The sequence below is a fragment of the Alligator mississippiensis genome, chromosome 3 (assembly GCF_030867095.1).
Source record: "Alligator mississippiensis isolate rAllMis1 chromosome 3, rAllMis1, whole genome shotgun sequence".
In the NCBI taxonomy this organism is placed as follows: Eukaryota; Metazoa; Chordata; order Crocodylia; family Alligatoridae; genus Alligator; species Alligator mississippiensis.
Genome location: NC_081826.1, coordinates 285,951,150 through 286,095,328, shown reverse-complemented (window position 1 = coordinate 286,095,328; position 144,179 = coordinate 285,951,150). Strand labels below are relative to the sequence as shown.

At 44.1% G+C, this 144,179-nt stretch overlaps 1 long non-coding RNA gene across 2 annotated transcripts; it reads right to left on the bottom strand.

The window, feature by feature from the left end:
* Window positions 1-46,547: 46,547 nt before the first annotated feature.
* Window positions 46,548-136,975, bottom strand: LOC132249651 (uncharacterized). Of its 2 annotated transcripts, none has more exons than XR_009461170.1 (3): window positions 136,887-136,975; window positions 48,483-48,557; window positions 46,548-47,669 (listed from the first exon to the last, which is right to left on the bottom strand). It is a non-coding gene; the product is annotated as an uncharacterized LOC132249651 (long non-coding RNA). The 2 variants fall into 2 exon arrangements; XR_009461171.1 differs by lacking the exon at window positions 136,887-136,975 and adding an exon at window positions 70,132-70,171.
* Between the last annotated feature and the right edge of the window lie 7,204 nt (window positions 136,976-144,179).

The window sequence follows — 144,179 nt, the reverse complement described above, 5'->3', positions numbered from 1 at the left end:
ATTCCATAGTTGCCTACCACAGTTTTTCTTGCTTTCTTCTGAAGTAGCTTCCCATAGTCACTACAGCCCTGTTATTGAGCTGAAGATGGACAACAACTTGTTTACTCCTGCATGGCATCTTCTATATTACTGTGTTCAATGCTACCATGGTTCTTCACCCCCAGGATTTCAGAGCAAGTGAGTAATATTGAACACCTTTTAGAACAGGGCTGTATCAAGGTTCCAGGCCCTCTGCACCCTAAGGAATTCAAATCCACATCTCTTGTTTCCCAACACAGTGCCCTGCCCTGTGGGCTGTAGAACAAGGTTGGTAGGGGTACCTCACACATTCTTCCTTATGTCCAGCCTGAAATGATCTTGTAGTAGTTTGTGACCATTCGACCTCATCATTCCTTGGGGCGCTCTGGTGAACAAACATTTCCCCAGATACTGGTGGTCACCCCTGATAAACTTGTAGGTGGCCATCAGATCACCCCTGAGCCTACGCTTTTCCAGGCTAAAGAGCCCCAGGGCTCTCAACCTGTCATCGTAGGGTCTGCTTCCCTGACCTCTGATCATGCGCGTGGCTCTTCTCTGGACTCTCTCAAGCTTCTCCACATCCTTTTTGAATTGTGGAGCCCAAAACTGGACGCAGTACTCCAGCTGCGGCCTCACTAAGGCCGAGTACAGGGGGAGAATGACGTCCCGGGATTTGCTTGAGAAGCATCTATGGATGCAAGCTAGCGTTTTGGTCGCTTTACTAGCCGCCGTATCACATTGCAGGCTCATGTTCATCTTATGGTCAATGATGACCCCTAAGTCTCTTTCTTCCATAGTGCTAGCCAACATAGCACTGCCAAGCCTATAAGGATGCTGTGGGGTTTTTTTCCCAAGGTGGAGAACCTTGCATTTATCAGTGTTGAACACCATCAGATTCTCATCCGCCCACTTGCTGAGCCTGTCCAGGTCAGCCTGGATCACCCGCCTGTCTTCTGGTGTGGATGCTTTGCCCCAAAGTTTGCTGTCATCGGCGAACTTGGCCAGTCCGCTTCTGACTCCAGTGTCCACATCATTAATGAAGATGTTGAACAGTATGGGTCCAAGGACAGAACCTTGGGTGACCCCACTGGTCACAGGACACCACGATGAGTGACTTCCATCAATTACTACCCTCTGGGTCCAACCCCGGAGCCAATTTTCCAGCCAGTCGATCGTGGAGGACCCAAGGCGACAATTGGCCAGTTTCTCCAAGAGGCGATCATGGGACACCAGATCGAAGGCTTTTTTGAAGTCAAGATATATGACATCAATCTCTTCTCCCTTGTCCAGGTGATAGGTCACCTGGTCATAGAAGGAAATGAGATTGGTCAAGCAAGACCTACCCGCAACAAACCCATGCTGGCTATCCCTTAAGATGTTGGCGTCGGCCAGTCCATTAAGGATGGCCTCTTTAATAAACTTTTCTAAGATCTTCCCCGGGATAGAAGTCAGGCTGATGGGCCTATAGTTAGCCGCATCCACTTTCCTCCCTTTCTTGAAGATAGGCACCACATTGGCCTTCTTCCAGTCTTCAGGCACTACACCAGAGCGCCAAGAGTTTTCAAAGATCCACGCTAGAGGCTGGGCTATGATGCTCGCCAGCTCCTTGAGTACCCTGGGGTGAAGATTGTCAGGGCCGGCTGACTTGAAGGTATCCAGCTTCTCAAGATGTTCCTTCACAAAGTCAGCATTAATGGAGGGCAGGGGATCACCCTCACCCGGACTTCCCGGCCCTGTAGCGGGCACGGGCGTCCCATGGGGCTGATGAAAGACCAACGCAAAGTACCTATTTAATAGGTTGGCTTTTTCCTGGGCGTCAGTTGTCAGTTGCCCCATCTGGTTCAGCAGGGGTCCAATGTTGCCCCTGCCTTTCCTCCGGCTCCCCACATATCTGAAAAAGGACTTTTTATTGTCCTTGATGCTCAAAGCTAGCTGGAGTTCAGTTGCAGCCTTGGCTTTCCTGGTCTGCTCCCTACAGGACCGGACCAGTGCAGAATAATCCTCCTTGGAGGTGACTCCCATTCTCCATCCTTTGTAGGCCTTTCTTTTTAGCCTCAGGAGGTCTGCTAGGTCCCTGGAGAGCCAGGGGGGCTGCTGTGCCCTCTTGCTGCCTTTCCTCTGAGATGGAATAGACTTAGTTTGTGCATTGAGGATCGCTCCCTTGAGGAGCAGCCACTCTTCTTGAACTCCCCTCTCCCTGTGGTCACAGTCCCTTAGGGCCTCACTGACAAGCCTCATGAGCTTGTCAAAGTCGGCTTTCCTGAAGTCAAGGACTTGCGTGTTGCTGTTGCATGCTCTTTCCTTCTTGGTCTCTGGAAACAATCTGTTTAAACTTCAGCAGAGGTTCCAATTAGCCTGCTTTCTTGACAGGGTAAAATAGCTTACACTGAGCTCCATGAGGCTGGTGCTAAACTGTTTCCAGTCCCCAAGTTAGCAGAGATATCTCTATACCATGCTGCAGTCTTGATACCTGTATCAAGGGCACAATGTCTGGTTGAGTTAGAGCACAGATATTTATCCATGCATATGAAAAAAAATATTTCTATCTACCTTCTTATGCTATCTGCTCTCAGAGTGTGCAAAGTGGTATCCTAGGGAAAAAAGGGAGAAAATAAAGCATTCTGCACTCCATTTCCAGTGATGATATTGTCTGGCAGAAGATAAGAATGATACTGGGGTACTGCAAACAGGAGATTCTGCCAAAAGACTAATGGACCTATACAAAAATCCAGAATTTAAAGGCTGTCAGGATTATTGCCCAACCCCTACTTTGCCAGATATTTTTAAACTAGCTTTCTTTTATTTATTTCTACAGGGATTGCATTTCGTTTTTCTTACACAGCTTTTACTTCACTGATTTCAGTGATGTTACTCCTGATTTACATCAGTGTTAATGGGTGGCGAATTGGCTAGAGGGTCGCACCCAAAGAGTCGTGGTAGATGGGTCAGTCTCGACCTGGAAGGGTGTGGGCAGTGGGGTCCCGCAGGGCTCGGTCCTTGGACCGATACTCTTTAATGTCTTCATCAGCGACTTGGATGTGGGAGTGAAATGTACTCTGTCCAAGTTTGCAGATGACACAAAGCTATGGGGAGAAGTGGACACGCCGGAGGGCAGGGAACAGCTGCAGGCAGACCTGGATAGGCTGGACAAGTGGGCAGAAAACAACAGGATGCAGTTCAACAAGGAGAAATGCAAAGTGCTGCACCTAGGGAGGAAAAATGTCCAGCACACCTACAGCCTAGGGAATGACCTGCTGGGTGGCACAGAGGTGGAAAGGGATCTTGGAGTCCTAGTGGACTCCAAGATGAACATGAGCCGGCAGTGTGACGAAGCCATCAGAAAAGCCAATGGCACTTTATCGTGCATCAGCAGATGCATGACAAATAGGTCCAGGGAGGTGATACTTCCCCTCTATAGGGCGTTGGTCAGACCGCAGTTGGAGTACTGTGTGCAATTCTGGGCGCCACACTTCAAGAAGGATGCGGATAACCTGGAGAGGGTACAGCGAAGGGCAACTCGTATGGTCAAGGTCCTGCAGACCAAGCCCTACGAGGAGAGACTAGAGAAACTGGACCTTTTCAGCCTCCTCAAGAGAAGGTTGAGAGGCGACCTTGTGGCTGCCTATAAGTTCATCACGGGGGCACAGAAGGGAATTGGTGAGGATTTATTCACCAAGGCACCCCCTGGGGTTACAAGAAACAATGGCCACAAGCTAGTAGAGAGCAGATTTAGACTGGACATTAGGAAGAACTTCTTCACAGTTTGAGTGGCCAAGGTCTGGAACGGGCTCCCAAGGGAGGTGGTGCTCTCCCCTACCCTGGGGGTCTTCAAGAGGAGGTTAGACGAGTATCTAGCTGGGGTCATCTAGACCCAGCACTCTTTCCTGCTTATGCAGGGGGTCGGACTTGATGATCTATTGAGGTCCCTTCCGACCCTAACATCTATGAATCTATGAATCTATAAACCTAGTATCAGGTCCATTATATCTCCTGGAGTGAAATCTGTTGACATGTTGACATGTGTTGACATCTTTGTGAAGAGGAGGATCATTAATATACGCTTCAGGTGATATTTAAAAGTTACCCATCATGTTATAACACTCTGCCAAGGTGCACATTGAAAGTATTGAAAAATTATGATTCACAAGTACAAGGAAGAGCATTTAAAAGGGGCATGGCTTATTTATTCTTGTACATTCCTGCAATCTTTGCTCTTTATCTAAAGGCATGTAGCTCGCTGGAAGAGTTAAGGCCCCAGAGCCAAAACTGGAGTCAGTCAACACTCTAGCTTAGCTTAGCTTAGTTTAGCTTAGTTTAGCTGACTGCTAAGTGGCTGATACAAGTCCAAGTGATGCAAGTCCTGCAACACTGTGAAAGGATTACATAAGCTTTTTGCAGTTATGAATCAGATCAAACTATCCCACTAGTACTAACGTGAGGCAATTCTATTTATGTACAACTGAAATCGTAATGTTCAAGAGTGTTTTCAGATGAGATTGCATTTAAGGTGGCAAGAACTCTGATCTCCATCTCTTTAGCTATTATGCCCCTGGCACGATTGTGCAATTGGACTCTTGAGAGTAGAGCTTGACAATTACATACAAACACATTTAATGATGAAACGACTGTGGGCCAATACATGCCAGGTGCAATGCAGTGAAGCACCCAGTTCACAAGTGGGAGGGGATGCAGCCATTTCTGTATAAGTAACACCTGCTAGGTACCAGGAGAGCGATGCTGGCATTGGCTATGGAAGCAGCTGTTTCCCTGCCCTTCTGGCTGAAGGAATATGGCTAAAAGAATAAAGAGCACAGAAAAGAGTAGTCCAGTCCATGAGTCATTGAAATGAAAAGTTAGGAAGTAAGAGTGAAAACTATGATGACCAGACTGCAATGCATCACTGAACAGTTCTGGATAGCCTCTATTTGATGTTGATCTTGAAACAAATCTTCTACTATCTTGAAAATCTGACTAGAAAAATTTGATGCAGATCATTTCCCACAGAAGAAAGAACCAGAGCCCATCCCAAAGATCAGGCATACCTTCACTGAACTGTAGAAGCACTTTCAGTATTAGAAAAAATGATCATATTAAGCTGGTCATGTGAAGTATTTTCATTTCAAGTATTTCATTTCATGTCAAGTATTTTCTTAAAGAAAAATGGATGAATTTTCAAAAGGCATTTTTATGTGGAAAATACGTTGGGTTTTTTTTCCAGTTTTATTATTTTTTAAGTGTTGGAAAGCAAATTTTCTCAGGAAAACAAATTTTAGGAATCAAGACCCCTTCAACATTTTCAGTTTTCAGATTCTTCCCTCCTTCGTTTCCCAACTTCCACCTTCCATTCATAAGCCTTTATTCCATTCTGTGTTCCTTTCCAGTTCATCATGTGCTCTAGTTAAATAGATAAGACCCATGTTAACAAAAAGGTATTGAAATGCTGAAGTTCAAAGATGATCGTCAAAACTGGCCAGACCTCTGGATGAGAAAGCGATGAATGAGAAAAGACCTGAGGAATCAAACACGTCTAGCTTGACAAAATTGAAATTAGAAGACACAGCTGCTTACAAATGCCTGAAGGATGTTCAGAATAAGGATAGAGTGCACATAGGTATCTGATATTTAAACAAAACAAAATTAATAAAGGGAGACTTGAAGCTGACTTAACTGGAGGCAGCACGCAGTCTTGGCAGAAAGAAGTAATGGATATGTCTATAGTGCTTCCCAGGAGCAGTGCTCTCAGATATGTCCTTCCTCCAATTCCCTACCACATACTTACACTCTTGCTTCATTTGCACCAATCCCAGAAATTAGGCAGTGAATCTACTCTGAGGACACCCCCTGATACCACTCAATCCTGCCGAAGACTTCAAGAACAGCTTTAAGGAGAGACACGGTCCCAGAGTGGCTTTATCATCCCATTTCCAGGACTGGCATACACAGAGATGGGGTAGAGCAGGACCTTCCTGAGAGCAGCACTGGGCACTGATAGATGTGCAGCTCCCCACTGTAACTCATGGTGTTTGCAGGAAACACTAAGAGTTACAGCAGTCCCCCTGACCCAAGAGATGTTCACTGCTGGGTCCAGGGAGTTGGGGGATCGAGGTGGAGGGGCTCCAATCCACGCACCCCACCTTCCAACACATGCTGGGGAAACTCCAGATGGAACTCCCTCCCCTCCCTTCTCCCCCTCCCATCCTGGAGACAGCCCAGCTCTGCTTTGGAGCACCTTCACCTGAACCCTCATTTTATGAGGGTTCAGATTGTCATGTGCTTGAGCACTTTTTAAGGGCATAACTGTAAAGCACTTCCAGGGGGCCAATCGCATGAAAAATGTAACTTCTGTATGCATCCACAGACATAGCCTATGCTTCTTTGATAAAGCTTAGCCCTGACATATGTTCATGCACCCCAAATAGTGGACAGCCAATAACAGCCAACCCTGTTTAAGCTAAAGAAAGGGCTAAACTATTTAAGATGACCCCCACAAGAGGGACCTGTTGGGGGTTATTCAGGACCAGAGCCCCAGTGGGCCGATCCAACCTGGGACAGAAGTCTATTGATTTCTGCCATTAATCCCTTTTAGACATTTTCTGAACACATGGTTATTTTAATCATTATGAGATAGCCCATCTGTAGAAAAAAATAGCACAGTAGGAAAAGGTAATTTGGACATGAAATGATAGGACAGAGAAATGCAGCACAGCAGGGGATAGTTGAACTTGGATGTGAAACCTGACTCCAAGGAAAGCAGGTGGGTGCCCATCAAGCTAGTCTACAACACTCCTAGCTAGTCAGGTCTGTCCCTCCCGTGGGAGGAGATAATGTGTTATGTAGACCATGAATCCCTCAAATGGCCGATGTGCTGATCCCGTGCAATGAGTTTGGGAAGCATCCCCAAGGTTTAGGTACAGAAGCAAACTACATGGATGGCCCTTAAACAACTGTAGTGCTTGACACCAAGGATCAGTTCCACCCTCATCTCAGAAAGCTGTCAAATCTGTTTCTGTCTGAAGGCCTTAAGACAGCAGTGAAGACTTATGGGCCTTGACTGCTGCTGCCCCAAATGACCATCAGTGCTTAACACCCACAAGAGTTGGACAGCACCACCACCCAGCTTGGGGCTTCCTGATGGACTTAAGGGAAGGCTGTGAAGGCTCCTCAGCCTCGATGAACTGCCAGTCCAAATGACCATCAGTGCTTAACACCCTATAAGGGCCATCAGCACCACCTCCGTCCTGGAAGGGCTTGACAGACAGTCCCTACCAGCCAGTCCCAACTCCAGCTAGGGTTTGCCAACACTATACTACGTGGCTGATGGTTGTTATTCACCCTGAGAGAAGAGGGTACCCACAGGTGGCAACCTTATTCAGAACATGAAGAACTACGTTGTTTGTCCTGAACATATGTCACTCCTATACCATGTGACAGTGGTTATAACTGACAGCCAATAGTACCATGTGACAGCGGTTATAACTGACAGCCGATAGGGCTGTGTGAAGCTTCGAGTGGTGATTTGATTCAGAGGAGATTTGGCCCAATTTGGTGGCTGAATCTCCATATCTGAATCAAATCAGCAGCCGAATCTGAATCGAATACATGCCTCTTTGCACAGGCATAATAGCCAAGGCTGTCAAAGAAAGGGTTTGTGCTATGGATACTCCTGAATGTTAGTGAGGGGCCCAGGGGGCTGGGGAATCGGTCCCCAGCCAACCACACTGAGCACTAAGTTCGGAAACAAATAGCTCTGAAACATCCCAGTACACACCTTTGCTGCATATAGGCACAATTAATTTGCACCAGTCCTTATCATTAAAAAAAACTGTGCTTTTTCTTTAACACAGTTCGTGCTGCTGATAGTGCGGTAGTCAGGGAATTGCACAATGTTTCGCTTTGTGCACCTTTGGATCTTCTTCAGCTGTTGAGCAGTACAATTTGTTTGCCAATCTGTTTCTTTTCCCTCTCCATTCCTTGATAATCAAGTGATCAAATGACTAACCACCAGCCAATATATAAGCAGATGAGAAGTGACAGATTGTATTTAAATAGGGAAGCTGGACTGATAAACAAACTGAAGCTTTCAACAACTGGGACAGGTCCAAGTGAACGCAAGGCAGAAAATATTAACCAGCAAATGCACAAGCCCTACTTCTTTGAGTCTGTCCATTGTGGCAAATGATCATTCCCCAGCCACATGTGCAACTGGCACACAAGGAGGATTCTGCGAGTCATGTCTGTACTGGGGAAAGTAAATGGCATAAATAAGTAAATTCCATATGGCACTCTCCAAATTGTTTCAGTAAATAGATGGGATTGTTTCCTTTGGTTCTGATATAAACATAGGGGATCAGCCTGTATAAATAAGCATCATTCCCATGAAGTGAATGAAACTATCCTAATTAACACCCAGTCAGGATCCAACCCCATCTCTAAAAAAAAAACAACAAAAAAGGAGCTGTTTGAATGGGTACTAAAACACTGCAATGAGAGGGACTTCATTTGCTGTTATTTCCAATTCCCTTTACCCTCCCTGTCCAGACTTGAGAAGTGATTTGCATTTGCCTTTCAAATTTCGGCTGAAATCTCTGTACAAGTAAACATCAAAATGTTGCTATTCCATGTTTATGATGGCTCTGTGAACGTCAGCACACTCCTGCAATGATCCTGACCTTTGCAGCGCTTTTGCGGCTTGATTAGCTAACTATTCATGTTCTGCTCTTTTACAACCTTGATATCTCGTTTTTGGAAAGAGAGGAAAATGCGGTGTGGCCAGCTAATTAAGTGCTGAGTGCTTTGAAAATAGTGCGGTGCACTCCTCTGGTCGAGTTCATAATGCTAAAGAACATTCAGGCTGAAAATCATTTTATAAGTCTTTGTTCTAGGAGAGAATTTCATCCCCCGCCCCAGAATTTCATCTGAATAACAAGAAGCTGAGGTGAGTGTGTTTATTTAGTCTGAGGGCAGGAAAGTATTTTTCAATAATTACGATGTTTTATTTCTTGCACTTAGCATTTGAAAATGGGCTGATTTTCAGATCCAAATCTTGGCAGCTACTTAGCTCTTGATCTATTTTGCTATTAAACAATTCTATGTTTAAGACTTTCCAACAAGACTTTCCTTTTTTCAAGGAGCAGCATGTGTACATGCACAGTAATTGCTGGTTCATTGCAGTTTAATCGATGTAAGGTTCAGCTCCCAAGAAATCAATGAAGGTTTCCAAATGAATTCATGATTTTTTATATATTATATATGTGTACATTTAAAGTTAGGAACTCATTTTACCACTAACAGGTATTAGAACACAATCACATAAAAATGCATAGTCCAATCTAGGTGATGGGTAAGTGCAACCTTAAATATAGAATATTGTTAATATAGTCTCTGGTTATATATTGGTATGACAATAGGTCACAGACATTAGGGACCACTGAATATAAGCACCTAGCACAGAAAGTGTTAAAACAATCATGCAGTAATCACATTCTGAAATTTGTAAGGGGACTGTTCAAGTAAAGTATACTCCAGAGTAGCATTTACACCTTTACTAGCATTCCTTTATATCACAGAGAAAGTGCATAAAAAAGGTCAGTAGTCAAGCCACTATTACCTTGAGTATGTTCAGTTATTCCAGTCACAGTGATTGCAGTGTAGAGATGCCTGAGCTAGCTTGCATAGTGGTGGCAGACCAGTTGTAGCAGACTGGAGCTCAGTGTGGGCAGCCTATAACTGCACTATAGACATGGCCAAAGAGAGCAGTGGGCAACCTTTTTGGCTGGCATGACACAAATTAAGCCATCACCCTTGCCAAGTGCCATGCTGATCCCTGCCCCCACATAAGCATATCTGATAAAATTTGCTCCCTGGGGTGCAGAATGGAAGCAGGGGTGCTTGAACCCTGAGGTATACAGAGTGGACTGAGAGCAAAGTGATGCTACAAGATGAAGCATCTCAGCACTAAAAACCGGTTGGACCATTCCCTGACCTCACAACTGTCACAGTTGTATATGGTGAATGAGGAGGATCCAAAGCCCTGAATTTGCCATTTTCAGCATGTGTGCCACAGGTTAGCTACCCGGGCCTAAGAGACCCAAGATATGATAAGCAATCTGATTTCAGGACAGCAATTTGATCCAGGTACATGGCTGTGCTAAGAAAACGATGCATATTTCAAACATGATAGTTATCATGGAAAACCCTGGTGTACTACTTCAATTTATTCGATGAAAGTGAATCTAGGTTTCACTTTGAGTAGCTAAATGCATGTGAAATCACAAGTTCCTGGTCTACTCTAGGAGTTTATAGTATGTCACTATCATATCCTGGTTAAGTCAATGCAAAAACAAATGCCTTTTCCTAGTGTAGATAAGGCACAAGAAACACAAAGGTTCAAGTCACCTACCTCTTGCTGAAACATCAGTGACAAGCCTATGGGCATGTCCACATGTGTTTTTATGCATGCCTAAACTTAATGCACATTTGCGTAATCAGCATTAAGTGGGTTTAGGCGGGCATCTACATGTGCAGGCATTAAAGTGCATTAATGCTGTGTATAGACTGACCTGAGACTAATGCAGGTATCAAATTTAGGCACAAATAATTAAAGCGCATCAATGAATGTGTAGATGCATTAAAGGGCATTAATGCTGTGTGTGTGTACTAAAGTTAGTCCCAAGTAAGTCCACACACACAGCGCTAATGCACTTTAATGTGTTTATGTGTTTGTTAATACATTTTAGCTATTCATGCCTAAGCATGAAAGGCATTTGTACACATACATGCGATGCAGCACCAGGCACTTTTAGAAGCACCTGGACCTGTGACACATGCATTTGGCTAAATGGTGAAATGCACATCAGCGCTGAGAAAATGGCGGCAGTATGCTTTTAAACTGAAGGTTTAAAAGGTTTAAAAGGTTTTTAATTGAAGGTGTTTTAGTTGAAAAGTGCACTGCCGCCATTTTCTTAGCACCGACATGCATTTTGCCACTTATGCAAATGCATGTGATGCAGCACGGGGTGCTTCAGTTTGCCTGCTTCGCAGACTTAATTGAGTCTGCTCCAATGCGCTGGAGCAGACAAAGGTACATGTATAAATTCCCAAATGGCCTAAATTTGCTATTTTTAAAGTGCATTAAGGGCATGCACATGTAGACACGTGCCCTAACGCACCTTAAAGCATCTCGTGTAGACATGTCCTATCAGTGGCTAAGGTTGCTACAAGAGAAAGTGGCTTCTATGTAGTTTGAAACTCTCCCCGTCTATGAGTCTGCACTTTGTAAACAGATTACATTAGAAAAACATGGGTATCATGGGTATCATGGATTGGCCATCCAACAGGGAAAGAACATAAGGGGTGCATCTACATGTGCAATTAATGCAACTGAATATACTCCATCTCAATTTGAGCCTGATTAAACTAATCTCAACATCACCATCTACATGTCATTTCAGCGTAGTAATTTACTGTGGCATCCGATAGTACCTGTGTCTGATGGGACTATCCTACATGAGAGTAGATTAATCTACAGAGCCCTAATTGCAGCACGTGAGTAGACAGTGACTCTTTATGGCATGTTAAATTAGTCTACTGTAAAGCACATGTGTAGATATGCTCAAGGACTGGAAAACCTGCCATTGCCTGGCAAATTGGGGACTGTAGCCATGGCTTTGGGGGAGTATGATCTTTGTAGGTGAAATCTCTCAGCCTGATTCTCAGCTGAAGCTGAAGAGGGAAAGACTGAGATGGGGCAATAACATTACGCTACCTGCCATGCTCTGTGGATTCTGCAGGAGCCTGCCAAGCCTTTGGAGTAAATCCTTAGGATGGTCCATCTTACACACTGCTTTCATGGTTCCCATTAGCCTTAGCAGGAAATAGTTGTAATGGACTGCAGACACATCTCCAGCCAGTCTCTGATTAAATTTCCTATATTTCATAGATTGTTAGGGGCTGGAAGGGACCTCATAGGTCACCGGGTCCAGGTCTCCCACTCTAGGCAGGAAGACAACTGGGGTCAACTGACCCCAGCGAGGTGACTGTCCTCTTGAAAACCACCAGGGTAGGTGACTGCACCACCTCTAGAGGGAGTGCATTCCACAGTCTGGACACCCTGACTGTGAAGGAGTTTTTTCCTGGTATCAAGCCTGAAGTGGTCTTCCAGGAGTTTATATCCAGGAGTTTATATTTGGTCCTGGTCTTCCCTAAGGGTGCCCTAGTGAACAGTTGTTCACCGAGCTCCTGATGCACTCCTCTGATATAGTGGTAAGCTGCTATCAAGTCCCCTCTCAACCTTCTCTTCTATAGGCTAAAGAGGACACAGTCCCTCAGCCTTTCCTCATATGGCTTGCCTTGCAAGTCCCCGATCATATGGGTGGCTCTTTTCTGGACCCTCTCACGTTCTTCCATGTCCTTATTGAAGTGTGACACCCAGAACTGGACGCAGTACTCCAACTGCAGTTTCACCAGTGCTGAGTACAGCAGGAGTATCACTTGCTTAGTTTTACACAAGATATATCAGTTGATGCATGCCAATGTGTTATTTGCCCTGCTGGCCACCTCATCACACTGACAGCTCATATTCATGCGTTGGTCAGTCATTAACCCTAGGTCCCTTTTGGCCATGGTGCAAGTCAAGCTGTCACCACCGAGCCTGTATATATGTTAAGGGTTGTTTGCCCCCAGATGGAGCACCTTACACTTGGAAGTGTTAAACTTCAACTGGTTCCAGTCTGCCCAACTCTGTAGCCTGTCCAGGTCCACCTGTATCTGCAACCCATCTTCTGGTGTGACCACACTGCCCCATAACTTGTAGTTATTCGCAAACTTGGTCAGTGAGCTTTTCACTCCCCCATTCAAATCATTGATAAAGTTATTGAAAATCACTGGTCCAAGCATGGACCCCTGAGGGACACCACTGGCCACTTCACACCAGGACAACACATATCCATTTATGAGAACTCCCTGGGTCCTACCCTGTAGCCAGTTTCCCACCCACTGAACTGTCGAGCAGCTGAGCCCACAATCTTCCAGTTTTCCCATAAGGATATTGTGGGATACTAGATCAAAATCCTTTTGGAAGTCTAGGTATATAACGTCTACCTTGTCTCCCATGTCCAGGTGGTGGGAGACCTGGTCATAGAAGGAGATGAGATTGGTAAGGCAAGACCTACCCACAACAAAGCTATGCTGGCTGTTATTCAGAATCTTACCTTCTGCGAGTGTATTGCACATAGATTCTTTAACGAGCTTTTCCAGGATTTTCCCTGGGATAGAGGTTACGCTGATTGGCCTATAGTTGGCCAAGTCCTCCCTCTTTCCCTTCTTGAAGATGGGCACAGTGTTGGCCCTCTTTCAATCCTTAGGGATTTCCCCTGTGCACCACGAATTCTGAAAGAGCTTTGCCAGGAGTTTCGTGATTACCTCAACCAGCTCCTTCAGCACTCTCAGGTGAAGTCCATTTGGTCCTGCTAACTTATAAATGTCTAGCTTTCTAGTTAGTATTGCACCCACTCAACATCCACAGTGGGGAGGCTGCCATTCCTGGCATGCCCCCTGCGAGCCTTATCTCAATTCTCTTTCCCCTCGGTCCAGTGAAATACCAAAGCGAAGTGAGCATTCAGGAGTTCAGTTTTGTCCTGAATGTCGGTTACCAGCTGTCCCAAGGTATTAAGCAGGAATCCCTTCTACTGTTTTCCTTCTACTGCCTAACTACCTAAAGAAGGACTTCTTATTGTCCATGACTCCCATGGCTAACCTAAACTCAGTTGCAGCCTTGGCTTTCCTGATCATTTCCCTATAGGTGCGGACCACCATTGTATAGTCCTCCTTGAGGACCGTCCCTAGCTTCCACTGTGTGTACACCTCTTTTTTCTTTTTCAAGAAGACCGCAATGTCCCTATTAAGCCAGAAGGGCTTGCCAGCCCGTTTGCTACCTTTCTTCTTTGAAGGAATGGTTTTCTTTGTGCTTTGAAGAGCATATTCTTGAGCAATGACCATTCTTCATGCACCCCATTTGCCTTCCTGTCCTGGTCCCACATCGCCTCCCCTACTAATGCTCTGAGCCTGTTGAAGTCAGCATTTTTTAAGTTCAGGACTTCAATCCTGCTGGTTGATTTGTCAACCTTGAAGCGGACGGTGAATCTGATAATTTCATGGCTGCTGTCGCCCAGGTTATCCTCAATGTTCAAGCCACACACCAGATCATCTCCCTTGGCCAAGACCAAGACCAGGAGAGCGTTACATCTGTTTGGCCCTTGCACTTCCTGGGTCAGGAAGAGCTCCTTGATCACAGTCAGGAAACTGCATGAACGATCTGACCTAGCCAAGTGTTCCTCCCAATTTATGTCCAGGTAATCAAAGTCACCCATGACAACCAAGTCCTTTGCACACACAGCCTCTGTCAGTTCTTGAGAGAACTCCAGATCCAGCTCCTTGTCTTGGTTTGGTGGCCTGTAGTAAACACCTACAGTTAGGTTTCTCTTATCTTGCCCCCCACCCCCCGTACCTTGACCCAAAGGGTTTCAAGCTGCTTATCTTTGGAACCAATGTCAGCCTCCAGAGAGGTGTACTGCTCTCTCACATAGAGACCTACCCCTCTGCCTTTTCTCCCTACTCTCTCCCTTCTGTGCAGAGTGTAACCCTCTACAGCTACACTCCAATCACACAAGGAGTCCCACCAGGTCTCCATGATCCCTACCAGGTTATATTATCCACTAGAGAGCAGGATCTTTCCCCTGACTACTGTCTAGGATGAAAGTCAGAACATGATCCTTGCAAAACTTAGCCAAATTGCAGAATTTCTTATCCAAAGGAAATTTCAATGTTCCAACATTTGGTTTTATTCCAATTTGGAATGAAACCAAAGTTCTTAAAATTTTCAAAAATAAATTAATTTCAGAAACACTGACACATGGTGTTTGGGGAATGCAATATGCTTCCTAAATATGATTCTTGTCAATTTCTTTCACCAGCTGCCAACCTAGATCCACAGCACCAGCTGGCTCCCTGGGCTGTGGGAGTTGGACAGCATGGGGAACAGCTGGCTTGGGAATCTGGAAGCCCTTAGTTCCCCAGTCTCTAAACAGTAGATGCATGGGAAGGTTCCCATGTATAGTCCTTAGAAGACCATCCTGTGACTTTCAGACTCTCTCCTTACTGCAATTTCACTGCAGCTGAAGAGACCCTCTGCACATTAAGTGTATTCAGGGGACCAATTCCACCTATTTTACAGATCATTTATGCATCCAGATTAGTGAATAATTAAGAATCAAGCCTAATATTTATATTGAGCCCAACTGAAAACTAACATTGGAACACATCCCTTAACTTTGGACTCTTGCATCATGGATGACTTGATTGCAGCGATCAGCTTGGGGAAAAGATCAATATATATGATAGGGAAGCCTTCTGTAGCAAGTGCTTCTCTTTTATAGGCCAACCATCCATTATATTCATGCCCAAAATTCCTATGAATACCAAGAGGCATTATAGTTATGCTGTGCGCAAGTGGTATAGTCCTGGATCTATTTCTGCACTACCAGCCTGCACCAGGAAGACTTGATTCCCATTCCCTCATTCCTATTGACTGGATAAATGCTTGCCTCTTGCCAAGACATTGCTTAGTCTTTCACTGATCTTTCAGCATTTGTCACCCATCATTCACACATCCTGCCTGTCTGGTCAGACTCCAATAATAACTAAAGACAGCCTCATTTTGAAGATAAATTAATGCCTATGAATGCCACCTTTAATTTAATAAAGAAGTTGACATTTTTAAAAGGAATGACATTTTCTTAATTATTAATAATCCTCACCCATCCTTCTTAGAATCAAGGAAAGTACTATATTGCTTGACATAAGTGAATTGTATTATTATAATAAAGATTCAGCATAGAGTGGGTACCTCACAGCACACTGGTGAAGGAGAAAGGAAGGCTGGATCTAGCATTTGCCTAGGAGCAATCTGTATCTAAATTAATGGAGCGTGCACTGAAATTCAAGTTCCTCATGATCCCCTCCCATCCATAAATAAGAGGAAATTCTATGCATACAGATCTTCATTCATTGGTTAGTGTTAGAGGAAAGGAGATTGTTAGTCTTATAGGAGCATTCACTTTCCTCCAACCATGAAAAAATCTGATTTCCAGTATGATGAGTTGGACAGAGCAAGCAGGAGCGTGCTCAGGCATATGTTTGTACAACTGTGAAAAAAATCTCTCTTCTGGATTCTCCATCTCATAAAACCCCCAAAGCAAGCAGAGCCTAAAACAGGAGGAAGGCAAAATACAGCCTGCAACAGATTGGATCTGGCCGTGGGGGAACAGCCGCCAACTCCAGATGGGGCCAAGCCCCACCTGCTCCCACCTGGGGCAGCCCATGCTGTGATCCCACCATCACCAGCTGGCCCCATCCCCATCCCTGGCTGCCATGCACAGTTTCCCAGTGAGGCTGCTACAGTGCAGCTGCATCTGTATGGGTACAGGTCAGCTCCTTCCACCTCCAGCAGCTCCTCCTCCTGCCCCTGCTGCATTACTCCAAAGCAAGCAGGGGGGAAAACCTGCAGGTAGGCAGCGTCTGCGCCAGTGTGCAAGGCTCCAGCTTGACCACCTGCAGGTGGCTGTGCCAGGTGGGTGGAGTGGTGGAAGGCAACTGCGCAGTACCTGGGCAGCTGCTGCCATGCTGGAAGCAGCCTCAGTGCGGAGCTGTGTATGCTGGCCAGAGCCAGGACCTTCTGGCAAGGGTGGCTGAGAGCGTGATGTGGGCTGCCCCTGGAAGGAGCAATCAGAGCTCAGCTCCATGTGGAGCACCACAGGGGCAGCCATGGGCTGGATGGAGGGGACACAGACCTCACCTGCATAGCCCAGGTGAGCTCTGCTGCATATGCCCCATCCCCCCCTTTCCTCCCTCCATTCTTGGCTATCTCCCAGGACCTAGCATGCAGGTAGCCCCCACATACACATGTGCATACCCCCCCATACACACACAGTCCCCCCTTGCACCCTACCACACACACCCCCATATACACACACCTCCACATACCTCCATATTTCCCCCCCACACACACACACACAAACACAATATACAAGAGTAAGACTTTATTTTGAGCTATTATACAATCACCTCTATATATGCTACTGGAAAAAAATATATAAATTAGGACAAAATATTTTTTGGAAGGATTTGCTTTATAAACCTACCAAATGTGCAAATCTCAGCAGCCTCTCTGGGGTATCTGCCAGGGTTTCTTTAGGTAAGGTAAAACCCTTAGTAGATACTACTAGGCATACTAAGAAGTTGGTATTTAACTCTTTATCTCTTTCTTATCCTCCAAAAATTTACTCTGAACTTACATTATGGGTATGCTTCTGTAAAAGGATGATTTGTCGCATGAGAGCCATATTGTGAACCCTTTACTTTCCGCATATTGCCTTATTCCTCACTGACCACATCTACACGTGCATCAGACTGCGCAGTGACAACTGCGCAGTCATTTAAGTACTTGCATAAGCATAAACAAGTAGTAAATGATTGAGCCGTAACCAGTATTACTGTGTAGTACTGTCACCCCACAGTTTTTTCTGATACTACAGTGCAGTAGGATCACATCACAATTAGTCCTGTTAATGCTACTGTGCGGTAGCAATGAGTTATGGTGCAGCAGCTCGTTGCTACTGCACCGTAGTGTCTTGCATAGATACGCCCACTGATTTCAACGCAGTATTTATGGAATATACATGGAGTGCTGAATGGAGTATTGTCCTATTATATACAAGCCAGGAGTTCATGATCTTGTGGCCGCCTATAAATTTATTAGGGGAGGTAAACGGGGAATAGGGGAAGCACTGTTTATTAAGGCACCCCAGGGAGTGACTAGGAATAATGGATGTAAACTAGTTGAGAGTGGATTTCGGTTAGATATTAGGAAGAATTTTTTCACAGTAAGGGTGGCTAGAATCTGGAATGGACTTCCAAGACAGGTGGTGCTATCACCTAGCTTGGAGGTCTTCAAGAGGAGGCTAGACAGTCACCTGGCTGGCATCATATGACCTCGGTCCTCTTTCCTGCCAGGGGCAGGGGGTCGGACACGATGATCCATTGTGGTCCCTTCCAACTCTATAATTTATAAATCTATGATCTGGCCAAGCTGGGTCTGAGTTCCCACTATGTGTGTTGAGGGGGAGTGGGACTGGATAAAGTAGATATATTACACCCCATAAAATCAAGAATAGCTTAAAAGAACTTACGGTTTGAAAAAGAAGAGGAAAGATGTCTCAAGAGAGAGATCAGCTACTGAAGATTTAAACCCAAGGGGCTATAAAGCCCAAATGTCAGAATTATGTGAGTGGGTAAAAATAACTCATTCATTATTGGAACAATGGACTGGAAGGAAAACCCTGGGTCACTGAGTCCAATTCTTTGCTGACACAGATAACTATGCCATATAGTCCTGTTCCTAAACTTATCAAGCTCCATCTTAAAAATAGCGACTTTTTGCTTCCTTCTGTTCATAGTAGAAACTGCTTCAGAATCTGACTCTCCTCATGGTGAGAAACCTCCTAATTTCCAGCCTAAATTTATACATTACTAGTTTCTGCCTACTTGTTCTTATGCCAATATTGCCCTTCAGCCAAAACATTCTTCTCTCTCCCTGATGCTTACCCCTGATGCATTCATAGACAACAACCATGCATGTCTACTCTATCAAGGTTAAATAAGTGGAGAGCTTTTAGGGTATGCATACACTGCAGGCAAGGGTATAGCAGCAGCCTACATAAGTTAACTTCAAACCAGCCAGTGCGGATACTAATAGTGTAGCTATGACAGCTCACAGGTAAGCATCATTTTGTGAGATTGTCTGGGAACCTGATAAATGGTAAGGCAACTCAGTTCCCTTCTGCTATGGGTACACTAACAGTACCCAGCCTATCTGGCTGAAAGCTAGCTCAGATAAGTTATATCTACACAGAGCAAGAGATAGCCCTGTTAGTCTGAAGTCAGGCAGAAGGCAGGGTAGAGATGCACCTGATAAACTAACTAAATTAATACTGAAGAATATCATACAGAAGAAACTGGATTCTCTTGAGAAAGGTAGTAATCTATAAATTATATGAAATGTAATGGTACAAAATGGAAGTTTGTTAAGGCCTTGTAACAATAACTGATGGTACCACCTAACTTTGTCTCATCGACAAATTTCATTGGCTGACACTTACTTTCTGTGTGTGTCATTAATGAAATTATTAAAAACTCTCCCACGTACAATCCTCGAGGAACTCTAATCACCTCTCTTCAGCTGAAAATGTATTGTTTCAGTAGTTGCTCCCTTGGCCAGTTACTTCCCCAGGTTACCATTCTCATGCATTAATCCCCATTTTTTCCATCTTAACTATTAATATTCCATGTGGTATTATATCAAATGTCTTTACTATAATCTAAATGGGTTAAGATCTATCATATTTCCCTTGAGTAAAACGATCTGTTGTTTGCTTGCCATGATGTGGTAAACTTACTCCATTTTTCATTTGCCTGCATGTTTATAATTGTCCTTTCTTTTATAATTTGTTCTAAAGCACTGCATTCAATTGAGTTTTAGGAGGTCTAGCTCTGCCTGGATCATTTTTTCCCCTTTCTTAAATATAGATACTATGTTGGCTCTTCCTTAGTCACACAGCACAACTCCCAATGTGAAGGATATAGTAAAAATTCCTGTCACCAGCCTTGCAATTACACATACAAGTACTTTAGTTATTCTTCGGGGGAAATTATTCTATCCCCTCAACCTGAGCTCTCTGAAAACTCCTTCCCTGCATCTATCTGTCTCTCAAATCTATTTGAATTGATAAATGTGGAAGCATACTGCTTTAGAAAACATAAGGTCAAAGTAAGGTAGTAGGTAATAAACACTGGTCCATATATGGCTAGTTTTGTATAGCATGCATTATTAGCATATAAGCTGCAGAAAAAGTGATTCATTTTAAACTAAGGCACCCCAGGAGCTTTCTGCCTTTATATTTCCTGCCAACTAATCCAAAATGGTTTGGAAATGGGTTCCCAAAAAGTAACTTTTTTTTCATTAATAACTATATCTTCTTGACAAAAAATCATTTATGTCTCATGTGGCCCCAAATATCACACATTGGCGAATAAAGAACAAAACCCAACCACTGCAAATTTCAGTTGTCTGCTTCAAGTATAAACTGCCTGAAGTTTGAGCTGCTTTGGATTCTGTTCAATTCAGTTCATTTTGGTACTCATCAGTCCGTGGCATTTTTATTTCCCATCAAACTGGCAAGACAATTTTTTTTCTTCTTCTCCTTCTTCGTTGCTCAGAGATTTTGGAAGTGTAGTTCAATCAACAAAGCAACACACAAATCTTTGTCACCTTCTAGAACTCATTTATCATCATCAAAATAAATGAATATTCTAGTCTGTTTGGAATGACATGCATTAGAGATAATGGTCTTCATAAAATCTGGTGTGTAACTAAACCATTATCACTGAATGTACAAGAAGTTTATTTTGCCTTTCAACACAAACAAAACCCCATTCCTCCAGGGATTTGCTAATAAGTTTCTGTTTTGAAAAGAATTGATTAAAAGCAAGGATAGAATAAAACTGTGAATTCCTCCCTGTAGAACTAAAGAGATTTTAACTATTACTATCACTATATTTCTCCGGCATGAGTTACATCTTTATCAATTATACAAATAAAGTAGAAATGAACACATAGGGATCAAAAAGTTGGTTTCAATGAAATAATACTGACAATCAGCCAAACTTTGCCCAAAACTCTAAGGGCACCTATACATATGCACCTATACACAGATACACGTGAAGCATAATTACAGCGCATCGAGTCTGATGGAGCGTGATAATTACTGTGCTTCTGCAAACTCCAGTGTCACTTGTAGCAGTGTCCCTGCACTGAAAAATGGTGGCAGGGACACTTTAATTAAAGCTCATTCAACAAGCTTTAGATAAAGCTCCCCTGGTGCCCTTTTTCAGTGTGGGGATGCTGATACATGTGACACTCCAGGCACTTTAATTAGAGTACCACTCTCAGAGCCACTCTAATTAAAATGTGCTCCCCCCCCACGACCCCTCTGCCCCAGAGCATTTGTATAAATGCCCTAAGTGAACTAGAATTTTTAGGGGGCAAAACATTTTTTTAAGTCTTTCTTGGTTTGTATTTAATAGGGCTGTGTGAAATTTCGCCGTCCGTTTCGTTCCAACAGTGTTTCGACCAACTTTGATGTCAAAACAGCAAAATTGGAATGAAACAAAGGCCATCAAAATAGCCTCAAAACAAAATGAGGCTGGTCAAAACATTTCAAAAATCGAAACCTTTCAACCATAGGCTGGGCATGGGAAGTCAGTCCAGTTGGGCTGACTTCCCATCCCCAGCGCAAGATCCAGCAGCAGGCAGTGAGGCAGCCCAGCTGGGCTGCTTTCCAGTCTCCCATGCTACATTGCACCAGGGGTGGAAGGCAGCCCAGCTGGGCTGCTTTCTGGTCCCCCACACTACATCATGCCAGGGGCAGGGGGCAGCTCAGCTAGGCTGCTTTCCCATCCACTGCACTTCATTGCACCTGTGTGAAATAGCTTAGGACACCTATTATTAGAGATAATGGCCTTCATAAAATCCAGTTGGGCTGCCACCCACCCCCGGTGTGATGTAGCATGGGGGATGGGGATACATCACACTGGGGGTGGGAGGCAGCCCTGCTGGGCTGCTTTTCTGTCCCCTGTGCTACATTGAAACAGCATCCAAACAGCCTCAAAACTCAAAGCAGTGAAACTTGAAACAGCCTTTCTGTTTCAATAAACTGTCAAAACTCAAGGAAAAACAGAATAGTGCTGTTTTGTACAGCCCTAGTATTTAAGTCTGACATCTCTTCATGAGTCTCAGATTTGACTAGAATGACATTTTGTATTTGGATGTGTATCTAAAGTGAACTAAACTTAAAAATCTTTTGACATTCATCCATCACTGCTAAAAATATATTCTATTAAAATGTTGTTGAACGTTTCTTTTCCCATTGTTACTATATAGTAAATTGTATTCAGCTTAAAGAGTCAGTTTCTTTGCCCTCTGATAGATTGTTTTTGCAAAGCCTACAACTTTGGACTGGCAGACTGACTGACACAAAAATTAGAACTTTGAGCATTTATATACGTACTCCAGGAGCTGCTCTAATTAAAGAGCCTAGAGCATCTGGTGTATCAGCATCTCCACACTTAAAAATGGTGGCAGGGTCACTTCAACTAAAGATTGTTCAATGAGCTTTAGTAAAAGCACCTCCATCACCATTTTTAAGCACAGGGATGCTAATACACAAGATGTTGGAGTCTGCTGAAGCACAGTAATTACCACACTCCAGCAGGCTCACTTAATCAAGCCTGCTCTGACATGCTGTTATTACAGCAGCATCACTGCTAGTGTTTAGGCACCCTCTGTTTCTGAGAGAGAAAAAACTACTATCCTCTTCAGTGAAACGTCTTTGATGACTGACATACAGGATTGGATAGATAGATAGAAAGCCAGTGTTACCACTTCAAATTCATACTGGAATAACAAAGATCAAAATTTGTTGTTTGATCATGACCTGTGTGAAATAGTTTAGGACACCTTAATTTGAGTTCCACTGTAATCTCTCGTACCATTCACTAGTGCATCTTGTTCTTAAGGGTTTTTTAGGCTTCGCCGTCACTTGGGGAATGGACAGCTTGTTTTTTAGGTTAGATGTCTTGGAAGGTCCCCAGGGGTTCTTGCCTGCCAGTGTCTTGCTGGAATAAACTTGTTTATTGGGAAGAAGATGGTATGCCCTGCCTTTCCTTTCCTCCTTCAATCTTCCCATCCAAGTTCCAGTTGTGGAGCTCCGCCTCCCCTACACCCCACTTAACACCAACCAAGGATGTTATTTCCTAGTTTTCTAGGACTGGTCATGGTATAGATTTTTGTCTTGGTCTTTCAAGTTAGAAAAGTCCAATTCAGACATTGACTCCTCCAGATTTTAGGCTGTATTGGAAATGGCCAAGAATCTTTCCAGACCCCAGGTTACCTTGCTTCCCAGTGTGCTTTTCCTTCTCTCTGATCTCTATTTGCCGCAGTCCAAGCATCCATCTCTCTTTTTCTCCTCAGGTTCCCAGTTGGTCCACTCCTGTCCAGAAATCTCTGGGATCCACGGCACAGCCTCAGGTAAATAGCTTGGCCCTCCTGTGCTTAGCTTATTTTTGGGAGCCCCTTCCTAGGGCTGCCACCACTTTCCCTTAGTGGGGCTATGCTCTGCTCTGCATCCACCAGAAAACCCACCTTGCCCTTGGTCCGCTGGGGATAAAATCCCCTCTCCAAGGGGCTGGATGGCGAATCAGCACCAGCACATCACCATAAAGCATGTCCACGCTGGCGCTGGAGCCAGTCCTGGCTCCTCCCAAACATGCTGCCCCTTAGTTTCATAGTTGGTAGGGTCAGAAGGGACCTGAGCAGATCATCAAATCTGACCCCCTGCCATGGCACGAAAGAGTACTGGGGTCAAACAACCCTGGCAAAGTGTTCATCTAGCCTCCTTTTAAAGCCCCTCAGGGTAGGAGCCAGCACCACTTTTCTTGGAAGTTGGTTCCAGATCCTAGCTGCCCTGACAGTGAAGTAGTGCCTCCTGGTGTCTAGCCTGAATCTACCCTTTGCCAGCCTGTGACCGTTATTTCTTGTCACTGCTGGTAGTCCTTGGGGGAACAGGGACTCTCCCAATGCCTGCTGGCCTCCCTGACTAGTTTGTAAATGGCCACTAGATCCCCTCTCAGCCTTCTCTTGTGAAGGCTGAACAGGTTCAGGTCCCGTAGCCTCTCCTCGTAGGGCCTGCCCTGCTGACCCCTGATCATGCAGGTGGCCCTCCTCTGGACCCTCTCCATGTTGTCCACATTCCTCCTGAAGTGTGGTGCCCAGAACTGGATGCAGAACTCCAACTGTGGCCTGACCAGTGTCATATAGAGGGGGAGGATCACTTCCTTGGACCTGCTTGAGATGCATTTGTGGATGCATGACAAGGTATGGTTGGCCTTCCTGACTGCATCCCCACACTGTCGGCCCATGTTCATTTTGGCATCAATAATGACTCCAAGATCCTTTGCTGCCTCTGCACTAATGAGAAGAACCCTTTTTCTCTTCTTTCTTCGGCGTGGTGGTTTTTCCTGCTGTAGCTCCACTCTCACCATGCTTCTGGCATGTCGCAGAGTCCTGCTGGCTCTGCTCCTTTCCCTCTTCAGGTAAGTCTTTCCCCATGGCATTGTCTCTGCTACATCTACTAATAAAAATCAATGCAATACTAGGCATTAATTAGGAACCTGGAGTATTCAGAATAGCACAGAAAACCTGGACACTTACATATATGATTATATGGAGATTTGAGTGCCTTAGCTTTTGGTTTTTAAATTTCACAATATTGCTATAGACTGATTTTTAGTATGTGTCACTTTTGCTTACAAGATTTTAGACATCACCATTCTCAAAAGGAATAAAGTCTTCACAGAGTTGAAGTTACATTGCTTGTACTGAAGTAAGTACTTAGAAGCTTGAATAAGGTTAGCAATGATCTTAAGAGGGTTTTTAGTTGTTTCCAGCTAAACTAACATTCTGCATGTTTCTACACCATAGTATGTAACTAGTTGCTTATGAAAACCCTGATTATAAAAATCACATCTTTAATTTAGATCATTATACAAGTCAACAGGACCAGATGATCTTCATATGAGAGTGCTGAAGGAGCTTGCCAAAGTCACTGCAGAACCCCTGGTGAAACTCTTCCACAACTTGTGGCACTCTGGGGAAGTCCTTGAGGACTGGAAGAGGGCCAATGTTATGCCCATCCACAAGAAGGGCAGGAGGGAGGACCCAGGTAACTATAATCAGTCTAACTTCCATCCTAGGGAAAATCCTAGAAATGTTCATCAAGGAGTCTATCTGAGATAGGCTTGCAGAAGGTAAGATTCTGAATGACAGCCAGCATGGCTTTGTCACAGGCAGGACTTGCCTTACCAACCTCACCTCCTTCTATGACCAGGTAACTTGCCACCTGGACACAAGAGAGCAGGTTGACATTGTATACCTAGACTTCCAAAAGGCCTTTCATCTAGTATCCCATGATGTCCTCACAAGAAAATTGTAGGATTGTGGGCTTAACCCTGAAACAGTCAGGTGGGTGAGAAACTGGCTTTGGGATTGAACCCAGAGAGTCGTAGTGAATGGATCTGTGTTATCCTGGTGTGAAGTGGGCAGCAGTGTCCCACAGGCATCAGTGCTCTGTCCAATACTTTTCAACAGCTTTATTAATGATTAGGATGTGGGGGGTGAAGAGCTCACTGGACAAGTTTGTGGATAACATAAATTTATGGGGGAGCGTGGTCATGCTTGAAGATAGGCTACAGGTACAGGTGGACCTAGACAGGCTAGCAAGTTGGGCGGATTGGAATCTGATGAAGTTCAACATCAAGAAATGTAAAGTGCTTCACCTCAGGATGAGCAACCCCAACACCCACAGGCTTGGCGGCACCAAACTCACTAGCTCCATGAATGAAAGGGACCTAGGGTAATAATAGACCACATGAACATGAACCAGCAGTGTGATGCTGTAGCCAGTAGGGCAAACAATACTCTAGCATGCATCAATTGATGCATCTCCAGCAAAACCAAGGAAGTGATTTTCTCACTCTGCTCGGCACTGGTGAGATTGCAGCTGGAGTACTGTATCCAGTTCTGGCCACCACACTTTAACAAGGATGTGGACAAGCTATGAAGAGCCACCTATATGATCAGAGTCTTAAAAGGCAAGACATATGAGGAAAGGGCTCGGTGAGCAACTGTTCACCAGGGCACCCGAAGGGGAAAACCAGGAGTAATGGCCACAAACTCCTGGCAGATTGATTCAGGCTGAACATTAGGAAAAACTTCTTCACAGTCAGGGTGTCCAGACTGTGTATTAAGCTGCCTCCACAAATGGTGCAATCACCTACAGTGTACATTTTCAGAAAGAGACTAGACAGTCACCTTACTGGGGTCACCTGACCCCCAGTTATCTTTCCTGCTTGGTGCAAGGGGCTGGACCCAATGACCTTCTGAGATCCCTTCCTGCCTTACAATCTATGAATCACATATTTTATCCAAATTGCCTGCAATATCATCCAACCAAAGTGTAAAAAATTCTGAGTTCAGTCTCCCCACAAAAAATAAGCTTTCTTTAAAATACATTATTCTTGAGCTAATAATAAATATCACATTATTTTTGTTTGTTTTCTAGTTTTTGCCACTTTAATATGCAGCTATGTCAGATTTCCCTGAAAACACAAGAGCCAAAGGCTCAATTTCTTTTTAAGAGAAGCCCACATATTCATACAAACATATGCTGCCAGAAACTGCAACTTTCTAAAAATTCAAAATATTCTGAGGTTCACATAAAGACATGAGAATTAACATGATATATTTTATGTACTATGCCATGCCCATGGGTGGATCCAGAATTTGTAAAGGAGGGGTGCAGGAATGCAGGGGTGGCTGCATGGCCATACCCAGCCATCCACCCCCAGGGCAGGCAGACCATGCCAAAAGAGCAGCATTTGGGAACAATTTAAGTCAGCAAATCAAGGATGGAGAGCAGCAGAGTAAGGACCTGGGACTTCAGAAAAGCAGACTTTGGGAACTCTTGGGCAGGGACTCCTGGGACTCAGGAAACTCCTGGGCAGGATCCCCTGGGAAGCCAGACTGAGGGGGACAGGAATCTAGGAGAGCAGGGGTTTGCACTAGATGACCTCCTGAGATCCCTTCCAACCCTCATTTTCTATCAGTCTATGGTTCTAAGTAAGATTTCATAGATTTCATAGACATTAGGGCTGGAAGGGACCTCGGAAGATCATCGAGTCCAGCCCCCCGCCCAAAGGGCAGGAAGTCAGCTGGGGTCATAGGATCCCAGCAAGATAAGCATCCAGTTTCATCTTGAAGGTGTTCAATGAAGGCGCTTGAACCACCTCCAGTGGCAGGCTGTTCCAGACCTTGGGGGCTTGGACAGTAAAGAAATTCTTCCTTATGTCCAGCCTGAAATGATCTTGTAGTAGTTTGTGACCATTCGACCTCGTCATCCCTTGGGGTGCTCTGGTGAACAAACGTTCCCCCAGATACTAGTGGTCACCCCTGATAAACTTGTAGGTGGCCATCAAATCACCCCTGAGCCTGTGCTTTTCCAGGCTAAAGAGCCCCAGGGATCTCAGCCTGTCATCGTAGGGTCTGCTTCCCTGACCTCTGATCATGCGCGTGGCTCTTCTCTGGACTCTCTCAAGCTTCTCCACATCCTTTTTGAATTGTGGAGCCCAAAACTGGACGCAGTACTCCAGCTGCGGCCTCACTAAGGCCGAGTACAGGGGGAGAATGACGTTCCGGGATTCCAGCGTGTTTGTGTCTCCCTCCAATAATGTCCCATTCCCCCCATTTCCCCATCCTCTGCCCACCACTGCTGCTGTCCCTGGCTGCCCCAGGGAAGGAAGAAACTCCAAAGCCACTCCTGCCCCAACCATGCTGTAGGGAGCAGGGCTCAGCCAAGGAGAGTGATAGCATCAGTAATTAGGTTGCCTCTTTCTAAACCTGCTCCTGGGCTGGAGGGGGAACACTTGGGGGGAACCTGGCCACCACCAACACTGCTGCTGTCTCTAGCTCAGCTTCAGGCTCTGTGCAGCCTGGCTGGAGTGGGGCAGGAGTAGCTCTGGAGCTCCTGCTACTCCCACCAGCACCTGAGGGCACCAGCAGTGGCAGGCAAGGAAGGGGATGAAATATGAAGGGAGGGAACATACTACTGAGCTCAGAGGGGAAGGGAGAGAGGATTCAGGGACTTGAAGTCCCCAGCTACTGCTCCTACAGCATGGCTCAAAAGGGGGATGCAGCCACGTCGCTCCACCCGCTCTGGATGTGCCCTTGGCCATACCTGTGGTTGGACAAAAAAACACAGCAGAAGGTTCTAGTAGAAATGTGCAATGACTCTCTTCCAAGTAGCATAGATGTTTCCCCCCATTCATTGCGCATTTCATTTCTGTGAATGAGCAGGGAGTTGGACCAGATGACCTCCTGAGGTCCCTTCCAACCCTCATTTTCTATGACTCTATGATTCTAAGTAAGTTTTTCATTTCTGCTCACTCTACAATAAATCATTATTTTTTATAGGACATTTTTAAAATCTTTTTCCAGCATTGTGTTTTACCATTCATGGTATTTAATGACACATCGCATTGCAGACTCTTGGGTTTTTTAATGTAATTATACCCTTGATCTTGTTTTGTGTGCTATTCTGCTCACCTTCACAGCATACATCTTTTATTTGCTACCACAATTTCTGTATGGCCTTTATAGTTCTATTACTGTCTTGACAAACCTGTAACTAGTCTTTATTTCTTTCATCATTGAGAATGCATTTCTTACCTTGGGGCTATTGAATTCTGCCTATGCTTCAACTCTTACATTTTGCTATCAATACTGATTTGTTTACTTCTCCTCAAGCTGCATTCAGAGAAATCTTATGCCTTACCTATCCTGTGCTAAATGCAGGCATTGACCTGAATCATGAATTAGTTCATCTGACTTCAGAAGAATTCTTGCACTTGACTGGCCTCATACAGCCATCAGAGTGAAATGAATCAGTAAATCTGGATAGCATATGTCATTTTTTAGGCACTGAGTTTCTTATCAGTCTGTCTGAGCGCACATTCTATTGTCCTTTTTTTTTTTTTTTCTTCTTGTAATCCTAATGAAGTCTACCTGTTACTATCAACTCTTTAGGCATCTGAGGTTAGACCGCAAAGGGAACTTAGATTCAGCCAGACCCTTAAGCGCCAAGGCACCTAGTGGAATCCACAGCTCTAAATTAGGCAGGTAGATTCTCAATGCAGTGCACAGGAAGAGTGATCTACCTAAGAATGGGATGCACAAAACCCAGCTGGTCTTACTATTGCAGGCGTCACACTAGCTAACTGTGACAGCTGCTGTCAGGAGAACTACAGTGGAAAGAACTAGCATGGTGTGTGCTCTGTTGTACCATATGGACATAGTCAGAGGTACCTAGGAAACTCGGTGAGAGTTTTGAACGTCTACATTTTGGAGTTAGGAATCTTCCACTTGAAATTATTCAATCCATCTGTAGATTTAGCCCCTGGTCAATGCTACTGTCCTCTACATTTCTGTTGCTAGGGGACAACGGTAGACAAACACACGTGGCTAGACAATAATGAAGCAAAGCAGGGAGACTTATTTGAATATTTTCCTTCTCATTCTAGAAAACTGTCTACAGTATTTCCATGTTGAATAGCCATTACATTTCTCGTTACTGCAGACTGAACCTGGTAGCTAAACCATGAGATAGAAAACTAATACTCCTAGATGAGAGCTCTAGAATACCCCTATATTTCATGAGTGATAAGAGGAATTTGTACAAAGTGCTGCTTCATATGTAGACTAAATAGACAGAAGTACAAATGATTCAATTAGACAGGACTTTCTCATTCTCCTGTTCCAATTATATTTTGCTAACACTGCAACCTTCAGCTGGACACGTCTGCCATTCACAGGAATCAAAGCTGCAGCCTCCACTCTACCTCTTCTCCTCATAGGATCATACTGTGGGACTGGCTGATTGGCAGTATTCCATGTAGGCTAATGTATAGCCACCTAATGGGAGGAAAGTTGAAGGGGATCTTTGACCTGGTCCTTGTCCTGTACCTAATGAGAAGTCCAATACATAGTGAATATTATTCAGAAATCTTTTAATCTTATCCTTTGTTAAAAACTAACTGACAGGGTTCTTGATATTCTTATTATAATGGTACTAATAACAAAACCAAACTCTGTCAAGACTGCATATTACTTTTTAAGACATTTCTAAAAATTACCAGCTCGTTTTATCTAGACAGAGCTGATGGAAGTGGCCTTGCATGCAGACAAATTCAATTAAATTTTATTAGAAATAGAAGAGTTAAACTCTGTATAGGGAAGAGAGATATTTGCATTTAAAGCTTAACTCAACTATTGGGATAGTACTTTTGGATCTCAAAATAAAATCCTTGCTTAATGAACTCAGCAGTAAAAGGTAGCTCAATAAGTGTTATTTAGAACCATGTTATTGATGCAGAAATTCATTTTGAAGTAGCTATTCTTAGATTGGCAGGAATACAGAACATTGAAAAAAAACTGGACTCCCACTAGCAGAATTAAGTTTTCAAGTTTCAATTGGTCTCTGAGCTTTGGGAACTAAATTTGGAGGAAAAAAAGGAAGAGTGGGAAAAATTGTGCTTTGCAGAAGTTATTTCTTTTAGAAAACTTTTGGTCGAGATTTTCAATGTGGGCATCTGACACATCTATCTCATACATAATGTGGAGATAGATTATATGTAGATTATGTGGAGATATTACATATATAGAGATTATATGTAATATAATACATATAATCTCATGTATAATGTAATTAATTATATGTTTCTAAGTACGTTAGACTTACTTAAAAGATCTCATACATTGGAAAACACTTATCTTCTTTATTCTGCATGACAAAAGTTATCCGCTTTAGTTATTACAAGGTGTGTTAGGGAGGGATAACAGTTCTACAAGCATCCCATATTTTCTGAAGGTTGCTACTTTCATTGTGCCACTGCAACTTCCTCATTTAACAGTAGAAGAAATGGTTCTTTTTTATACAACAGGACCAACCATTTTTATAAAGCCAGTCAAACCCCATTAGTTTTTAGAAATTGTTTTTAGCCTACAGTTTTTCATAAAAAATGATTTTACAATAAAAGTATTTCTCACTTGGTTGTGATGTTATAAAACAGACAGAAGCTAAGGATTTTATTATTCAGCTCAGTTACTCTGTTGTCTGATCATCTGAAAACATGTATGCATGTTTATTTACTACAAGGCTATATATTTTTTTTATTTATAAAGCTGGATTTCTCTTTATATCAGTTACCAGGCTCCCAGAGCTCTGCTTGTACAAGACAAAACTGATGCATAAATGGCTTCTAAACAGAGAAGAGGAAGAGTGAACCCAGTAGTCAGTATGTTGTTCTAGGATTTGAGAGATGTGGGTCTCTGCTTTGCCATAACATTCTTATATGACCTATGTGACTTAGGGCATGTCTACATGAGATGCGGTAATGTGCATTAGCCTAATTTAATGTGCATTATGGGTGTGTATCTACACGTGCATGCCCTCAATGCACATTAAAAATGGTGAAATTAGGCTAATCTCACCTAAATTTGATGTCTGCAAATGTAGGCATCAAATTTAGATATGATTAGTTAAAGGACATTAATGCACATGTAGACATGACGTGGCAGTAATTTTAGTGCTGGCTCTGACTAGCCACTAGGGGCACATGGCAGGGCTGCAGGGACTTGGCACTAACTTTAGTGTCAAGTCCCTGCGCATGTAGACACCTGCCAAAAATCACTTAATGTCCATTAGCTTAATGAGCATTAAATTTAGTCCTGCTTATATGCACATGTGGATGTACCCATAGACTGTACCTGTATCAACTCTTTACTGGTCCAAGGACTGCTGCAAAGGAGTCAAGCCCTGCACATACTCAAGCCCAGCAACTAGGCAGGATATAGCACTTAACAAGGTCCTGAGAGTGCCTCCCATCACCTTTCCCTGGATGTCCCAAGAGAGGGGGTGTGACAGTGGTGGCAGAGCATGCACTCAGGATTACTGCCATAAGCTGCAGATAGTGTGTACGGCTGCATTTGTGTGTGTGTTGAGTGTGAGTGGGTAGGGCTTATTTCCTCAACTGTGGTTCTAGGCTTGGTAGGGCAACAGTATAGACATTGCCTCAGTTTCTCTGTCTTGGTTCCCCAGCTACCCAGAAGGGATTGCAGCGCTTTCTGAGCTCATCGTGGTTTTATGAAGATAAACACCTTCAAGCCTGTGAGCTATACCAATATCATGGGGATGATAACTATATATATGGCATCATTTCTGTGCGCCCCTGTTTTCCCTTCCACATTGTTGTTTTAGATTCTTATTTTCTTTAGACCGTCTTTTACTTTGTGTTTTTACAGCCCCTAGTAAAATGTCAGGCAGGTGCTCAGGTAGAGTCTACTGTAATTCAAAAAATTAAATACATAATAACACGTTAAGAATATATCTTTTCCTTCCTAAGCTTAATTAAATACGAGACTCGTGAAGATATTTATTTGCTTATATTATACCATGTATGACCTACAAACAAAGAAAAAAGACTTGGAGAGCCATATATAAAAGAGAAGGCACAATAAAAGATCAAATCTTTATAGATTTAAAGGATGAGAGGATTTACAGCTGCTGAAGTGGTCACAAAATTCAAGGGCAGCACAGGACTAAAATAGTTGTGGCATATTAGAGCAGGATTGAAATTCATAAGATATGTGAGAAGAACTGCTTGTTTCCATGAGCTCCTATTCATGTGGATAATAAAAAGAATAAACTATACTGAAAGTTAAGAATGGGCACGCTGTCATAAACTTTCAAGCAGAGCCTGCCATGATAATATAAACCAGGCTTATTTTAAATTTACCTTATTTTGATCTCAGAAATAAAGGTTGTGTAGTCACAAATGTAGGTCTACAGGTGTGAAATATATATTCTAGTCTCAAGTCACATGGATGTAAATCTATAATGCCACAGAAGGTAAAATTTAGATTGACATTGGTGTAAACCTAAAAGAATCTCACTTAACATTATTCTGGGTTTAGAGGGATGTAAGCACAAACAGAATTCAGCCAATAAAATATTAATAATATAAAAATAAGATGTTTTCCCATTGATACTAATGAGTCAATAAAAACTGAAGCCATCCAGCAGTCAGAGTACCAGAAAACAGGAGATTAAATATTGAAGAGGTACTTTAAACCAAGCTAAAACATTGTTGTTTTTTTTTCTTGTTGAAAGTCAAACATCTGATTTGGTTTCATTCCAACTGTAATATTTAAAAACAGAAGCACTGCATTCAAAAACAGTCCCAGAACTGCAGAGGCACTAACCTTCCGTGACTGCACTGCTTAATCTTTATTCAGGAAATATGAACGAATCTGTCATTGGTGGTGCTTTCCTCTGATCCCAGATTTCCTTTGAATATGTACAGTATGTCCTGTGACTATACAAACTATGACCTTCCAGGGTGACATACCGAAGGCTGCACCAAGTACAGGTCAAGAGAACTGTGATCACCTTACTTTGGGGAATGCTCTTAGTATGCAATGCTTTGAAAAACAAGAAACAAAAAAACCCCCCAAGGTTGTTTGGAATGCAAGGCAGGTGAAAGGAAGCCTAAACTGGCTGGAGTAGAATAAGAATGAAGTCTGAATTTTCACTTACATTTATATCTAAATCAAGAACCATTTCTGAAATAAGAAGAATCTGATAAGCTTTTGGGCTGTGATTGTAGGTCTGGTCTTATGAAAGCAAATGAGCTTATTTTGAGCACAAATGAGGATACAAAGTCCATGTGTCCTCATATCCCACAGAGGTGAATCATCTGTACATGTAATACCAATGTATGTAAGTGTGGATGGTCTCATTAATAATCAAAGCGGCCTTAACTTGCTAGGGCATCATCCTCCTTTAACCCACTTCAACATCTAGTTGTTTCCATTTAATTTTTCTGATCACCCTAAGGTAAGCAAAGCAATTTTCAACAACCTGACTGGTGATCAGGCAGATCAGATGCCTGTAGCTATCTATGGTTTGTGCCCTCAGCTCACTTCTCAATCAAGCAAAATTACTTGAGAAAGGATAACTGACTCAGATCCCTTTAAAGAATCAGATCATTTATTTTAAAAATTGCATGCATCTCTACGTGCCCTGTTTTTTCAGAATACAAAATACGGAAATAATGTCAATAATACCTAATCCTTCCATTTTAATGAATTCAGGAGATATTTAACTTTCACTCATAATGCTGTTTCCACCAGATTTTCAGAACAAAGATTTGGATGCAAATCTATATTTTGGAACGCTTGTCCAGACTGAACTACGCTGCTTGAAATTCAACATCACTGAATGGACTTCCCTCTTATCGCAGGCATTTCAAACTCTACATTTCACTAGATTGTCCATCTACTTATGTCCAATGCCTGATTGTAACAGCTTGTTCTATTATGTGCACCCTTCTTTGTGACTTAGACTGTGCCTGCACACAATCACAGCACTGGTGAAAGTAGGAAATTCAGGTGGATTCCACTCAAATAATCTCCTTTGTATTCATGTGACCCATACCCAATGGCAAGGAACACCACTTAAAGAAAGACCTCCAGGTTCCTATTTTTAAGGTGACTTCTCCTTTAGTTTTTAATCTTTCTCCTGAGCATACACTTTTAGACATGCTTCATGCAAAAGGTTACTGCATGCAAAATTTCTGCTACCTAGTTGCCTAAATATTTGAGTTTGTCCCTTAGTACTTAGTTCTGCAACATCCTTGGGTGGGCTTGGTACTTTCTGATGCTGATGAATACGTACAACACTGGTTCATAACTTTGTGAATTCCCTTTTCCTCACACCTTCCCCCTGGTGTGTAACAATGCATTTCCAGCGAGGGCCAGTTAGGTGCCTGTGAACTGATTTCTAATTCAGCATCAGTGTTGCAGCCAATATGATGAAGTGCAGAGGTGCCTGGAGTGTAAGTATGTCATCACTGTCAGAAGGAAAGGTACATGCTTTTAGCATTATTCACAATGTCCTGATGCAACTGGTTCATGGACATTAACAGCTGGGAGATCATGTGTATACAATGATTACCCCAATTAAGAACCTGCTCATCACTTCCAGTTTGATCATGCTCCCATGCAGAAAACCCTATGTTTGGCTTTGGGGTGGGATGAAATAGAGAAGGGTCAGTTGTTTCCACAAAAGCATGCCAGGAGGACCTACTCTTCTGGTTCTAGTGGTCACAAGATAGAAAGGAATGGTCATGTGGCATAGGTGATGATCAGGGAAGCCCAGAGAAAATGCACATTGTCCCTAGTAGGGGTGTGCAAAGCAGGCAGTATTCGATTCAGATTTGACCTGATTTGGGGGACAGTAATTTGATTAACTGATTTGGATCATTGTCCCAATAGATTTGGCCGAATCTGAATCCAGATTCGATTCTGATTTGGAGAATCAATGATTCAGCCATAGACACAGCTTTATAAGTTTTTTCTACATACTCAAGGTACCAGGCATGGCTCGTGAACACTGAGATGGTGGGGCAGATGGATCATCCCACGAGCTGCCTGGTACCTTGAGGTATGTAAATAAAACATATAAAGCTGTGTCTATAGCCGAATTGTCAAATCCCTCTGAATCTCTCCAAATCAAATTGGAGGCTTCTGATTTGATTTGGAAAGATTAATCGGTCTCCCAATTCGATTCAGAGATTCAATCGCCTAATCGGGCTGAATCTCCTCTGAATCAAATCAGCGATGAAAGTTTTGCGTAGTCCTAGTCTCTAGTCTACTAGTTTTATGAAAATCAAATAGATAATACAACTGCAGTGTAAACATTTCTTCTGTGGCAGGCTTTGCTAGTAGAGAAGCCTATTAGAGGATCTTTCTGGGGCTAAACCCAGCTGCAGGATCCCTACCTTCAGCATTGGCACATAGGGGCTTCAGCCAGCCAGCCTTTGTCCCTGCTTAAATTCCTATCAGAGACCTGGAGGCAGTGTGAGTTATGAAGACTCAGTGCTGATGGTCCTTGACACCTATTAATCTACTATAGTGAACTGCAGATATTGGAGAATGGCTTCACAGCTGCTACAGTGTGGGGCTCAAGGAGGCAAACTCTATTCCCCCACCAGAAGGACTGGGCAAAATCTCCACTAAGAGATAAGTGTCCATAATTGTCTTCTTTAGTCCTCTCCCACAGATTTTCTTGTACTTGGGGCAAGCAGGCTCTTACTTATTCCAACTTGGAATGGACCAAAGTTGAAAGAGTTATTTAACGATATTCAAGGTGACCTTCAGGCAGTAAGATTCTGCAGCAAGCCTACTTTTCTGCTGAATAGGTTGAAAGGGTGAACGCTGCCTCTGAATTAGAGTCTAAGACAGTAAAGTAGATAGCATGCATCATTAGGAAGCACAATATTCCACTAAATGACATGTGCTAAAGACAATCAGAGACAGAAGTTGATACAGCAATTTCATTTAGGTCCTTATTTCCTGAAACACAAATTATAGCCATGGTTTTGAATCTGTGGCAAGTGTTTGGTTTTTTTTTAATTCGCTATTAAGGAACGGTGTAGATTCTTTATTAGAGTAGGGTTAGAAACAATAATTTAGGCTGAGATTTCCAAAGGAGTTCAATAACCAATTCCTGTTGATATTCTATATGGTTTAGGTGCTGAATTCTTCTTCATCCTTTTGAAAATTAAAGTCTTAAAAGTTAAATAGGTAGCATTAAACTGAAACTAAAGTTGTATTGCTTTGCAAATGCAGCAAAAGTCTGTAATTCCACTGATCTCAGCCTTGTTCATTTTCTTCAGCTATAAAAGTATGACTTACTTCTCACACTTTGTTCATAACATCCAAGAAATGTATCTTTTGAGCCTGGAGCAAAAGGTGATAAATAGCCAGAACCAAGATTTATTTAAATCACATGTATAGATTTTCACTATTCAGAGATCAACTGAAGGGTCCCATTGCAGAATCAAGGTCTGTATGATCATGTATATAAAAAGTCTCAACAAAATAGAAACTTTATTTCCAAATATTTTCCTATATCAGATTGCGAAATTGTCTAGTGTAAAAAAAGGTGCAACATTATTTGCTAGTCACAAAAATTCTAGATAACTCCTACTGATCTGAATTCCTAGAGCAAATTGTTATTCATTTATACTAGTAGTGCATTATTCACTGTTACTTGTTTTTCTGGTTTAGAGAAGTCTCAGTCGGTGTAGAACAGAAATATCATAAGATATCCATGGTCTATCAGAGGTGAAGGTAAGATCTCAGTAGCAATTAGAAAACTAATCTCACTAGTGATTATCAGTGGAGTCCCACAAGGCTCAGTCCTTGGACATGTGCTCTTCAATGTCTTCATCAGTGACTTGGATGAGGGCATGGAAAGCACTCTCCAACTTCACAGATAATACCAAATTATGGGATAAAGTTAACACACTAGAGGGTAGGGAATGAATGAAGGCAGATCTGGACAGGTTGGAAAAGTGGGCAGAACAGAATAGGATGCAGTTTAACAAGGACAAGTGCAAAGTGCTGCACCTAGGGCAAAGGAATTACAAGCATACTTACAGGCTGTGGGATGACCTTCTCAACATAGCAGCAGTGGAAAGGGATCTTGGAATCATTGTAGACACCAAGGTGAACATAAGTCATCAATGCGATGAAGTGATCAGTAAATCTAACTGCATTTTATCATGCATTAGCAGGTGTGTGACAGACAGGTCCAGGGAGGTGATACTTCCCTTCTGTGCGGCATTGGTCAGGCCACAGTTGGAGTACTGCATCCACTTTTTGGCCACCACACTTCAAGAGGGATGTGAACAACCACAAGAGGGTTCAGAGGAGGGCCACTCATATGGTTAGGGGCCTTCAGGCAAGGCCCAATGAGGAGAGATTGAGGAACCTAGATCTCTTCACAAGAGAAGGCTCAGAGGTGATCTTGTGGCTGCCTACAAATTCATCAGGAGAGGGCAGCAAGGAATAAGACATGCTCTGTCTACCAGGGCACCCCTTGGAGTAACCAGAAACAACTGCTACAAACTGATGGAGAACAGGTTTAGGTTACACATCAGGAAGAACTTCTTTATGGTAAGGTTGACACAATCTGGAATGGGCTTCCAAGGGATGTGGTATTCTCCCCTACTTTGGGGGTCTTTAAGAGTAGGCTAGACATGCACCTGGCTGGGGTTGTTTGACCCCAGTACTCTTTCCTGCCCAGGGCAGGGGGTTGGACTCGATGATCTAGTGAGGTCCCTTCCAACCCTAACATCTGTGAATCTATGAATCGATGACTATAGACAGAATGCAAATTGGAAACTGAAGGCAGAATATGGCAGCATTCTGACTGGGTATGAGTGAGGCATGATTAAAGTTGCCAGGGCAAGAGAAAAAGGAGATCAAAATCCTCTTTTTAAAAAAAGTAGCTCACTTTTTTCCTGCGCTGGCTTTGTTAGGACTCAGTGGAAACTACACAAATTTCTAAGTCCCTAGTCTTGCAAAGGCAACTTCCAGGGACGCTATCTGTACCTGGGCACGTCCCATTAAAATTATGGGGCTCTACTAGGAGAATCTGACTATGTGATTCTCCTTGCAAGAGCGTGGTCTAAGTTTTCAATTGTTAGTTCTTTGTGGATCACCTCCACTTCTCATTGATTGCCCTTCTTTTCATATATTTCTGCCCTCATCTCCACCTCTATTATCTCTTACTCCTATTAAATGGAAATAAACAATACCTTCACAATATTCACTGAGTTCACTAAATGTATTAGACACTGGGCTCTCTCTTATTCTGTACACTGAGAGCACTTGGCTTAACAGGCTGATTTCATTAGGTAATTTGTGTACTTCAACTCAGTTATTTTGTTAACGTCTATGCAACTACTATTATTTTCATAATTTATCTTCACTTATCAATATTTTATGGTTTCTATGACCTGTACTTGACCTCAGGTTGATTTTATATACAATATATACCAGTAAAATAGGTTAAATGGCCTACTTGTCTGTGACCCATTTTAAGGGAAAAAATATTAATTAAACATAATTTTAATGCCACTCAATTTAATTATCCTTGACACACAATTGAAAGATGTTCCTTGCTTTGTAAATGGAAATATTCTATTCTTTATATAATGGTTAGCTTCATAAGACTCTTGTGCCAACTGCAGATGTTATACAGCCTCAGGCTCCTACCAAGGGACCATCATCCTACAGGTGGTGGCAGGGTGGAACCTGGAGTAAGTTTGCCTGGCCTGCCTAGAGGTTGTTCATTTTCTCCTTTCAACAGGAACTATGGGGATGGCAGGAGGTTCCTGGTCCTGGGGGAAGACCTAAAACTACACCCTGCTAGGGATGGATGGTATGGTGGGCCTGCTTGTGGCAGGGTGGCCCCCAGGAAATGCCACATGACTCACCTCCCTAGTGAAACACAAGTATGGGGTGCCTTATAGCCTCAGCCCCCACAACCTGGTAGGTAACTCTGTAGTAGACACAGGTCAAGGGTCCAGGCATGTCTACAGATACCTGAGTCTCATGGGGTGTAAGACTCTGATGGCCCCAATGAAGGGGTACTGAATAGTGGCCCCAACAAGGGAGTGGAATAATGGACCCAGTGAGGGGTGGAGTGTTGGCCCCAGTAAGGGGGCATAGAGTGGGTAGTAGGCCACACAGAGTAGGGTTCACAGGGGTGGCCTGAAGGGCTGTGCATGTTGGTACAGAGTAGGGTCCACATAAGTCAGCCTGAAGGGCTGCAAGGAGGCACATAGAGTAGGATCTGTGTGACCCAAAGGACTGCACATAGGGCAGCCCCGACCATTCAGTGTTGTAAGCCCTAGTGAAAGGGGGCATAAGTTGGAGGCGTTAGTCAGAGGGCAGGAGGCCCAGGCATATATGAGGAAGCCTGAGGCATAGTTTTTACTTTGGATGCCATCTGAGAGGCATGGGACACAGTATAAGGGAAGTTTTGGGGCCGTGTGTAATGACCTTGGCATCAAGGCATCAAATGGGCAGTCTCCCACATTATTACATCTTCTTTTATACATCAAGGCATGGCAGATGAGGCAGGGCAGACTGCCCTAGACAGGTGGGCAGGCCAACGCTGTGTCCAGCCCCAAGACTGCCACCCTGTCACAGAGCCACTTTGTCCCTCACTGGGGCCAGAAGTACTTCCTGGTGGATGCTCTCTGCCAATCCAGAGCATCAGACTGCTCTGAAAGTGCTGCAGCGACTGCTGCTCACTGCCTCTGGGAGCCACTGGCACCTAGGCCAGCCAGGAATGGTTGTTCCCTTTCTTCTCTTCTCCCTCTTCACACCCTCAATTCTTGATAGTTTGGTGTAGAAATGATGGAAGGAGAGCTCAAACAAATTAATAAAGACATGGCACCCAATAAATGAATTCAGATGATAGGCCTCTTGATCATATTGCAAACAGGAGACTAGACACTATTAAGAAATAAAAACATTGTATTTCTTAATAGTCTCACCAATTGCTTAAACTGTTAAGTAGGGCTAGTAGAAAATTTGGGGTGAAGTTGTTTTTCTGGAGGAAACTAGATTTTCTACTACCACATATAATTTTTCATTAAAAGTATCCACTTTCCAGGGGAAAAAAATTGTTTTCATCCCAGCTCTCTACAATACCTACTAATGTTCAACACCTACAAATGTTATTTCTGCTTCCAGCTGCAACCAAAACTTTAAATTCAGAAATGTCTATATATTTGTTCATAAATGTTCAGTCAAAATGAAGTACTTTAAGATTATGGAATCTAAGCTGACTTTAACAAGCTCAGGAGGCTTGTTAGTGAGGCCCTAAGGACCATGACCCCAGGGGGAGGGGAGTTCAGGAACAGTGGTTGCTCCTCAAGGAAGCAATCCTCAGTGCATAATCTAATTCTATTCCATCTTGGAGGAAAGGCAGCAAGAGAGCACAGCAGCCCCCCCCCCCAGCTCTCCAGGGATCTAGCAGACCTCCTGAGGCTAAAAAGAAAGGCCTACCATGGATGGAAGACGGGACTCACCTCTAAGGAGGAATATTCTGCACTGGTCCGGTCCTGCAGGGAGCAAACCAAGAGAGCCAAGGCTGCAACTGAACTCCAACTAGCTTCGAGCATCAAGGACAATAAAAAGTCCTCTTTCAAATATATGGGGAGCTGGAGGAAAAGCAAGGGCAACATTGGACCTCTGCTGAACCAGATGGGACAACTGACGCCCAGGAAAAAGCCAACCTATTAAATGGGTACTTTGCATCAGTCTTTCATCAGTCCCATGGGACACCCATGCCCACTATAGGACAGGGAAGTCCGGGTGAGGGAGATCCCCTGCCCTCCATCAATGCTGACCTCACGAAGGAACACCTTGAGAGGCTGGATACCTTCAAGTCAGCTGGCTCTGACAATCTACACCCCAGGGTACTCAAGGAGCTCGCAAGCATCATAGCCCAGCCACTGGCACGGACCTTTGAAAAGTCCTGGCGCTCTGACGTACAGCCCTAAGACTGGAAGAAGGCCAATGTGGTGCCTATTTTCAAGAGAGGGAGGAAAGTGGATCCAGCAAACTATAGACCCATCAGCCTGACTTCTATCGTGAGGAAGATCTTAGAAAAGTTTATTACAGAAGCCATCCTTAATGGACTGACCAATACCAACATCCTGAGGGATAGCCAGCACGGGTTTGTTGTGGGTAGGTCTTGCTTGACCAATCTCATTTCCTTCTACAGCCAGGTGACCTATCACCTGGACAAGGGAGAAGAGATTGATGTTGTAAATCTTAACTTCAAAAAAGCCTTCAATCTGGTATCCCACTATCACCTCTTGGCAAAACTGGCCAATTGTGGCCTTGGATCCACCACAATCCGCTGACTGGGAAATTGGCTCTGTGGTCAGACCCAGAGGGTAGTAACTGATGGAAGTCAATCATCATGGTGCCCTGTGACCAGTGGGGTCACCCAAGGCTCTGTCCTTGGACCCATATTATTCAACATCTTCATTAATGATGTGGACATTGGAGTCAGAAGCGGACTGGCCAAGTTCGCCGATGACACCAAACTTTGGGGCAAAGAATCCACACCAGAAGACAGGAGGGCAATCCTCAGCAAATGGGCGGACGAGAACCTAATGGTGTTTAACACTGAAAAATGCAAGGTTCTCCACCTTGGGAGGAAAAACCTGCAGCATCCGTATAGGCTCAGCAGTGCTACACTGGGTAGCACTACGAAAGAAAGAGACTTGGGGGTCATCATTGACCACAAGACAAATATGAGCCTGCAATGTGATGCTGCAGCTAGTAAAGTGACCAAATGCTGGCTTGCATCCATAGATGCTTCTCAAGCAAATCCCGGGATGTCATTCTCCAGCTGCGGCCTTGGTGAGGCCGCAGCTGGAGTACTGTGTCCAGTTTTGGGCTCCACAATTCAAAAAGGATGTGGAGAAGCTTGAAAGAGTCCAGAGAAGAGCCATACAGATGATCAGAGGTGAGGAAAACAGACCTTACGATGACAGGCTGAGAGCCATGGGACTCTTCAGCCTGGAAAAGTGCAGGCTCAGGGGTGATCTGATGGCCACCTATAAGTTTATCAGGGGTGACCACCAGTATCTGGGGGAATTTTTGTTCACCAGAGCGCCCCAAGGGATGACGAGGTTAAACGGATACAAATTACTGCAAGACCAATTCAGGCTGGACATAAGGAAGAATTTCTTTACTGTCCGAGCCACCAAGGTCTGGAACAGCCTGCCACCAGAGGTGGTTGAAGCACCTACATTGAACACCTTCAAGAGTAAATCAGATGCTTATCTTGCTGGGATCCTATGACCCCAGCTGACTTCCTGCCCTTTGGGCAGGTGGCTGGACTCCATGATCTTCCGAGGTCCCTTCCAACCCTAATGTCTATGAAATCTATGAAAATGCTTCAGGGTCAGCTTGATTCAATACAAAATCCTGTCCTCTCCACTGCCCGCATTTCTCTTAAATAGTTTGGAGGCCTCATGTTTCCTTTCTCTACTACAGGAAAGCTTCCTGGCCAGACTCTGGTGATGAAACACTAGTATATGAATCTCATGAAATACCACCCTGGGATGGAAAGAAGGAAGACTACAGTACATCATGGAATGAAGAATGAAGCTTAGCAAGGGGTCTAGCCCCATAGAGGAGAATGGGGCATGAGACAAATACAGCTCCCACTGCAGCAATGCAGGTTCACAGAGCTGAATGCTGAACTGCCCTGACATTAAACTATCCCATTTCGTTTGATGAATGCAAATATTTGCATTCAGGCCAACCCAACACACAATATTTAATTATGATCTTCCCAACAGAAATCTGCAGTTTGTGGTAGAAGGTTTTGATTTGTGGGGGGTTGATGGAAATTTGACACATTCCATGGAATAAAACAATATTCTAACCAGCTCTTCTCCAGGGATCTCTGGATCTCTAAATTAATAAGAAATGCTAAAACATTATACCTCTGCCTTGCACTAGCCATGATTCAAACCAGGACTTCAATGGTAAGCCCCTCTATTCATATGATCACCTTTGCTCAAGCATTCACTTCACTCACTTGTTCTACAATTGCACAAATCAGACAATCACAACAGCAGCTGGCTCTGCAGTTATTCCATTCCTTCCCCACTTAAATGCTTTGCAAACCCTCTGAGAGTGCATGCAAAACTTTTGGCACCGCTCTTCTTGCTAACAACTACAAACTGATGCACCTGTTTGCCAGACATGCCCAGCTGTATTTATGCCAGCCAGCAGTGAGCCATCCATCTGTAGAGCGCTCCTAAGCCAGTTGCTTTACTTGGATTGAGTAAAAAGGATTGCTGAAAAAATTATCCACAGCATAACTAAAATTAAATGTTCTGCTTTGCTTACCTTATTTCTTCCTGTAATATTTTGAAAACTTTCATTTTAGGTCACTTGCCACATTTTTAGCTGGTAAAATTGGTGAAAACAGATGTGCTTTTGCCACTCGATGCTCAATAGATTTTGTGTTTATTTTAATATAATCAACATGAAGGAAAAAGCATTAGAAAAGGGGGTATGGAAAACAATATTCCTTTCCTGAAATGTTTGTCTCTGTAAAATGGCAAGTAAAAATAAATGATATAACACAGATAGGAGAATTCAAAAAGATGCAGCATATGGAGACGGTGGCGGGGAGGAACCAATATCTGTAGATTTTCTATAGCCCAATGTTCCACTCGTCTTCCACATGACGTTCAAGTTTTACCTTCTCAGGTACAAAGCTCCCTGTAATTCCAATTTAACTTATTCTGATCTCTCATGAAAACACCATTTTTTCTACAAGCCCCATGAGTATTAAACCACATCAGTATTATCAGATCCAAATCCTATATTAAACAGCGTTCCCTCTATTCTTTTGCTTTCATATTATCTGACCTTTGTTTGCTGTTTACACTATAAGCCCTGTAAGACAGCGAGTGGACGCTTATTTGTGTCCTGTCCATTTGGTAGGCATATTCTGACTGTTTGGAAAAGAAATTAATGGCAAGATCAATAAATCTGCTTAAACATAGGAAGGTAGAGAGAGGAATTATTAATTTTAAATAGTATAAATGTAATATAATAATATATGTGTGTATTTAATATAATGATTTATATTTATAGAATAATATAAATACTATCCATTCTCAAAATCAAAGATATTTAGTTCTAGTCTTCAGTTGGTCTAAAGGGGGAGGAAAAGTTCATAAAGATTTTGTCAAAAATTGTCCTTTAAAAAAAATAAAAAAATCAGATTGATAAACCAATGAGCATTTTGACATTTGAGGTATTTTATCAGGCTCTGGTAGGAAATATCCATTTTTTTCTATTTTCAACATGTTATTGTACAAGTAAATACAACATAAAAGATCCCAAGCCTAAAGCTTGGCTATTTCTAGCCCAAGCCTGGATTTTACATTCGTTGGAGGTTCTAAACTGCTGGCTTCTTTTCATTGTTTTAGGTATTCACTTTGGCACTTCCACATTGTGAATGGATTGAAAATAATACATTTTTAGGCTAATAACCCCATTCATGAATACTTTTCCAATGCAAAATGGGAAACTCAAGAAGTTGGACAAGCAAGATCAGGGTCATAATCTAGTTCCCAATCTTGGACTAGAGGCAATAAAGAATTTAGGCACAAAGGCTGCCTATACGCATGCTGGTTCTCATTCTGATTCAAATGCTTCAGCTGCTGGGGCGCTTTATCTAAACGGTGTTGAATGATGTTTAGAAAAAGTGCCCCACAGCCATTTTTAAATCTGCAGGGGCTTAATACACATGAGGAGGCATTTTAATTCTCCAGGAACTGCTCTGATTAAAATACTCCCCACCCCCACCTGTGAGAACATGTATAGTTAGCCCTAAAATTTTGGTGCAGCTACTTAGGCATCTGGTCTTGAGATGGAATCTATCACCCTTTGTTAGATGCCTAGACCCCCTGTAGCATACTTGTGGAGAGGCAGGGACCTCAAAATGAGAACCAAAACAGCCAACATATGAAGCAGGGAGGCAAGTAACATCAACATGCTTGCTATGAATCTGCCTAGTTGCTAACCAGTAGGAAATGTTAAGGCGAGTGCTGTGTCCTAAATACTGCCCCTCCCTGGAAAGAGGGCAACCAGCTCAGGGTTGCAATGGGTTAGAGACCCAAAAAACCTCTACAGAAGCTAAGCCCCTACCACTCACCCTCACTGAACACAGCTGGATAATTTTAGGACACTGGGAGCCAACATTTCTGGCAAGTATAATTAGATCTTAGAAATCATTTCCTCCAGGAATATTTTAAAGAGTGTTCTGAAAACTACAGGAAAAGCCTTCAGATGGTAGAAGCAGATGGTATAATACTTTCAGGCCACTTGACTTGCATTTCCATGATTCAAGTGGTCATCTATGCCATTAGTAGGACTAAGGGTCCAACTCGGTGGGCGTGTCTACATGTGACATTATGGGAACATAGTGATATGCTACAGCAATGTAGCATCCACGGGTATCTACAAATGACCAGCAGCTACTTCGCTATAGCGGCATGCTCCCCCATTATGGCACACCACTGTGGTGGCAAGTAGCTGGTAAAAATAACAGTGCACCAAGAATACAGCACAGTACAGGCAGTATATTAAAGCACGGTGCAGTAACACCATCACCAGAGGGCAATGTGTAGATGCACCCTGTAAGGTGCTTGAAAATGCTGGATGTCTTTTGAAGGCTGAGTTGAAAATGACCTGAATCAAGAAGGATCAGACCATTAGTGTCTAAAAACCACATGGAGGGTGGGGGTGAAGGGGTAGCGAAGAATACTAACAATATGGAATTCTTCCCAGGGAAAATTAGGTGTTTCTGCTAAAAAGCATTAATTGAAACGAATGTCCACTGGCAACTTTTGATGGACAGCAAAGTTATAGTCTTTGAAAGTAAGTAATTCAGGAGATTAATTCATTACTGAGGTATAAAACTCCCTGATATTTCTCTCTTTTTACTACCCTTAACTGTCCTGTATAACTTTTATAAGCCTTACTCATAGTTGTCTGGCTTAATTGTACTTTTACCAGTTGAAATGAAATTGTAAGCTAATTCTGAAGTAAAACTGCAAGCTAACTTCCTCCAGCCATTATTGAATATAAACTTAAAATTTCTAATTCCATTAACTTGAAATACTTGATAAATGTGAAATTTAATTTAAATACCCAAATGAGTAAAATTAGCAGCTAGTAAGTGGAATTAACACAAAGTGTATCTAGAGTAATAAAGACATGCAAGCGTGGGCTGTGTATTGCTATTCAGAAATCATGCTCTCAGCTGAATTCACATAGTATAGAGAGAGCTATGCACACACAAAATGTAGACACATATTGAGCCTGATTCCCTCGTAGGCTACAATAATTTTTATTACAATGAAATTCCAATAAATATCACAATAGACAGTAAGATGTATCATAGGCAAGCTTACTTGATGCCGATGTTAGGCAACACAAAAGTGAAAAACTGCAATAGTCTCTATCACAGCCTTGTGTTAAGGAACCAGACCACAAACCCTTCTCTCACTCTCCAAATAGGTCTGTGAATCTTATTCCACTTAGATGTGCAGTATGTGAAGTAGACAACCACAACTACCCCCCTATCTTATTATAGCTAGCTACCTACTAAACAGCTGCAGAAACTGTGCACTCCAAATGTCATCGGTACAGCCAGTAAAGCAACCTATACATATATGCCAACCCTGTGTTGCTTCATTTATTTGTGGGTCCCTAGTGTTTCATCGGTGACAGAACTGAAGGCTGGAGCTGCACTGAATCCATGCTGGTAGAGAGAATCCCTTAGATTTAGCATTTGCAAGGTTACAGCTGGTAAGACCTGGAAAGCAGTGTCAGGCCTGCGAATTGGCCATGAACTGAAAAAGGAGGCTGAGGCAGATGGAGACCCTACTCCACAAGCCAGCTGAGAAAATGGGGGAGATTTCCTGCCAGTTAATCAGAATGAAGCACAGAGTTGGGGGACTCAGTCAAGCTCAACATTAAATTGCATCAGTACTTACTAATCAGCTTCAATTTCTGTTCTATTAGAGATTTTCGGCTAAAAAACCCACATGCTGTTTTTCAGAACCACATGTCCTTCGTGATGTCACACATTAAATGTATGGTTATTAATAAAGAAGTAATTTTTAAAACCTGGTCCACTTGCCTCTCTTTCTGCTGTTTGTTTAGCTTCCAGCATTTATCTCAACTTAGCCAACAATAATGAATGAGACATTTTCAGTTTTCTTCCAGTCAGTTGCCATTTCAGAGGCTTGTGCCTTACAAAATGCTGCAGTTTTGGCCACACCAATTATAGGCCTTATGGAGAAATGACTGGGTGAGGTTGTCCAATCTGTATTTTGTAGGAGTATAAAGTAGATGATCACAGTGGCTTCTTCAGGTCTTGAGATCAATAAATGAACTGCTGGAAGGAAAAGATATTTTGGTTTGGTTGGGTTGTTAAAAACTGCTGGATCACACTGCAATTATAATACGTTCATGGACACCTTTTTAGCCACCTTAGTGCATACTTTCAGAACATCAATCTAAAGGCAGTATAATGCCTGCCTTCTGATGGGGCGGGTTGCCAGGAGTATGCAACTCCAGCACTCTGGAGCCTGTACAAGTTTTCAGTAGCTTTCTGGGTGCAATTCAAGGTAATAGTTTTGAAGTATAAGGCCCAAAATGGTTTGGACCCTATGTACTAAGGGACTGCCTACACCACATTGTGATCCTTAAGTTCAGCCAGGACCAACCTCTTGCAAGTCCCATCAATACATCGAGTCCACTTGGAGGAAACAGAAGCGAGGTCTCCTCAGCTCTGCAACTCCCTGTCTTTTGAGCCTGCTAGAGGCCAAGCCTGGACATCTCTTGCAAGTACTGTGAGACCTTCTAGTTTGGGCAGGCGTACAGCAAACAAAGCTAAGACTAAGATATGTTTAGGAGATCTCTGTTTTATGTTGATATTCTAGTTTCCTGTTAAGATTTATTGTTCTCTTGTCATTCTGCTGTTTTATAAATGATTCTGTTCTTTTACTGTAAGCCACTCTGAGCCTTTGTTGGGAAGGACAGCATATAAGTCAAATAAACAATATAATAGGCTACTGCTGTGCTAATCTCTTTGGGATGCAGCAATGCTCGGTGGCCATATCGATGTCAAAATACTGCATTCCAAAGGGAATGCCACCTCTTCTTCCCTTCAGTTGAAAGGAAGTGAAGGAGATGAAATTGAACTTACTGGGCTGAGATGAAGAGGTAATCCTGCCTTTTAGATTTGCTGCAGCTGACTGAGGAATAACACAGCTGCACCTAACTGGGAGAGAAAATACGGCTGTCAAAAGATACCTAATTCCACAGTTTTCACTGCCTTCTGAAACTGCACTGAGTAAATAGAGCTCTTGTCATTGCTTTTGGAGGAAAAAGTGATAATATTTTGCCAGGTGTACTCTTGGTGACACTCTACTTACAGTTAAGTTTAAAATGCCCCCATCAGCAGCACAGTAAGTGGGAATAAAAGCTACTCCTTTTCAGCCAGATTCTGACTCTCTTGTCATTCTGTCTTGTTACCTTAATGCATGAGTAGCCCCACGTTAAAAGCCTTAGGACTTGTGCAATACCTTGCTATTCCTTTATAGTCATAGAAGTTTAGGCATTCAGATTCACCCAATACACACATAGCTATGTGAATATTCTCACTGTCTATTCCTAAAATCTTTCATAAATGAAAGGGACTTCACTGGAAGTTACAGTTCCTAATTCTTAAAAACCCTGCTGCCTACCACAATCCACATCTCTACTCAGTGCATGAGGACAGGTAGCCACCTAAGAAAGGGATCCACAAGGTATGTTGAGCTCCACCTTAGCTAACGAAGAGGAAATGCTACAGACAGGGGTCAACCCTAACCCCCAGGCCACTCAGAAAGTTAGGCACCAATTGCCAGACTACTGGGGTGCCTCCTTCCATGGGACTCAGGGCGATAAACCTTCTCCTGGAGTTACATGCCTGAGACTGAGTCAGCCCTTTCACACAAAACACATGAGGAGTAAGATGTGTTTGCAGACCACCACCCTCTATGCCCAATATCCCAATAATTAGGGCAGTCACATTAGAGGTGGGAGAGCCATGTTCAAATCTTTCCTCTGTTAGATTTGAAGAAAGGACTAGAGCTCATGTCCCCAAATGAGCACCCAACCACCAGGTTAGGTCAGAGAGAGAATGACTAAGTGTCCTATACATTATGGAACAGAGGCAAAATGTGAATCTCATTCTCCCCTATTCCACGTGTGTGTTCATATCACTATGCTGTTGGATATGGATAGGGCATCTCCACATCTTCCTCCTCCTTTTATATGAGATATGATTTGATAGCCCCTTCTGAAAGCCTACCAGACAAGAAGCCTTCTTTATTAATCTCTACAGAGTTGAGCATCTCAGTGCCATCAGGACTTAAGTGGCTGCATGAATACTCAATGGCAGAAAAGTAATCATCCACAGAATTTTACTGGCAACAACTTCAGAGCCTACAGGACAATGTGGCAGGTGAATGGTGGTGGTCTTAAGGATCAAAATTTTGGTACTAGGTGCCCGACATGGCAGTTAAGCTTCAAAGTCACTTTGTGAATCAGACTGAGGATGACTAGTTCCCATAATCTGTCAATAGTCTGGCCATGGCGGTGGCAGCAGTGATGCAGGCTGGGTTGGAAGAGGGCTGCATTCAGAGCTAAGTTCCATTAAAACAGTCCTCCAGGCACAAACTTGCTGACCCCTGTTCTATGTGCTTCTCCTTGATTGCTGTTTATGCGGCAGTGTATGATATGGGAAGGAAGAACTGGAATGCGTCTCAAGTTTACAATGGAAATAAGGGGGACCACAGAGAAGCAAATGTGGTGGTTAAAGGAATGGGGGGAAATTGGGGACCAGCAAGTTCTTTTAAATCTCAGGCAGGTGCCAAGCTCACAATTTTAACTGAACCACTCAAAAACTGAAGATTTTTTTTTAATGCAGATATAAATAAGTTTCACTTGAGACTCTTAATTGTTCCACTTTAAAACCAGATATGTTAAATTCATTATGTCTCTAACCCAGTTTGAAATGCATTAGTATTCATTTTAAATGCTTAATCACTACAACATTCATTTTAAATTCTTTCAGTAATCTAGTCTGCTAAATTTCAAGTTGATGTAAATGTCAAAAGCAAAAGACAGAAATGTCTAATTAGCTAAGTAGCTCTGTTGTTGCTATTCCTTGTCAAATAATAAGTGAACTTATGTAATGCTTGTTGTAAGAGGGTACCATATATGTTAGGATCCTTTTAAGGAAAATGAAAATATTCCTGATGATTGGCTGCTTCAGTTACAGTGAAGATGTTCATTCGTGTGCATTACTGCCCTCTCCTGGATACTTACTTACCTCTCATGGTTCATCCACTGAGTTTACAATTATCCTATGTCTACTTATGTGCTGTCTGTTTTAACCACCTCCTTACGACCAATATGCTGTTTTCTAATTCAAGTCCTTGCCACTAACTTACATCTGCTACCAAGCCAGAGTAAAACTAATTAAACTGGAAGATCATTTTTTTAAGTTTATGGTCCAAGGAATGTATACAAACTGACCGAGTCATCACTTAATTCTCTTTATGAAACTCTGTCCTTCTCCCTTATCCCCTCCTGTTTACTCTTTCTCTCATGGTATCAGCATTAAAGTACAAATGTAAATTAGATTGCTTTTTAAATGGAAGTGGAAGTTCTTTAGGGCAGGAGACCTTGTGTATTTGTTTTGGGAGGCACAAATTATTAATAAGCACTAATTACTACTAACTACTCATTAAGTTTACTTTTTCTCTTGGTGATAGATGCCTGGGTGTCTTGAGCATAAAGTCAGAACTATGAAGTCTAAAGTTTCTTTAAGCTCTTTTAATTAAATTATAACTCACTAACTATTTTGTCAAAAGGGACCATGCTGTTTTTTTTAGGTGAGTGCCAGCAACCTGTTTTCATTCTCATCCTGCCTGAAATTGTGGTCCTTGCCATTAAAATGTCATCCATTACCATAAGCTATGACACTACAATATGGGAGAAGCTTCAATTATTTCTTATTTTTAGTTGTAGAGAATAATGTGATATCTAAGATGCCACTGAAAATGACTTTTTAATAGCCACCACTGTCCACTGGGGTAATATCAAGGCTCCACTGGGTAATACAGTGCAGGCAAGGGTAGGAAAAATGCATGCTATATACTTTTATATCCTTTCAAATGCTATGCTTTTTATCAGGGCTAGGGTTGCAAGCAGCCTAAATTGCTCCCAGCTGGCCCTGATTATTGAATGGGCCTGGCTTATAAAGAGCAGCCTTGTCAATGCCTATGTCTCCCAGTCTAGCCCTGGGCTTCTGACTCTGTGTTCTTAGTTTCCTTGTTCCTAATTGCCCAGCCCCTAGGTCCTGATAGTTTTCTAGTATCTTAAGTCCTGCTTGTTTGTCCCTGGTTTGCTGTCCCCAGAGTCCTGCCTGTAGACTTCTTGGCTCCATCCTTGCTCCTGTTTTCTGCCCATCAGCTCCTGGTTCGTATCTGCTGACTCTTTGCTCCAGACCCCAGTCCAGATCCCCTGTGCTCCACTATACTGACCAATGACACCACATAGTGCAGGTGCAGTGGTCAGAGGAGCATAAGGGAGATGTTACCTCCTTTTTATGTTGCTGACATGTGTTAAGTGGCCATTTAAACACCAGTTTTCAGCAACAATAATGCTGACATCTCCCCTCAAAGTAGCAAACCTCTTTCTGCTGCTCCTGTACTGTGCACCACTGCTGCTCCTCTTCTTTCCCCACTGCCAGAACTGGAGCCAGAGGTGCTAGAGGCAAGGTGTAAGGGTGTAGGCAGGGAGGGAGAGGACAGGGGGAAGGAGGGGAAGGTGGTCCCCTACCTCCATTTTGGCATTCCCCCTTAGGCAGTGCCTGGGGCTAGGGCTCTGCTTATTTCCCAGACTACCTGCCTGGCTCCTTGACCCCATGTCCCAGACCTCAGTCAAGATCGCTGTCATCTTCTGGCTCACAGTTTAGCTTGGTATCAGTCATGCCCTGATCTCATACAGCTCTGGACTCCTTGGCCCATGGTTCTACTTCATGTCATTGCCTATGTAGGCAACGGTCCCTTACAGACCGTCGTCTCTTGACCCATCTGCTCTTAACCCCCTTACTCTAACCAGGAACCTCACTTCCCTGTCCTTATCAATTCTTAATCCCTTAGATTGTGACCCTCTAGGATCAAGCCCTGACTGCCTACATCCCAATCATATCCCTGACAGGTTCAAATGTTTGACTCTAAATTGCTAATTACTGGACACACTTTCCATTTAGTAAATTCTGTAAACACAGAGCAAAGGTGCTGGAGTGGAAAAGGATGAATAGACAAAGAGTGGGGAAAAAAAGGAAACGAGAAGGAAGGAAAAGCCTAACGAAAAATTAAATAAAAGCTCTGACTCTGGGCCAAGACTTTCAAAATCATTAGCTATTTTGTGCATCTAACCTGACACAACTTTGAGGGACTTGTTTTTTAAAAAGCTCTCGGTGTCCATACCCTAAGTGTTATTTCAATAGGGACACCAAAATGATCGGTCACCGTGTAAAAATTATGTTCATATAAAGTATCTAGGGATGACAACCTGCAAAAGTGGATAGCGATTGGGGGAGGGCTTTGGCTTTGACCCCCAAAGCCTCCACCTATCACAACTGACTTACACATGGCTGACACTACATGCTTCTGGTGCCCGCTACTCATAGCTACTGCCCCTAAATTTGAAACTCAAACCTCACTGATGCCTTGAGATGGTTATTCTGCCCTTAATGTTGCTTATCTATACCAAGTCTCCTTACCTGGTTTCTGCTTTCACAATCCCTTCTTATGCTCTTGTCTGCTCCTGTTGCTATGGTCTTTCACAATCTGACCCATAAGCCCCTGGCTAGGTTCCTACTGCAAGTTGAGGGCCTTAAATTACAATGACCACCTGCCCTTCAGTACAAAATTCAACATGGGGACTATATACATACAGCTAATAAACAACAGGAACTCTGCAGAACACAGAATCATCCTTAGCTCTAAGAACATACTGTTGGTTTTTTTAAACCAAATGTCTATTGAAAATAGGTCAGAACCTTAGTAGGTCTAAATTGGCATAAGCTCCACTGACCACAGTAGAGTTTCACTGACTTAAACCAACAGTGAGTTTGTCTAGAAGGGTTTAAAGTTCAAGAAGTTTGTAAATTCAGACAAACTCTGTGAACCCTGAATAAAAATTGGTGGGTTCACAAAGTCTCAGACCCCAGGAGGTTCCTCCAATTATAGACCCCAAATCTATTTTGCATGTTTTAAATGCGATTTAGCTGATGGTTTTGGCATCTGTAACTCCATGTGATGACAGATTTACAACAATGTTCAATTAAAATTCAACGGTAGTCTTTAAAATTTATTACATTGATCACTACATCAAATATCTTGCTGTAAGTCATGTTTAAATAATATTTTGCTAATTAAAAAATGTAAAAACTTTTGTGTTATAGCTAAATTCCTTAAGGAGAGTTCCATGAAAGCAAAAGAAAAACCAAGAAAGCTATGATAATGTGTGTGATGTGAATAATGGCTTATGGTAAGATGGGAAAGAAAAATGTAATTAATAATTCTGTATTATGAGGAGTAGACTTTCCAATTACTACAGTGCCATAAACACAGAAATCTAAATCATTCATGATATTCAAATGAATACTTCTGGTATGTTTGATAACTAAGGGCCCAACTCTGAAATCCCAATTACAGAGAACTTCCTGCTTCTTACAATGGAAGCATTGCTTAAGTTGTAAATCTTGAATCAAGTGGTTCACTTGAATCAGTCAGACATTAGCTGTCGATCATTTTAGACTCAAGACACCCTGTTTAGATCCAAGGCACCCCTAGGAAAATGTCCCCTCTTAGCCTTCACTCGTTTTTTTATTATGGAAAAATAATGGAACAATTCTACTATTGCAAACCAAAGAACTCAGAAAGATCACATCAGGGCAGAATGTTTTTGACACTATGGATTCCTATTTGCAATATTTTGCTTTATCTTGTGAATCATGTGATGGTGTTTGCACACCTAACAAACAGAGCCATGTTGTGTGGCACCCCACACAGTGTACTCACGGCATACCAGGGTACTGTAGCATCCTGGTATAGATTCACTGTTTTAGGCCTCTTAATAACCTGAACAAAACCCAAAGTCCAAACAGAAAAGTCCAAACTTCTAGTTAATGAAAGACTTCTTTAAAAAAAACTGTATGTGTGATGTGGGTTGCTGGGGGAAGGATTAGTGGGAATGAGGTTAATGAAATGAAGTGGAAAAAATAATCAGTTCTGTCAACAAAGATAACATAATCCTGCTTTGAAAAGAACCCCCGAGTGAAAAGTAAGACTGCCATAGTAGTCGTAGCCACAACTGTCCTTCTAAAATGTAGGGAATGTCTGCACTCCCAATGATATAAAAGACTTGGACCCTGTTTGTCAGGAAGTGGCATGTGCCTTCTTTAAAGAGGATCTACAAAGGAGCGCAGTGGCTTCAATTGATAGGCTTGAACTTTGCCACAGTATGAGATAGCTCACTAAAGAAAGGCAGAAGCATTCTATATTCTTCCAAAGGCCACAATTTAGCATCTATTTTGCCCTTGAATTTAATGAACTGTTATATTTGAAAATAGACATTTAACAAGAAATAGAGCAATAAGTTGCTTAAGAAATGTAATAGGGTACTACAGAAATTATACCAACTGTATGCTCAGCTGCTGTAAATCCACTGACTTCAATGAAGCTACATTGATTTACACCAGTTGCATAAATCAAGCTCACAGTGTTTAATAGAAAATGTTATATCCTGAGTACCTTGTTTTGAACAAAGCTAAATAGTTCTACAAGGAATGTACTTCTCTATTACATTCTGGTGGCTGGCATAAAACACCTATGCACAGGATACCATTTTCTATTAAACTCTATTTGTTTGTTTCATAAGAGGAAGAACAAAGCACAATATTAATTATTATTATTACCCTAAGGCAGGATCATATACTGACCTACGTGGACATACAGAGATACAATTAAAAAGTGCAACAGATTCCATGCAAAGCTTCATAAAACAGAACAGCACTTTAGTTCAGGTAAGTAATAGTGCTTGGTAAATCTGGAAGCATGAAGGGGTTTTGATTTTGAAAAGCTTAATGTGCAATATGAAGTTTAAAGGATACAAAGCCTTTGTGGGAAAATCTCAGGAGGAACTGTAGAGCTGTTTAATATAGGGGGGAAGGACAACAAGACAAGAAATAAGGATTTATTAAACTAAAGCTTAACTGAATGAACCAGAGGGATGACCCCCCTGGCTACTTCATATTCAGAATATAACAAAAGAAAGAGAAGCTAAAACTAACTTGGTATGTGTCTTAATGCCAGATACAGAAAATCTCTCTCCTAATAAATGAACAAGGTTTGTTAAGCCCAAAAGAATCTGTTCCAATGCAGGAGGAATTATGACTATATATGAGCAGGTCAATAATCACTACGGAAAGCTCAAATCAGAGTGAAACAGAGAGAGATGAGAAAGAAGATTAGATAGAAGGCTACTACTATAAGGTGAGGTTTCCTATAGCTGAAACTCTTATTCTTTCCTGGATTTATTTCATCTCTGTCAGGATATAGTGATAAAGTCCGCAGGTCCACAAAGATAAAAATTCTTAATCCCTTACTGGGACATTCCCCATCATGGAAAGAAATAGAGACACAAGACATTCCAGATAAAAGAGAAAGGACTGATACAAACTGACCTCATACAAGTAGGTGCAGCTCCTTTTGAAGCCATTAAATACACAAGTTCATGGGTGGATCTAGGATTTTGATAAGAGGGTGTGGGTGGTGCGGTGCATCATTACGTTACATAATTCCTGTTCTTCACTCATTTAAAAGAAACCAGAAGTTTTGCTAACATGCTTGAGGCCTAAGGCTATATACTCTTTAAAATCCAAACAAAAAAAAACAACAGAGTTGAGATGGGGGGGGGCTGCCAGCTCCAAGGTGGGGCTGATGCCAGGGGAGTACAACTATTACTGCCCTCACCCCAGGCGTGGCCATGGACAGAACTGCTTCCTGCACTCTAAACTGCAGGTCTCACACTCCACCATGCCCCAAAAGTGCCCTTCACTGCCCTCGATGCATTCCCCCTGCCACCTCGAGTGCTCCCTGGCTCAAATCTATTCCCTGCTATCTGTCTCCTGTTATCTCCTATGCTCAGCATCTCCTTATTGTGCCCCAAGCTCCATCAGAGCCCATCAACCCTTACATGCCCCTGTGAGGACTCAAAACTCACTACAGTCCCTCACACACCCTTGCCCCCCCCCCCATAATACCTCTTGCTTTCAACCATCCTCAAACCCCATTTCACATCCCCAGACCTCACCACTAACTTTACACCCTAATGCTCGTTCCCCCTCACCCCATGCCACTCTACTACACAAGCCCTACTCCCCCAAGAGCTCCTTAGTGCCTCTGATCCAGTCACCTCAGATCCCGTCCCAAAGCTAACCCTAACCCTGCCCCTCCTGGCCCCTAACCACAACCCAGGTGGGGGCAGGGCTGTAACTGCTCCCTCTCCCCCCCATGTACCCATGGCTGGCCTCCACTGTCCTCTGCTGTCAAGATACAGAAATAAACAGTTGGAGTCAAGGAAGGACTAGCTTCAACCACTAGCAATCCCCTACCCAGGGTAACCAGTCCCTCAGGATCCACCCATGACTGGCTTTATGCCACCCTCGTGGCACCTCTGGCTCAGCCTCCCACAGCATCTGCCATTTGCTGCAGTGAATAAACCAAGCTAGGGTCACCGCAATAACATAACTTCTCACCTCACCTCTGATGATTGTGCTACTGCACAGCTCAGCCTGCCTTCATTCCTGCCCCTCCCCTCCTTGTCTCTCATTTGTTGGGAGTTCATATCCCCAATACAGGTTCCTACACAGCAGTACACCTTTACTGGACAAACTGGCAGATGAGAAAAGAAACATTTAAAGGAGCAGAAGAAAAGATAGCTTGCTCAGTGGAAGATCAAGGGTTGTTAACACATAAGGAGTAATGAGATTAGCAGGAGTCCAGTAAATTATAATGAGCTGTGAAGCCATTTGACTCCCTCAGCTGCACTTGCAAAGAAATCTGGTTGTACTTTGGCTGTTCTCAGTTGCCAGAACAACCCTTTGAGCCTATAGTTATACATGTGAGGGTCCAACTGGACCCCATCTGGCTAAGAGATTTATGGGAAGGTATATATAGCCTTCCCCCACTTTCAAATCTTGCACACAGCACAGTTTAGGGAATGAACTTGTGAACTTACTGAATTCAGAGCAGAACTCATGCCTCCACAACCATAGCAAAATGCCTTACCCATTTTGCTACCACATCCTTAGACTGTAAAAAAAGGCTAATCATATAGGTACATTATCAGTGGCAATTTGAGACACCCACACGAACCCCAATTTTCAGTAGCAGATTCTCACCCTTTTATGAAAATAAAGTTTCTTTAAGGTGACCTGAGTTCAGCCGTCTCCACCAGTTCAGTTTAGCTCTCAGTAAACCATATGTGCAGAAGTCCAAGGACCTTTTCCACTTTTTTCTTTAATGGCTGAGAACTGATTTTGTAAAGTAAGAAAAAACTTTAGGCCGTGTTAAAAATAAGAGAGTTTCTGGTTAATGTTCTCTGAAGTAATCTGTTTCCCACCCGAGGACACTGGAAGAGGCAACAGGAAGTTGGAACATGTGGCATTATGCACAGAATGCTTCTCAGCCTAATTTGCTGAGATTTATGAGTGCATAACAACAGGATTTATCAATTTTTGGCATAGCAAACATTACAGAATAAGCCTGAGTAATATTCAATCTGCTTTGTTTTATGGAGCTCTTTATGGAATTAACACGTAGCCCACAAGCGCTTGGTGCATCTGCACAGATGCTAGCATTCGTTTACTCCTCTCATCGCAACCTCAACGAGACGAAGCCAGTTCCGAATGCAGAGATTTTTTTATTAGAGAGGAAGCAAAAAGAAAGACAACAGGAAAGAATAACATTTTGAAAACACTGCACTGAAGAACTTCACAGGGGTTAGGCCACACGTGTGCTGAGACTACTGCCTTTCAAGGGTGAGCAGTATCATGTCATTGTTCCCTTGTACTTTTTCCCAGCTTTTGTCTCTTACCTTGTACTTAGAGCATGAGCTCTCTAAGACAGGAATACTCTCTCTGTTCTGTGCAGAGAACCAAGGTTTGTTTAGTAATATCTTTTATTGGACCTGCTCTAGAGTTGGGAGAGATGTTAGATGAGCTTTTGGGTATAATCATGCTTCTCCCAGACTCCTGAGCCATCTTGGCCACCACAACACTAGATGTTTGGTCTGGGTTTGTACAGCATCCAGAAAGACAGAAGTCACAAACCAGAATCCTACATGCTCCACTAAATAAAAATAATTTAGAAAATGCATTAAAACCTAAACAATATCTACATGCATAAATCATCTCCAGTGAACCAAAATAACCATCTGTTGTGACACTGCAAAGAAAAACTCTTTCCAACCCAAAAGAAAAATGTTATTGTATTTGCATTTCCCCTCCAGTAGTTCTTAGATGGTTAATATTAAAAGAATCTAATCAATAGTGTACTCATACCATTACTGTCTTTTAGCAGAAAGGCTGCTCACTTATTTATCCTGTCCAGTTGCTTGAACTGTTTAATATTTTTGTAACATGTTAAATAATGTAAAAAAAACCCCTCCCTCTATTTCTCCAGAGTCTAGTATATGGTTGTTTACAAATAATGTTGTACTTTGCTGATTCAATAACCTTGTAATTTCTTCCAGTCTGTACTATGGCATTACTTTCTCATCATCTGTATAAATGAAAGAAATATTGTTGTTCACTTTCTTTTTTTTTTTCTTTTTTAGCCTCACATTTGTGATCCTTTTCTTGGATAGAAACAGCTCGAATGAAATCAATTGCTCTCTTATTGTGCCATTTAGCTATCTTTGAGTGTTGAACTATAGCCCATCATTGCAGTATCTGAGTGCATACATTAAGCATTTATAATGCATTTTTTTCTATTCTAATAACCAACAGCCCATTGTTGATATATTTTAATTTTTTCCCTCAGCTGCACAGGTTCTTCTTCATTGACTTTTGCATGGGATCTAGAATCTAAAATTAGAGAGATGACCCCTACTATTGTTCTGAATTTAGGGGAACCAAATCACATGGTGCTAAATTCTCCAATACCATAATAAGAAATTTGATATAAAAAAGAATATGGAAATATAAATATAACTAAGAGGAGAGGAAATGGAGAAGGGTGACATGCCTGGATCCTTGGCACCATTACACTAAGTATGGTTAGATTCATCTCCTCTGTCTCCCTTACATTCCTTAATTCATGTGGACAGGGTTAGGGATCAAAGGCTGTTTTATGGGATGTTGCATTTGTGTTCCCATTCAGACTAGGGTACCAGTACTTAGACCAGGGTGCTCAACTGGCTTGTCCTGAGCTTTGTAGATCCTAGTGCATGGCTACAGCATTACCAGATAAGGTAGCTGTGACCTTAGGGTGCATTAGTTACTCCTTGGTAACTGCCATAGTGCATGCCTGGCCCATTACTGAGAGGGCTAGGGAACCCAGGGCCTGCTGCCCATCTCCAGCCCCCTAAACAGACTTATAATGGCAAAGGGGATCTGAAAGAGAATGGCCACCCACTCTACATGCAGGCAGTGATTGGCAGGCCTGGGGTGGAAGTGGAGGGTCAGCTGACCCAAGCAGAGGCTCATCAGCTAAGAACCTAGCCCAGAAGGGGTAGTTTGGCTGTAGGAGCCACAGGAGGCAGAGCTCTGTGGGAGAGCCAGTTCAAGCTGCCTACAAGGGGAGGACATTTGCCACGGAAGGGTGGAAGAAACTCTGCACTTCAAGCTGCAAGAGATAAGTGCCTTGAGCCTTAATGTTGGGACTACCATGGGATGCAGTTAACCCCAGCTGGGGAATTCTGTGTTTGGACACTCATGTTTTGATTTGTATTTATACTGGAGGATCAGATGTGACTATATGAGGTGGAGTGGAGCCCAGAGGGGTGCTATAGAGGAACCCCGCACAGAGACCTACCAGGGTCAGGGACCTGGTGGACTGCATGGGGCAGAAACCCAAGGGTTTCAGAAGGAGGATTGTTGATTGCCAGAGGACTGAGTGCCTGGTAGCAAAGACTGGGCACAAGTCCAGAACCCACAAGGGTGCAATGGGTGTTGGGGCAAAAGAACCCATGATCCTGGTGCAGTAGCCCTCAGGCAGAGGGACCCAGCTAAATGAAAGTGGCCCAAGGCCAGGAAAGGGCGCAGCTCAGACAAGGCACAGAACCCACATCTGCTTCCTGGGGCAGTGTCCCAGTGAAACTACAACATCAAAGACATGGCAGGACAGATAACAGTGGAAGCAGACCCTTAGGGCTGCTGTACATGTGCAGGGAGCTTGATCCAACACGCTGGAAACCTAGCACATCAGATCAGACTCGATTAATCGCGCCTGCTGGAGCATGGAAATTGACGCTAATTAAAGCGCCCAGCACCACGTCCCAGAGCACACGTAAAAATGTTCTTAGCGCCTGGCAGGTAAAGAGTTAGGAGCCAGGGAATAAGTCAGACAGGAGGCCTCATCTCTTCAGGGCCAGACTCTTTATAAAACCACACAGTAAGCACAAGTTTTCTTACCCTTTTCATTGAGGGGCAAGTTACCTTGCATTTTCCACATGGTAAGACTGTAAACATGAGCTGTTAATCCAGAGTAGCTAATGTGCTGTAAATTCATGCTTAACTTATTTTACAGTAATTTGTTAGTGTAGCTCCCCCTATGATCTGTGTTGGTCCTGCCAAGTACAAACACGTTAGGGTAGAGTACTGAACACTCTTTTACCTTTGCGGCAAATATGGCTTATTCTGGCAGAAACTTCACTTTCCCCATCATGGCTTTTCCCCAAAGGGTTAATATCCAATATATGACATACTGGATGTAGCATAGTTTAATTCCACTGTGTATATTGTACATTCCAGCTATAGCTCCATCTCCAACAGAAGCTTGTTGAATTTTCTTTTATTTCAGATTGGGTAGGCACACATCTGTGTGTCAGAATCTTAGTTCTTCAAGTGTTGGGAATCTATTAAATATTTATAACCAAAACACTATAAATCCATCACACACAAAGCATTCCCTCCTCCCGTGGTTGAATTCTATGTCACCTTTCTCTGATACACTCACAGAAATTTATTCCCTTCCCCTCAATCATTAATCGTACACTGAAATATCTTAGCAGGGTGGCACTTTTCTGTCATGATACTCAGGTTGTGATGAACACAAAAAATATTTCATGCTTAATGAATACTTCTACAATTCATTTTACTCCATACACAGAGAATGAAAGGGAGTGGAAAGCATTCAGGAAGCACTAGAGGAGAAAGACTGGTTTCCCTACATAAACGAGCTATGCCCTAAATTCAGAAGAACTGATAAAATCCACCGTGTAGAACTACGATGTATGGCTGAAGACCATGGGCAGAATTCTTCATTCTGCCCTGTGGGCTCTATGGTTATGTCTCTATTACTTCACTACCAAGACTGGGACCCCCCACAAGAGAACCAAGTCCTGTTCACCAACTTCTGCTCAGTGCAGGGCCAGTCCTGGCAGTCTGGCAAAGTAAATGGTGTATGCATCTGCCAAGTGCCACTCAGGCTCCTTAGAGACAAGAAAGTGTAGCTAGTTCTGAAGCAGATACTCAAGACCCATCTAAGCAGATACTCAAGACCCATCTAAGCCACCTACTTTGCCTATCTGCCAGGCTTGGTTGTGTGTGGAATGAGAGCGAGTGGGCCAGGCCTGGTTCTCAGCTGTTCTTATGGTGTTTTCAAAGAACATGATAGACAAGGTCTGAAAATGGCGACCAGGTCAACATGGTTTTAAAAATCTTGAGCAACCCTGGCTGTTTTCTAGCACTCCGTAGCCATTCAAATCTATGCAATACCAAATCCCTATTTTACAAAAATAAAATATTGACCATTCCCTTATCCCCATACACTACTCTGTCTTTAAACTGCCTTTAATTCCAGTACTGGTTTTTAGAGTTTCCAAGCAGTACTGTACCTAGACTCCTGGCAGAGCCTGGGCAGACTTTTAGTATCGGGCCCCCCTTCACCAGAGCTAATGATAATAAGAATTTTTAAATTACCATTTTCGGTCCTCCTCTCTATCTGGGCCCTTTTTGTCCAGGCCTCAGGCGGCCATCCGGTTCACCCATGCCTATGTCCAGCCATATGTCCAAGCATCATGTTAACAAGCTTTGAAAGGCTGATGTTCAGATGGAAGAATCATGAATCACTACAAATATATCATATTTGCATATATATTTTTTTGTTTTTTAGCAATACTGCTGATAGGATGGGGCAGGAGGGAACTTGCGTCTTTTCAACAACCAAAAATCCTTTCTTGCCCTTGACAATTTGCAAAGGCACTGCTGTAAATCATTTGATGTCTCCAAATTCCTTCCCAAGGCTGGATTTTTCAAACTCATTCCCTTTATGGCACCCAACTCAAATAAATTTGAAAGCTGCTAAAGAAACTATGAAATGTGATATGATTTGCCTCTTCCCCTACATGTGAGAAAATTCAAAAGGAAGAGCAACTTAATAGAAGAGTTGTTGTAAACAGCTGTGTAGAAGTTTATATTGTGATTTACATATATTCTCATGCAGTGATCTCTCAGCTTTTCTTTAGTATAAGCAAGCAAGCATCTTTTTTTTTCCCCTCAAATGCCCAGGGATAGTTTTGGCATGATGGGTACTAAGTAAATGCAATTTGTTGTGGTGGTTGTTATTTGTTCCTTTTCAAAGATTGCCTCGGGCTTATTACATGGAGCACTTTTCCTTCAAAGCCTCATTTGGACTGAACACTCTTTTAGATGCCTCCTGTACCAACTGAGCGCCTTAAGATGCACGGTGTCTAGGAGTAATTTTCCATAAAGATGCACCTGAGCTGCATATGCAAAGAGAAAGTTGTTTGGCTCTCACAAATCTCATTGATTTTATGGCAGTTATGTGTATAGCAACTGCAGCATCAGTGGCCAAGCAGTTATAAGGCATTACTTTGATCAGCAGGTAATAGTGAGGTGCTCTACTTAAGCACACAATCGGGGGGTATGGGCCACAAAGTTCCTTAATTACATGGAGGGATGTGAGATGCAAGGATTTTTGTAGGTGATACCTGCATGAAAAGCTGTCCAATGCAAGGTGCTCACAGGAAAAAAATCATACATATGCAGAGGATCATATCCTCCCCCTGCCTCTCCTATAAAACCTTAAAAAGCACAGTGTGCATGTGCACATGCACGCCCCCCTGCAATAAATGGCACCTGAAGTGAATACCAGCTACCTGCTACAGATGAAAGATTGCTAAATGTTTAAAGCTGCTGTCCGCAGAAAAAGAAATCTAAAGGATCACAGAAAGATACTACACCTCCCAAGTAACAGCATGTCACCAGTCACATTCTTTTGCTTTGTACCTCTGCAAATTCTTCCCCATCCTTCATTTTGTGCAGCAGAACCATACTAGTTCCACTGCAGCTGCAACTTGTCTTCATCTAGAGAAGACCAGATGTTCCCTACATTATTTTTCAGTAATTCTTTAGAACAAAGAAGCTCCACATGTGGTGTTCATCACAGTGAACCCTTCTAACACTGAACCTACTTCATTCACTTTAGCTAGCCTAGATCTCTGCCAAATTGATCTGTTTTATATAGACCCCTTGACTACTTAAGACCCTCCTAGACTAAGTCTTACAGTGATATTAATTCAGGTTCTGATACAGTGGTTGAGGATTGTAGACAAAGTGGCCGGGCTTGGAAAGATTCATTCCTTCAAGAGAAAGTACAGATGAAAAATGACATCCCCAGGAGGTGCTTCACTGCCCCTGCAATGGTTGGCAAAGTGGATTTAGACTACTTACGAGATATCTCCATGTATTTACCCTTCAAATTCCATGTTGTTATGCTGAGTTAAGAAAATTAAAATCTCAGGTTCCTATTTGTTGTGTAGACGCAGCCCCTGAGTGTTTGAAATATGAAGTCAATGGTGCATTGGGATTTTGTAAGATTTATGCCCTTCCTCCCTCCCTACCTGCTAGGGGTGTACGAAGTAGGCCCTAATTGATTTGGATTCAGCCAGTGATTCAATTTGTTGATTCGGATCACTGTCCGTGATTTGATATGGCTGAATCCGAATCTGAAGATCCAATGCTGATTTTGGAGAATCAGTGATTCGGACATAGACACAGCTTTAAATGTTTTTTCTATATACCTCAAGGTACCAGTGCGGCTCGTGAATGCTGTGATGCTGGGGCAGATGGAGCGTCCCACAGGGGTGCGGGGGGGCCTCCATGTGCTCGGTGGCAGACCCAGAAGTGGACCAGAACTACTTCTAGTCCACTTCTGAGTCTGCCGGGGAGCATGCTGGGGGGGTCCCCCTGTGCTCCCCTGGCTCAGTGATTGGCTGCTGGGGAGTCCTGAGTGCCCCCCCGACCCAAGAGGCACCAGTTGCCGAGTCAGGGGGCTGGAGGGGGGGCCCAGTGCACTCCCTGGTGGACCCAGACATGTACCTGAAGTGCTTCTGCTCCACTTTCAGGTCTGCTGCCGAGCATGCTAGCCACCCCCCACCAGCGATTCTGTGGGATGCTCTACATACCCCAGCATTGCAGCATTCACGAGCTGCCTGCTACCTAGAAGTATGTAGAAAAAAACATTTAAAGCTGTGTTTCTGTCATCTTTCCAAATCGATTCGGAGGGTTTTGATTCGATTCGGAGAGATTAGTGTCCTCTGATTTGATTTGGATTCAGAGATTTGGCCACTGAATCAAGTCAAATCTCCGCCAAATCAAATCAGGGACCGAAGCTTCACACAGCCCTACTACCCATGTCAAGACACATACTAAAATGTGCAGGCACTCCCAATGCGATCAAAATTCAGGTGTATATTATGTGGTTTACAAGCAACAATTTGAGAAACACCTTGGTGTGAAGAACTGTGCTCACTGATTTACTCTTAGACTAGAGAAACCTCTATTCAAAAAAAAATTAAACTATTCTGTAAAAAATAAAAATGGCTTGTGAAGCATTTCTTTTCAAATCTACCTTACCAAGCAGTGTTTTCCACTTAGGAATCTGTTTAGACATCTTTGGAGCAATTAAAACACAATACTGTAGTATTTATTTTGCTAAAATGGCAGTGTTTGACAGCACACAATTTCGCTCTACCTCTGACAATTGCAGAGCATAGATGCTAGAAAGCCAGATCTATAGAACTGTGAACCACTTATCAATATCTTATCAAACTAGCCGTTAACTGTTTGAAGGTTTCTGCTAGGGCACATTGAGCTGCTGGAAGTTTCTCCTTTCCAGCAATCATGTAAAATCATGTCTATTCTTTCCCATGGTCAGTGGTGTTTTGACTCTAAGTCTGCTGCTGTGCACATGCTGAAGTAGTCCCAATTTGCACACATGCCTGTATGCAGATCAGACACATGTAGGTATGGAACTATGCTAATATCTCTTTTTGTTAGTGATAATGATTTTCATATCATGATACTCAAAAGCAAACTGAAAACAATATCAAGCTCAGGAAAATACACAAAAGTTTTTAATTAAGGATAGGAGCTACTGTTCTCTTCCACATCATTATAGTGCTCAAGCAAAAGATAAGCTGGGGTATTCAGGGAGGTCTGAACAGGTAACAGATGGAAACCGATCTGTGGGCACATCTACACAAGACGCTAACTGCACAGTAGCATGTCATGGGAAACACCATGCTAATATATTACTGCGCAGTAATATTAGGCTACTGCATAGTTAGTGTCACTAAAAAGTTGTGCACCAGCGCTACTGCGCAGTAGTGCCAGTTACTGCACATTGATTTAGTACTTGGTTATACAAGTCCTATACTTAATGCACAGTAACTATGGCACATTAATGAATGTGTCAATGCATCCTGTGAGTCAGAAGAAAAGACTTATGAATATGAGGAGAGATGATTCAGCCATTTTCCTCACATGAGTAAATGTAGGTCAGTCAGAAAAAATGAATCCAATGGATTTCAGGACATAAGTGGTCAGTAATTATTCAACACTACATTTTTTTTCTACTGAAAAATGTTGATGGGTCAGAACCAGAACTTTTTCCACGACCACATCTGTTTTGATGAAGATTTGTCAAGCCCAGAATAGAATTATAGTGAGAGTGGAGACTAACCCACTCCACAGCTGCCAATACTGCTTAATGGTTATGTCTTGTGATGGAGATCTGAGACCCCTGGCCTCTAAGGCATGGACAGATGACATATTTACATCAGTGCAGTTGGCAATTATACCACTATGAAATGCAGCAAGCAAATTAAGTAAAACCCTAAATCAGAGTAATTCAGATGTAGAAATACTGTGGTACAGACATTTTTTTTTTAAAGAATTGGAGGTAAAATTCTACTGATGCAAGTTATACTAGTTTAAGTGTCTTCCTCCTGTGTCTATCCCAAGTTAGTTGCCCCCTTAAGGCTATCACCGGGTCCACTGTCACCTAGTATTGAGGCATGGTAATAGCCCCATACTGCATACACCTAACCTTGGGTATTTGTTCATTCCTGATTCTGGAGTAATTTATATTAATAAGAAAGAAACAACAACACTTATTTATAGTGGGGTTTCTGACACTCTATGTCCTGAGTGATATTCTGCCTGACTCAGATCACATATGGGTTTCTAGCATCCTAGGTAAGGTACAAACTCAGTCATTCTCTCTGACCCAATAAATATGTACACAATGAAACAGAGGGAGAGAAAAAAACTAATTCGATAGACCAGTGATTACTGCAGATCCTATTTCAAGCTCCTGCTACTCAGGGGTCTCTCTCATTTTTCCACAAAAGACTAAAAGGCTGCATCCAGATGAGCATGAACATGCGGTATGTGGCACTGCAGACCCATATGCAGATGTTCCCCATGCTGCTACCTTGTCTGAACACGGCCCAAAAGATCTATTTTTTGTTTCAATGAAAAATTGCATACCCCCAGACTGTTTTTAACCGATATAATGTTTTCTTTTTCTCTGGCCAACACAGGTTTCTAGCAAATTAGTGTTGGGAAGAAATCCTTGCTGCAAATACAGCTCTATTACAAAACTAAGAATGAAACTGGAGATTTTACTGTGAACAACAACTTGCCTTATAGCAAAAATTTCCATTTAGCCTCTCAAGAGAAGCTACGGTTGTATATTTCTCCTACTCAGCATGCAACACATGTCTGGATAAATACACCTATTTAGTAATATACATGAATAATATGGGGATATTCATTCATCCATAAACTCATGTATATGCATAGAATAACAGTAGCTTTCTGCCCATATTAATTCATGCCTCTGTGGGGGCTGAGAATCAGGCCTTCTCTAAACCATTTCACACAGAGGGGAGTGTTAACTTTACTGCCAAGACCAAATTGTCCACTAATATTCTCCCTGCCTAAAATTCCTTCTCCATATGCAGTAGGACATTGACTTCATCCTTTCACTGCCTAAAGCCTATCATGCACTGTTCATAGCACAGAATATTACTAGATCCTACTTAAATGAGTCAGCTCCTTGTAGCATAATAGTTTTTCCATATCAGCCATTTTGCATATAAGCCAATCCCTTTAATCACTTACTATAAAAATAGAAAATCATTCACCCATGTACAAACCAAGTTGACTTATGCACATATATATTTGTGATACAGTTGAGCATCTACAGGACTAGGCAAGATTCTTAGCTGCAGAATAACACGTGGGAAAGATTAAATAAATGGTTTAGCCAAACTTACATAAATGAAAGTGAATGTTGATGCCCAAACAGTATCCACAAATCCATATAGCATCCTAACCTCCTAAGAAAGTATGATGGCTCCAAGAAGCAAAATGTTCCTTATCTAACATGAAAATAGCCATTATATAAAATGCAAACATGCATCACAAAATCTTGTGAGAGGACAGGTTTGGGCTCATTACAATAACATACACTTAGAGAGAAGATAGAAAAATGGCTGTTTTTTCCCCAAAGTGAGCATGTTACAAACCCTACGTGGGTGGGGAGACAAGAAGCCTGGCATTTCACCATATATCCCATAGTGCAGTTTTAGACATTAAGTTCTGTCAGCTATCTGGGCTCTGTGAGGTCTCTTTTCTACTGAAAATGGGCCCATGAGGAAATGTTCAAAATCAGATTAGGATTACTTACTCTTCAGGACCAAGGCTGCATGAAGGTTAGGGTCTGGGATTGAAATAAGATTCAATGCTATCAATATTTCTCAAGTTGACCTTGTATGAGTTTGATTCCCAAGGGCAGAAATGTTATGAGTTAAACAGGTACCATGAATTTTCTACCAGTGTCAATGACGGCAGTTTTACAACATGGGCCTTTATTGTAAAATTCTCACTACTGGGCGTGTCTACATGTGAAAATGCTCTGGGGTGGCTTTACTCTAGAGTAATTTATTCTAGAGTGAACCCACCCCGGGCAGGCATCTACATGTGCGGGGAAGCAGGAGCAGATTTGATGCTCACGGCAGCAGTGTGCTCCCACCACCTCCAGCCCTGCACTGGCCCCCTGAAGCATCCAGGAGGAGCTCTAGGCTCCCCGTGGATGCTAACCCAGGGAACACCACGCCAGAAGACAGATGTCTCGTGGTGGGGGCTGGGAGATAGCTCCGTGAGACAGGAAACAATCTGCTGCCAGGGCAGGCTCAGGCGGCAGAGCCCAGCCAGGGACAGTGTCCCCCTGCCCTGGCAGCAGGGAGCTCCCAGCCCAGCAATTCCAGACTGATGACTCCCAGTCACAATTGGGGAGCCAGGACTGGGAGATAAGACTCTCCCAGACCTGGCTCCCTGATTGTGGAGCAGGGGCGAGGAACTCCCTGCTGCCGGGGCAGGGGGACGATGTCCCCTCCTGGGTTCCAATGGTAAAGCCTACCCCAGCAGCAGGCAGCTCCCAGGGACAGGGAACAATCTCCCACAGCCTGTTGCCCAGCTGACCGGGGGCACATTTGCTCCCAGTCAGCTGTCTACACATGCCATACTGCGCAGTAATTATTCCCAAGTAAATTTGCTATTTGTATTTACAAGTAGCAAATTTACTCATGATCAGAGGAAATTACTACACAGTGGCCACATCTACACGAGATGCTTACTGTGCAGTAGCTCGTTAGTACTGCACAGTAGCATTGCTGGGCTTGAACCATGACACGATGCTACCGCTCAGTAGTAACGAGCTACTGCACAGTAAATGTCACTAGGCAAAACCAAAAAATAAGAGCCTTCTGGTCTTAATTCCAGGCATAATAGAAGCAGGCTCAGATCCATGGATGTGAATCTGAATCTTTTGAGATTCAAACAACTCTGGAGTCAAAGTTCCTATTTTGGCTCATCTTTAGCTTTCTACAAACATTGTGGCCAAGATAGAACTCAGGTTGGAAATCAGACATTCCTGGGTTTTCGCAGGCCTACAAGTAGTAGGCATATACATTTCTATTAATTTCACACCCACGTGCAAGTCATTAACAGACACAGCTCATAATGGTATTCATTACATTTCAACCTTAGAATACAAAACCTATCCTCCACATACTTTGTTGTTATACAGATGATTCTACATAAAATAATTTTAAAGAATCATTAAAAAACATTAAGATTCTGAAATAATTTGATTTTTTTTTTAAATTATGCCACAAAATAATCCTTTGCTTACTTCATTTACATACTGCTTATTCCATTCAAACCCCGTTCCTAAAAAAAAAACAACAACAGGGTTAGTGGGGAGTAGAATACTAAACCACAAAAGCTGAAAGAAAGGTAAGATCGTAAAACAGCAACAGGATCCTACAACACACAAATCTTTTCTGTCCTAGAACTTTCAAATGCATTTTTTCTTCAAAAATCACCTGTGAAGACAAAATAAATGCAAACTGCTATATGGATTTTTTTTTTTTTTTTAATTTGGGCTGCCGCTGTCTTATATTAATTTTCCTCAGTTCTGCTTTCTTTTTTCTCTCCAGCAGTCTGAGAACAATGGCATCATGAAACAGCCCTGTTCACAACACTATGCAAAAAGGCTCATTAAAATGCAGCCTCATTAATTACCTTTAAAATTAAGTTATACTGGATATCACCATCTCAGCTCTTCAGATTCCTCGAGCATACATAAAAGAAAAGTTAACTTCTCCTGCAAAGTATGTAAAGATTAATAACAGAAAATGGCAGATACCAAATTCTATGTAAAATGTATCATGAAAAAGAATCAATGCACAAGGTGTTGAGTTCTCTCATTTGACCTTATTTCCAACATCCCTTTCTCTACCTGTGCCATCATATAGCTATAGAAAAAGAAATGTATATACTGCACACCACATGTACGATACTAGAGTTTTACTAATGCTAACAAGTTTTCCCTGGTAATCAAAGGAGCAGAAAAACCTACAGACATTTTCCTATGTAATGGGTGAGGCACATAAATCAGGTCAATAGTTATGGGACTGTAAGAACACGTCTTCATTGGTTGAACTTGTCATCTGCTGTTTTCTAACCTCTGCATCTCAGATATAAAATCAGTCATTAAGGACTTTGTAGGCTAAGACTATGACTTTTAATGTTATGAGATGGAAGCTCATTACAATGATAAGCATAATATATTACTGTATTTGTGTTGTCCCTCATTGCTACACTAAATTAAGCCTTCTTGTATTTTTGCTGTTTTCAGTTCTGGTAGAGCGAGTTAAAATAATTTCAGTTGGAGGACACAAAAGCACAGATCACTGTGATTAAGAGCTCATCTGAGAGCAGAGGTAGCCATTTTCTGGCCCATGATGAATTTAAAAAAAAAAAAGCAAACATTCTCTACCGTTGTGGCATTTTTTGCTTTCAGGAGCAGGGAAGATTCATCATGACTCCGAGGTTTTATTCCATTCTGATGATCTGCAGTTCCGTATCTTCCACTATGGATGAAGGTGGCATGGACAAGTTCCTTGCAATGTTCCTTCTTACTAATGCACATCTACTTTTCCTGGTTGAGCTGAATTCACTGTTCAGGACTACTTTCAAACTCATTTATCTGAATTAGTTGTATTGTTCATCTAGTAACAAAGTATGTGTAACTAACAGTTCATTAATGATCTTTTAGGTACATACAGAACCTTCTGGGAATCCTTCCAAAACCAAAAACTTCTGACCCAAAGAGTTTGGTTGATTCATTGGTGAGGCAGAGATGAGTCCCTTTAATTTGTTTTGGGATCTTAAACCTAAAACCTAAAACTTTCTCTTCTCCAGCATGCACACAAGGTAGTCTCCTGCTGTGATAAGATAGTTACAACATTTAAATACTAACAGATAACTTATCAGAAAGACTCAAAGGAAATATTCAACAATTCATTTTTAATGGGTAAAAATCAATACTTTGGGGAGAGTTCCAGTATAATTTCAGTTTTGGGCTTCAATATATTAGACTGACATTAATCTTTTATTAACACCATACTGATCACAAATGCTAAGAAGATAATATAGCCGAATAATACAGTGATAGATTTGTTAGCAACATTAAATGCTAGGCATCCCTTAAGGCCATATAATGATATTCCTTTGACTAAAAAAATGTAAGTACTGTAGTAAGTAAAGTTTTTTATGCAAGAGAATAGATAGGTTAATATTTATGGGAAAGAAATTTCCCTTGTGAAACTCTATTAAAAATATATAATATATATGGGAATTTGCAATGATTAATAACTTTTCAGAGGAGTTAAGACACTTTGGAAGCAATCAGGTGAAAAAAGAAAATTGAAAGTAAATGAAATGTCCCCAGTGGTGTAGTGAGTTAAGTATGATGAAATAAGACTTTTTTGGAATAATAAATACAAGCTGAAATTAACAAATCAAGGGTAAAATTGTTCCCTATACAGGATTTACCAAAATCATTGCATTGTTTTCCCTGGTAATATTCCATCAGAGCAATGGGAGGAAAGGGCTCACACACTGACTGTTGTGTCCCCCTCCTCCAACACCACAAAATTCCTCCCAGAAATCCTTTTCTGTGAGCATCCCTATGGAATAAGCTAGGTATCCACTTCTTTTATTCCTGGAGGCAGAGGAGATGATGCAGCTCATCCTTACTGAAGTATAACAAGATGAAATGTATGGTTTCTCAATCAGGGAGGGGCAAACACAAGTCAATAGGACATTACCATCTCCCCTTCTCATACGGTATATGGACAAGTTTTTCTTTTCAAGTGTCTTTGTCGAGATGGAAGTCTTGACATTCAGTCTATGTAAGATAGCCATGATGCAGGTTAGCAGAACAAAACATTCAGGATAGATGGACAAAATAATGCCTGAAGTGGTGTCAGCTGAAGGACCTCATCTTCTGATTTCACATCTTCCAGGAGACTTTCACATATAGAGTTTGTTCCTATGCAAAGAAAGCTGCAAATTCTTTCTAGCTTCTCAGTCATGTTTCTGAGAGGATCTTTTCTTTTGAACATTTTTGAGGGGAAGAGGCAAGGAAGCAGTGTGGGGGAGGGATTGAGAGTAGGAGTGTCCTTAGGTATTGAACACTTGATATTGTGACCATTTAGGTGTCACAAGCTTGTAATGATTTACAAACTTACCTGAAAGTGGCAAAAGGGGAATATTCCATATAAATACCAGTATATACATTTTAAGTCAGTATGAACAAGGATATTTTGCCATGAAAAGAAGGAATCCTTGTTAGTTCAACACCCCATTTGAAAAAGGGCTGCACAAGTATCCTGCTTATACCCTAGTCTGGCATATGCTGAGTATAAGTAATGATTCCATCTAAGATTTCATCAGGATCCTTCACAAATACATAATGTATGTCCTTCATTTTTCAATTTCATTCTGATATTCCTATACCAAAATACATCATGGGAGTGATGGCACTTTGAACTATACATCACAAGAACATGTCTCTTACATGATGTATTGCACTGAATACCATCACTCTTGAATCTACGCAGCATTCCTCCGGGTCAAGGAAAAATGCTAACTATTCTCATAATTAAAAATACGAGATTATTTACATTTACAAAGTGTATTTAGGTGTGACTTTAAGCAATGGGGGAAACCGGGAGGATGCAGAGGCTTTAAACATGTGAAAGATCTGTTTTACTGAGCCAAGATTTTGTTGTCACAGTAGCAGAAATTCAGCTAAACTTCATATTTATTAATGTTAAAGTACTCTGAAGGATGGAAGAGCGGGAATGAGTTTCTCTTTCTCTCTCATGCAAACAGACATTAGCCCATGGGCCATACAGATTGGTTAGTGTTCCTTCTGTAACCCGCATCACATTTCACAGTATGCATGCTTCAGCTGCTGAGGACAGATTTTTTTTAAACTTTGTGTATGTAAGAATGCAGTAATTTGCACCTAATTTGAACGTCAAGGCAGCTATGCAATTAAAATGGTCTCTGCTTACATAGCTGTTGTGTCTATATATGTATTTATGGTAATTCTGTCACAGATTAGGAACAATGGGACCTTTACCTGGGGACTGAGAAGAACCCATATCCCAACCTGACTCTGTTAGTTTGCCAAACAAATTCCTCTTTTGCATTTCATATTTTTAACTATCTTGCTACCAATAATATACCCCAAATTAACTCAGGTAAACAACCTGACTAGAAAGGATGGTTTTGGGATTAAGCTAGGACAAAGTAAGCATGTCTACACCACACCTCTGTGAAAATAAACCCATTTGTGTGTCATAGTCTTGATCTAGGTGCCTAACTCAGAACTGAAGAAGTCCTGGTGGAAAGTCATATAATTGAGGACAACAGAAATCTAGGTCTTGAGCACAATCCATCCTCCCATTTCCAGGGTTGATGCAGGATTGATAGATTCATAGAAATTAGGGGCTGGAATGGACCTCATGAGATCATCAGGTCCAGCCCCCCTGCTCTTAGGTAGGAAGGAAAAGACTGCTGGGGTCAGATCACCCCAGCAAGGTGTGCATCCAGCCATCTTTTGAAGATCTCCAGGGTAGGTAATTGTGCCAACTCTGGGGGGAGTTTGTTCCAGACTCTGGAGACACAAACCGTAAAGAAGTTTTTCCTTAAGTCAAATCTGAAGTGATCTTTTAGCAGTTTATGTCCATTATTCCTTGTCTTCCTCAGAGTGCTTTGGTGAACAGATGCTCTCCCAGCTCCTGATGTTCGCCTCTTATATACTCATAGGCTGCCACTAGGTTTCACCTAAGTCTTCTCTTCTCCAGGCTGAACAGTCCCATGTCCTTCAGCCTCTCATATGGCCTGTCCTCCAGACCTCTAATCATATGTATGGGCCCTTCTTTGAACTCTTTCAAGCTTCTCCACATCCTTCTTCAAGTGTAGCACCCAGAACTGGATGCAATACTCCAGCTGGGGCCTCAGCAATGCCGAGCAGAGCAGGAGGATGACATCCTTAGTTGTGCTTGAGATGCATCGGTTGAGGCATGCCAGTAAATTGTTCACTCTGCCAGCTATAGCATCACATTGGTAGCTCATTCATTCTGTGGTTGATCATGATGCCCAGGCATCTTTCAGCTGTGGTGCTAGCTGGTGTAGCACTGCCAAGCCTGTAAGTGTTTTGGCAGGAGCCTGTAAGGAGAGAGCTGGCAGGCACATTACCCTTGGTTTTGGGCTCTGTGCTGTAGACATACCCAGGGATAAGACATGGGTTCAGATCCCAGCTCATAGATTCTAAAACAAACTTTGGCAGCTTTTTTTAACCTCTATAATTCAGTTACCCATCTGCATAATGGAAATCAAAATCTTTCATTTCCCCATGGTTTTGTCTATTTTGTTCTTCTGAACAATTTGAATTTTGGGTTTTTTCTTCAGGGAGAGACGTTCCTTTTATATAAGCATGCACAACACTTAGCACCATACCATCTTAATCTCACAGTGTGCTATAAAACTCAGGTGGTCTTTCAGAAACTGGATAAATTGGGATTCTTTCTCCTGCAAATCAAGTATGTGGAGGAACTACGCCTTCGAACCCAACCGGCACTCAGCCTACTGAAAGGGGTCAACAAGACAAACTTAAACATGGACCCTAAATAGCTGCACCTAGAATCACTTTTAGAAGAGGAACTTTGAGTTAAAACACTGAATTCTGCTTCAGCGTTGTCTTGGGGTTATGCAGGATCCATTTTCCATTAGCTGGGAAATTTCAGTTGTCTCAATTGTTTCCACTAAAGGAATTCGGGCATATCATGATAAATTTGTTATAGAAAAACCATCATAATGTGAAGTGTTATAAGATTACAAAATGTATTATTTGAATTCCTATCAATAATTTAACTGCTGTAGTTTTAATTTCACAGACTATCAAGTTCCTTTGCAACTCACATAGAATTTGCATCTTAATATTTCACATGTAAGCAAAATAAAAAAAAAAATATCCTAAGAGAACGCTTATGTGGTAATATGCATTGTTTGGGCCTGTTCTGTCTGTCTTACCACTACTTTCATTATTTATTCAGAATTGTCTGTCCATAAAAAATGGAAACCACAAGCTATCATTATATTTCTAACTTTGGCCTTATTTAAACTCAGAGTGCTGTGTACTGAGCTAATGAATCTCAAAATGACATTCATCCCTGTGCAGAAAAGCAGTACAAAGTCAAAGCACCACTCCATTTAGGATCTTTAAAATCAAGTGGCACGTTAGCCCTGTGCTGACCTTGTACACAGAGATGAGTTTCACTTAGTAAATACTGTGAACAACAGAGCCCCCATACAGTCATGCTTCACAACAAAGCCAAAGAGGCTTACAAAATGAATTACAAACGTTAAGATGTGCACAAAAGGCTACACTTTACAAGGGCAGGTCTCATAAAGAAGACTGGATCACTCAGAACAGCCACGCTGACTTTCACAGACCCAAGTCTGGCGGGATCAGAGGGCATCGAGAACACAAAGGCTGCTGGAGGCGAGCTGCCCCCAGAAGACAAGAGGCCCTCCAAGGCAGTTTGTCAGCCTGATGAGGATCAGTACTTCTCTCCTCTGCACAACATATTTCTTCCTAGTGTCAGGGGAGCATCACCAGCCTACGCCTAAAGGAAGAAAGGCAGGAACACAACAACATCCCCCAACCTTGCCCTCTTGAAGCACATAGCACTTCCAGTGCTTCTATCACTCTCCCACACAACATGCTCAAAGTCCATTGGGAACAATGGAAATTTTCCCATTGACTTTAGTGGGCTTCACATCAAGCCCAAATAACCTAGAACCATCCCTTTTTGTACATTTGGTTCACTCTTGCAATCAGGGAAAGTGGCCTCTAATCCTCCGTACTCACATCTCAAGGTATCTGGCTCACTGCCAACCGACAGAAGTGGCAATGGTTCATCTGTGTTTTTCTCAGCTGGTAAATTATGACTGAGGGGAGACATGGAAGGTATTAAAATGGGCTGTATTGCAATTCTACATAAATTAATAAAAAGTATTTTTCCAGCCTAGCTTTAACACAGCCAAAAACACAGTTATCGAATCAGAGGTCTGGAAGGGGCCTGCAGGGTCATCTAGTCCAACTCCCGACATGAATGCAAGACGTGCTATTTATAAACTATCCCTGTCAAATGCTTATCCATCCTCATGTCGAAAATCTCCAGTGAAGGAGATTCCACAACTTCCCTGGGCAGCTTGTTTCACAGTCCTGTCATTTTGACAGGAAGGAAGATTTTTCTGAGATTTAATCTAAATCTGCTCTGCTGCAGTTTAAGACCATTGTTTTGTCTCCTGCCTTTTCAGCAAGGAAAAACAGTTGTTCTCCATCTTTGATGGCAAATTTTCAAATATTGGAAAAGAATGACCATGTGCCCCCAATCTCCTTTTTTCCAAACTAAACATACCTAGTTATCTCAACCCTTCCTTGCATCCTGACCCCTTTATCATCTATTTTGCTCACCCCTGGATCCTTTCCAGTTTCTCTGCATCCTTCTTCAATCGTGGAGCCCAGAGCTGCATGCAGTACTCTAGCTGAGGCCTAACCAGTGCTGAGTAGAGTGGGACCTTCCCCTCCTGCATTTTGTATAGGACAGTTCTGTTAACACAGCCCAAAACTGCATTTCTTTTTTTACAACAGCATCACATTGCTCATGTTAAGTCTATGATCCACTGAAATCCAAAAATGCTTCTCAGCAATGCAACTGCCAAGCCAATGATCTTCCTTTTGGTGTCAGTGCATTGGGTTTTTCTTCCCTAGATGCATTTCTCCATTGCTGAATTTCATTTTGTAATCTATAGCCCAGTTATCTAATTTATGAAGATTCTTTTGAATTGTAATCCTATCCTGAAAAGCACTTGCAAGATCTTCTACTTTTTGTCATCTACAAACATGATAAGAAAACTCACAATTTCTGTGTCCTAATAACTAATAAAAATGTTAAGCCACACAGGACACAGAACAAACTCCTTTGGAATCTCACTTGACACCTCCTCCCTTTCTGACATTTATCCATTTGAGTTCAATAGATTTCGTAGACATTAGGGCTGGAGGGGACCTCGGAAGATCATCGAGTCCAGCCCCCTGCCCAGGAGCAGGAAGTCAGCTGGGGTCATAGGATCCCAGCAAGAAAAACGTCCAGCTTTCTCTTGAAGGCATTCAAAGTAGGTGATTGAACCACCTCTGGCGGTAATCTATTCCGGACCTTGGGGGCTTGGACAGTAAAAAAGTTCTTCCTTATGTCCAGCCTGAAACGGTCTTGCAGGAGTTTATAACTGTTCGACCTTGTCATCCCTTGGGGTGCACTGCTTCTCAGAGTTTGGCTGTTGTAGGGGAAATCTCCCTGTGGTTTGTTTGTTCACTGTAAGCCACAATGAGCCTTTTGGATAGGGCAGAATAAAAATCTATAATATAAGAAAATAAATCATTGGCAATCCTTCATTATGAGCATGATAGTCTTCCAGTAAATAGGAAGTCACCGATGAGTCTGTAGGTGACTGAGGAAGCTGATTTGAGAGCCACATATTCGACTGCAGACACGGCAAATAGTTCTAGGAGGGAGTGGGTCACAGCTTTTTCCCTTCATCTTCTTCATCTATCTGCCTCTATAGTGAGGCAAATTTGCTCTAAATGCCTTGTCATGCATCACGGCGCCAATGGGGACAATTCAGTGCTTGCGTCTCCTAGGTATTGATGCTAATATTACACAGAACTTGTGCCAAAAGCAACTCTCTGCTTGTGGTTATTCAAAAAAAATATGTATCCACCTAACAGTAATTCTACCCACCCCACATATCTCCAGTTTGTTTATGAGTGTATCACATGGCACTGATATCAAAAGCCTCACTAAAGCTCAAGTATATTATGTCCATTTCATTCACTTCATCCAATGATATCAAGTTGGTTTGGCAAGATTTGTTCCCAATAAATGTTACCTGATAATGGTAACCCCTTCCTTTTACATGGATTTACATGTTGAGTGTCTGAAAATTTGCTCTAGTATCTACCTTTGTATTGAAGATGCTTCAAAGTGATAAGGTCAATAGGAGTAATTGCAGCTGTCACTCTACTTTTTATATCCCTGCTCTCATCACATCCTTCCCTCCTAGTTCAAGTATTCTCGGCTGACTGCACACATAATTTGAATATGCATATTGTTAACACCAATACATGCTTTAGTTTTCACAAAAAGGCTCACTAACTTAGTGAGGAGGAAGTTTCCCAATCACAAGTCCAGGATCCCATGGGGGACTTCAATTACCCTGACATTTACTGGGAGGGCAATACAGCAGTGCAAAGGCAATCCAGGAAGTTTTTGGAGAGTACTGGGGACAACTTCCTGGTACAAGTGCTAGAGTCCAACTAGGAGCTGTGCTCTTAATGACCTGCTGCTCACAAACATGGAAGAATTGGTGGGGAGTGTAGTAGGGAATGGTGACTTGGGCAGCAGTGACCACAAGATGATTGAGTTCAGGATCCTGAGAAAGGGAAGGATAGAGAGCAGCTGAGTAAGGACCCTGGACTTCAGAAAAGCAGACTTTAACTCACTCAGGGAACTCATGGGCAGGATCCCCTGGGAAGCCAGTCTGAGGGAAAGAGGAGCCCAGGAGAGCTGGCTGTACTTTAAAGAAGCCTTACTGAGAGTGTAGGAACAAACCATCTCAATGTGCAGGAAGACTAGCAAGTATGGCAGAAGACCAGCTTGGCTTAGCAGGGAACTCTTCAGTAAACTAAGTAAAAAAAAAAAAAAAAAAAGAAGCTCATTAGAAGCGGAAATTTGAACAAATAACTAGGGAAGAATATAACAGCATTGCTCAGGCAAACAGGGATGAAGTCAGGAAGGCCAAAGCACAAATGGAGTTGTAGTTAGCAAGGGATGTAAAGGGTAACAAGAAGGGTTTCTACAAGTATGTCGGTAGCAAGAGGAGGATAAGGGAAAGTGTGGGTCCCTTACTGAATGGGAGAGGCAACCTTGTGACAGAGGATGCAGAAAAGGCTGAAGTGCCCAGTGCCTTTTTCACCTCAGTCTTCACAGGCAAGGTCAGCTCCCAGACTACTGCACTGGGCAGCACAGTTTGGGGAGGTGAGCAGCCAACAGTGGTGAAAGAAACAGTTTAGAGGCTATTTAGAAAAGCTAGGCATATACAAGTCCTTGGGGCTGGATGGGATCTGCCTGAGTGTGCTGAGGGAGGTGGCTGATGTGATTACAGAGCCACTGGCCATCATCTTTGAAAACTCATGGTGATCAGGAGGGGTCCTGGATGATTGGAAAAAGGGCAAATATAGATCCCATATTTAAGAAAGGGAAAAAGGAGGATCCAGGGAACTACAGACTAGTCAGCTTCACCTCAGTCCCTCGAAAAATCATAAGAGCAGTTCCTCAGGGAATCTATTTCTAAGCACTTGAACAAGAAGAAGGTGATTAGGAACAGTCAACATGGATTCACCAAGGCAAGTCATACCTGACCAAACTGATTGCCTCCTATGATGAGGTGACTGGCTCTGTGGATGCAGGGAAACCAGTGGATGTGGTGTACCCTGATTTTAGCAAGACATTTGATATCGTCTCCAAAAACATTCTCGTAGGCAAGCTAAGGCAGTACACACTGGATGAATGGACTGTAAGGTGGATAGAGAACCAGCTGGAACATCGGGCTCAGAGGGTAGTAATCAATGGCTCAATGTCTAGTTGGCAGCCGGTATCAAGTGGAGTGCCCCAGGGGTGGTCATGGGGCCAGTTTTGTTCAATGTCTTCATCAATGACCTGGAAGATGGCATAGAGTGCACCCTCAGCAAGTTTGCAGATGACACCAGGGGTGTTGTGGCACGGACTCTGAAGATGCACTGTCAGTTGCCAAGATGCTGGCAGGGACTGGAGGGGCGGACCCAGGTAACAGGCAATCACATACAGTGGGAGCTGGCTCCCATTAGCTCCTGGGAGTTTTGTCAGAGGCTCAAAGGGGCAGTCAGCACACTTGCTAATCCCCAGAGAGGGAAAGGCACAGGAAGTCTGAGTACCATGAAAGCTGCATGGAGACAGAGAGTCAGGACTGAAGCCAGAGCTATGAGGCAAGACCCGGAGCTAGGAACAAGAAGTCCCACTGCAGAGGTACAGCCAGAGGGAATAAATAGAATCCCCTGAAGGAACAGTGACAAATTGATAAATCCTCTGTTTGCATAGAGAGCAAAGGGAATATTAAATGGCTGATTCAGAAAAGGAGGAGATGAGAGTCCTGATTATTCCCCTCTGTTATTACTAGTGACAGTGATACAAAGGAGAAACCCTACCAGGGGTCTTCACACAAGTACATTGGAGGTCAGAAATTACCAATGATAACTAGGCCAAAGAACTGAGAGGATGTGCCCAGGGATGGAGGGGCACAGGCAGATGCGACAAGACTTTAGCCAAGATCCAACGGGGAATGGTAAGGTGCAGGGTGTAGGGGAGGAGGAGCCCTGTGAAGGAAATCTCTGCCCTCATGTTACAGTGCTGATTTTGGTTAACATCTCACCTCCCTTTTCTCTTTTCAATTATTGAAACACCAAGGCATGGCAGGCTTCTGGGAAGGGGTCTAGAAGCACAGGTGCAAGTAAGTGAGACGTCCCTGGATGCACCCACCTGCACACATGCACACATTTGAGTATGGAAGTGGGCTGCATAATTATTCCCTATTATAGCTCAGGGGTATTTGGGGTGTCTGAGAGAGGCAGCACCTCCAGAGAAAGAGTACATCATGCTTGCCTGAGTGACTCTTCCTCTGTTGGTCCTCACCAGCACTCAACTTTCACCTGTGGCTCCAACTAGCTGTCTGCATGCAACAGCGACCACACCCCAGTAAACCACCTCGATGGATGGGCCAAACCAAGTGAGGGTATCCAGTCAGTCTTAGACCTCTGGGGAGATAGAGACATGCCTATCCCTGCATGCAAAGTCTGACTCGGGCTGACTGGGCAGACAAGACCCTTGTATGGTCCAATCGCCATGAAGGCAGTACAACAATGCACTGTGGATCACACAGAGCAGGACAAGGCACAAAAGACATTCTGATCATCTACTACATCTGGGCCAATCTCCAGCCATCTTGAAACTGTCCTGTTGCTGGTTACCAATTGACTCAGATGAGAGAGTGCAACCGATGCTGCACAACTCCTTCCTCACTTAAATCTAAATCCCACGCAACTCACATCCAGTAAAAGCCCTGTGATGACGGGCCAGTGATGAAGCAGCAGGTTTGGACACACTGGAAGCTGTAGCCACAAAACTGCACACAGGTGGCTCACGGTTTTGGGTCACTTTCTACTGGACAGAAGCAGCAGTAGAACTCAGCAGCCCCCTGAGTGACCAAGCAGCCCTATCCTGAGACCATACTGCTCACCTCCTAGAATGAGGAAGGGGCTAGAAGAGGTGCCCCAAACATTGTCTGCTTCACCTTACCCTGGCCAGCATACCGCAGCTGACCTGGGTCCCACTACAGAAGTTGAAAAGGAAAGAAATCAATCCCTCTTAAGCTGGGCGCATGGAACGTATGTAAGTTGACCGACGGAAACACCAACAGACCTAAAAGGAGAACTGCCCTCATTGGAGAGAACTGGGCAGATACAACATCCAGATCCCTGCCCTCAATGAGACTCACTTACCTGGTGAGGGGCAGCTCACAGAAGGAAAAGCTAGTTACACATGCTTTTGGAGTGGTCATAGCAGCAAAGCCAAATGGGAAGCAGTTGTCAGCTTTGCTATACAAAATAGCCTCATCAAGAGGCTGACCTACCTGCCCAAGGGAGTGAATGAACAGCTGATGGTGCTCAAGCTCCCTCTGTTTGGCAAAAAGTGCGCCACTATCATTAGTGCATATGCCCCTTCCATGACCAACTCTGATGAAGTCAAGAACCAGTTCTATGATGACCTCCACTCTGTAACCACTGCTGTACCAAAGTCTGACTGTCTCATCCTTGTTGGCGACTTCAGTGCCAGGATTGGCTCTGACTGCCAAGCATGGGATGTCAGCATAGGGAAGCACAGGATTGGAAGCTGCAATAGTAATGATCTTCTCCTGCTCAGACTATGTGCTGAACATGAACCCCTGGTTACTAACACTATGTTCCAGCTCCCCAACCAGAAGAAGACATCATGGATGCACCCTCACTCCAAGCACTAGCATCTTATCGACTATGTCATCACCTGAAGAAGGGACAGACACAATGTCCATGTAACCAAAGCAATGTGTGGTGCTGAATGCTAGACTGATCATCGTCTTATCATCTCTTCACTAAAGATCACGATTCAAACCAGACAGTGTCCACAAGGACAAAGTGGACCAAAGTATCTCAGCACTGCAGGGCTGATAAATGACAGAACCAGGCTGTGTTTTGCGAACCATCTGAAACATCAGTTTTACACTACAGTTTTCCAGATCCATCGAAGCCAAGTGGAAGCGGCTCCACGAAGCTATACACTCTGCAGATCTCCAGACCCTGGGACCAAGCATCTGCAGACACCAAGACTGGTTTGATGAAAATGACAAGGAGATACAATGGCTGCTGAAAGAGAAACAACATCTCCACAGAGCCTACCTCTATGATAAGTCCATGTCAGCACAACACATCTACAGCTTGATATGGAAGACTGTTCAACACAAGTTATGAGGGATGCAGGACTCATGGTTGAAGAACAAAGCAGACAAGATCCAGCACTAGGCTGACCAAAACAATGCAAAGAAGATATTCAACGCCCTAAAGGATATCTACAGTCCACAGATCCTTGGATTCTCCCCTCTGCTGTCTGCCAACAGAACCACACTGCTAACTGACAAGGCCCAGATCCTCCAGAGATGGGCTGAACACTTCAATGCCATCCTCAATCGGACCTCCTCTGTCAACACGGACGCCATACGCAAGCTGCCTCAAATCACCGTCAACACCTCGCTTGAAGCTCTGCTTACAATCATGGAAGTCCAAAAGGCCATACAACAAATGTCTCGTGGCAAAGCTTCTGGAGCCAATGCAATTCCAGTGGAGGTCTATAAATCAGATGGTCATGACCTCACAAAGAAACTAACCAAGATCTTCCGCAGTATGTGGGTGCAGGAGGTAGTCCCTCAAGAATTCAAGGATGCCTCCACAATCCACCTGTACAAGAGGAAGGGAAATTACCAACTCTGTGACAACCACAGGGGCATCTCCCTCCTCTCAACTGCTGGCAAGATACTCGCAAGAGTCCTCCTCAACCAGCTGACTGACCATCTAAATGACCTACTGCCTGAGAGCCAATGTGGCTTCAGAAAAGGACATGGAACAACCAACATGGTGTTTGCAGTCCGGCAGCTTCAAGAGAAGTGACAGGAAGAGAACAACCTTCTCCTCACGTTTGTCAACCTAACCAAAGCTTTCAACACATTGAACTGCAAAGCCCTCTGGGAAATCATGAAGTACAGATGCCCCAGAAAATTCATCAATATGGTTTGACAGTTACACAACAGCATGATGGCACACGTCCTTGTAAATGGCAAATGCTCTGACCCCTTTCCGGTCACAAATGGCATCAAGCAGAGTTGTGTGCTCACACCTACCCTCTTCAGCATGGTATTCTCTGCCATGCTGTCAGATGTCTTCCAAGACAATAACCTTGGCACACGGATCAGGTACCATTTTGACAGAGACATCTTCAACCTGCACAGGCTCTGAATCAGCTCCAAAGTCCAGACAGCCATGCTTCGCACCTTTCTCTTCACTGACAACTATGTGTTATGTGCAGGCTCACAGGCTGACATGCAACAGTCCATGGACATATTCTCGTCAGCCTGAGACAACCTTGGATGTAATATTAACATAAAGAAGTCCAAAGTGATGTTTTAACCTACACCTGGCACAACACCCCAGGAAGCATACATCTCAGTTAAAGGCCAACAACCGTTGATGGTCAACAAGTTTGTCTGTCTAGGCAGTACTCTCCTGTGCTGTCCACATAGACGATGAAGTCAATGTGAGAATAGCAAAAGCTAGCGTGGCCTTCGGCAAACTCCATAAGTCAGTCTGGGACCACAGAGACATCAGAATGTCAACAAAACTGAAGGTATATGTTAGGATAATAATAATAATAATAATAATACGTGGATTCTGGGGAGCATTGGATCTTAGCAGAGAGGCATGTAAATGAGGGAAATGCATAGGCAAGTCTATGCTAATGACATAACCAGTAAACAGAGGCGGAGCTTGTGATGGGAGGAGAAATGGGTGGAACAGGAGGAGGGATGAAAGTGGAGTGAATGTTAATGAACCTGAACTGAAGTGTATAAGTGTGGAAAGAACTATTGTTTGTGGCTGCTCCCCGTGTTCACAGGCTGTGTGTGTGAGGGAACTCGCCCGAAGCTGTCTCCGTTCTGAATAAAGCTGTTGTGAGCAGTGTGCGCAAGTAGCATTTGCTCCCTTCTTCCTCTGGCTAATGAGTGACAGGATTCACGCACGACTGAATCATCATCGCCCTAGTCACTGGGTGCCGCATGGAGTTGGGGTCTAACAGTATACAAAGCCATCATTCTCCCAACCCTCCTTTAGGCCTGCAAAACCTGGACCATCTACCAGCATCATGTTGAGAACTAAACCACTTCCACCTGTGATGCCTGCAACAGATGCTAAAGTTCAAGTGGCAGGACAAGATGCTGGACACCGAGATGCTTGGAAGATCAGCTCTCCCCAGTATTCACACTCTACTGAAACGGGCATAGCTAACATGGGCCCATCACCTTTCAAAACTGCCCAATGCTAGCCTGCCAAAGAAAATCTTCTACAGCGACCCGTCAAATGGAGTTCGCTGTCCCAGCACACCAAAGAAGTGGTACAAGGACACCCTAAAGGAGTCCCTAAAGAGTTTCAGTATCAACCTGAAGTCATGGGAGCAAATTGCTCACAACTGTCCATCCTGAAGGTCATCAATCCAGAACGGAGCACTGGCCTTCAAACAGCAATGCACGGCAGAAGCAATGAAGAAAGCATAGCCAGGAAAACAAAAACCTCTCATACCCCAGTTCTCATCACTTTCCTGCCCCTGCTTCAGCAGACTGTTCAAGGCAAAGATTGGGCTTATAAGTCACCTACGTACTCATGTGACCTAGCCTCCACCCCCTCCTTTCTCTTTTTCTCCTTTTCTCTTTTCTCCCTCCCTGTTTCTTTCCCAATTCTTTTCTCTCTTCTTCCCCCCCCTCAACTCTGTCCCACCCACTGGATGCAGTCATCTTCATCCACGAAGGATGCACAACATTATCTCTCATGATTTCAGGTTGTTAATTGTATGCTGTTTGCCCTGAAAACTGCACAAATCTTCTGCACTACAAAAATAAATAAATAAAAACCCGAGTATATTGCAAGAACTGTTTTCCCTAAAAATAAAAAATAAATAAATAAAGTCAAGGATGTCTGTGTGAATTCCAGTAGGTATACATCAAATATTTGTTTGGTTCTACAGGGCTGGGCTTGGGAGTCGGACAAGTTGTAACTGTTCAAAATTCGAATAGTTAAACACAAGCAATGACAGCTAACTTCCATAGAACCCATGAAAATGGACGAGACATTGGGGCTCAATTTGCTACTGACTGAGCGTGTCTACATGAAACATTTACTGCACTGTACACTAATTAGCTGTGCAGTAAACATTGCATATCTACACGTGCATCCCTATTAGTCTGGAGTAAACTAATTAACTCCACAGCAGAACAGTACGTATAAATACAAGTACTATCCTGCTGTAGAGTTTTTACTCCACAGCAGCACATGTGTAAATGCTGACCTGCTTGGCTGGGGCACGAGTTTCCTTCAGCGCAGGGTCTGCGCACCACTAGTACGGCAATGAAGCACCTTTGTACCCCAGCCAATCCCTCCATAGCACATTGAGCTGGGCAGAACAGCCCTATGCTGGCAGACTGACCCTCCAGACCCCATGCCAGGCAGGCGTAACATGAGATGAGGCTCAACGTGCAATCTGGCTCAACATGCCACAGTCCCAGATGCACATTCAATCAGTGTGCTTGGGAACAATAAACTCCAGAGCAGTAAGCTCCAGAGTTTATTTAGGTGCATTAATTGCATGTGTAGACATGCCCGCTGACTGTCTTTCCCCTCCCCCCATTTTCTTGATTCATATTTGCCACAATCTCATTCCCTTACCCATTCCTTCTGTACTGCATAAATGTACTTATTTGCATAGCTGTACTTCATGTAAACTGAGCTGAAATCTTTTAAAAGAATTAGAAATATCTTAGGAATTGTTTTGCTATTTTTCAAGTTTACATATTGCATTGATAGCCCATATGCCATCTTTTAATAGTGAACTTTCCATAAATTGAGCTGATTTTTGGCAGTATAAACATCCTATGAACACTCTATGAACACCTTACAACAAATTATTACTTGCCCAGATTTAGGCATGTGTGCCAGGTTTGGAACTTATAATTAGAACAATTATAAGTTAAAAGCCTGAAACATATGCCCAAATCTAGACAAGTAATAATTCACGTTTGACTTTTATATTTTTATAGTGCCTTCAAAGGTAAGCCGCTTACAGCCTGAGCAAGGTCTACAGAGTGGGACTTTTAGTGGTCATGTCCCCTGCCCTCAGAAAAACAGGCTTTTGCACATGGTCCTGTAAAAAAAATTAAATGGCATGAAAAAGCCCCCAAAAAACTGAACTCCATTCCTCCTCCACATTCCTCTTCATACCTGGAAAGAAAACCCAAAAATAAGCTCCAATTATGCTAGCAAAAGGTATAATCCTGCTGTTCAGAGCAGGATCCAAGATGAGAAACTGTGGGCTGGTATTCCTGGTAAATCATGAAGAAGTAGACAGAGAAAAACAAAAGAAAAATATTTAAAATATTGAAACATCTTTGAAGGAAAAAACCTTCTCTGGAGGCTTTTTTGCTCAGTTTAACATCACAGCTCAAATGAATGGCTGGAAGAGTGGACAAAGTGGTGACTTCTGGCAGCCAAAATGATGGTTGATGGTCCTGATGGCACTGCAGAATTTACACCAGAAAAGAGACTGAACTATCCAGCCCTGGCACAGTCCTTTGACATGTGGCTTACAGCCAGCCATGGATGTCATATGTCAGGAAACAGAGAGAGAAAAGGGAAGAGGAACCCTCCCTTTCCTCTCCTCCCATGACCTGGCAGAGAACCTGTGAGGATTTGTGTTCCTAGCACATTCTTGTACCTGCAGACTTTCAGGATAAAATGTCAATGGACTAGTTTCCAGAAAAATAGGTCCAAATTCTGGCTAAACACTTTGGCCAAAAAGCTTCACTGGTATTTTTTCCTTCCTTATTCAGTTTTTCCTTTAATGATGTGTTTGGAGTTTGTCACTGGATCCACTGAAGCAAAAATGAGAAAATCTCTATCTATGAGCAAATGCATAATGGACAAAAAGCTAGTGGAAAATGTGCAAGAATATATAGTGTAGTTCCTGGGTTTTATAAAGATCATTGCTGCTCCTGTGTTGCAAATGGCATCTTTTGCATAGATCTTTATATTAACTCTTGAAGTGCATCTATTGTACGAGTACAAGGAGCATGTTACAAGGAAGCGGCACTCCCTCAGGCCTTTCGTACTATCATAATGACCATCCCAGTTTCTTACACAGTTCCAAATTTTGCATCTCCCAAAAATTTCCTGCTGTGTCTGCTGACTGGGCTCTGCCCAGTACTGTTAAGGACTGAAGCATGGGTGGTCGGGGGCGGTTACCTGGCAGATAAATGAAGTCAAGGTGCTGGGTTCCCAGGGAGCTAGGAGTCAGGATATGCCACTTGTCAGAACTAAAATCAGGAACCAAGAGTCAAAACCAGAGAAACAATAAAAAAAAAGTAAGGAAGGCACACAGGGGTCAGAAGCAAGGACCTTAGTCTTTGCCCAGACAGCGAATTGCAGGCTGGGCCTAGCCTATAAAAGGCTGGAGTGAGTGGCGCCTGTTGCCTATGGCTGCCCGCCTCAATTGCCTCGCTAGGACCAGCATAAGCCAGGATGCTGATCTAGACTCCTGTGGCACTTGTTTCCCCGAGTCTCTGACTGGCGCTGCCTGGGCTCAGAGCTCTGATCTGGCTTCATGAATGCTGCCTCATGCTGTAAGAACACAGTTATACTCCTTCCAAATACGCATCTAGCTCTAAGCTACCTCCTAACCAGAAGTATAGCCACGTCACACAGCACTGCACCGAAGCAAATTAGCTTTGCCCTTCAGCCCTGAAGGAATGTGGCTGCACTAATTGGGTCTGCTGAGCTAATTGGCCTCACGATAGTGCTGCATGTATACTGCATGCTGCTTTTGTTTTGGGAAGTAGTTGCCGCGCCACACTATGGTGGCTACACTAACTGAACTGCTTCCACTTCCAGGGGTCTGTGGAGTGTCCAGTATAATGTCCTGGATTTTCATCCTTAGAAGTTAGTTGCTTTCTATGGAAAATGGGTAGGATCCATACTGCTGGCAGGCCTCAAAGGATTTGGAGTACAGGTTTTATATACATCGATTAGCCAAGTGCCCATCAAGAATGACAAGGAGAGGGGACAGGGACAGAGGTCCATGTCTGGTCCTTGCTCCCCCCGCCCCCGCACTTCAGGTCTGGCCCTGCTCCCCCATCCCCTCCTCCCCCAACTGCAGACCCATTCCACCACCTTCAGGTTCAGGCCCATTCCCCCCCACACCCACGTTCAGGGTCTGCATGGGCCGTGTCCATCTGCCTCCCTCCCCGCTTTTGGCAGGGCCTGGTAGTGGCAGCAGCAGGAGTGCACCATCACTGTGCCTCCCCTCCCCTCCTCCTCTGGCTCCCCTCCCTCCCAACTTTTGTCAGGGCTCAGCAGAGGTGAGACAGTGGCAGCATGCTCCCCACCATCATAGTGGGTGGTGATGGAGCCCCGCATCCACTCCCAACCCCACTTCTCTTCCAGACAGGAAAGAGGGAGAACGGGCCCACTCTGCCCACTTTGGGGCTGGGCCCATTCCCCCACCGCTTTTGGGGCTGTTGTCAGGGTGAAGCAATGGCACCAGTGGGGCACCACCACCGTGCCCACCCTCCCACTCCCACTCTCCTCCCTCCCTCTCCCTCCCTGCCAGGTTTGTCATGGCCTGGCGGCTCCACGTCCTTCTCTGTCTGGCCCTGACCCTGCTTCTCATCCAGTTGGAGGAGGGGGAAAATGGACCCACTACACCCCCTCACTGCTGCCTGCAGGGAGAAGGGCAGGGGGCAGGCCAGCCTGGCTCCCCCTCCCCCCCCCCGGCTCTGTCCCCATGTCCCTGCTGTTATGGCAGTGCTTCGCCACACTGTCTCCTGTCCAAACACTCTTGGAGCACTCTGATTAGTTGTTTCAGTCAGCCAATCAGCATGTGAATAAAGCGTTATGGCCAGACAGATAGACAAAGGCTTTTATAATATTAGAATACTTCTGGTTATATATACAACTATACTTCTGTGAAGCTTCTTATATAAGCAGAAGTATAGGTAAGTATTTAAATTATCCAGCAGTGTAGACAGAGCTGGTTGAATACTATAAGTTTAAAAATACAGCATTCACAAACACTGGTTCTAGTTTTCACTGGTTATTTCATCCTATTCACATTTCTTTTTCTAAGTTGTCCATGGACTTGTATGTGAGTGGGGAGATCCTTTGCATGAATATTTTGAAGATGGTGGTTCTTGATTTCAACACCTGATTTTACATATGAATAATCTGTGGGCATGTCTACATGAGACACTACAGTACAGTAGCTTGTTGTTACCAGGTGCTCATTATTACCAGTAGCTCATTGTTATCATGCAGTACGGTTGCCAGGCACTAATGTGGCCATGAAACTGTGCAGCAATAACAAGCTACTGCGCAGTAGCATCAGGAAAAAAACTGCGGCAATGGTACTGCGCAGTAATGCTGAACAGTCCACCGCTCATGCAGACAAAGTCTGCGTATCAAATCAATCACTATTCACTATTTAACTTCTTGCATAAAATGAAAATGCTTTACTCAGCAAAAACAAAAAACTGTGTCACTTTGGTGACCACTCATACCCATGCACAACGAACAGTAAACACTTGAAGGAAACCTTTTGCAAACAATGTATAGATGGACTATCATTCATTGAAATCATTGAGTGAATATTTGTGAACATAATGTATTTACTCACATACCTCACACACCCTTTTCCCAAGAATTAATCATCCAAAATGGGATGAAAGTGAGATGGTTGGTTTCTACATTGCAGACATGGGGACACTGTAATGGCTTATGTGAGCTGTGCTGCCTTCCCAGACCCATGCAGGAGGAACAGAGTCTTAAATATTATTCATCCTCCCCTCCCACCTCCAAAGCTCAAGCTTGACCCCTATCACAGCCACTGCCAAAAGTTGCTGCCAATTTGGCAGCAACTAGGACAAAGTTAAAGTTTGAGCTTTGAAGCTGGAAGGAGAGAGTGAGCGGCATAGATCTGGGTGCGTTCAGCTATGGTGTTGAGCTCAAGATGAGGCAGGAAATAATCCAGAAAAATCTTTTTTTTTTTGTGCCCCCCCAAAACAAGGTACATATCTTATATACAGACATGTGGTATCCAACAACAATATGATGCAATTGGTGATTTTCAGAACGCATTCAGAAATTACTTGTTCAATAAAAGAATGGAATTCACCAGCTGAATGTTTCCCGTGTTTTATTCGACTAGTCCTACCCTTGAGCTTGCAAATTTTGTTTGGGAATGTCACAAGCAGTTGCTTTTCCTTGAGTTTCCCCCCGTTTGCTGCTTCTGGTTGGGTCAGAAATGCCACAAGAATGGCCATATTCATTGTCATGATTTTATACCATTTTATGCACCGTCCATAAATAGAGATTTAAAAGAAAGGAAGGAAAGGTGAAAAGAGGATCCTTTCCTTCTGGATTTGTTCTTTTGGTTTTTGTACATGCAAGAATCAAGATGAAGACACATTTCACTGACACAGTTAGTGATATTCAGAATATATCCATGCTACCCAAACTCCTTGCCATGACATGCTAAAGCTGAGGATGATGAGCTATCTGTGACAGATGGATGTGAGATGAAAAGTTTCACAAGATGATACAAGTCAGAAGATACATGCTTAACTGAAAATATTTTGCAAAATAGAGTAAAACTTTTTACTGTATTTCTGCTACTTATCAAGGAAAAAAATTATCAGGCCTTGCATTTTCCTAAGAGGATTTCAACAAGACAAGTAAAATGAAATGGAGCAAAATGTTTCAGATAAATAAGGTACTCTAATTCTATTTTTGTATATATAGAAATGGCAGCAAAACATCACAGCAAGGAGCAGGTAATTGGCCAAAATGTGTTTCCTGCAGCTCTTCAATTCAGAGAAGTTTTTTAAATCTTTTCCTTTTTGAATTGGCACAGAAGGTTAATGAAGATTTAGTTGCTGAAGGTTTACAATGTGACACTGAACAAACTTATCTGAGTCATATATAAAACTATGGAAATGCAAAACAACACTAGACATTACCTCAGAGTCTTCTATAAAACAGTAAAGGAGAAATAAAATATTCTCATTTAAGCAGTTCATTCACAGTCAATAACTAATGAGAATCTTCCACCCTCGGGCATTAAAAATTAAATTGCTTTATATCAATCATACAACCATAGATGTTAGAGATGTGACAGGCTGTTTAGGTCGACTAGTCCTTCTTCCAGTAACTACAGTATATTCTCTGTAAAAAGTATTTTCTAATATGTAGTTTTCAAAGCAGTGGCATTTCTACCACTTCTTCTACAAACTACAATTTTTTCTACAGCCTAATCTTGCTTCAAGGAAGGATTTCTGAAAGGTAAGCAATCCCTTTCCACCCGCCTACTTTTCATTTATTACCCTGTTATATCCTTTTGTATTATGTTAATGATTTCCTTTCCATCTTGGTGTTTACAACCTCCAAACTCATACTTTCTTTCCAAATCATCATTCAGTCAAGTGATGCATATTTCACTCATAGCTCATAAACCCATCTGTCCATCCCGATTATTTCTGTTCTCCTTTTGATCCCATTTTGGACTTCTGGCTTCTTGTCAATATCTTTCTGGGAATAAAAGCACTGGGAAGAAAGATTGTCAGCCTATGCTCAGTCTTACTGACAACAGAAGTGACCGTAGTACAGCAAACGCTCCGTTATCCAGCACCCATGGGAAATGGGGGGGTGCCAGATAACCTAATGTGCCAGTTATCCGAGAGGCGTCTTTGCCTGGTCAGGCAAAGACACCCCTCCCACTACATCCGGCATGTCCACATCTCAGGTCAACCATGCTGCCCCTCCCGCCCTTCCCCTGGTGTCAGTGTGCCGGGGAAAAGGGAGAGGGGGCTCTGTGCAGGCTGCTTTCCCCCAGGCTGTGGGATTCAACAAAACTGGAAGTCCCACTTCTGGTTTCCCATTTGCCGCATCAACCAGCATCAACTGGCATGCCGGTTAATAAAGCATGCCGGTTAATGAAGTGCCGGTTAACGTGGGTTTTACTGTACATGATTGTTGTGCTCATCATTATATCCTCTAAAGTCAGTGACCTTGCATTCAAATAATTAACACTGGGTAAACTTCAGTAGAATAAGTTAGAATAGGTGCTCAAAAATGTAGATGTTTACCTGCATCAAACCTCTTGATTCTAGGAATCTGACTTGAAATTCTCCGAAGATTTCTGGTACTGTTTGCTTCCATTTCCAATTATACAAAGACTAGTAGTCCATAATACATAAAGGGCATGTCTAAACAAGATGTTTTAAGGCACATTAGCCTAAATTTAAGGCACATTAGGGTGCATGTGTGTACGCGCATGCCCAGCCTCTGGCTTCTTTACTTTTTATTCCATCCAGGAAGAGCACACACCAACTGCTGAAACTTCCTTAGCCTGACAAAGGGTTTTTGAACCTGAAAGCTTGCTTAATAACTATTCGGGTTGGTCTAATAAAAGATATCAAATTCACCCAAGGAACCTTGTCTGCCCATGCCCTTAATGCACTTTAAAAACAGTGAATTTAAGCTATCCTCACCTAAATTTGGATATCTGCAATGCACGTATCCAAATGTAGGCTCAAACTGTTAAAGCGTATTAATGAACATGTAGACATGTTAAAGCACATTAACGCTGTGTGTATGGACTGACTTGGGACCAATTTTAGTCCCAAGTCAGTCCACACACAACCTTGATGCACTTTAATGCCTGCACATGTAGGCACCTGCCTAAAGCTACTTAATGTGCATTAAGCTAATGAATGTGCATTAAATTTAGATGAGCTTAAACGCACATGTAGACATGCCTAAAGAAACCCTATTAAAGTAATAGCATTCACCAGAAAATGAAACTCAGATTGAAACAGCATGTACAATAGTACACCACTGACTTTTAGTATGGCTTATTGCACAGTCCTTTATAATGTCATTGGCCCTGATATTGTGTAAAGCAATCACACCAAGGTATTAAGAAAAGAAAAGGAAATGACTTCAAATCAAGCTCAAGCTCTTCAGAAAAGACCATTTTCTTCCTCTAAATAGAAGTTCCAGTGGTCATGTATATCATACATGAGTTCTCTCTTTTCAGAGTGATTTTTAACAGGTTTCAATTGTGAATATAGTTTGAAATACAGCAGCCACTGCGATGGGTAAAAAAAGAGTCAACTCTATCCATAAGAACTAAAAAAATCTATTCTCTGCCTATTAAAACCTTGGTAAGGGTCCCATTCCTGTAAAAAAAAAAAAAAAAATGGACCTGAATGGAGTACTATTGACTTCTGTGAAGCTCCATAAGCACATAAGCTACACTTGAACAGATCATCTTGAGGGGTCAGGGCCAGAACTGTTTAAGTGTGTTGCATGAAGTATCCATCTCAAATAATATTATACATTTTAGATTTCCAAAGCTGCTTCTGAGATTTAGAAGCCTATTATTTTCTGTCCTATTAATAGAAATGTTATATTCAAATCCTATACACCCCTTTGAAAGTCTTACATTTTCTTGAAAAAGTAAACATAGAAAATAGTTAATTTTGTTCACTTTTTAATTGAAAAATACTTTTTTCCAGCCATCCTTCAAGTGTGAATATTTTTGCACAAAATCTTAGACAGTTATTTCCTTGCTCTTGACATTCTGATGTTATTCTGTAAAATCGGGGGGGGGGGGGGGGGGAAAATGTCCTTACACGTTTGCATCTTGGCAAATATTAAAATGGTCTTAAGAGCCAACATGTCAAAATAAAACACCAAAAATTTCATTAAGGGTACTGCACAGAGAATATTATTCTTGATTTTATGCCTTAATATAAGCATCCCCATTACGTCACGTGGCATATGTTTCAGAAAGTTATGTTTAGAATTAACTGTAGAATGCAAATAAAATAAAGAAAGTTTGTAAGTTAGGATCCTAGCCATTGCTAATGACAGTTTTCTCCTTTCCCCAGATCGTTAGAAATTCACATCAGGTATAACAGCATCAGCAACAATGAACTGTTTTGCAAGAGGCTTATAATTTTCACTGCATTGTAATTTAGCATTAGATTAAGGTTTATGGCCATTTTTAAAGGATGGTTTACCAATATTTAGAAATGCTTTCACTAAAAAGGGATTACAGTACTTCCCACTCTCCCCTTCACAAGATACTCAAATTTCTGTTTATCTTCTAAGACAGTTGTTTCTACTGTTATATATGTCTTCTTGCCATACCTTCTACATATATATATATATATAAATATATGGAAGAGAGAAAGAAAGACATTTAAAAGGCATTTATTACAGGGAGGGTGACAAATCGGGGCCAGTAGAGATTATGTACAGGTTGGCCCAAAGATCTGGGCCTCATGGGCAAGGCCTAGGCTCATGGCCTGCAAGGCCTGCCCGTACACTCTTGACAAAAACACAAAAACCCACAAAGAATAAAAGGAGTATTTACATATTTACAGCTCTGCCAGCAGGGACACCCATGGGAGCCTCAAGGCATCAGGGGTCAGCCCACATGTACAAAGTCCGAGGTCTTAGCCCGCTGGACGCATCTCTGCACCTTGAGCAGCTGGTGGTGTCACAGGGCAAGGAGCAGGCGTCCTGCCTCGACTCAGCACAGTGCCCCCGAGGGCCCAGCATTCCTCAAAGGTGGGCACTGTCTGCCGGAGGACCGCGTGCTTGAACTCAAGTGAGAGGCGGGCCCACACCAGCAAGCAGAAGAGCTGCAGGGCATTGACCATCCCGGTCCCGGTGAGCTGGTTTTGTTGGCTCTTCAGGGTGGCCATCCTGGCCTGGCCCAGCAGAAAGTTGGCCAAGCTGACTGCTGCCTGCTCGGCTGCCCAGTACAGGAAGGAGTGGATGTAGACCTCCAAGAAGTCCCAGCCCAGTGTCCGAAGCAGCGCTCTGAGGGTGGCAAAGAGTGGCTGCAGCCAGGGGCAGTTGAGGAAAGCGTGGAAAATGTCCTCATCCAGCACTCCTGAGCAGAAGGGGCAGGCCGCTGAGGCCACTGGGTCCAGGTGACGCACAAAGGTGCCAGTGGCCAGAATGCTGTGCACTAGTCACCATTGAAGGTCACCAGTCTTCTTGGCAGTGGGCGCCTTGTACAGTGTGCGCCAGGCTGGGATCCTGGGCCATGCCAGGCACCACCACCACATGGTGTCAGGGCAGCCAGCCAGCACCTGGGCATGCCAGGTGCGCACCACCCACACGTAGAGGCCCTTGCAGGACAGGGTGCCAAAAGGGCATCTCATATTGCTACTGGGGGGCACAGGGAGCCTAAGCAGCATGTTGAGCCACTCAACCAGCTCGCTAGGCACCGCTGGGATGACCGGCAGTGGTGGGAAGGTGTCACCTGCAGTGTCCACAGTGGAGAGGGTCTGGTGAGCCTGGAGATAGCCTTCCACGGCGGTCACTGCTTCCATTGGGAGGGCAGCCCTAACAGCCCACAGAAGCCGGCCTGCGGTATGGACGGAGTGCAGTGCCAACTGGGCAGCCAGGGCTTCAGGTGACAGCCAGTCTGACTGAGCAGGGTCCGGGAGGTGCCCCAGGCAGGTGGTGTGCGCCTCGATGAGAGTGGCCATGAGGCTGGCAGAGGCCAGGCTTGGCACAACAAGCTGCAGGGCCAGATTGTAGACCAGGGACTCCCAAAGCAGTTGCAGGAACCACAGGTGCCTGGCCTGGGGACAGAGATGGAAGGCCACCTAACAGGCCCGCACCATGCTGTGGTAGAAAGGGGGAAGGACCGCCCCCCATTCAGGAAGTTGAGGTCCAGCAGAAACAGCTCGCTGCAGGAATCGGCACGACAGCTGCCACCATGGGAGGTGGCCCTTGGCGTACAGGAGCCACTGGAGGGCTTGCAGCCGGTAGGCAGCCACCCTGCTGGCCAGGTCAATCAGGCTCTGGCTCCCCTCGCTGGTGGACAGGTAGAGAGCAGCTCACAGGAGCCAGTGGCATCCATCCCACAGGAAGTCCACTAGGAGCCACTGCAGTCTCTCCAGTAGCTCCGGCAGAGGGTCCAGCACCATGCAACGGTGCCACAGGGTCACTGCCACCAGGTTGTTGGTGATGAGGACCCAGCCACGGTAAGAAAGGGCAGGCAAGCACCAGCACCAGCGCTGAAGACAGGCCTCCACTCCCTCTGCCAGGTCCTCCCAGTTGCGAGCTGCAAAGGCTGGCGGCCCCAGGAACACTCCCAGGGCTTTGAGGCCTTCCTGGTGCCAGACGAGGCCTATCAGCAGGTCCGGAGTTGGTTTGCCTGCCCACGTTCCGAGCAGGAGCGTGTCGCTCTTGCCTCAGTTGATGCAGACCGACGCAGCGAGCTCGTAGGTGCGTTGGCAGTCCACCAGGGCCACACATCCTCCTGGCTGCCCAGGAAGACTGTCATGTTATCCGCATACACTGTCAGCCAGATCGGGGGGCCAGTGGTTGGGCCTGGTGCTGGTGGCAGGCCTAGACCGGTCGTGAGACGTCGTAGAGCGCGCAGCAGCAGTTCGATGGCCAGGGCATACAGCAGACCCGACAGGGGGCAGCCCTGGCATATGCTGCGATGCACCGGGAACGGGGAGCACAGCACACCGTTCACCTTGAGTAGGCTGGAGGCATTGTGGTACAGGACCCGGAGCACCATGATGAAAAGTGGCCCAAAGCGAAAAGCCTCAAGGGTGCCGAGCAGGTACCGGTGGTTGACACGATCGAAGGCTTTCTCCTGGTCCAGGGAGACCATGCTGACATCCAGGCCAAAAAGTTCTGCAGCTGTGAGCAGGTCATGCAGCAGAAACAGGTTGTCCTGGATGGTCCTGCCCGGGACACAGTAGTTCTGCTCGGGCCCGATGACGGAGGCCATGACAGTGCGGAGACAGTTCAACAGCACCTTGGCCAGGATCTTATAGTCGGTGCACAGAAGGGAGATAGGCCACCAATTCTTAAGGCAACCGAGGTCCCCCTTCTTGGGCAGCAAGATGAGCACTGCCCAGCAGCAGCTGGCCGGCAGGGTCCCCGTCGGCGAGGCTCTCGTGGAAGACGCGGAGGAGGCTGGGCCCAAGGAGGGGCCAGAGGCTTTGTAAAATTCCACAGGTAGTCTGTCAAGGCCTGGGGCCCTGCCCAAGGCAAGCCCCCCCCCCCCCCACAGCAGTCCTGAGCTCTGCCAGGGAGAGTTTGCGATCCAGGGCCTCGACCTGTGAAGTGCCGAGGCGCGGTAGGTCCTTATGCAGCTGCTGAGCAGCCTGCGGACAAATGGGCTCAGCCGCAAACAAGTCCCGATAGAAGGCGACAGCATGCCCCTGCACTTCGCTTGGGTCCGTGAGCAGCCATCCCTCCGGGGTCTTGAGATGGTCCAGTGTCTTTCCTGCAGCCCGCCACCTCTCCAGGCCAAAAAAGAAGCCGGTCGGGGCATCGGACTCTGCCAGCTCCTGGCAGCAGGCACGTACCCGCGTGTCAAGGGCCGCGCCCTCTGCCAGCTCCCGCAGGTATTTCTTGCAGGACCAGAGGCTCTCAAGGAGTGCCGCATCGTTGCCCGCGCAGAGCAGGGCTGCCTCAAGCCCCACCACATCCTCCTCCAGCTCCTGGGTGCGGCGGCAGATCTTGCTCACTGCCAGCTGGCAATACTGCTGGCAGAATGTCCGGATCTGGATCTTCCCCATGTCCCACCACAGCTGCCAGGAGGAGTAGTCTGCTTGTGCAGCCTCCCAGCTCTTCCAGAGGTGGGCGAAGCAGTCCCTGAAATGGGTGTCCTGCAGAAGGCTGATGTTGAGGCACCAGTAAGGGGCCCGCATGCGTGCTCTGCCAGGCAGGCTCAGTTCGTAGCAGACCAGGTTGTGGTCCGAGAGGCCCAATGGGATGATGCGGCTACTGCATAGTAACGGCAGACGGTGCTGGCCGATGTAGAGGTGGTCGAGGTGGGCCATGGCGATCCCACTGGCACTCATCTTTGCCCAGGTATATTGGTGCACGTCAGCGTGGAGGACCCACCAGGCATCGACGAGATCCGCTATCTCCAGCACGGTCCACAGCTTGCGGTCCGAAGGCAGGTGAGGCTCTGGCCCTGTCCAGTCTAGCAGTGCGTCGACGGTGCAATTGAAGTCCCCACCTATGAGGAGCAGGTCATTGTTCTCGCTGGTGTCACGCAGGTCGTCCAGGGTCTCAAGGAAAGCTACCCTCTCTCTCCCATTGGTGGGCACGTAGATGCTAACAAGGAGCAAGCTCTGGTGTGCCAGGGTGATGTGGATGGTCAGCAGCCGACCAGGGATGACCTCTTGTGCCACCGCCGAGTTGTACTGCAGCTGCGGCGAGAGGAGGGTCACCACTCCTGCGCTGAGGTTGGTGCCATGGCTCAGAAACAAGCGACCTCTCCAGGTGGCATGCCATTCGGCTTGAACGTGCACGTCTCTGTGCACCTCCTGGAGGCGCTCAGAGGGAGGCACTCCATCTCCTCCTCATTGGCCTCGGTGGGCAGGGGAGCGGGAGGTGGGGTGGCAGGACCCTCTGCTGTCTCCTGTGCCTGCTGGTCAGGAGGCAGGCACTCTCCCTCTGCCTTGCCACTTACAAGTCCCACTAGCTGGGATGGGGGCGAAGGGTTGCCAGATGTCTCTGGGACACCCTCAGTCATGGCCTGAGGTGGCAGGGTTTCCAGGGGGGCAGGCAGGGTGGGGTCAGGTTCCCTGGCTACATTTTCCCCAATGCTGTCCAAGGCAGGCCCCAAAGGGGCAGGAGCTCCTTTAGAAGCTCCTTTTTGCCTCTTGCTCTTGGCTTTTTTGGGAGCAGCTGGCACCTCCCCCGTAGGGGGTGGGCCAGGCTGCTTGGGGTTCACCACCTCCGGGTCCACCACCTTGGCTGAGGCAGGGGTGGACGGAGGTGGAGGGGAGGTCTCAGTTGCTTCACCTGATGGAGCCCCACCACCTGAGATGCTAGGCACCCCAGGTGGAACTGGGACAGGGAGGGACTGGGAGGACTCCCCAGCCCCTCCACCAGGTGAAGCATCAGCCATGACAGGGGTGAGAGAAACCTGGGAGGATGTCCCAGCCCCCCCCCCCCCCGAGTGGCATGCCAACACCAGAGGGATCGATCCCTTCAGATGGAGCAGGGGTGGAGCGGGTGGAGCTTGACAGATCCCCCAACCCCACCCTTTGATAAGGGTCCCACACCAGAGGTGGATGCACCATCCTCCTGTGCAGATGCAGCAGCTGGTGCCCTGGCTGACTGCCCTAATGGGCACTGGGAAGCTAGGTGGGAGCTGCCGCTGCAGCAGTGGCATGAATTCCCACCCTGGGAGAAATATACCATGTAGGACCTCCCATTCAATACAAAGGTCAAGGAGAGAGGCAATTTCTGGGTGCCACCTGTGAGGAGCATGAATGCCTGTCTCCGAAAGGACAGGATGTGTCTCAGCTAGGGGTCCCTACTACCCATGGTCAGCCTGCGCCAGGGGCTGGTGAGGACACCATAGCACTCAAGCGCTTGGGTGAGGTCCCAGTCTGGCAGGTGCGGGGGGACATTGGAGGCCACCACCCACACTGCCAGGGTCTCCAGGGGCGTAACCAAGTGATGGACCCCCGAGATTTTCAGCCCTGCCGCACACACCTCCCTCACCAGGCTGGGAGCGCTCAAATATACGATGGGCAATGAGTTGACCTGGGAGACGTACTGGACACTCCAGCGTCCCAGCAGGTCCACCAGAGCTCTGGCGCAATCCTCCACCCTGACGTGGAGAGGAGCGTGCACCTACAGGCCATGGCTGAGGGGAAGGTCTGCAGAGACATCCCCATGCCAAGTGCCCTGGCTGCTGGCAGCCATCCTGGGCAGGAGAGGGTTAACTCTCCCACAGGAGGTGGGGGGGTGAAAAAAAGCCTCAGACTGACACCAGGGACTGGGAGTGGGAGGGGGCTGAAACAGCCCCAAAATTGGCCGGGGGGGGGGGCAGAGCAACCCTGCAGGGGCTGAAGGCAAGCCCTAAGGCGGGGGGAGATGGCAGAGACCAAGGTAAGGGGCTCTGGAGGAGGGAGGCAGCAGGAATCAAAGGGAGAACTCAGGTGGTGGAGGGGCAGAGGCAAACGAGGCTGCCAGAGCCCAGGGGAAAAACACTCAGAAAGTGGGAGAAAGGGGCAGGGAAGGGGTCCCCAAGGACAGGGTGGGGAGAGACAAGGTTTTGGCGGGGTGGGGAGAGGAACAGGGGGGCAGGGAGTGCTGGGGAACATGCAGAAGGCACCTGAGCTGCAGGAGCTCAGAAGGGCTTCACCTCTCAGCAGCCATCTTGAAAGAAAGAAAGAAAGAAAGAAAATTCTGACCAAAGGATAGTCCATTTATAGAAACTTTCTTTTTTTTTTTTAACAATTTCTTTTTGTTCCATGTTGCAATGAAAACAAAAACCTTCCAAATGTTTTGCTGAACTTAGATTTTTTGCCAGAACATCTCTATAAATTCACGGCCAGGTACTGGCTTAGCATGTGGGAGACCCGTGTTCACAGTTTTTGAGCCACACACCATTCTATACAGGAAGTACAGAGACTTGAACATGGCTCTCCTAGAGCCAAGACCAGCATTCTAGCCATGCACCTACAAAAGGCCTTGTTACATGTTGCACTTTTCTCTGCTTAAATGTTGATTGGTGTTAGTGGTAGCCCAAGTTTATAGCAGTGACACCTTAAGGCTAAAAACCTTCTCTGACTGTCCAGCCACAGCTATGGATGCCACTAGAGGGCTGGCCAGCAGAGGTCTGGCTAGGAGTTGCCACTACAGGGCTGTAAGTTGCTACTACAGCGCTAGTCAACCAGGATAGGCTTTTATTCCTGCTTTAGGTGGAGTGGTGTGAGAGAGATGGGTTGTGGGGGGGGGGGGGGGAGGGCTTGAGAACATGGAGCCAGGAGGTGAAGAATTAATGGGATGGCAGTGGGTAAGGAATGGGGTGGGGGAAGGGTGATGTGATGAAAGAAGTCAGACACCAAAGGATAAAATAAAAAGGAGAAAAAAGAATTAAAAAAAAATAAAGTAGTAATAAATTAGAGAAGGTCTTATGTTTTAGGATTTGGGATTGGGGTGTTATGGGGCGCTGGCTGTGCTTTCTGGGGTGGCTGGGAGGTGGGAGCAGTGAAGGAATGTGCTTTTTGGAGGAGCTACTGCCCCTGCACTGGGAAGATAAGTGTGTGTTCTCTTTCAGGTTGGCTGATCTTCTCCGGCGGGCTTTAAACTAGGCTCATCGGGGAAAGGGGAAGATGAGAACAGAGGGAGCCACAGAATACTGAACCAAGAGCCACCCACAAGAACAACCCATCAAAGACAGGCAATGAGCATAAGAAATACCCAGGTAAGAGACAGGGGCCCAGATAGTTCTGGGATTGGGGGGGGGTGCATACACCTCCAGGAGGCCTTAAATGCCTCTACACTAATGCTTGTAGTATGGGGAACAAGCAGAAGGAACTTGCCCTCCTGCTAGCTAACACAAACCGAGATGTAGAAGAGCTCACTGAAACTTCGTGGGATCCAATGCATGACTGAGAGGTAAACATCAAGGGCTATAGGCTGTACAGGAGTGATAGAACAGGGAGGAAAGCTGGGGGTGCGGCACTCTATGTCAAAGAGCAATACACATCCTCAACAAACAACACTGGGTCAGAGGAGGGGCAGACTGAAGTGCTCTGGGTCTGAATACAAGGGGGTCGGGGGGGAAAGGGACTTAACAGTAGGGGTTTACTACAAGCCACCCAACCAGGGGAAAGAGCTGGACTGGGAATTCTCAGGTCAGCTTGTGGAGGCACTTAAGTCAAGGGACCTGGTCATCATGGGTGACCTAAACTATCTGGACATCTGCTGGGAAGAGCAGTCAGTCAGGTCTGACCGCTCACGTAGGTTCCTAGCTGAGTTACAGGACCTCCATCTAACTCAGGAGGTGCACAGTCCCACCAGGGGAAATGCCTTGCCTGGTCCTGGCCATGGGCAACAACCTGGTGAGGGGACTGTGGGTTCTCGACTACCTGGGTGATAGCGATCATCGCCTACTGGAATTCACCATCCAGCACAGGGTGTCAAAGGCCTGCAGCAAGGCAACAGCCCTAGACTTCAGGAGGGAGGATTTCAATGAAGTAAAGAGACTAGTCGGGGAAGCACTGAGGCCCCACAGGGGAGGGGAGTTGGGAGTCCAGAAAGAGTGGTCGTTCCTTAAGGAGACAATCCTCCAAGCCCAAAGGGTGACAATCCCAATGTGGATCAAAGGGGGCAAGAGTGCTCAAAAGCCCCCATGGCCCACCAAAAGCATTCAGGAACATCTCAAAGCTAAAAAGGTGGCGTACACCCAAAGGAAGAGAGGGGCCATCACCAAGGAGGATTATACCTCCATTGTTCAAGACTGTAGCAGGGCTGTTGGGAAGGCTAAGGTGGAGATGGAACTGGGACTAGCGACCCGGATCAAGGATAACGAGAAGTCCTTTTTTAAATACATGGGGGGTAAAAAGAAAATACTGGGTAACGTAGGGCTTCTGCAGGACATGCTAGGAAATCTGGTGGTCACATCAGACAACAAAGCTAACCTCTTTAACAATTTCTTTGCCTCCATTTTTTTAAGCAGGGACCGGGGCATCCCTCCCACCGGGATCCCCAACGGACCCAGGGGAGGCGCTGCCAGACCCAGGGTCAGTGAGGACCTAGTCAGGGAACTTCCAATGGGACTAGATGTGATCAAATCAGCAGGTCTAGATGATCTCTACCCCAGAGTGCTGAGGGAATTAGCAGAGGTCATTGCAGGACCCCTGGCACAGCTTTATGAGCACTCATGGTGCTCTGGCAAGGTGCTGGAGGACTGGGAACCACACTGGCCCTCTTCCATTTTCAAAAAAGGGAGGAAGGAGGACCCAGGAAACTACAGACCCATTAGTCTTACCTCGGTCCTGGGGAAGCTCTTTAAGAAAATTATCCAGGAGCACATCTGCGAGGGACTAGCAGGGGAGATCATGCTTAGGGGCAACCAACATGGGATCATTCGAGGCAGGTCCTGTCAGACCAACCTGGTGGCCTTCTATGACCAGGTCACAAAATCCTTGGATGCTAGTGTCACAGTGGACGTAGTCTTTCTGGACTTTAGGAAGGCCTTCGACACTATTTCTCACCCCGTTCTCATTAAAAAACTAGGGGACTGTGGCATCGATGCCTACACAGTCAAACGGGTCGCAAATTGGATGGAGGACCACACCCAGAGAGTGGTGGTGGATGGGTCTTTTTCAAGCTGGAGGGATGTGGGCAGTGGGGTCCCCCAGGGCTCGGTCCTGGGGCCCACACTGTTCAACATCTTCATCAGTGACTTGGACGGGGGCGTGAAAAGCATCTTGTTCAAATTCATGGATGACAATAAGATGTGGGGAGAAGTGGGCATGCTAGAAGGGAGGGACAGGCTGCAACTAGACCTGGACAGGTTACAGGGGTGGGCAGATGAGAACAAGATGGATTTCAATACTGACAAGTGGAAGGCACTGCACCTGGGGAGGAAGAACCAGCAGCATACCTACAAGCTGGGGAACTCCCTTCTCATCAGCACAGAGGCAGAAAAGGATCTTGGAGTCATTACTGATTCCAAAATGAACATGGGCCACCAATGTGGGGACGCAGTCAGGAAGGATAACCACACCTTGTCATACATCCACAGATGCATCATGAGCAGGTCCAAGGAGGCGATCCTCCCCCTCTACACGACACTGGTGAGGCCGCAGTTGGAGTATTGTGTCCAGTTCTGGGCGCCGCACTTTAGGAGGGATGTGGCCAGCATTGAGAGGGTCCAGAGGAGGGCCACTTGCATGATCGGGGGCAGCAGGGCAGGCCCTACGAGCAGAGGCTATGGGACCTGAACCTGTTCAGCCTCCACAAGAGAAGGTTGATGTGGGATCTGGTGACCATGTACAAACTGGCCAAGAAGGACCAGCAGGCTATGGGAAAGTCCCTGTTCCCCCAAGCACTACCGGGAGTAACAAGGAATAATGGTCATAAATTGACTGAGAGTAGATTCAGGCTAGATATCAGGAGGCGCTACTTCACAGTCAGGGCGGCTAGGATCTGGAACCAACTTCCAAAGGAAGTGGTGCTCACTCCTACCATGGGGGTCTTCAAAAGGAGGCTAGATAATCACCTTGCCAGGGTCGTTTGACCCCAGCATTCTTTCCTGCCATGGCAGGGGGTCGGACTTGATGATCTGCTTAGGTCCCTTCTGACCCTACCAACTATGAAACTAAGGAAATCCCAGCTCATGAGGACCTGATCCAGTCCCCTACCTTGTTCCCTCCCACCCCACCTAGACCCCACTCTTGGACCTGCTCATGCCCTGGGACCTGGTTAACTGGCATATGCTCTCCAAACTGTTTGTATGAGGTTATACCTCTGGGATTGGGAAGGTCATGGGGGTGGAAGGGGGAGCTGGCTTGGTGCCAGAACCCGCCTCCCAGGCAGTAGAGGTCAGGGGGTGGAAAGTTTGTCAACAAAGACCAGGAGGATGGAAGAGAAAACACTGTATCCTGGGATGCTGGAGGACTGCAGTTTGGGTGCCTCATCTGTAGGGAATAGCCACACATTAATGGAACACAAGCTAGGTAACCTGGATCAGAAGGGCTTTTAACACGGTAATTTTGGACAGCTCCTGAAGCTTTTAATCCCTGGATTGTCTGCACGTTAACACCTGAAACTGGTTTTAAGCAGTTGTTAGGTGGCTTAAAGTTATACCACTCCAGGGCAGGCTTATCTCTCATCCATGCTACCCAGCTCATGTTATACTAAGGTGTAGCTACTCTAGGCTAGACCTTAGTGTAAACACCCCACTTGACCCCTTCCCCTGTTGGCCTGAATCAGGCCCACTGCCCCTTCACTCCCCAGCACCTCAGACCCCTGTTCACTGCCCCCTTTCTGCGCCCCCCCCCCACTCTGCTTACTTGTGGCTGCCTGCGTTGTCTGTCCTGGGGGAACATGCAGGGAAGGTTAACCTGCCTGCCCAGCCACTGCTGCAGCTTCTTTTTTAGGTGGGCTGAGCCTCCAGAAGAACAGCAGCCCAGCAGTGGAGGCTAGGCAGGCAGGTTACCCCTTCCCTGCCTGCTCCTCTAGGACAGAGAGCAGGGCAGCTACAAGTAAGTGGGGGTTGGGGAGGAGGCAAGGAGAACCCCAGGGTGAGGAGGACATGGGGGGACCCCAGGGGCAGAGCAGAAGCACAGAATGGGGGTGGGGGGTTCCCTTTCAGTCCTCCAGGCCCCTGCAGGCCTAAAGTGTGACTGCTCCAAACTCAAGCTAGCATTAACACTAATCAACATTTAAGTAGCTCATGGTGTACGGTGCAACAGCCAAGATAAACTTGCCTAGGAGTGGTGTAACTTTAAGCTGCCTAAAGCAGGTTTAAAGCTAGTTTCAAGTATTAATGTATGAACAATCCAGGGGTTAAGAGCTCCAGGAGCCACCTAAAATTGATGTGTAACAAGGCTCAAAGACTCTCTGATACCAGACCCTGACAAAAGCTAGAGATGAGAGTCTCTCACTACAGGACTAGGTCATATATTGTAGGAAGCTCTAGAAAGAGATAAATCTTTTCAAAGCAAGAAGGCCACCATGTGCTATATCAATTATTGTTTTTCACTGGTCTTCAAAGTAACTCCAGATGCCACATCAGCAGCATATCACAGCACATCAGGACTACTGGCAAGGTTCAGATCAGAGAACAGAAAATTAGCAGTACTAAACATAACTTCTAACTGTTAATATTTGGGAAAACCTTAGTACAAGGCTTCTTGAAGCGTAGAACTGTTGACTTCACAGTCAGTCTGAAAACTGAGGTCTGCAGTTTGTTTCTCAAGATGGAGGTGGTGGCCATAGAGAGGAGAAAAACCACTTCAGAGAGTATATTACAATAAACCATCTTTACCTCAATTCTCAACCTTCTGAAGAAAAAGAGCTGAAGTCTGAGATGTCGTACAACTGTAGTTATTACTATAATATATGCGATATGACCGTAACTTGCCTACATAGCATAAGAGACATTCCTTGCCTGCTTTTTACAAAGCTACGATCTCCATACAAAAAGTGAACTCAGTATTCCTTATTAATGGAACTAAAAGGCTATCTTGATTGTAATTATATTTTTGTGCTAATGTGAGGGAGGAATCCCTTTGAAGATGGCATGGGTAATGTTTTGGAACTGACACTGAAAAAGTCATTTTACTGTTTCAGTAAAATGTTTCACTTCTATGCCATTCTTGTAACAAGATGATAGTATATAGATCATCATTTAACTGAATTTTTCCTAATATTTAATTATGATCAAATCTCCAAGCCTGTAAGTCACATATAAAGATAAAAAAATGTCTTTTAAAATATTAAAAAATTTAACCTCACAAAACACTAAGAAATAAATTTTAGCCCTGTCTTCTTAGTGGGGAAATAGACACACAGAGAAGTTAAAGTCAAATTCTCAGAAATGATCACCAGTTATAGGATTCCTGAATTATTAGGTATTCAGCATGGAAACTAATTTCCCCATACTGAAATCCCACCAATAGTTTCAAATAGGCACTGCAAATGAACACTATGCAAATTAAACTACAAGGGGAACTGGGAAGGAAAAGAAAAACCACAACTCACATCAGGTTTGTAGAAATGTTAGAAGTTGCCTGTTTATGGTTGAGTGCATTTGTCCATACAGAGATGTCTAAAAACATATCAGAAAGTTGGAAAAATGTCTTGTCTACAAATTGTTTGCATAGCAAAATAAGATTCCAATTAGCGGAAGGACTTCCAATACAAGTGGATTTATTCCCACACGCATTGACTATTTTATGACCTGGCTGCAGACAGATAGATAGAGCTATGCCTGTATGGATGCATGTGTTAAGTTACTCATTAAAACTAAACTATTTGCAGGACCTGGTTTTCAATCTAGGGTGTGAATTCCCTCAATTTTGGCTTCAGGTGTGAATCTACTGGTGTCTTTTAATTAAGAAGAGAATGACATCATAAGTTTTTATTCAACATATGCACCAGTAGTTATTGCTTGTCTTTGAAGCAAGCTAAGTGTTACACATGTAACACAGCAGATGAATCGTCATAATTAAAAAACTAATTCTTTGCAAAGAAGAGAAGCTCTGTTTGAGGAATGTGAAATACATCTGAAGAACTGAAATATACTCACAGCAACTGGAATTAATTGTCTACTAATTCTCTCTGTGGAATGTAATTCAAAGGGTTGAGGAGCATAACAATAACATACAATTATTCTTTGTGTCCTTTCCCTTTTATAAAGTGAAGTTAAATATAATTAAAAATTAGACGTGGCTTCTGCAGAGATATACTGCTGTGGATACAGGTGTCTAAAGACAATTTTGTCACATTAATTAGCACTAGGATAGGACTCAGATGGAAAGAAGTGACATATTGTTTTTGCAGCTGGATAGAACAACAAACTGGCATGAAGGTAGGAGTTTGCTTCATAAGTATTTCACAGAAAAACTTCTTTAGTAACATTTTGGAAGTTGCTAGTGACTGATTCTTGTGAAACAAAAAAAAAAAACCCAAAATGTGTAACAGTAGTCAGGCCACGTACTTAACCAGAAGTCTAGTCTAAGTCATTGTGCTGGGTGCTAAGCAGAAATAAAGGGGCTGAAATGATACAGAGCAGGTCATGACATGACTGTGGAAGTAATCCACAGAGATGCCTTTGGCCCAATAGGTTAAGTGATCTTTGCATGCTTTTCTACCTCAAACAGTCCAAGACTGACTCCAGTGTATCCCTTGCCCCTGTCTTGCTCCACTTGTGCTACTCTCCAAAGAACTCTGAATCACAGTCTACACATGCTGCAGTATTAGGGCACAGGATATTAATTAACTCTGCCCGGGGATAGTTCTGTCAGGGGCAGGACTACCTTACAGCACAGTAATTACATGCAACAAAACACACATGTAGATGGTGACAGAGGCTCGCTGGGACACAAGGGTGCTAAATTGTGGGGGCTGCCTGCCATCTAGCCCTGCACTTTAGCCCTCTCTGCCACTGCCCAGTTATCACCTGGAGCCCAGGGCTGACCCCTCTGTCAGCTCAAACTGCTGCAGTCCCCAGCACATGCCCCCAGGAGCAGCTGACAATGGCACAAACTGCACCAAAGTTTATCATGTCACCACAATGGCATGTGTAGGTGCACCTAGAGAGAAATAGGACCAGTTTTGTTTGTAGGCATCATTTCTTTTCTTCCCACAAAAGAGCATATGGGAGATTTTACTGTGCATAAATCATGCTTGTACTTCCCTCATTGGGTAAGGAGAACTTGGAACTGGCAGAGGTGAAGACCTCGTCTCCTTGTAAGCCAGAAGTCCACTGTGACCCCTTTAAATCACAGACCTCTGGCCATATGTTAACCTTCCTTCTTTCCACGGCTGTGAGAATATGACCCCATCAGAGGAGTTCATATGGCAGGGAGGGGAAGCTTAGGGCAATTCAGAACTACAGTACCTTATGATGCATGTGAAATGTATATTATGACTCCAGGAGTCACTTAAGAAATTAACTCATTTCTGGCTTCAGACAAAAATATACTAATTAATTCCCCACCAAACCCCTTCATAGGGATTTATTTTTACCAGAAAAAAAGGGCCTCATTGCTACTGCTGTTGAAAATGAAACATTGGGCTCCTACACACAAGCAAGGAACCTGCTCCAACACAGTGGAAATCCAGCACATCAGAGCAGACAATTCATCGAGTCTGCTGGAGCACGGACATTGCCACGCTCTGGCAGCCTCACGTGTCACATGTATCAGCGTTGCCATGTGTCTCTGCACTGACGGGGCGCTTTGTAATAAAACATGTCCAATGAGCTTTTGTTCGAAGTCCCCGCTGCCATGATTTCAGCACAAGAATGTGCAGCAACGCTGATACACGTGATGCACAGACACTTTTAATTAGTGTGGCTTGCTAATTAAAGCGCCTGGAGCCACATCTGAGAACATGTGTAAAAATGCCCATTATCTACAATGAGTTTGAGCATCTCATTGGAGACCAAATAGCAAAACAATAAGACAACATTCTGCGAGCTCTTTGAAATTCTCAGACATTGTGAAAATCTTCAGTAGCACCCAGTGAATAAATATTTGAAAAAATTAGGTGGAAGTAGTGGAGTCACAAATCATAACACATGTATAAGCAGCTCAGTGGATGTCCTAGGTTCAGAATCAATCCCAGAGCTATGTTTGGCCCATATTTTAAAGAGGCATCTCCTATTTGTAGATACCCGAGTTTCTGGATGCCCAAAAAGTAATGAAGGGCTGCTGTGCTCAATAATGGCTTCAACCTACTTCCCATTAGGGCCTTTTCATTGACATTACTAGGAATTAGAGTAGATCTTAATTGTAGAATGTGAAATCAGTAGCATTCTTAGGAAAAAGTAGACTTAATGCTCTCATACATTGGTTCTTTGCTGACTCTTTTTTATATTTATCTAACTAGTGGAGTCCATTTGGTGGTTAGTGAGACACTTAATGCAGTTTATAAGTACCAAATGAAATAGGTTTAGAAATGGGAAGCTTGAATACTCATTCAAATGACATTTCTTCTTCAAAAATTCTCTTTTCCTTGACAGCAGAGAGGCACTGAGATAACATTCTTCTTTATAATAGACCAGATCTGTTCACACACATATACACTGATATCCATTAATGGCATTCCCTAGTCTCCTTTCTATCACATTGCTGCACTGAAAAACATTCATGTGGATTAATTGGACTGTAGTACACTCAGTGAGTCATAGAAGATCTAGACAGATCTTTTCATAGCAACTTCTGAGAAAATCTGCATTCTCCATTTGCAATTGTGTCTACAAGTAGGAAAATTCCAGTAGAAGTAATTTTGCAAGCTATTTACTAACCCTCATGTTCTTAGCTGAGGTAATAAGGCACAGTTTCTCTGATCAGCACCAATCACCAAATCAGGTGACTCAACAAAGCTACCTCTAAATCAATTTATTTCTTTAGAGTTGGAAACCAGAAGTTTTAGCAAGTGATATGATAGTTTACGCTTGTTGCTAGAAACTGTTATGCAAAAGACACAGTCAAAACCATATTTGAAAGCTTAATTGAAACAGCTGTCTTTGATAAACTTTTAGCATAATACATAATCACCTTTGAGTGACAACATTGCAGTTACAATTGTCAGCACATAGAGAAGAAATGAGTAACTATCAGGTCTCCTATCAAAGGGTTCTGCACTGCTATATCATGTGCCTTCTTAGGGGCTCCTGTATTCCTCCAGTTATTCCGCTATGTATTATGTACATGTATATAGAATCATAGGGATAGAAAGACTTCAAGGGTCAAGAAGCATTGCTTCTAAACCATCCCTGTCAAACGCTTATGTAGCCCCTTCCTAAAGATCTCCAATGAAGGATATTCTACAACTTCCCTAAGCAGCACAGTCTTACTGCTCTGATAATAAGTAAGATTTTTTTCCTAAGGTTCAATCTGTTGCTTTGTCTCCTGGCTCTGAAGTACAAGAACAGTTGTTCTCCATCTTCTTTAAGACAGACTTCTAACTATTAGAAAAATGCTACCATACCCTACTTAATCTCCTTTTCTCTGAGCTACGCATAATTAGTTGCCTCATCCTTTCCTCTTAGGGATTGCTTTTAGATCCTTTCAATTTTTCTCCATCCATGAAAGGCAGCCCAGAACTGCATACAATCTGCCACTCTCAGAGTGATACTATTACCTCCCGGGTGTGTCTACACATTCATTAATGCACCTTTGCTACTGTGCATTAAAATTAGTACCTCTAATATGAGGTACTAGATAAAGATACAGTAGCTTTTTCACAAACATTTCACTCATGTTTTTCACAATTTTTTTTTGTGAGGCTTAATGTGCAGTAGACTAAATCTACTGAGCATTAGCACAGTTTTTGCTATGACATGCTAATGTGCAGCAGAACAGTCTACAGTAATGCACAGTAGAACAGTTCACTGTGCATTAAGGCATCTCGTGTAGACACCCCCCGTGTCTTGCATATAATACACCTGCTAATGCAGCCCCAAACTGTATTTGCTTTTTGGGTGACTGACCTTGTACAAATATTCAGTTTCTCCTGAAAGAGTTGCTGCTTTTCCCAGGAGAAACCACAAGTGTAGCGATGTTTCGGCTTTCTCTCCCAGAGTAAAAATGGCTGCTCCAAGAGAAAAATAAGCTGGGAACAACCAGGGTTATATCACTCCCAGGACAGTTTCCTGTGGTCCCTTCCAGCACTACTTTCCTAGTATCCTATGATCCACATAACAGTGATTTTATCTAGCTCACATTTCTCTGGTGTATTTAGGTGAATGTCACATCAAACGATACAATATATCTGTCCTAAATTTCTCTTTGGATTCAATCAGAACCCTTGTATGAATTATCCAATTACTTTGTGATTATGTTTACTTCTTGAGTAATTTTTTTAATTTTTTTTTTAATCTTGGGAAGTATCTATGTGATTTCATAGATTCATAGATGTTAGGGTCGGAAGGGACCTCGATAGATCATCGAGTCCGACCCCCTGCATAAGCAGGAAAGAGTGCTGGGTCTAGATGACCCCAGCTAGATACTCATCTAACCTCCTCTTGAAGACCCCCAGGGTAGGGGAGAGCACCACCTCCCTTGGGAGCCCGTTCCAGACCTTGGCCACTCGAACTGTGAAGAAGTTCCTCCTAATGTCCAATCTAAATCTGCTCTCTGCTAGCTTGTGGCCATTATTTCTTGTAACCCCCGGGGGTGCCTTGGTGAATAAATACTCACCAATACCCTTCTGTGCCCCCGTGATGAACTTATAGGCAGCCACAAGGTCGTCTCTCAACCTTCTCTTGCGGAGGCTGAAAAGATCCAGTTTCTCTAGTCTCTCCTCGTAGGGCTTGATCTGCAGGCCCTTAACCATACGAGCGGCCCTTCTCTGGACCCTCTCCAGGTTATCTGCATCCCTCTTGAAGTGCGGCACCCAGAATTGCACGCAGTACTCCAACTGCGGTCTGACCAGCGCCCGATAGAGGGGAAGTATCACCTCCTTGGATCTGTTCGTCATGCATCTGCTGATGCACGATAAAGTGCCATTGGCTTTTTTGATGGCTTCGTCACACTGCCGAATCATGTTCATCTTGGAGTCCACTAGGACTCCAAGATCCCTTTCCACTTCCGTGCCACCCAGTAGGTCATTCCCTAGGCTGTAGGTGTGCTGGACATTTTTCCTCCCTAGGTGCAGCACTTTGCATTTCTCCTTGTTGAACTACATCCTGTTGTTTTCTGCCCACTTGTCCAACCTGTCCAGGTCTGCTTGCAGCTGTTCCCTGCCCTCCGGTGTGTCCACATCTCCCCATAGCTTTGTGTCATCTGCAAACTTGGACAGAGTACACTTCACTCCCACGTCCAAGTCGCTGATGAAGACATTAAAGAGCATCGGTCCAAGGACCGAACCCTGCGGGACCCCACTGCCCACACCCTTCCAGGTCAAAACCGACCCATCCACCATGACTCTGGGTGCGACCCTCCAGCCAATTCGCCACCCACCGGACTGTGTAGTCATCCAAGTCACAGCCTCTTAACTTGTTCACCAGTATGGGGTGGGATACCGTATTGAAGGCCTTCCTGAAGTCTAAGTATACGACATCCACCCCTCCTCCTGTGTCCAGGTGTTTCGTAACCTGGTCATAAAAAGAAACTAGATTGGTCAGGCACAATCTGCCCACCACAAACCCGTGCTGGTTTCCCCTCAGCATAATTTGTCCTGCCAGGCTCTCACAAATGTGAGCCTTGATAATTTTTTCAAAGACTTTACCAAGGATGGAGGTGAGACTGACTGGCCTATAGTTGCCCGGGTCCTCCTTCCTCCCCTTTTTGAAAATGGGGACCATGTTGGCCCTTTTCCAGTCTTCTGGGACTTGGCCTGTGCGCCACGAGCGTTCAAATATTCCCGCCAGTGGCTCTGCAATGATGTCGGCCAGTGCCTTCAGCACCCTCGGATGGAGCCCATCCGGGCCTGCCGACTTAAAGGCATCCAGTTCTTCCAAGTGACTCTGCACCATCTCAGGGTCTACGCATGGAAGTCTGGCGCCTTGCTGCTGCCTCTCTACAACCCCAGTGAGAGACTTGTCGTGCCCCTCACTTAAGAACACTGAGGCAAAGAACTCATTGAGGAGTTAGCCTTGTCCCCCCTGTCTGTCACCAATTGTTTCTGCCCATTTAGCAGGGGTCCTATTCCTCCCTGGGCCTTCCTTTTACTCCCTATATATCTAAAAAACAATTTCTTGTTGTCTTTTACTTGGGTTGCCATCCTCAGCTCCATGGTAGCTTTGGCCTGTCTAACTGCCTCCCTACAAGCACGAGCAGAGGAGGTATATTCATCTTTGGTGATCTCTCCCTGTTTCCACTTTTTATGTACTCCCCTTTTGTTTCAGTAACTTTCTTCTGCTTATCTCCATTTTATAGAACATACGCACCACGCTCGAGGGTTAAGAAAATATCAAAACAACAGACACATTAGGAAAACTTAGACTTCAGCTACATTTTTCACTATGAACAACCAAAGCTTTACGGAAGTCCTATTCAGCTTAGGAGAACCAGCTCTTTAAAACAACACTTACACATTTTAGAACACATTTTAGATCACATGACCCTTAGTCATTTGTTATCCAACCACATTTTTTTTTCAGGTCTACAATGAAAACACAATCATTATATAACTAAACTATTATATAACTATAATTTCATTCTACCAAACAGAGAGAATCATATGCGTCCTTTTGTTTTGTAAATATTTCGTACACCAGAATTATCGTAAGCTACTCAAACTTTAAAAATGTATATTTGATAAATTGCCTGACATTTATTTTTTTTAATCAACTAAGATTATTTCAGAAAATGGGGACTGTAGTCTTTAATAATTAGCATTAGCACCTTTTGAAAATTATCTGAAAATTCCCTTGTTATCACCAAATAATCAGACCCTCAAGTCAACATCCCAAATAATCTGCACTGAAGATAACGGGATTTATTAAACAGAAAAGATGCTGTAACACAGGGTTCTTTGCCCAAAATATCTGCAACAAGGGCTTTCAGTTCTCCCTGTGCTTTTGCATCAGCCTGTACCAAACTAAGATATAATGTAATGTTAGTGTAGGAATGTTGACTTACAAGTTAGGATTTTGTGAAGCAAAAACTCTTTAGAAGTTCAGATGGCAGTTAAGTGCGAGTAGGGAAGGAAAGCCTGGGCTGTGCATGTGAAGCGCTCAGAGGGAAAGGTCAGAAGTCTCCCATCTCTTCCAGTTCTCCTGCCATCCCAATACAATCAAATCGATGATTCTCATCGATCGCTATGTGGCTGTCAGCACAACACTATGTTATTCAGTCTCACTTACAGAACTTCTGCAACGGCCTCTGCCATTTCCTGTTTTATCTAAGTCTCTCCTCCCCTTTCACAACTCCTAGGCCTTTTCCACCTTATATTCACACAGCTAGCTCACAGGTCACATACAGTCAGGCAAACTACCACTGAAGCACACTGAGCCCTGGAACAGTCTCAGTAGTACGGGCCTGTGGCTAGGTTCTAGGTCGTAGTTTCAGCTCTGCCCTTGAGCTGCTGCAGGTAACTTTGAATCGCTAGGCCGTCGTTTCTCCATCTGGGAATAGAAGGAATGATGATAATTGCTCTCAGTTTCACTCTAAGCCCCATGTTTGAAAAATAATACAGTTAAATATGATGCATATACACATACAAATATTTGACGATGTTGCCTCTGGTAAGGAACTAGGTTTGGACATCCAGTAAACCACAATGGTCTCTTCAGAATAATTAATATATTTTTGCAGATGGATTGCTCGGGGGCTGTGAACCCAGAACCCAGTATTATTATGTTAGAAAGACCCAGGGGGATTATGAAATGCTACAGGGAAAACATAACGCAAATAGTTGTGACAAAGAGGCAAGGCTTAATGCAGAATTTGTATAAGCAAATGACTAGACTGCCTCCTCTGCGTGATTATTGCCGAATTCACAGATGCCGAGAGAAAAAACCACAGTTAATGCTTATTATCATCAACTAAATGTAAATACAATTTCAAACCTACATTATCTTTCCAGCTGAGCCAGTCTCTATTATGTTGGTAAATGGAGCTTTTTACCTATACAAATCAACCCCCATAAAGAGAGAGAGAGAGAAATTCAGCACCAAGCTTACTCTTGTAAATTAGTTAGAGCTGTCTAAAAATAATCAGCTCAGCTGCTTTAATTGATCATGATGCTTACGGCTCAGTTCCATCTGCCCCCAAATGAAATGTGCATTAGCACAACCTTGCTCCCATTTTCTATAATACTCTTCTACTTCTATCACATAAAAGCCAACACAGGTGATAACTCAGAGAATCATTTAAAGATTTAAGCTGGAGCATATTATAGTGGGGGGAAAAAAGGAAAGCTCTTTCCATGGTCAGTGGGAAGGCAAATGAGTATAAAATGTCCTCACGGCTTGAAACTTGCCTAAAAGATCATAATTAATAGAAATAATAACAGTATCACAGTATGCCCGGAAAGCTGCAAGGTTTTGTTCTGTGATTGGGGAGGCAATGTGCAGACCTCAAATGGTTGAGAGATTTCTTCAGTTCATTGAACTAACACACTTCTGGACTGGCGTTGTCTGACAGTCCGGTTTGTAGTTTAAAGGAAACTGTATTATTAGGAGAGAATGTGGTAAGCTATTGCCGAGCCAGTTAAAGATTATAATTTTTTATTTATTTATTTAATTTTTTTTACTTAATTTTTTTCCTCAGATACTTGACAGGAAACCATGTGAGTCACTTAGAAAACTTTGCTCTGTTTTTTAATCCCACATAACAAACACTATGAGTTTTTGTTCACCAGTTCCCTTTGAGCCTTGCTTAGCCAGGAAGGGAAGACTCATGCAAAAAAAAAAAAAAAAAAAATGGGAGAAAAGGCATCAAAACATTTTTGAACCTCGAAGTAAAGTTTGGATCTGATTCAATTTGGGGTTGGAACAAGCTGTGCATATCTGTATATGTTTATTTTAACCGTGCTTTTCACACCTCCTCTGAGCAAGCAACAAGATAGCTCTTACCAAAAAGCCTCCAAAAATAGATATTTAGGTGATCTAAAATACTAAATTAACAAAAGAATATGAATTTTCAAGGGCTTCCTTACGTAGTTTGCATATTAAATGGTACAATGGGGCCCATATCCCGATTGTAACCTTGGACTCTAGTCTAATTTGAACAATAGTGTTACCTTATTATAAGGTACATTCCAATCCTGGGATCATTAAATATTGGGCAAGTCTGTGATACACAGGAAATGAAGTAATGGATAACATACTCAAACTAAACAGTCTGATACCCTGAGAATAGTGAATAGCAGTGGAATTGTGAAAGGGAAGACCTGTCTGTAACATGGATGTTTATAATTGGATGTACCAGTTTTAAGGCACCTTGGTGCACAAACCTGTGGCATTGGCTTCCATCTTTACATAGCAATATGTTGCCTTGGCTGTGTAAAGATGGTAGCAATATTTGGTAGCAACCAAAAGGCGGAGGAAATTCAGAAAATGAAGGAAATGTAGAGAACAAAATCAGTGCATAAATAATCTATGAGGCTTCGTAATTTATTGGGGTTAGTGCACAAGCCCCCTTCATTTGGTGACTTTAAGTTTAAACATGCTAATCTATAAATACTGTTTATGTAAAGAAATCTGAGAACTGCATTTCAACACCCTTATGCTTGTAACCTTGAGCCCAGCTGGTGGATTATACCCCAACAGCTAGATTCTCCTCATTCTTATGGTGGTGGAAATGAGGAGCATCCCCATAGAAGTCAGTGAGTGAGTAAGTAAATAAATAATAAGCAGGGATTCATAGATGCTAGGGTCGGAAGAGACCTCAATAGATCATCGAGTCTGACCCCCTGCATAGGCAGGAAAGAGTGCTGGGTCTAGATGACCCCAGCTAGATGCTCATCTAACCTCCTCTTGAAGACCCCCAGGGTAGGGGAGAGCACCACCTCCCTTGGGAGCCCGTTTCAGACCTTGGCCACTCGAACTGTGAAGAAGTTCTTCCTAATGTCCAGTCTAAATCTGCTCTCTGCTAGCTTGTGGCCATTATTTCTTGTAAACCCTGGGGGCGCCTTGGTGAATAAAACCTCACCAATTCCCTTCTGTGCCCCCATGATGAACTTATAGGCAGCCACAAGGTCGCCTCTCAACCTTCTCTTGCGGAGGCTGAAGAGGTCCAGGTGCCCTAGTCTCTCCTCATAGAGCTTGGCCTGCAAGCCCCTAACCATACGAGTGGCCCTTCTCTGGACCCTCTCCAGGTTATCCGCATCCTTCTTGAAGTGCGGCGCCCAGAATTGCACGCAGTACTCCAACTGCGGTCTGACCAGCGCCCGATAGAGGGGAAGTATCACCTCCTTGGATCTGTTCGTCATGCATCTGCTGATGCACGATAAAGTGCCATTGGCTTTTTTGATGGCTTCGTCACACTGCCGAATCATGTTCATCTTGGAGTCCACTAGGACTCCAAGATCCCTTTCCGCTTCCATTCCACCCAGCAGGTCATTCCCTAGGCAGTAGGTGTGCTGGCCATTCTTCCACCCTAGGTGCAGCACTTTGCAATTCTCCTTGTTGAACTGCATTTTGTTGTTTTCTGCCCATATCTCCAACCTGTCCAGGTCTGCTTGTAGTTGGACACGCCGGAGGGCAGGGAACACTTCTCCCCACAGTTGTGTGTCATCCACAAATTTGGACAGAGTACACACAGGATCTAGGTTTTCTGTTTTCCATGAAAAATGGAACCCCCCCCCCACACACACACACTTTCCCTTTTAACTGAGAAAAACACTGATTTTTTTAATGAAGAAACACATGGATTTTCCACTTTTGCAAAGCTCTCCCTGCAGGCTGGAACTCTGCCAGCCAGCAACGGGCTGGAGGGAGCGGGAGGAGGGAGGTCAGGCAGAGGGTGCCATGTGCATGTACGTGCTCACACCTGCGCATGGCCACCAGGCAGAATGGAAAGTAGCTCCCACAGGTACGTCTGGCAGAGGGAAAGGAGGGATTGAGGCCCCCATGGGGGGGGGAGGGAGGGAGGGAATTGGACAGGGCTGGGGCTGATGCCCGATGCCCAGCTGGGGCAATGCATGGGGCTTGGGGCAGGAAAGTGCAGCCTCAGGGCCTGGGCGGGGAGGGGACAGAGCCATTGGTAGGGAGTGTGGTGGGGTTGGAAAGAGGGACAGTCATGGGTGAGGGGGGGTGGAAGGATTACATACACTCCTGGGGGGAAGCAGAGGGGGCATGTGCCCCCCAGATCTGTGCATGAGGCAGGAGCAGATGCAAGCTGCCCACTGGAGGCATGGGCTCCCCACCCTGCTGCCCTCCCCCAGGGGCCTCCACAGCCCAGCAGGTGACACCTAGTGCTTCAGGGCAGAGCAGGGCCAAGCAGAGAAGCTCGTTATTGCTGCAAGCCCTGTGCTGTCCTAGCGAGGCACCCCATACCCTCCAAGCAGCAGTGGGGGTGACGGCACGGAGCTGTGCCCCTTATTGCTACCAGGCGGGCAGGGGGCACCTTGCCATGGCAGCACAGATCTCCCAGTGGTGGCAATGAGCTTCTGTGCCTGGCCCCGCTCTGCCCTGCCACACCGGGTCCCATCAGCTGGGCTACAGAGGCCCCAGGGAGAGGGCAGCAGGGCAGGGAGCCCAAGCCCACAGTGGGCAACCTGCATCCACCTCCCCCTACCCCACAGGCTCCACTTTGGCCATGACTCCCACGGGGGAGAGGGAACCAGGCTTCACGCTCTGCTCCACTGCAGCAGCCGCTACTTCCCGCAGGAGGCAGCCAGGGCTCAGGTGCTGCTGTTAGGGACAGGGGGCTGTGGACCCAGGCCACTGGCCCCATAGCCCTGGCAGCTGGGGGGGCCCCTCTGGCAAAGCTGGGAGCGCTGTTGCTTGGGAGTGAGACACCTGGATCTACATCCTGGTGAGCAGAGTGGGCAGGGAAAGCTCTGATTTTCCATGATAAAAAACCCCAAATCAGATACCAACATGTATACCTACTTAGAATGTATTTTTTTATAGTGATTGAGGCACTGGTAGGCTTCAAAGTTGATTCAAAATCATAGATATATCAATCAAACATTGTGTTCAAGTGATACCTATAATGGTGTTTCATTTTAATCATGGATGGGGGGGGGGAGGGGAGGGTTGTTAATCAGAGGATTTGTAAATTTTAAACAGAGAAGACATGATTTCAGGTAATGATGGAGTCAGACCAGCACCGTTTGAAGACAAACTCAACTAAATAAAACATATTACAGCTCCCAGCTTAAGAACTTGATTACTGACCTCAAACTGTGGAAATGCATGGTTTCAACTCTGTTTAATTCTTGGTCTTCCTAAGGATGGAAGTCCTGCTTGAGCTGATGTCTAAGGAAGCAGGTATGTACGTATGATAAATATAAGTGACATGTCCCCCTTTCTGTGTTATGCAGAAGGTGACAGACACTAGCTCAAGCCATAGAGGACTAGTGGCTTCTGTTCTGGAGAGCCCATTTCATTCCCTGGTGTCAGTCAAGATGGTTGTTATCACACATGCAATGTACTGGATTCTGTGAATACCTCCATCTATGAGCAAATGGATATATAGGATCTGCTAAAGTTTTTTTTTTTTTTTTATGAGTAAGGAGTAGTGCTGACTTCCACACATACATCTGCTTACAGCAGTAATGTAGCTAAGATGGGGTGACTGAGACAGCAGCTCCAAGCCCCAACGTGGAGGAGATCCAGAGAAATAGCAGTTGCCACTGAAGCCACACAGTTGTGCTGGTGCTAGAGCAGCAGCCACATATCAAAGTTGCCCCAGGGGCCCAGCTGACTTGTTCTGCCGCTGGCTTAGTTTCACAGTGATGTTCATATACAAGTCAGTATAAGAACCTGAGTGGAACAGAATTACAAATTATGTATATCCTTTTGGAACAGGTGATCATGAATTCTGTTCCTGTCACTCGTTGTGGATGAGTGGAGACCCTGGTGGCTGTGTGGGTGCCAGCAGCTGTGGGTAATTAGCCAAAATTTAAGTTTGGGGGGTTTAAAAATAGAGGAAGGTTGAAAAATGTGGAATTATATAACCCAAGAGGGCAACATAAAACCTCTCAAAAAGCATCTCTATTATAACATGGCAATACTAAAAGAGGATTAGCATATAATTAGTCATGGCAGCTAATTATCATCTTTATCTAAATACCATTGTTTACTTGCCATGCAATGTATAACAGGCTGAAGCTGGGGAATCACGAATGACAGCAAAGAACTTCTTTTTTTGATTGTCCGTTTGGAACCAGAACACAGGAAGACACACTCTCAGCAGGTTGCAGAGAACTGTGGATGGCAAAATCTCCTAAACGTTAAAAGCTATTAGCACAATTGTGGGAAAAGGGCTTTTCAACCCCTGGGGAAAATGGACATTTTCCACTGTCATCCCTGAACTGGGTTGGAAGCTACCCATGCATGGAGTGGATGTGCATTAGACAAAGGGACGCAATTACTGTATGAGTATGTTAGCTGCTTGGACATATGTACCATTAATTAATTTAGGACAATTATCCAGCAACCTGGGACAGTAGTTAGATGTATATGCTGTTGGCCAATACTGTTACTCATTAATAGTTGTTCCATGCTTCTTTTGCATGTCCCTTCCCACAGTTAAGTTTACTTTGTTTTGTACAATGGAGGAGTCATTCCTACCAAGTAAGGAAGTATTGCATATCAAGGATGCCTATGAAAAGGTCTTCCAGGTTTCAGTGGAAGTTCAAACTGATATTAAATTTAAAGAAATATATTCAGATTTTTTGTCATTGGCAACAATACCTAGCAGACGAATTGCATCAAAGCAGAAACACCCCAAACCCAAAACTTTGGCTGAAGAAAATGGAGATTAGCAGTTTCTTTCCCCTGCAAAATAATAATAAAAAGAGCAACAGACACTTTCCACATTTAGTTTAATTGAAAACATATTTTTCTATCAATAAGGGTTAAATAGCAAATTTTCAACTAACCTTAGTAGCAGGGATCCTGGCCTTCTGTTTAAAAATTGCAAATTCTCTGATTAAACCCCCAAAATCTGCATTTGTTCTGCAATTAAAATGAAAAGTAACTCTGTATATTTGTATAGGTATCAGTTGAACACAATGTTTTCTTGATATATTACAACTTTAAAGCAGTTTGGAAGCCTACCAGTGCCTCAATCACTATAAATAAAATAAATTCTAAATGCCTATAATTTTTAGCATTTGTTTCTGAGTTTTTTTATAATAGAAAATCAGAGCTCCCCCTGCCCCCTTTGCTCACCAGGATGTGGGTCCAGCCATAGCCCCCTTGGCGCTGCTTGTGCCCCTCACTCCCTCCCCACAACCCCACCAGCCCTGGTGGTGCCCCTCACTCCCCACCCACCTCCCCAACCCTGCCGGGGGCCCCCAGATGTCAAGGCTTTGGGGCCAGGGACCCAGGTCTGCAGCTCCCTGCCATCCAGAGTAGCACCTAAACCCCAGCTGCTGCCCATGGGAGGCAGCAGCTATGGCAATGGAGTGCAGAGCCCAGCTCCTCCTCCCCATGGGAAGTACATCCAGAGTGGAGCCCATGGAGGTTGTGGATGCAAGCTGCCTGCTGCAGGCTTGGGGCTCCCCACCCTGCTGACTCCCTAGGGCCTCTGCAGCCCAGCCAGTGGGACGCAGCACAGCAGGGCAGAGCAGGGAAGCTCAGTGCCACTACTATGGCGAGGCACCTCCTGCACCCCACAGTAGCAGTGAGGGGCACAACTTCATGCCACCACCCCTGCTGCTACCAGAAGGGCAGGGGGCACCTTGCCATGGTAGCACAGGGCTCGTGGTGGTGGCGGCACTGAGCTTCCCTGTCCCATTCTGCCCCGCTATTCCAGGTCCCACCACCAGGCTGTGGAGGCCCTGGGGGGAGGGCAGCAGGGCGGGGAGCTCAAGTCCACCAGCCCCATGCACAAAACTGGAGGGCATGTGCCCCCCATGTGTCCCTGGGAATGAATGCAGCAGCAGGGAACCAGCTTCCTTACCAGATGAGCTGCCCGCAGCCCCATCCCATTTCCCATCCAGGCCTTGCAGCCACACATTGTGGCCCTGGGCCCCAAGCCCCACACACTGCCCCAGCTGAGCAGCAGCCCCAGCGCTGCTCAATTCCCTCCTTCCCTCACTACAGGGGCTTCAATTTCTCCCCCGCTACCAACCCCCCCACCAGACTTACCTGTGGAAGCTGCTGTCCAAGGTGCCTGGCAGCCATATGTATGTGTACACGCACACATGCATTTGGGCCCTTGCCTGACCCTCCTTCTGCTCCCCCCAGGCCCTTACAGGCTGGAACTCTGCCAGCCTGCAAGGGAAAACCCACTGTTTCCCGTGTTTTCCTCCTTTTAAGAAGAAAATCTGGGTTTTTCTCTTTCAAATGAGAAACCCAGGTTTTTCTTCTTTAAAAAGAGAAAAATCCAGGTTTTACTGCATTTTTCTGTGGTGAACGGAATCCCGGATCCCTGCTTTTTGGCAGAGTCATGAAGAAAAGAGAATGTCCTTCCTTAGGCCAATTGAAATGGGGAGGGGGGAGGAATCACACAAGAACTCAATATCAGGCAAAAAGTTAAATTAACTACTTGAATCATTAGCAAAATTCTACTAGCAAAATTCAGAGCCATGCCCTTGGCAATGAAAAATAAGGTACAATGATACAAAATAATTACAATCTTTATCCACCTAGTCAAAAAGTGAACCAAGTGACGGTCAGTAGAGATAATCAGAAAATTACAGAATCAGTGTTGGAAAGGACCTCCGTTCCAACCCCCTGCAGACATGCAAGATGCTCTATTTCTGTTTGGTCCCAGGCAACCAAGTTCTTCTTGAAAACTTCCAATGAAAGAGCTTCTACACGTTTTCTGTTCTGATAGTAAGAAAGCTTTTTTTTCCCCCTTGAGATTTAATACATTAAACTGCAGCAAGACAGATTCATAAACTGCTAGCTTTGTGTCCCACCTTTAAATCAAATGTTCTCCTTGTTCTTTATGATAGCCTTAAAATATTGGAAAATTGTTATCATGCCATTCTCCTTTTCTTCAGACTAAACACAATAAGTTCTCTCAATCTTTCTTTAACTTGCATTTCAATCGTTGTATCATCTCCTTACTCACCTATGGATTCTCTCCAGTTTCTCCATATCTTCCTTTAATTGCCAGAGCCCGTAACTGCACCCAGTACTCTAGCTGAGACCTAACTAGCACCGAATAGAGTGCTACTATTGCCACCTATAACTTAAGTACAAAACTCCTGTACATGCAGCCCAAAACTGCATCTGCCTTTTTTTTTTTGGCAATGCCTTGCTTGCATCCTGACTCATGTTGAGTCTGATTCACTAAAACCCAATGCAGTGCCCAAGGTACTCACCTCCCATTCCATATTTGCACATGTGGCTTTTCTTCCCTAGATATATTACCTTACATTTCCCCAGCCTGAATTTCTTATATAACCCAGTTCTCCAAGTCTATCAACAACATTTCAGGTGTAATCTCATGATACCGAGGGTTTGCATGCCTTCTCAGTTTGTGTGTCATCTCTATCTTTGTGATCAAGTAGTTAATATATGTTAAACTCCACTGGGCCCAGAACAGACCCCCTGTGGATCCCCACTTGAAACGTCCTGCCATTCAGGAATTGATCCATTTATATTTAGTATCTCCTTGTAATTATTGGATCTGAATTTCAGACAGCTGTAGGAAACACAGTAACAGATAGGCTACCCTGGTATGTAGAATATTTTTTTCCTGGCACCTCCCTTTGGTTTCTGTGCCTGTTCCTCAGGAGGTAATGCTGAATTAATTTTAATATGTTGTTTCATGCATCTTGTTTTGAAACATCATCTACTCTGAATTATAGTGTAAGATTATTTCTCTATTAATATTGGCCTTTCCAATATAACCTGTACCTAATAAAACTGCATAGAAGCTGTTAAAGCAGTTACTTTCCATTCAGACTTCAGTTTCTGAATTACTATTTTATCAATAGTATTAAAAAACAAAACCAACAAAAAACACTTTCTGTACAGGATTGTGTTTAAAATATATATAGTTGTTTTTATTTTAAACAAAGATTCTTAAAGAAAATAGAGCTACGCATGTGGTGAAACTTAAACACTTGCAATGTATTTGTCCCTGATCATTTCTTCTAGTCTACTTTTTGTTTGCTCTGTTGGAAAGTCATTTACTTTCTATCCCCACTGGTGACATTTTGGCTGCATGCAAACAAAGAAATGCAACAATTAGCACTGCTAAACAAAATGGGTTTTATTACAGACTGTCTTGGTACGACATACTTTTCAACAATCAAAATCATATTAAAATAATTAAATGTATAAATGAGGTGGACGTATGCAATTTGATTACAGGGAAGTTCCCTTAACCTATTTGGGGCCGGATTCTAAATCTCTGCTCGGTTTGTTCGTAACGATGCTTTACCCTCAGTAAGTAAATGTGTTCTGTTGTATTGTGTAAAATTATAGTAGAGCAGTCAGCTATTACATATTTTCTGGAAAGAGAAAATTACTGTTTATTGTGTGTGTATTATGAGTTGTGGGACTTACAAAGTCCAAGTAAACAAGGTACCAGCATACTGTAACCATTACACTCCCCATAAAATTAATCCTTCACTACTGTACCAAAGAATTGCAGAGAAAATGCACAGTAGGAAGTTGTCCAGACTCAAGCCTGACCCATTTCCAATACAGAAATAAATCAGTAACACAATCTGACTATTAATTTAGTTGTTGGGAAGCTTTAATGTGCAGTAAAGAAAATATGTTACCTACCAATTATAAGCTCTATTTAACAAAAATCCAAATTGTTGTGGCCACGGAGTGTGAAACTTAGCTATAGTTAAGCATCTAAGAGAAATTTTAGGATAAAAATTATCAGTCCCTTTTTAGTCCCAATTTTTTGCTGTGCCCCTCCAAGTGACAGGAAGAAAAATCACAGTAGTTAGAAAATAAAAAGGCAACTTGTCCTTGATCCTGCAAAACTTTTATTATTACGTGGGCTTTAAAAAAATTTCTCAAAGTTTCCACATGTAAAAACATTGCTGCATGGACATTTAGAGTCCAACTGAGGAACTTTCCTTTTTAGCAGATTATCAAACATCCCTGCGGTTAGAACTTGTACTGTAATTAGATGAGATAATAAGGTGGCTGCAGAATGGGGTATGGATTTCTGAGTCATTTCAACAGGTGAGAGACATAATCTTGTGAGTTTTCATGCTGAAAGACTGCATAATGTTCTTTCCTGAACAGCGCCCTGTGAGCTCAACTTGAAAACCAAACTATACAATTTCTCCTCTGAGACAGCCGAGCCACTTTTTCCTCATTCTTTATTTTCCAGCCCCATGACAATCAAAGAGATATGCTTGTGAGCATAAGAGGAGTGCTAAAACTTGAAGCAAAAGCATTTGACACAAAACCGAGGCACCATAACCTTGGAGAGCTTGTTGGCATCTCTAATTGTGGGAAGTGAGCACTGGGACTTGCAGAAATGTAGCCGAATGCTGGGTTTAAGTGCCAGCTTTTTCCTTACATTATATTTTCCATTGGGAAATATATGGTGTGCATTAAATAGATATCACAACATATTTTATGCTTAATGTTCCAAAATGTATTCAGGTATTTTTAACATTGCCGTGTTGCTTTTTCTTTGGGGGAAGGATAATATACCCGACATAACAGGCAATATCCGAGATAGCTGTAATTCCTGGGGTCCCGCTGACATTTGTGAACCTCTCGAGCTAAACTGCTCTTGTGGTTTATGACATGTGCAGAACCACTTGAGGGAATTAATAACCCACTACCTGACTGGAATAAGAAGTCTCCTTTTCTTAATCTGATTATAGCATCTGTCCATCTGTACTCTCCCACCTCTCTGTGCCTTGTTCCTTTTTTTTTTAATTTTAAACAAGAGAAGAGGGATCATGGCCTACTCAACAAAATAATAATATTAGCAAGCTGGTTACAGGTTCTTCAATATTTATTTAAAATGAGGACTCAATATTCTTGTCTGACACTCAGTAGATATATAGAAGATGTATAGCATTAATTAGAGGTTTGAGACCAGTTTCTGCTGCAACTGGCATGGGTGAAACTCCCATGGAAATGAATGGGACGTCTTCTACCAAAACCAGACCTTGCCACCACAACAGCTGGTGCTTATTTAACACACAACCCAGCCCTGCAAGTGTTGCTTTGTTCACATCCTACAACACAAAAATTGCCCAAACCTGAGCTTTCAGGACACTGGGTTATGTACTTCATAATTAGCTCCTTTAGGTCTAATGAGCCGAATTAGATCTCACACTTGTTGTCCACTGTATTCAGGGAAAGGCAGCATAGGGATCCAAAGGCTGTTGCTGCACCACTTCTCTAGCACATTCTTCATGTTTACTATGTTTGTGGGGGTCATAGACTTGCCATACATAGTTCAGACATAACTAAAGGCAAATTCATCAGCTAAACTCAGAGGAGCACTGGATGACAATGAATAGAAAGTGCTGGCAGCTGGTTTCCAACAGCGTTCCCACTTTTGCAATACTCATGGAGCTCTACTGATGATAAAGTAACAATAGGGAATTTCAGATGATCCTAAAACTAAATTGAGTATTAAGAACATGACTTGATGTAGATTTAAGAAAGGACTACCATATGGATCCAGTCAAAAATTTATCCCCAATGTAGCAATGAAGCCAGTGCTGCTGAACGAGAGAGAGAATTAGTCAAAAGGAAACCTATTATTGCCATCATCAGGAAAAAGAACTAGGTCCCAGAAACTGTCACAAAAAACACTAATTGGTTAAGGGCTGAAACAGCCACACAGGGTCTTATGTCTGTATGCTCTTTCAGTTATGCTGCTACCTCCCTTCTTTTTGATCAAGTTCACCTCTGAAGCCATGCTGAAATTGCTGGAGAGAATATCTGCCATTATTCTCTCTTCCTTTCTCCCCTTTCAAAAAATCTTGCTCTCCTTGGAAGACAAAGTGGAGGCGCCATGCTACATAAGGAAACATTTCTTTCCAATTCCAGCAATTCTTTCTCTGGACTGAAACAGAGAAGCACCTTAGGACAAGCAGAGGAGTGCCCATCATCTTTGACCAGAAAATACAAGCAAAAGCAGAAAGTCAGGAAATTACTTAACAAATGGCCAAGATCTATCTATAGTCCTTAGTCAGGCAAGACCCTCACTGACTCAAGTAGATTTTTTTTTTTCCTGAGAAAGAGCTTGATAAAGATTATAGGATGTAGGCTTATAAAAAAAAAAGGGGGGGGGGAAGGTGCTTTTATCTGACCTGCCAGCAAGATGGTGTAAAATATATTTGCACCCTCACCCTCTTCTATTTGCATGCCTGTTTTCTAATAGTTTTGAAAAACTAAAGCAGTTAAAGCAGATAACTTAAAAACCATCTGCTGAGGCAGCTATAATGAGCTCCAAGGCCTACTGCATGGCAAACTAACTAGAAGGTAATTCAATGAGCTCTGCAATTCTCATTCTTGATATTGAGCATATCTTACCATTGATAAACCACTGGTTACATGAAATATTAGCATGGGAAATAGGCAAATAGGTATTAACGTTCTCCCCATTTTATAGATGGGTTAGTATGCTGGGAATACTTAACCCAAAACCTCCAATGGGCATTGAGTGCAGTCAACAGAACACAGTACAATCCCCACCTGGCACATGAGGGGCTTGTTCATATTAGAAAACATGACCATGTTTGAACACAAGTGGAAGCTCAGGAATTAAATGACACTGGCCTGACCTTGACTTTGGGGTCACTCTCCCTGAGAAACTAGCAGGTTTTAATCACGATTAGCTGACATGATGCTGAATATGACTTAATGTTGTCTCAGATTTTGACATCATGAGAAACTCTTCTTTTTAATCCTGTTCAAACACTGCACAATCCAAATCCTTGAAGTGCATGCTCAGGTTTAGTGGTGTCCTGACCATTTCTGGTATTATGGCTCATCATAAGACCGTGTCTAAAACAATCAGGGTTACTGGTGCTCATCCTGGTTTCTAAGCAATCTTTTTTTTTTCCCCCCTTTTAAAATTGGTTGCTGAAACCAGTGCTCAGCTCTAAACACTGAAACCAATGAATCAAATATAATGAGTGTGACATGTCACTGAGCAAAACAGAAGGAAGCTTTAGCAAAAACACCCTTGGTTCCACGCCATTGCTTCTCTCAGATTCAGGGTTTGAATTTTATTGTTTTGTTGCTATAGACTTTTTCACAGATGAATAGCCACTTTGCTTCCAATAAAAGTCGTTCTTTGTGCCCCTCATCTGCACTGTACTTTGACACAGAAGAAGCTTGGATGTTATGTTAACAGCACGTAGGGGCATGAATTTTAGAAGAATAACTAATCCAACATAGTGCGTATGCACATATAAAATAGTCATAAAAATATCTTCAAGAAATAAGTTGATTCATGCCATGTTAAAAATAAAAATGTGTCAACAACTCCTGCATCTGAAAGTCTGCTGTACAGATTCTACCATATGAAGAGATCATTTTATTTTCTGCTTGTAGCTCAAAGCATAATCAGTGGTGGCTCAGGCCCCAGGAAGATTTCCTCTAAGTTCCTACATCAAGCCCTTCTTGACTATCTGCAACTGCAAGTAGCAAATTTACTCGTGAATCGTTCCTGCACAGTAACACATGTGTAGTCACCTGACTGGGACAAAATCTGCTCCCAGTCAGCCAGCCACCAGGGGATGAGAGATTGCTCCCTGCCGCTGGGAGCTGCTTGCTGCTGGGGTGGGCTCTGCCACTGGAGACTGGGAGCAGACTATGTCCCCCTACCCAAGCAGCAGGGAGCTCCAAGCCCCACTCCTTCCCCCGCTCGAAAATCATGATTGGGTACTGGGCAATTCTCATCTCTCAGCCCCTGCTTCGCCATCATGACCGGGGAGCAGGGCGCTTGGAGCTCCTCATCTCCCAGCAGCAGCTCCACTGTCATGGAGCTGGCGCTGGTAGCTCCCTAATGGCAGGGGCTGGGGAACCTGTTCCCCACCCACATCCATGATCAGAGCTGAGCAGGGAATAGGCTCTCCAGCCCCCACCTCGTGATTGCGGAGCAGGGGCTGAGAACTGGCAGAGCAGAGGCTGGGACCCAGAAGCCAGGCTAGCACAGTGGACTTTGGCTGCAGGACCAGCCAGAGTAGAGGGGCAGAAGACAGGAAGGCTAAAACCCCAACAAAGGAAAGAAGGCCTGGAAATGAAGGGACAAGTGTCCCACCCAACTGGTGACTCAAAATCTGCGAGGCATGGGGCATACTGTAGGGGAGGTATGGAGCCATGCAACTAGCCCAGAAGGCAAAGGACCACAACCTAGTAGTCCTTAGGGCAAGACCAGATCTTGGAAGCCCTGCGGTAGCCTCCCTTTTATCAATATGTAGCACACAAGTGAAGGGGAGATTGTTCCAAGAGTGAGCAGGAAGAAAAGGGTAATTTTGGGGCCTCCAGGGGCTTACAGCCACCCCTGGGGATGGCACCCTGGTATAGTGACCTTAAGGAATAAATTAAATGGCTTGGTGCTACAGGTCCATAAATACAGAATAAGAATAGTACTTCCTGATTTCTCCAGGGTACTCTGCAGAAAAAACACATTAAAGGTGATGAATTGCTCAGGTACAAATAAAGGAAGCCACGAAAGTACTTAAGATAATATTCAGCAACCCAGATAGTCATCTCACCTGCTCCGTAACATGGCAGCATTGAAACAGTGATTGCTCATGCAATTCATGTATTTTTTAGTTCTGGGTGGTTGGAGCCAGAATGAGGGTTAATTGTGTTCATGTTGCTGTTTCTGTTTGATAGTGTACAGTATTGTACCCTGCTGGTTCTGCTGACTAATTGGGCAAAGATGTGGTAGGTGCCCAACAACTCAGCCTTGTCAGGCCTGGAGGCAGTCTAAGGTCCACATGAAGGGAGGACATCATACATTGGGGGACTGGAGAAATTAAGAAATAAAGATGCTTATGGAGGTCAGCTGCTATCAGGGTTAGGCAGCAGAAAAGCAGGAGTTTTCAGGATCACATATTTCAACTTGGGTGCCCAAAGTGGAATCTAACACCTAAATCCTTAATTAAGGCACCTAAGTCCTTATTTTATCTGGTTTTGAATCTCTCAGAAAGGAATAGCATACCCCTGGTCTAACCTGATGTTGAAAACTTCCAAGGATGGAGACTCCTCAGTTCTCCAGGTAGCTTGTCCAAAATTTGACCAAAAATTCCTCCTAATCTTCAACTTATTTTCCCTGCTGCAACTTGAGGCCATTGCTCCTAGTCCTAGTCCTCTAGAGCCATAGAGAAAGCCTCTCTGTAGTCACCCTTCAGGTATTTGAAAGCTGTTATCAAATCTCCTGTATCTTCTCTTCTCCAGACTAAATAACCCAAGTTCTTCCATCCTTTCCTCCTAAGTTTTGCTTCCCAGGCCCCTAATCATTTCTTTTGCTCTGCACTGGACACTTTCCTAACTGTCCTCCTACTTCTTAAAGTGTCGGACCCCAAACGGGACAAAATACTCCAGGTAGGATCTCTTGGGGTTTGAAATTAAATCTTCTGTCATGGTTAGGAGACTAACTATTACTATTCTCTTACGATGTGAAAATAGAGATGAATATATAAAATTGTTTTTGTGCTGGTTCTAATTCAGCTCTTTGTTTTTGCTGCCCATAAGAGCTTATATGCGGTTGTTGGGATCACTCTCCTCACTCATTTCAACAAGATAGTACATATTTCCTTCCTTAGGTGTGGTTCCACTTTTAGGGGCAGTACACATCTCTAATTTCTCCTAAATAATTCTCTATATTATGTAGAACTGAGTTGTTTCAGCAGTTCAGTTTCTGTGCTAGGATAACACCAAAGACTTAATTCAGGAGACAATTTATGGAAAAAATCTAGCCAGTATGACACTAATGCCATCAATATCAAGACTGGGAAAACATTATGGAGGCCACCTACCCTACATAGTGAGGAAATAAGATGTTTAATGCAAACATAAGGGTTGATTTTGCTGACATATTTAATACATAGAAACCTAGACAATAACATTTTCCTTATACCTGCATTAAAATCTAATTTCCCCGCTATTCAGAGTAGATGGCCTCCAGAATGTCTTGCTAGTCTTGGTATTGATGATCTCAATGCCGTATGAGTTAGACTTTTCCCCACGCTGTCTCTGGGATTGTGTTCACTTGTGCCTCTTAAATTGTATGGGAAGTTTTTCTGGAGCAACTGCAACAATTATATAGGCTTCACCATCTTTTTTCTTTAGGTGGTTTTGTAATGAGATGCCGTGTCATTCTTTTCCAATTTCTTTTTCTTTGTAGATTTTTCTCCGACTGCTTCAAACTTGTCTATTTGCCTCTGCAGCATATTCATGCAAAAACGTTCACTTTGTGCCAATTCATTCACTTCTTCTTCAGAAGTCAGTGCTCCTCCTATCTTGTATGCAATCCACATCTGTTGCAAACATGCTGTGTCCGTACCTTTGATGCACACTTTCTTTTTTAAATCAGGGCCAGCCTGTCCTATACTGCAAAACCTGAAGCCACAGGGGGCCCCACAGCTAAGGGGACCCCTGTGCATAGGCAGTGGAAGTGGGGGGGAACAGGTCTCAGCCCCCCAGACACAGGGCAGCAGCAGGCATTGTTTTAGGGCAGCCCAGCCACAGGGTCCTACAACGGGGGGGAGGGACGGTCACGCTGAGCTACCCTGCACACTCGCTGGCAGGATCAGAGCAGGCAGGCAAATTTCTTTTAATCTGTTTTTTATATTTCCATGGGCTTGGGGGGAAGGCAGATCAAGACCTCCACAGTGCAGGAGAAAGAGAGAGGGGTAGGAGAAGGGCGAATCATTCACCCCTGCCCCTGGCCCACTCCCTCCTGCACTGTGGGAATTGTCCCACGACCCGACCCAGGCCCCATTCACGATGACTGGGGCCCTGGCCCAGCCGGGTCATGGGACAATCAGAGCCCAGCAGCTCTTCCAGAGATGCAGCACCAAAGCACATGGCCCCCCATCTTTGAAAGGGCCACAGCTGCGAGCTGGGCTCAGCCTCTGCTCCATGTCTCCATGCCTCGCCACTGCCGCTTCGAAAGCCACAGGTGCCGCCATGTGCCACACTGCCCAGCACACCCAGCAGCGGGATACACATGGCAGCACTGATGCAGAGACATGGAGCAGAGACTGAGCCCCACTCGTAACTGTGGCCCACCCTCACTCATGCAAAGATCAGGGGGCCACGTGCCCTCCCTACCTTGGCTGATCAGCACTGCACCTCTGGAGGATCTCAGCAGTGCTGCCAAGGCTGGCCCTGCTCCAACCCCCAGCTCTGGCCCCCCCAGACTGGAGCCAGTGTGGGGAGGCAACCAGGGCCAGGGCTGGTGTAGCCAGGGCAGGTGCTGGGGCCGGGAGATGGAAGAGGCTGGCCCGGCCAGCACCAGTGTGGCCAAGAGGCAGCTGCGGCCAGCAGAGCAGCAAGGAGGCTGCCAGGCACTGGGACTTGTGTGGCCAGGGCTGGGAGACAGCTGGGGCTGGGGCCAGTGCAGCCAGATCTGGGAGGCAGCCATGGCCGGTGTGGCATCTGGGGCTGGTGTGGCCAGGGCCGGGAGGTAGCTGGGGCAATGCAGCGCCGGGCAATGCCGCTCCCACCTTGGCCCTTTCCCCCTCCCCACTCAGACTTTCCCCATGGCGGGGGGGGGGGAAAGCATGTGTGAGCACATGCTCAGCCCCCCCCATTTTGTTTTCTTCCTCTGCCTATGCCCCCGTGTCTAGCCACTTGCCGCTACCAGTTTCATATCCAGCTGTTCACCCCCTACCCTCCGCTGCTGCCCAAAATGCAAGAGGGGCCCAAAAATGGTGGGCCAGCCCTGTTTTTAATGCTGAGTTTCTTCTGATACTATGTAGTGGCTTTGTTTAGGTCACTCACAAGAATGGAGAGTTGCACACAGAAACCAAGTAGTCCTTTCATTAACAAAGCACCATCTTACATGCTCACCTTTTGGTCCTGGGGCCTCTTACATCACTCAGGTGCCCAGCTTCAATAGCAATGATGGAAGATGCCCTCAGTCTAAGCTAGGTTATAGTCTTACGGTTAGCATACTTTCAACAAAAGTGGGAAATATGGTTTCTAACCCCCTCAGGGTTAGATGGGCCTAGAATCCAGTTCTCCACTCCCTCAATGGATGCCTCAGTGACAAGGCTATTGGCAAGAGGGGTTTGTCCTGCTGCCACCTGCTCCAGGTAGACATCCATCCTTCTGAACAAGAAAGCCAAGTTAAATCCTAACATAATTAAAGGGCCACAAGTCTGGCCCAGAGAGAATGAGTGACCTGGGCAACCCTGGGGAGAACAGTATCAGATCCCAGAGGCAAGAGAGACAGAGGCACGCTTTTTTTGAGCTGTAGCAAAAAAGTTTTAGACATCTTAGAGACAAAATGGAATCTCAACTAAAGTCTCTATCCAAGTTGAAAATACAGTTAAAAGCCCAGTCCAGCGCTGAAAAATAAATAAACAAACAAATAAAGATTCTTCAAATCGTTCTGCACAGATCGACATTTCTTTTGGTCTCTGGTACAGCCGGCCAAATCCATCCACAGCATAAACAAAAATCACTCCACTGACCTCACATTTTTACCCAAGACACTTTTCTCCTGTTCTTTATCAACATATCTTCAAATATATCAAATATTTTTTTTTAAATATATTCAGTTTCTTGAATATTATAGAACTGATCTTGTCTTTGAGATAACACCCTATACAGGAGACTTTGTTTTACCATATGCTGTTATTTTCACATGTAAAAAAATACCAAACACTTCACTAATTTTGACTTTGAAGCTGTACAGCTGAAATTCAGCTAGCTCATATTCTGGAGGTATTTCTTTCCACAGAAAAATAGAATCAGTCCTTCCCCGACTCTTGAAATCAAAAGTTATGTAGCTTGCTGAATTTCTATAGTAGCTGAATAGCTAGAATGCCAGCAAAACTCAATCTAAAATTTTCTGATGTGGGTACATGAATTATTCCATTCCACTATTAATCTAGAATAAGCATTGTACAGAACAAAGAGGCCCTTTTTGGAGAGGCACTTGATAGAGTGCAAGATCAGAAGTCAAAGATGTAGATGCTATCCTATGCTACAGATTCCCTGAATGACCCAAGACAAGTCCTCTCCCATCTCTCATTTTTTCCACTTCTGGATTTAAAGCTGTAAACAACTGACTCTCAACCAGGGTGTCAGGGCATCCTGGGGTGTCATGAGGTGCTTTGAAGGTGCCACAAGGTGTGAGATAAGATGATAAATACAGGCCGTGGCACAGGCAGGGTCCCTGCCTGGCTCTTCCCTCACCGCCTGGGCCCTCTGCCAAGAGGCAAGCAATGCATGATAAATGTTAGTTTTTTTAAAGGGGATGCTGCTCAATTCACCAAAGTTATGGAGAAGTATTTTGAGCCTATAAAGGGATTCCTTGAATCTAAAGATTGGGTGCAGCTACATGAGACGCTGACTGCACAGTAGCCAAATACTGTGCAGTAGCTCATCACAGCACAGACAGTGCTAATGCACAACTGTGCAGTATTATTAGGCTACTGCACAGTAGCATCACTTGTCTTAAGTGCTTTGGAGAGTCTAAAGTAGTGGTTCTCAATGGGCACATCTACATGAGATGCTACTGTCCAGCAACTAAGATTACTGCTAATGCAAGTACTAAATAAATGCACAATAATGACTGCATAGTAGTGTCTCGTGCAGACATGTCCATTGAGAACTATTGCTTTCAACTTTGTCATGGCACAGGGTCCCCCGGGATGGCCGTGATACCCCTAGGGCTCCTTGACTGTGCCAATCCTGCCCAACAGGTACCCTCTTTCTCACTCGCCACATCTTGCTGGCAATTCTAATAAAATTGGGAAGCTGCCCTCAAGTTGGTATTCTGGACACGGTCTCGATGGACCCCACTGACCCCTGTGGGTTCTTAGACCCCTTTGGGGTCCCGCTTCAACATGGATGCCTCATGGGACACCCTCAGCCTTAGGGACTAGATGCGTGGCTCCAAAACCACCCCCCTTTACCATGTCCCAAGCCTCACAATTGGTATTTAAACGCTGTCTCTCCTGGGGCCTTGGTACCACTCAGCCTCTTGTCCTCACCAGGCTCTCTGCAGCCCTTGTTGCTATGTCCCACTCTGGCATTGGGGTCTGCTCATCCCCTTATTGCTGTGCCCCGCTCTGGCGCTGGGTTCCCACACCGTGGTGGGCCCCCAATGAGGCTTCCTCCTTCCCCAATAGCTTCAGCCCAATCCACCAGAATTTATAAACAGCAACTTAAATATGAGCCCCTGGGCTATGACATAATATAAGCAGTTCAGGGTTTGCTCTGTCCCTTTTAAAGGTCAAACCGCCCCCAGCACTAAGTGCTTTGTAGGCTAAGGTACCTGTTGAGTTCCTGGAGCCCCATTAGCCCAGCATGCAGCATATCAGGCAATCCCCAGGCAATTTTTCCCTGAAGGCTCCTTCTTCTTAGCTGCTGCCAGAGAATGGAACCTCTAGTCTCAGCCCTGGGGTTTATATATGCCCAGGGCCCTACCTCTTCCAGTCAGCTGCCTGGGTGGAGGTGCAGGCTAATTTACTCATTAGCCTGTTGCCATAGTAACTCACACCTGTGGGCTTCTGTCTGGCTCTAGGAGCCCTCTCCCTAGACAGTTTCTGCTCTTAAAGGAGCAGGCACCTTAGTGCCCTGTGGCAGACTTCTCAAAGCACTTTGATATCTACAGATAGGAAGACATATATAAATACTAAGCATTATTAAATATGTCAAAAACAATTATTTTTAGTGGGAACAAAACCACTATGTTTGTTGAGGTTTATGTTTATAAAGGAATTATGTGATATGGTTGCCTGTAACAGCAGGGACTAGACTTTGGTTTTGGAGGGTCTTTCTTGTCCTATGCTCTTTCATTATTGTTTAGATCCCCTTTCCCCTCCTGCCCCGCCCCTTTCTCTTAGTAACTCATCCACTGTTCTTATCAACTCATCTGTCTATTGTAAGCATCATGCTTGTATGAACAAAGCCTGTATAACTGGAGGTAGAATTAGAACTACATAATTCATTCAACAGACCCTAACAGCTTTTTGAAAATAGTTCTGACTTCGCTAGAAATGAAACTATTCTTTGGGTTGAATTATGTCAAGTCGCAGGTGCCTTTACCTGATATAAAAAAAAGATCCTAGGAGAAATGACGCTGAGACCAACAAAATTATTACCTTTATCATCAATGGATGAATGCACCTTGCTATTAACAGACATAATTACAAGCATATTGCTTTAACCAACTTGCCAAAATCACTAGCCCTTTACTTCTGTTAACACATTGGACTATACAACTTCAAAGTTAATCTGCTACCAATTTCAGAATAAAATAATTGTTAGTTTGGTTATATTGAACTAATTAAGATTTACTCAAGAAGTTAAATACTAGCATATGGCATATGCTTCTTATTATTTAATATGCACAACCAATCCACAAGAGTACAGAAACAGAAGTAGATAGTTATTATAGTCAAGAGGGATGTTCAAAAATATGTAAATGGAGGAAGATGTGCCTAAATTCACAATTCATTGAAGTACATGGGCCTTGGGGCAAAGTCTACACAGGTGGGAGTTGTTGAATCAGTCATTTGTTTCAACATTTAAAAACTCCTATTAGCCTCAGTTACCTTTGGACCAGAAGCTTACAGGAAAGAGGAACAGTAATCTCATACCAAACCAGTAAATGGATGCATGCTATTCTATACAGCTTTTTAGGATAGAATGATTAAAAAATACTTTTAATGGAAGAAGATGCAGGCAAATTTTCATTGTTTTTTGAATTTTGAAACCTAATGACTATGTCATTAGCAAATTTGAGCATAATTAAAGGACATCAGAGAAACTTATGATACATGGAAGGTAGGAAACCGGCATGCTAAAGAACAAGGCTTTGCAGCAGGTTTAAAAAAAACCCAAAACAAACTAGTAGGAGAAAGCATCCCTGTAGGAAGGATATATATTTCACAATTGTGACTGAGCAGTTCTGTGAATCAGGAAGGAGTATAATCCATCTGGAATCCCTTCATTGGGGAAACATTTCAGGGGACTCTGCCACTACATATTTTTCACTGATCAGTTTATATACATATGCCCTAAAACCTTTCATTACACGTTGCTCTTTTCCCCACTAGTTCAGAATTTTTACGCAGCAGTATGGCTGCCCAGGAATATCCAAGTGAAGAATCTGTCTCATTGTTTGAGTGACAAAATTACTGAATTCTGTTGAGGTAGCAGTAATACCTCAATATCTGATTAGCTTAATCTAGCAATAACTAAGTGTGGTGGCAGACATTTTGGCTAGGGACAGAAGTTATACGTAAACTGGTTTAAGTAATCAGAAACTGGTTTAAACCTGTAACAGAACAGAAGTTCAGTGCACATAAACCAGTTTCAAAATGGCTAAAACTGGTTTAAGATAAACCTGGTTGAAGGTAGTGTCAGATTTAACTGATTTGGGTCAAACCGGTTTATGAAGCTTCTATCCCAGACCCCTTCCTGGTTCAAGTTAAATCACAGTCCCCCAGCATGCTTTCTAGCCCTGGGCTGTGCTGTCTGCTTTAGCAAAGAAGGGTTGGGGGGAGGGGAGGAGAAGAGGAGGAGGGGGAGAACAAGAGAGAGAGAGGCAGGGACTGTGACATAGCCAGCCACTCTGCTGCTGAACGCCACCACCTGGAGCCCAGGGTTGAGCAGCCGTGGCATAAACTGCTCCACCCCAACTCAAATTGTTGCTGTGCCAGGTGCACATGTAGATGCTACACCCAGGAGTAGTTTACTCCAGCTCACACTGATCTGGAGTTTATTGCTTTGAATTAATTGCACATGTAGATGCACCCTGTGTCTTCATTTGTACAGCTATCAATGTGGTGTATATAGTTAAGTGACTAAGCTGTCATTTTGTGGTTTGTTTCAGAAGCAGAATGTTACAGAGAATTGCTCTCACTCACCAAATGTATTTCTGACCTCTCTGTTTGGTTATTTCATATAACCTGTTATAATTCGGTGAAAACATATATTGTTTATGGGAAAATACAATAATAAGCTGCTTTCTATGGAGAGAATGCACCTCAGGAGTAAAGACCATCTTGTTTGATTTTTTTTTTTCCCCCAGGGCAATGCAATATATATTTCCACAGTGAGCTAATCTATGTTGTATACTGAGTGAATTTTCTGTACCTCTAAGCCAATCAGAGCATATATTATGAATGGAAGTTCCACTGCTTAAGCATTGTTCATCCCTACCCAAAGAAGTTCAGCTCCTCATCCTGGAGGAGCTGGATGGGTACAAGTCAGCAGGCCCGGATAACCTCCAACTATGGCTGCTGAAAGAATTGGCCAGTGTCATAGCTGAGCCACTGGCACAGCTGTTCAAGCACTCGTGGTGCTCCGGCCAGGTCCCTGAGGACTGGAGAAGGGCCAATGTGGTGCCCATTTTCAAGAAAGGGAGAAGGGATGAGCAGGGTAACTTTAGACCAGTCAGTCTTAACTCTATTCCTGGGAAAATGCTAGAGAAAATAATTAAAGAACACATTTGTGCAGGCCCAGTAGGGAAACGATGCTGAGGGGAAACCAGCACGGGTTTGTCACAGGTAGATTCTGCCTGACAAAAACCTTGTAGAGCTGGTGGGGATATTTAATTTCATTAATTTGAAAATATCCCCACCTGCCTGACAAAACCTTGTAGCCTTCTATGACCAGGTCACACACAACCTGGACGTGGGAGCTGAGGCTGATGTCATCTTCCTGGACTTTAGGAAGGCCTTTGACACAGTTTTACACCCTATCCTCATTGGGAAGCTAGAAAACCGTGGAGTGGATGCCTACATAGTCAGGTGGGTGGCCAACTGGCTTAGGGACCGCACCCAGAGAGTGGTGGTGGATGGTTCCTTCTTGGCCTGGAGGGAGGTGGGCAGTGGGGTCCTGCAGGGTTCAGTCCTCGGACTGATATTATTTAATATCTTCATCAGAGATTTGGACGAGGGCGTGGAGAGCACCCTCTCCAAGTTCGCTGATGATACCAAGTTATGGGGCAAAGTTAGTACACCGGAGGGCAGGGAGCAGATTCAGGCCAACCTGGACAGGTTGGATCAATGGGCGGAAACAAATAGGATGCAATTTAATAAAGATAAATGTAAGGTACTCCACCTGAGAAGAAGGAACCCCCAGCACACCTATAGGTTGGGGAGTGTCCTTCTCAGCAGCTTGGAGGCAGAGAGGGATCTTGGAGTCATAATTGGCTCCGGGAGGAACATGAGCCAACAGTGTAACGAGGCCATCAACAAGGCCAATCGTACCCTGTCGTGCATTAGCAGGTGCATGACTAATAGATCAAAGGAGGTGATGTTCCCCCTCTATGTGGCACTGGTCAAGCCACAGTTGGAGTACTGTGTCCAGTTTTGGGTGCTGCACTTCAAGAGGGACGCGGGGAATCTGGAGAGGGTCCAAAGGAGGGCCACTCGCATGATTAGTGGCCTTCGTGATAGACCCTATGGGGGGAGGTTGAGAGAGCTGAATCTCTTCAGCCTTCACAAGAGACAGCTGAGGGGAGATCTTGTGGCCACCTATAAATTTGTTAGGGATGGTCAACAGGGAATAGGGGATGCGCTGTTTACTAAGGCGACCCAGGGAGTGACTAGGAATAACAGGTATAAACTAGTTGAGAATGGATTTAGGTTAGATATCAGGAAGAAATTTTTCACAGTAAGGGTGGCCAAGATCTGGAATGGGCTTCCAAGAGAGGTGGTACTATCACCTAGCTTGGAGGTCTTCAAGAAGAGGCTAGATAGTCACCTGGCTGGGGTCATCTGACCTAGGTCCTCTTTCCTGCCAGGGGCAGGTGGTCGGACATGATGATCCATTGTGGTCCCTTCCAACTCTACAATCTATGAATCTATAAATTTACAAAGTGTCAGATTCTATCATTCTTACTGATATTAAGCAGTAAAAATATGGACTTTAATTAGACTATTCAGAGTAAAATGCTATTATATGTGGATAATTTTTTGATAATCAGGGCATAAAAAAGATGAGAAAAAGATGGGGAACTGGGATGAAAGTTTGGGGAGCATATTGTATGTACATCAATAAAAGCAACCAAGCATTATACAGTGTAACTTTTCAAATGATGAAGATATAAGGGATAATTCTCATTTATATTTAAGGTTCACAGGTTTATAATCTTCTAATCACACCTCATGCATAACATAGATCATAGAATTTCACCGATGGATTCCTGCATCAAATTCATGACTTTGGGAGGAGCTATAGAGTATGCTTTTTTGGAAAGATATCCGGTCTTGATTTAAAGACATCAAGTGATGGCAAACTTATTACAACTTTAGGTCAGTGAATTCATTCCTTCCCTGTTAAAAAAGCAAATAAAGTGTGATATATTTTAAACTGTACTTTCTAAACTTAATTGTCCAGCCACTGAAGGATCTCATTATGACTTTCACTGTCTGCCATAGAAACAGTGCTCTACTTTTTATACTATAAGCAAGTAACCTCTTAATTAGCACTGCCAGAGGACTGGAAAAGGGCCAACATGGTCCCTATCTTCAAGAAGGGGAGGAAGGAGGAACCGGGTAATTATAGGCCACTTAGCCTCACCTCTATTCTCGGCAAAACTTTAGAAAAAAGCATAAAGGATCACATTTGCAGGGGGCCAGCGGGTAACACAATGTTAAGGGACAGCCAGCATGGGTTTATAGCAGGCAGATCCTGCCTGAATAACCTGGTCTGTTTTTATGACCAGATCACAAAGTGCTTAGATGCAGGAGTGGAAGTAGATATTATTTATCTGGATTTTAAAAAGGCTTTTGACACAGTGTAACACCCAATTCTTGTGAGTAAACTGAGTAGCTGTGATGTGGATTTTTGCACAGTAAGGTGGGTGAAAAACTGACTTATGGGATGCACCCAGAGAGTGGTGGTAGATGGGCCAGTTTCTCCCTGGAGGGATGTGGGCAATCGTGTCCCCCAAGGCTCTGTCCTTGGACCAGTACCGTTCAATATCTTCATCAGCGATCTGGATGAAGGTGCTGAAAGCACCTTGTCCAAATTCGCAGATGACACTAAACTATGGGGTATAGTAAACACACTGGAGGGCAGGGACTGGATCCAGGCAGATCTGGACAGATTGGGGAAGTGGGCAGATCAGAATAGGATGCAATTTAACAAGGACAAATGCAAGGTGCTGCACCTGGGGAGAAAAACTCATCAATACACCTATAGACCGGGGGGCAGGTACCATTCTGAGTACCACAACAGCTGAAAGAGATCTTGGATTCCTGGTTGACACAAAAATGAACACGAGTTGCCGATGTGACAAGGTAATAAGTAACACTAACCACACTCTTTCTTGCATCAGCAGGTGCATCATGAGCAGGTCTAGGGAAGTGATAATTCCCTTCTGTGCAGCATTGGTGAGGCTGCAGATGGAGTACTGTGTCCAGTTTTGGGCGCCGCACTTCAAGAAGGATGTGAACAACCTCGAGAGGGTTCAGAGGAGGGCTATTCATATGGTTGAGGGCCTGCAGGTAAGACCCTATGAAGACAGACTAAGGGACCTGAATCTCTTCAGCCTCTGCAAGAGAGGGCTGAGAGGTGATCTTGTGGCTGCCTACAAACTCATCGGAGAGGGTCAACAGAGAATAGGGGACACTCTGTTTACCAAGGCTCCCCTTGGGGTTACCAGAAATAATGCCCACAAACTGATGGAGAATAGATTTAGATTGGATATCAGGAAGAAATTCTTTACGGTGAGGGTTGCCAAAATATGGAATGGGCTTCCAAGGGAGGTGGTGCTTACCCCTACCTTGGAGGTGTTCAAAAGGAGATTAAACAGGCATCTGGCTGGGGTTACTTAGCCCTAGCTCTCTTTCCTGCCTATGCAGGGGGTCAGACCTGATGATCTACCAGGTCCCTTCCGACTGTAGAAATCTATGAATCTACTACTATGGGATGACAATTTCATTTTTGACAACTTTTGAGGTTCTGACATTTGTATTTTTTTTCATTTGTAATGACTTCCACCCCCACCTTCCAGTAATTTTACAATACATTTCAATAAAATTCCATAAGGTTCCAGATCAAAAACCTGAGCATTTAAATTCCTTTCCCCTCTCTTCAGTCACATATGACCAGAGACCTGGACTTCAAATATTTTCTTCACAGCCAATACAACTTTGAAAAGCATTCTGGCTTCCACAAAATAGTGCATTTTGTCAAGGTTTCATTAAGTTGAAAATATCCCCACCAGCTCTACTCTTAGCTGTCTCTTTATATAAACTATGAAGCTGAGGTTTTTAGGCCACTTAGTAGAAGGCCTAATTATTCCAGACTGAAATTTTTTGCAGCTCTTTTGTGAATTCTTCCCAAATTTTCAACATCTTTGAAGTGTGGGGCTCAGAAGTGGATATAGTGTCCTTGTACCTGTTCCATTAATGTCTTATACCCTAAGACTACTTCAGTGACAAGGGATCTCATATAAAGAAGAATGAAGCCCATTGATGTGTCATTTCTTGAGCAATATCCCCAGAGTTATCTTACCCTCTTTCACCCACATTAAACCAGAACTTGCCTCCACCATACAAAAATAGGTGTGTTATAAAAAAGGGTTGCAATGTTATTCATTTTCTAA